We start from the raw sequence: 144179 nt of genomic DNA on the forward strand, positions 1-144179 counted from the left end.
GTAAGCTAATTCCTATAATAAATCATCTGCTGATATATACATGTGTGTGTGAACTTGTGGGTATATAGGTATATATCCTGTGTAGATATATGTGTATATCTACAGAGAGAGATAAACACATACATGAAAAGGTGGGAAGTCCCATAAAGAGTATGTATAAAGTGTTACATTGTGGTAGTGACAAATGATGGTTTCCAAGAAAAAGCCAAGCATCTGTCAGATATAATGAGATCTCAGGTCTCACTCTATTTTTTTTAAACACAGGAAGTGCCTTATTTATAATGTGAATACGTCCTAGAAACAGAATGCTTGTAGTTTGATAAGGGAAACATTATTTTAAAAAGAAAGACACACAGATCAAGAGAAACTTATTGTCATAATGTATTCTGATGCACAAATGGGTGGGAAGTCGCCCTCCCCATAAAGGAAAAGAGAAGAGGCAAATATTAATGAGTCAAAGCTAATTAAAGAAGTAATTGCTTCTGGGGCTGTGCCCTAGGTAGGGAGGTAACCATTCTGGAGGCTAAAAATATCATAGTTTGATTTGATAAAATTGCATAAATAAAAGGTAAGTAGAACAATAAAATGCCAAACATATTAAAATGTACTCTCTTTATTAGAAAAATAAATTGTATTCTGGAGTTCAATAGAAAGCTACTTAGAGATCTAAAAATAGATCTGCCATTCAATCCTATAATTCCTCTACTAGGTATATACCGAGGAGACCAAAAATCACATCATAACAAGATATTTGTTTATTGCAGCCCGATTCACAGTTGCTAAGTCATGGAAAAAGCTCAAGTGCCAATCAATCCATGAATGGATTAATAAACTGTGGTATATCTACACCATGGAATATTATACAGCCTTAAAGAAAGACGGAGACTTTACCTCTTTCATGTTTACATGGATGGAGCTGGAACATATTCTTCTTAGTAAAGTATCTCAAGAATGGAAGAAAAAGTATCCAATGTACTTAGCACTACTATGAAACTAATTTATGGCTTTCACATGAAAGCTATAACCCAGTTATAACCTAAGAATATGGGAAAGGGGGAGAGGGAAGGGAGGGAGAGGGAAGGATCGGCAGAGGGAGGGTGATTTGTGGGATTACACCTGCGGTGCATCTTACAAGGGTACATGTGAAACTTAGTAAATGTAGAATATAATTGTCTTAATACAATAACTAAGAAAATGCCAGGAAGGTTATGTTAACCAGTGTGATGAAAATGTGTCAAACTGTTTATAAAACCAGTGTATGGTGCCCCATGATCGCATTAATGTACACAGCTATGATTTAATATTAATAAAAAAGAAAAAACCTAATTAGGGTTGATTTTGGCTGGGCATCACTGTTGTTGCAACTATTGTTACTTATTAATTGTTCTCTGGGGTCCAAGAAATCTCTATGGCTTGGAGTATCTGAGACCCTAAATTTCCTGAAGAGTAGCAATTAGGCACAGTGTTTTAAAATTTTTTGGAAATGTCGAAAAAGCTAATGAGAATTGTACCTTTATTCAAGATCAGGCTGCATGGACTAATTAAAATATTGAGTTTCTTTGCTTTGGGGTAGAATTATACCTATTCTCTGTGGGAAAACCAGCTACTTCCAATATTTGTGTTAGAGGTCTTCTATTAATAAAGAGTACAAACAAATTAACTATTCCCTAAACAAAGCAGTTTGGCAGTCAAGATATTTCTAAACATGAGATCTGTTCAGGAGTCTGAAGAACAAAGGGAATATTTGTTAATGAGACTCTAAATTCTCATCTTTTAAATTATTTTACACTTTGTTCAAATTTTATGCAACCTAAATCCTTCCAGCTACTTGCAGTAACGTTGATTTCTCTCATGTTACAAAGATTTGCCTCGTACTCTTTACATGAGTAAAATTTCAATAAATGGTGATTAAATAAATAATCACCATTTATTGGTGTAAATAACTTTGATTCAGTAAATGTTATTAATACAATTATCGTTATTGTATGAGAGAACTTTTATTTCTAAGATTTTTTTTAACTCCTTTTCTTGACTTAAAGAAGTAATCCAACTTCACCATATATATACTTTGTCTCAGCAAGATTTATGACCTCGACAGACAGATTAGCAAATTCAGTGTTACCAAGCACATAGTATCTGGTCGCTTCTGAAAATGCTATGCAGAAGTTTCTATTGATTTTCTTTTAGATATAACCCGAATGAAGTTCCTTGTAGTTGTTCTTCATGCTTCTTTACAGCCTAGGCACGTTCACCAAAAACTCTGTTCTTAGCGAAGACTTTCAATTAATGTTTTTCCTTCTACCAATGTCCTTACCAGAAAAAAATGTTGAAAAAACAATGTAAGATATTAAGCACTAAGTAAATCTGAAGGGGGGAAAAAAACACCAAAAACAAAACAAAACCTCAAAACAAACAAAAACTTCCAACAATTATATTGTACCACAGACAACTAATTATTATAAACATCATTTTATAAAGTCCAAAACTCTATAGGATGCCTAATCTTCCTGTGTCTTTGCAGTTGGTGGAGATGCTTGTAGGCTGATTTTGAGACGCACCTGTTCCTCATTTGACCTATCTACCTGCCATTGTTCTTCATCTGGTCTGTGACTCCCAATCAGAAGATTCATTAAGTGATAATTTAAGTTGATAAAGATTGATTCATCCTTCTTACATCATTAGACCCACCAACTGGGCCACCAGATTTGTTTTCTGCTATCTTGGTCTCTAGCTTCCAAAAGTGCTTTGTAAGTCTTCCTCACACGTCATTTTTCCTATTTGTTCTTTTGCTCACCTGAAAGATCTGATGGAGTTTTCTTTTCTATCTGATTTTTATTTTTGCAACAAAACACCGCCAACTGTGCACTAAAATCTTTCCTTTTAATTTGCAGTACCCTACAAAAGGGGAAGGGATATTTTTCCCACATCATTACTTTTCCAGAGGAGTGCATGTTGTTTTGCTTAACAAACTTGGTGCCAGTTTCCTCAGTGTCTTATGTGAGGAAAGAAAAATAAGTCAGAGAGAATGCATCACCTAAACACTTATAGCTCAGCTTTGGACTCAAAATACGATCTCTTACAGCAAGTGTGAAATTGGTAAAAAATTCAACTCTCCAATCATCAAAACAAAGAATACCAGATACTCCCCAGTGAAAGAGAAACTGAGCCAGCACATGGGGAGTTAAGAAAATTGCTACCTGCTTTTTATTTATTTATTTACTTACCTACTTTGGAAAAATCTCTGCTGTAGAACTCTTTTATTGGAGGGAAAGGCTAATGTCAATTTCTCTATGGTTCAGTTTCCCCACCCTGTAATTAGGAGAATTTTCTTTATTTAACTATTATGAAGTCTGATAAGTATGCTACACGTTATCACAGAAAGTAAGTATAAACAGGAGATTCTATTCTGAGATAGAAGAATTATGAACAAGGAAATGGGAATAGGAGGTTGAAGTCTCATATATTTTTTATCAAAAGAGGGAGAGAGAGAAAAAAAAAAAAAAGAGACAAGGGCAAGATCATTTTCAGACCTTGAATAGATCTTGGATTTCCCGATCTACGATAAGATTTTTAAAAACTCCCTGCAGGTAGAACAATGAAGAGAGACACTCCAAGTAGAGCAAGCTTTGAAAGCCATATCTGTAGTAACCAGGGTGCAATGAACATAAGTACAAAAAAATGAAGGATGACTCAAAGATACGGAGGCCAAGGAAAAAGGAGGAGCTAAGATTAATCACAAATAGGAAATCTTGGCCTTTTCTGTTCATTCTCTACAAAAAAACTTTACTTCAGAAACTAGCGTATTATTTTTGGTATACACGAGACTCCCACATCCTCAAGTTTTACTATAAAGAATTCAGTTCTGATTTATTTTATATACTTTTTAAAAAATGGATTTGGTGGAGCTCCACAAGTTTTAGCAATTGCCTAATAAGTTCCCTAGCCCATTTCAAATTCAATATACAGTGTTTTTGGAAAGTATTAAGGATGATAATTATACTGCCCATATATTCTCTTTTAATGTTTGTAATAACCAAAGGGAAATTAATGCAAGAGAAGAAATATAGATAATAATACTTTTCTTCATAAGACATCTCTTTCTAAGAGAGAGATTCTAAACCACTAGCTATAAATTACTGCACCCATTTAAAGTGTTATAAAAATAAAAACTAGGAGGCAGCAAATGGAGATTTGTGCCACACAAATGTTACAGCAGAAATAGATTTTCACACTGAGGACATTCCCATTTAGAAAAAAATAATAATTTCAAACTATTTTTTTCTTTATTTGATACAGTAATGTTGTCATGACCTTCACCTGCCCTGGAAGCTTGATAATATTTTCATTTATATCTTCTCTCTATAGAGACAAATGATAGTTACCTTGAAATTTCAGTGCCTGTTTGAAAAATAACTTTATAAATACTTCAAATGCTTAACATCTGTAGCAACAAATGTTCAAATATTAATACAAAGCAGCATTCCCTGTCAGAAAACAGCAATATATAATTTGAATTCAGAAGACAGGAGTCCCTCTGCACATATAGTTCACTGTCAAGTTTTGAAAATTATTTATACAAACCATTGCTCAAAATTAAGCATATTAAGTGTCCCCTGAAGAGCCTGCCTAGAGTGAGTGGTCAGTTAGATTCTTCAGTTGCACTATGATTATACATAATTCCCTGTTAAAATCTGGCTACCCAGAACCAACTTGAAATTTCTGTAGCTGATTACTAGCAACTGTAAGCTTTTGCTGATTTAGCGATAACCTTTTTTATAATTGTACTTGTTAATACTAATAAGAATCATTCAACTACATCAAATTTATCTGCTTGCACATTCATTTCATCAAAATCCATTGAACAAGTCTTATTTCCCAGGTGCTACTTCAGACCCAGAAAATGTAAAGATAAATTACACCGATACCATTTACCCTTAAAAAATAACATTTAAATAAGGAGAACAAACATGTAAATTAAATTTTAAGTCAACCTAACAAGTATCCTATGAAAGCATGTTGTCAGGATTATATTAACAATGCACACTGAGAGTGTAACACACACTATACTACAGCATGTGTGTGCCTGTGTGTAGTAATATCATGTAAAAGCATTTCCATAGTTTGGGTTGACCCAAAAGCAGATCCTGAGCAGGGATTTGGGTTCAAGTAACCTATGAAAGAGATGATCACAGGAGGTCTTTTGAAGGATTGACTTGTACTGGCGCTATCTTTAGTGGCCTCCAGGGTAGGACTAAAGCAGTGGTTCTCAAACGTTAAGGTGCCTCCAAATTTCGCGGAGGGCGTGCTACAGCAAGCTTGCTGGGCTCCACACTCAGAGCTCCAGCTTCAGTAAGTCTGCATTGGAATCTGAATTTTTATAAATTCCCATCTGATGCTGATGCTGCTAATCTAGAGGTCACATTTTGAAAACCATTGACTAGGAGATATGAGCAGAGAAGAATAGCATAAGCCACATGTATATATCTGCAAATATTTTTGAAGTCCTTATCATTACCAAATATTGCAATTTTCTCATGCAATTGACCACTTGTCTTATTAGCAGTTAAATGTATGTGAGTTTCAACCACGAGTAATGCCCTATCATTAACTAGTTGATAACCAGGTGACCCAATCCAGCTGGTTAATTAGAAAATATTTGACTGATACAATGTACTATATTATTCTATTTTACTTTATTTTATTTTACATTTTTCTCTGGGCTGCCTGTAGCTGCAACTAAATGTCTATCTCTGATTTCAAAGAAATGGGGTACAAAGGTTACATTTATTGCACGAAAATTTTCCTCTTGGATAATTCACGTGAAATAGCTTTCAGTTGCTTATCTAGATGAGCATGTGCAAGGAGTGAAAGTGTGTGCTTATGTATCCATGATACGTGCAAGAATAACTATTTTGTGTTTATAAATATTTGATAAAATTCTTCCAAGCATGAAATCGGAATTTTCTCTGCACGGAGCAAAATATTTCTGTGAGGTTCATGGAGTTGGAATAACAACATAAGTCTCGTAAAAGAGTTTGGCCCAATAACAGCACCTATACCTTACTGCTTTTGAACGAGGACCATTTTGCAGAATAACCTTTTCACTTCTTGCCTGTTTCTACCCTACAGATAAGAAAGTCATTTATGGAGGGACATTTTGAAAACAAAATGAATGTTTGTACTTACCCGGAAAGCTTGGTAACAAAGAAATGTATTTAACTGTGGGATACTGTTTGTTTCCACAGAATACACATGCAATTTTCTATTCTGAGAGCACCCTTAAATCCACATAAAAAGGGCATTTTATTTTCCAAGGACATTGAGTGGAATAAAGTAAACTGACTGAAAATAATGAACTCTAATACTGTGTATACTAAAGGTCTTCTTCAGAACCACAAAAGTTAAGCAGATAATATCAGCTGCAAAACGTGTTCATTCAACATATAATTTTACAAGGTTAGAGTCTGAGATCATCTATTTCCCTTTTCACTGAAAATTTAATTATCTCAATATAATTCATAGAAGAACAATGTATGGAAAAGAAAACATTTGATCAAGAATTCCTTGGCTTTACACATCAATATAGTTCATCTCTTAAAGTACATAGGCTAAAAAGCCAAAGAGTAAACTAATTTTTTTCTTATTATTAGAGACATTCAGTTTAAGTGTCAGCCTTAAAAAAAGTCAATATTTACTTAAGGTTGACATCTGAAGACAAACCAGAACTTCCTCCCCATTTTTCTTATGCATTTTTAAATCAATTTCTTGCTTACATGACTGAATCTCCTTTTTTCCCTTTAAACTCCACTTATTTCGGTGTTCTTGTCTTCAATCATTTGTCATTTTCCGATTCAATTCCATACTTCAAAACTGATGTTCTAAGAGATGCCTTTGTGATTTGCCACTCCTCCTCTGATTTTTAAAAGCCTGTATGTAGATAACTTCATTTGTCCTTATTTCGATGTTGAAAACTTACAGTAAAAACATGAGGAAAAACAAAGTAGCAGAAGTTGTGACTTGACATAGACATTCATTCAACAATTATCAATCCTGTTCAATCCCAATGGCTGTAAAATGTTCTTCAGACTGTGTTATCTTAATAAAAAATTTCAGAATTTTAAGGTAGGTACAAGTGTTTTTATTGCATGGATAAATTGAATAATGCTGAAATCAGGGCTTTTAGTGTGCCCATCAGCATAATAGTGTGTGTGGTACGGGATAGGTATCTTTTTTTATCCCTCAAACCCCTTCTACCCTCTCACTTCTTAGTTTTCAGTGAACTTCCCACCACTGTATGACCATGAATGCCCACAGTTTAGCTCCTCTTTATTAGTGAGAACACACGATACTTGTTTTTCCATTGATGGGACACTTTGCTTGGAGTAATGTTCTTCGGGCCATCCGAGTTGTTGCAAAAAGGCACTATTTCTTTCTGGTTTATGACTGAGGAGTACTCAACGGAATGAGTGTGTGTGTGTGCACATACGTACATATGTTTACTTTATCCATTTTCCAGCTGATAGGCACTTAGGTTTATCTCGTATCTTTGAAATTGAGAATAAACATTTGCGTGCAGGTGTCTTTTTGCTATATATAATGACTTATTTTCCTTGGGGTAGATACCTAGTAGTGGGATTGCTGAAACAAATGATAGGTTGACTTTTAATTCTTTGAGGAATCTCCGTACTGTTTCTCATAGAGGTTTTACTAATTTTCAGTCTCACCAAGAGTGTATATGTGTTCTTTTTCACCACATCAATGCCATCACCTATTGTGTTTTTGATTTTCATTTCCCTGATCGTAATGTTGAGCATTCTTCATGTATTTTTTCATCATTTGTCTGTCTTTTGAAAAGATTATGCTCATTTCTAGTGCTCACTTTTTACTGGGCTTGTCTGTTTTATTCTTGCTGATTTGAGTTCTTTGCAGATCCCAGACATTATTCCTTTAGTTAGTGAATATTTCCTCTCATCTCATAGTTGCCTATTTACTCAATTGTTTGCACAGAAACTTTAATGTAATTAAGTTCTATTTATTTATTTTTGTTGTTGCTGTATTCCCCATTTAGGTCTTATAAATTCTTTGTCTACACAGATGTATAAAGAATTTTCCTACATTTTCTTCTAGAATTTTTATGTTCTTTTACATTCTTTTAAGAATTCTTAGTTCTTTCAAGTCTTTAATCCACCTTGAATGATTTTTTTTTTTCTTTCCCAAGACAGAGTCTCACTTTGTTCCCCTGGGTAGACTGCTGTGGCCTCCTGGCTCACAGCAACCTCAAACCCTTGGGCTCAAGCAATCTTCTTGCCTCAGTTTTTCATTCTTAGTAGAGATGGGGTCTCACTCTGGCTCCAGTTGGTTTCAAGTCCATGAGCTCTGGTCAATCCACCCACCTTGGCCTCGCAGAGTGCTTGCATTACAGGCATGAGCCACTGCCCCCTCTCCCCCTCGAATGAATTTTTATGTATGGCAAGAGAAAGGGATCATGTTTCATTCTTCCATATGCACCTATTCCCAGCATCATTCATTGAAGAGTGCCCTTTGCCCAGTGTATGCTGTCACTGTCATCTGCTTTATTGAAAACCTGTTTGTTGTAGCTGTATGGCTTCACTTCTGGGTAAAGTGTTCTATTGGTCTATATCTTTACCTTTATGAGGATCATGCTGTTTTTGTTACTATAGACTTGTAGTATAATTTGAATTCAAGTAATATGATGCTTCTAGACTTATTCTTTTGCTTTGGCCACATGGGCTCTTTTATGGTTTCATGTGAAGTTCAGGATTAATTTATGTAGATATATGAAAAATAATATTGATATTTCAATGGAGATTGTGACGAATCTATAAATCACTTTGGGCAATGTGGGCATTTTAACAATGTCAATTCTTTCAATCCATGAGCGTGGGAAATTATTCCATCTGTTTATCTCTCCTATTACTTATTTCATCAGTACTTTCAGGTTCCTCTTGTTGAGATCTCTCACCTCCTTGGTAGGTTTATTTCTAAGTATTTTATTTTCTTTGCAACTATTGTAAATGTTACTGAGTTCCTGATTCAACTCTCATTTTGACTGTTACTAGTACATAGAAATACTTATTTCTGTACATTAATTTTGTAGCCTAAGACTTTGCTGAATTTATCAATTCTAGAAGATTGTTAGAGGAGTCTTTCGTTTATCTAGATACAAGATGATATAATCTCCAAACCAAAATAGTTTGACCTCTTGCTTCCAGATTTGGATGCTCTTTCTTTCTTTCTTTCTTTTTTTCTGATTTCTCTAGCTAAGACTTCTAGTACTATGTTGAATGGAAGTGCTAACAGCGAGCACACTTGTCTTGCTCCAGTTCTTAGGAATTGAGATAATCTCCAAGAATTCAAATATATATTTATACTGGATTTATGGTAGATGTAATAGATATGTTTGGAGACTGTATATGTATCAATACAAATGAAATGAAGTAGAGTTTTTTCTGGCCACAAAATGTTACACATCACACATACCTTGACACAAAAGAAGAAGGTGGTCTTGAAACTGAAAGATGAAGGGATTTCCTTAGTTCTAAGTATCTGGAGACACATGGAGGAAAATGAGTACTCCTAATAGAGAGAGGGACTGAGCTGGGCAATTGTGTGTGTGTGTGTGTGCACTTGTCTGCATATGTGTGTATACATACATGCAAACTTCACTTGTGTACATCTGTGTATGTGTGTGTCTATAAAAAAAGTTATGCACTAAACTTTTGTGGAGATAATAAACTATTGCTGTGTCAGTGAAATAACGGTAATCTTAGGCCCCTGAAATGCTACAGGGGAAGGCAGGTATGCCAAGAAGCCAGCATGTCAGGTTTCAGGAACAAGGGCAACCTGAGACCAATTTAGTCTAGTCAGCAGTGGGTAAGGATAATAGCACTAGGTGGCCAGTCCTCCTGGGCATCTGAGTGGCCAGTCCACCTGAGCACCAGACAGTGGTGTTAAATGCTTTTCAAAACAAATCTGTGATGTGGTTACTTTTCATTTTATTTTATGAGATTGCTTAGTATTTGTGATCACTCCATTATCCGCTAGGCTGGGTACCAGTACTCATTCTTGACACTGGGAACCAAAGGATCAGGGAACATCCAGTCAGTCCTAGCAGGGGATTAAAGTAGAAAATGGTAGGGCACTGGCCCCATATGCCAGAGGTGGTGGGTTCAAACCCAGCCCCAGCCAAAAACTGCAAAAAAAAAAGAAAGAAAAAGAAAAAGCTTTATTCTCTGGAGAAGTTACTATCTTAATCTAAGTGAGTCTTTTAAGAAATCATTTTCATTCCTGAAAGACAATTCAGGTCACCTGAAGACATTCAGAAAGTGACATCAAATTCTTTTCTCTAATGGGTCATAGGTAGCCCCTAACTCACAGGTGTCACAGAAATTAGTCAATGCCAGATTCAAGATTTGAACTTGAAATCATAGAGCTCTGACTTTGATCTCAGCACTTCTTGTCAATGGACAGCACTTAGACTGACAGTCATTACACAAATAATGATAGAAGGTTCCTGAAAGTTCAGAAGTAATTTCCCTGTGAGAGCAAGATTTATCTTTCCTCCACAGTAGATGTTCCTTATTACATGTTACATATAAGGATAAATACATATGTATAATATGTTGAAGAAAATCTCAAGAGACTTAAAGATAGCTCTTTTAGATTTTGATAAAGGAGGCAATGTAGCACAGAAGATAGAATATACTCTCAGAAGTAGGAAAGATGGCTCCAAGTCCTTTCTCAAACCTACACTAGTTGGAGGAACTTGGAAAAGTTTTACTGTTCTGAAGCACATTATTTTCTGATAATGTTATAATTTTCATGCGTTGTACTAATTATGCCTGGATAGACTAGTATAAATCAAATTTCAATGTGCACATACATTGTCTAGGAATATCTTTAAAATGCAGATTCTGATTCAGGAGATCTTAAGTGGAGCTTGAGAGTCTCCATTTCTCATACCCTCATTATGATGCTGACGCTGCTGGAGTTGGCACCACGTTTTCCAACAAGATAGGATTTCTTATCCTCATCACTATTGAAAGGTTGGGTGAGATAAATCTGTGCTATGGGGAGGGAGTTGTCCTGCTTATTGCAAGATGGCTAGTAGCTTCCCTGGCACAGCTGTTGGTAAATAATAAGCAACAGTATTTTTTTATTCTTGTGCCACATCTTCTATTTTGATCTGGTAATGGTCAAACAGTTTATACTCCTAGTCACCCTCAGAATGATAGTATTTTCTAGAACAGAAATCAGCAAAATGATACTCATAGGCCAAATCCATCCTACCACCTATGTACTTTTTTTAAAATAAAGTTCTATTGGAACACATTCATAGCCATTAGGTTATCAATTTTCTATGGCTCCCTTTGCAATACAGCAGCAGAGCTGAGTAGTTCCAACAGAGACTGACTCTTCAGCCCACAAAATCTAAAATATTTACTACCTGGCCCTTAACAGGAAAAGTTTGTCAAGCCTTGTTCTCAAAACATGAAAATCCTGGAACTTTAAATCTTCCAATTTTCAGACACAGTTTTGCAAGTATTGCAGCAGTTTTTTTTTAGTGTAATTCCATGGATGTCAAGTCAAGAACATTTCCTTTGGGTTGAACCCAAAGAGCATGGCTAGATGGATTCCTTTTGTTTTTCAAATGAACCACTGGCTTCCACCACTCAGGTATTAGGCAACCTCTTCAGAAGTAGTGAAAATAAGAACAAAATCCAGGTGCCAGAGAATATGACATATGTTTCCTTTTTAAAAATCTTTTTCCAAGCACAGATAATTTACATGCCTAATTATAATTGACAAGAGTCAGTTACAGAAGAAAAATGTATCCCCTATCTGGCAACTTTACCTAACCTAGGGTATTTGCTAACTGATAATTTGCATGTACGTGAGGTTTTATAAGTTTTAGAGGAGTCAGACTGTTTTTAAAAGCAAACTCAAAGGAGTTTTTGCAGAAAACACATAGGCAGGGATCGTTGTGAGTGAGGATGAAAAATGTTTTGTTTATAAAGTAAGGTTTTATGGAAGCTGTGTGGTTAAGCTGTACTCAGTTCCCATTTGTAGGGTCAATATGGAGTATGTAGCTTAAAGCAGAATTTTATTCTGGTGGGATCTCTGTACACCTGACCTAGTGATCTCTGTTATAACTGCTTTACACACTCTTACGCTTACTCTAAAGTGAGACCTGATTTAGGACGAGCTACGTCCGGGTTTTTCAGTCTCAGCATTGTTGACATTTTGGACCAGATAATTGTCTGGTTGTGGAGTCTATACTGTGCATTGTGGGGTTCTTGGCAACATCCCTGGCCTCGATTCCCTAGATATCAGTAGAAAGCCCCTTCCCACTTGTGACAATAAAACTGTCTCTAGACTTTGTCAAATATTATCAAGGGAACAAAACAGCCCCTGATTGAAAACAACTGAGCTGAATTATGCCATAAGAAAAAATGATTTGATGATATCAGCAGTTTATCCCCCTTCTCCTAATTATTTCTTGTTTACACAAATTATACTGGGAAGGTTTACAGGGAAATTGTCTCCATGTGGTAGTTCAGTATTCTGGGTTACTTTGATTTTACAACACTTCCAGTCAGCCCATGCTTCCTAGACCATCACAGAAAATAGAGAGTGTAGCGTTGACTAAAGCTCTTAAATATATATGCCCAGAGGTAACATAGTTCTTCTATGTCCACATTTCAGTGATCAAATCAATTCAAATGATCATGCCCACCTTCAAGAGAATGGGAAGTAAGATTCTCTCCAAGAAGATGATGAGAAGACATATTATTGAGTGGGGATATGTCTTGAAGAGGTATTACCTGCTCATCTCTCACATTTTTAATGAAATCTTCTGCTACTAAGAACTACAGTGAGGTTAAAGAGTCAGGACAGTATTTTAGTTGAGATTACAGGTTGAGATGCTGGGTATGAAACCAGCATATCTGGGGCTGACCCCTAGACATATAGCTGTGGTCTTAGACAAGCCAGGAAAACTCAGTGTGCGTTTGAGAGTATTGAGTATTGAGAGTCTGGGAAAAGAACGCTAAGTGGCATATATTCAGAGAAAGTTCTTGATTCTCAAATCTTCCATGTCTATACATTAGGAACATATTTTATAAATAAAAATGTCTAGAAAGGCCTATTTTCTAATAGTTGCAGTTGTTTACTATGTTCAGGAAAATAAATCAGCAAATGTTACCTAGAGTTTAAAAGTATATTTTAAAAGACAACCTAGAAAGTTATATTGAGATAGCAATATACTTGTTCATTCAAAGCCCAATGAACATTGTAGTGCTAATTATTATTATTATTATTATTATTATTTTAAAGACAGAGTCTTACTATGTCGCCTTTGGTAGAGTGCTGTGGTGTCACAGCTCACAGCAAGCTCAAACTCTTAAGTTTAAGAGATTCTCTTGCCTCAGCCTCCCGAGTAGCTGGAACTATAGCCACCTGCCACAATGCCTGGCTATTTTTTTGTTGTGGTTGTCATTGTTGTTTAGCCGGCTTGGGCCGGGTTCTAACGCACAAGCCCCAGTGAATGTGGCAGATGCCCTAACCACTGAGTTATGGGTGCCGAGCCTGTAGTGCTTAATTATTGATGAAAATGGATCTTCTCCCACTTATTAGAACTTTATTATAAAATTTATTTTATAAATGTATTCAATACCATTTTAAATATCTACCTATCTAAAATATTATGAACGTATTAAGTACCTAAGTGTTCAATATTTAGTAGTATTTGTTTAGCATTTTAGCTAATGCAAACTTACCAATGTTCTACGACCATTAGGCCACCTCTCACTACCACCACTTCACCACCTAGGGGCCAGCAGGGCCAGTACCACTGATAGAAAATAGCTACGTTGCATCAGACTTTTCTCTTGTGGTACTTGTACATTCTTTAGAATATATTTTAGAAACTGTTTCCAGCCTGAACAGCCTGAACAATAAATGTTCTTCCATATGTCCTGTACTGGTAACTTGATTTCCTGAATTTCCCAGACTAAAATGCTTTAAAATTCTCAAATCATAACCATGGACATGGGTTTCCATCTCATTCATCATTTCCTCTTCATCTTTCAACATAATTCTGGTCTAGTCTTTCTCAATTCTTTACTTCTTATTTCCTTTCTTTTTTGATTTATAGTCACAGAAACATAGGAGTGTCACCATCCAATTGCTAAAAATATTATTAATATTGGCCTGCTTGACCTGAGAAGAGAGGATTCAGAAAGAGCAAATAATTTCTCTCATTAAATCATGCTTTTCATAGTGTGTACCAAGGAACACCAGTTTTAGAATCATATGATAACCTTATTAGAAATATATGTTCCTAAGATTCAGTCTAGACCTGGTATATCTTTGGGGATGGAACCAGTAATTGATATTATTAACAAACTCTTCAGCAATGTCTATGCACACCATGTCACTGTAGCCAATGTTTTGGCTGTTTTATAATGGAATATTCCTTAGGTCTATCTAAAATTCATTGTTAAATTAAGCAATGGGAAGAAAATATATTATTTGAGGTATAAAATTGTCATGGTACAATATGAAGTTCTTAGTATATTCCCTTCACAAATTATATATACATGTCTTTAATGATGATTAAAGTTGAGGTTCATGATTTGACTTGTTTGATTCTTTATCTGGGCTAGAAATATGACCAACAGGAAAACATCAGACAGACATACTTATTAAAAAGAATAACAATAATGTGTCTCTGTTTGTATGGATGCAGTTTTAGTATACTTCCACTTCCCTGTGGCTTTATCTTCACAAACATTTCAGAAACATTTCTAAATAATAGATTATAAGCTCTTGTAGAGCAGAGGCAATGCTTCCTTCCATCTGTAAAATTTCCTGGTGTGATGTCCTGAATTCTTGTTAAACATTACTGGCGATAAGGAAACTCGCCTAAACAGCCCTGCTCCAGATCATTGTTGTCAGAATTTCCCCTTGAAATGATCATCTGTAATCCACATTTATATTAGTATAATTGTCAAGGACAAAGGGAGTGCTAATCTCAAGTGCACATCTGATGTAGTGATGGAGATTCCCTCCTCTTTTAAGGTCCATGGTTTTGGCAAAAATAAATTATAAGCAGAAATGCTTTAGCATAATCAATCATTTCAAGATTAGGTTAACAAAGTAAATTTGAACAAATTTGTATTAGTCATGATTCTCCAGAAAGACAGTGTCAATAGGGGATAGATAGATAGGGAGATAGACAGATAGGTGGATGAAAAGAGATTTACTAGAGAAATTGGCTCATCTGATTATGGAGGCTGAGAAGTCCCAGGACAGGCTGTTTGCAAATTGGAGACCATGGAATGCCAGTAGGGAGGCTTAGTCCAAGCCTGAAGACCTGAGAACCTGGGGTTCCACTAGTTTGTGTAATAGAGACCAAAAGCTGGTGAGTCTGGAGTTTTGACATTTAAGGGAAGAAAAGGAGGGTGTATCCTAGCTCCAAGAGAAGAGAGACCAATCCCCCTTTCTGCTGTTTTTCTTCTGGCAGAGCCCCCACCAATGAATGGTGCCATCTACATTGAAGGCAAATCTTCTCTCACTTATGGAATTCAGTCCTAGACTTACTCTCTCAGACTCACTAGCCAATATACTCTGCAAATATCGTTGTAGACACACCCCAAATAGTACTTTATCAGTTCTCTAGGTATTCCTTCATTCAATCAAGTTCACACTTAAAATCATCACAAAAGATACAAGGTTATGACTTTTCCCTATATTACAATTTTTTTCACAATCAACTTTCTTTTATGTGCAATGTGATAATTATATACCATAAAATGCAGTGACAACATTATTAGAAGTAGAAAAATGAGACTAAATGAAACCTGTTCTCATAATTTGAAGGCAATTATTCTTGGACATCTTATTTGAGTTGTATCTTACTAAGAGTTTTGCACTCCATGGTACCCAGCCTCAATCTGTCAGCTTTCTGGTAACACTAATATCTTTACAGGAAGGATTTTACTTAGAACTTCATGAGTTTTACACCAATATCAGTATTAACAGATGAAATACATCCTAAAACATTAATCCTAGATCTACATAAAATATAAAGAGGTAAAGGATCAGACTGTTTCACAACAGAAAATATAAAAATATTCCAGGACAAAATTAAGCATACGTTAGATCAATATAGGCCTTATTACTTCTTGAAAAGAGTAAGGTGTCAGAGACTTATTGTTTTTTTGCCCAAAGAAGCTTGACCTGAGTATTTCCTATTGAGCAAACATGGATTACACTCAACCTCACCAAAGTCATCACTTAATACTTGGTAGCAGCTACCAAAACATGCAAGCATGATTGATAAGAGTGATGGGCACATGCCCAAATCTGTAGCCACCTTGCTCAATCCTCCTAATTCTCCAGCTGCACAACCCACATGCAGACAACATACATTTTCTATCTTTCTTGGTCATATCAAGCTATATGTTAAATGTTCTGTGCTCCACATATCTCTATGCTATCTCTCATGCCCTTTCTTATGCCTGAAAAACTCTCATCTATTTGGTGAATGTGACCTGTCATTTGCCACTCAACAAGCATCACTGGAAAAATTGTCCTGAGGTAAACAGAATGAATTCGGTGTCCTTCACCAGTAGGTCTTTAGGGCTTGTGGTACCTCTGGTACCGCATTCATCACATTATATTGAAGGCGTTGGCGACCTTGTCTCTCTTCTACTGGCCTGTAGGTTTTGCAAAGGTAGGGAATGAATGCTATGGTGTCTATGTCTCCAGAGGGTAGCAGGATACTGCCGAGATAATAGAAACTCAAGGAATTCTTGCCAAATGATTGAACATGAAAGTGTTTGATTCTTAAACGATGGAGAATTAAGGAGGAGGAAGATGGTTATGACGACAAAGCTGAATGAGCTAGGGCAGTTTCTTTTTTTTTCTCCCCAGAGCAACTCAGTTACCATGATAAATGTTTCCTGGTGCTCTTGGGCCTTCCTATGTATGCTGGCTACCAGATAAAAGCTCTGAATCAGACATAAGTCCACCATCTACTTTGCTGTCAGACCTTTCTTTTCTGTTTAAATGGTATGATGGACACTAAAACATTTATAGTTTCCATGTGTGCCTTTTGCTTAAAGACAATTATGAATGTATCAGAATAATGAATATCAGAGGATTAGTTTGCTAACTAGCATTTCTGAAGTTTTCTGTGGAACATGAGCTGCAGTGTTGTTATTTTTTGCAGCTTAAAAAGGAAAATGGGGCAGTATTGTAAGATAAAATGCACTTGAATAATATAATTAGGTAAACACAATTAAACGTGTTACTTTAGAGCAATATTGTACAATTAGTGTGATGCTGCATTTTGACTATATGAGTGAGGCATTCAGCAGTGATTTCCAAATTTATTGGCGCATGAACATTTTTTTTTTAATTTTTGCTTATTTGCTTATCTTCCTCCCAGAAGGAATCAAGCAATATTAGATTCTGTGGACATATTTTATGACATTCTAGGGGTGTGCTCTCTGGCATGGATCACTGAATATAATACAAATTAAACAACTTAGTGCAACCAAACATGCTCCTGTGTAGCAAAAGATAGCTTGATTAAAGCAATTTTATAAATGATGATTAAGTTATATTGAACCATGTTTATGTATATCTAGAAGAGAAAATGCCTTTGAGGAAGAGAACCATACTTTACTACAGAAGGTTAAGATTGATGCTTTTCTTTGATTTTTTACTTTAGAATTATTGCAATTTAAGTTAAATTATTAACTTTGGGGGGATGCAATTAATTTAATTTTATTTTATTTATAACCTGGGTGGAGATGAAACATTTTAGTAAAGTATCACAAGAATGGAAAATGTAAATTATTATTGGAAAACTTAAATAATTAATAATTATTAATAATTAAATAAAACTTAATTATTTTTAACTCACTTGTTGAGGTTTTGTTTATCATATCTGCAAAAAAAATCTGTGTTGAACCAAGGGCTTCAAAGTCCTCCTTCTTGCCTTACTACCTCGGTAGGTAGAGAAGTTGCTTAGAGCAGAAGTCAGAAGAGCAAGTTCAATCTCATTTCTTCCTATTTCTCATGCTGTGATATAGACAACATAATAACCCTTTTTGAGCTTCAATTTTTGTTTATCTTTTTAATTGTAGATGAATCAGGCTATTAACTGACTCATTGGGTTTGGATGGGGATACAGTGCTATGGCAATGTTTCTAGTTAGTGCCTGTAATATCTTAAGCACTTAATAGTCACTTAATCCATCAGTTAGTTGGTCAATTATCTGGCACAACACCTTGCAAAGAAAGCTCTCCCCAGTTTGTTATCACCACATTTGTATATCATTTGCACTTTGATGGATTCAACGACAGCGTTCCATTTCTAGACATCCCTTTCTCCAAAGATGAGCAAAAGTCACCTTAGTTACATTTGAACAAGCATTCATTTCTCCCTTTCTAATGAAGCCTCTTTTTATCAGAGATTTGATACGAAAACATCATATTATAATTTGGCTTTCTGGCAAGTTTTAACCTTTCCACAGACTTTGCATACCTGAATGTTTTAAGATTAAAAATGCAGATAAACCTACATTTTAAAAGAACTCATCTTCTCTTAAGTTTCCTGCTCATGTAATTTGAAGAGAACTGAACAATATAATCCTTGCTTACGTGGCTGAGTGATGGAAAGGATGTTGTAGGTGATCAGACGATACATATCCTTTAAACATACTCTGGCATCATGTAAGATGTCCAATGCCCCATTTGAATTATTTTAATAGCACTTTGTAAGAAGTATCATCACTTTGTTTACCAGTATAGAAGCTCAAAATTTAAGCAGTGAGAGCTCAAATAATTTGCCGATATTACACAGGTAATGAATGACAGAGTTGGGATCTAATCCCAGGTCTTTCCAATTCAAAATTCGCCTTTATTACATTCCACCACATTACATCCAGAGGCCAAACTGTAGCCAGAATTTAGGCTTTGTTAACTTTACTTGAAATTGACAAATTGTACTAAAATTTATAACTGAAAATGATTCTGAAATGGTCCTGCCCTCATACTGAAAGACAAAGTCAAGAAAAGACTCAAGAAAATTGAGAGAGAAGTGAGAAATTGAAAGGAAGAAAATAAGAGAACTCTAAAGAAATACAAGTGAATCAGATCCCGGAAAACAAACTCCTTTGACTCATTGGCTTTAATGGAAATGCATTGTATCAACCTTCTGTGCTATTTCATGCTTTGTACGTGCAGAGCTTGATTGTTTGATCATTCCACAAGCCATACCAAATCATGTGCATATTTAAAATTTATGCATCTTCTGTATAGTTAATCAAGATTTTAATACTTTGGCCTTAGTATAATTATTTTAATGGGTATATAAAAATATAGGCCCATCAAAGATGATAGCTTTATAGGCTAGATAATAACTTAAATTGCATATTATATCGTATTAAATTTGGAGAGTTTTTGAACTTGGCAAAAAAAAAAAAATAACTCAACTTTTTATGTTTGAAAAAAATACTGGCAACCTAAGTTTGAAAATACTATGGCAAATTATTGTCTTGAGAGTTGTCTGAGGTACAATGGAAGATAAAGAAATTGGTCCATTATAAAAGTAAATCACAACTTTCTTGCTAAAAGAAAAGCCTGGAATACAAGGTAGAAGAAATTTTGAATGATAAGGAATTCATGCGGTTTACTATTATAACACATTCTAAACTATTTCCATGGAAACAAGGTGAAAAAATAACAGGGAATTTGATAGAGTTGAAAACAAAGGTGATAAGGAAAGAACTTTTTATGTATATCCTGCCTTAAATCTGTAGCAGCAGCCATATGAGGACAAAGGCCCAGGCCTGCAAATCGCAAATCACTGAAATCTCAGATCTAGTGCTGTCTCTACTCTAGTAAACCATCAATATTATGTCCACCAAGTCTTATGTCCCTAACTAACAGAAATATAGCCAAATATATTGCAACAAGCCTATCTTGTTATCTATTATATCTTAAGGTTTTTCAAATTCTCATCCCCATGCTCCTTCTTATATATTCCCTTTGTTAACCACACTTTCTTTTCCCTCCCAAACTCTTCAACTGAGATTTTTTTTAATTGTCGCCCAATGGTCATTAACTTTTCTTCTCCTCCTCCTTCTTCTGCTTCAAAATGCCCTCCGTGTTCTTGGAGTGTACACTGATGAAATCCCTTAACTTCCAGAAAGTAAATTTGAATTTTTTTCTCAGACTGAATTTATCTTCAGGTAGAAATGCAGTCAGGGTCTTTCAGGTTTGCTACTGCTGCTTCAAAAACCCTTGCTCTTTTGAGAAGCTCATCTAGCTATAACCTACCTTCTATCTTCAAAGGAATACTCATTTACAGATCTTACCAACACCTCCCACCACACCCCGTTCTTAGTGTTAACTCACAACAGTCACATCTACTCTGACTGATGAAGTAAACGGCACCTAGTACCTAGCTCCCTAATGCCCTCTCCAATTTCATTTTCCTCTACTCCACTTATTTTCAAAATTAATATACAGGTCTTGTCATTTCCAGAAATTTCTTCCACTCTGAAATCATGAAGTCAAACGTTTAGTCACTAATCACAGATAACCTTTTGTCCCCTGAGTTTCTTGAGCATTTCAGCACAATGAAATCTTACAAAAGCATCAAGTTCATTATCTTGTTATTCTTTCTCTTCTTCATCTCTCTCTTGCATATTATTCCCTTTTGCTCAGCTTAGCATCTATCACTCAACATTACAATACTCTCATTGTTAATAGCTTCAGTTACCTTGATGATCTCCTATGACTCTGAACCTCTTTTTTCAAAACCTTACCATCAAATAAAACCCAGACATCAACTTTGCCACCTGAGTTTATGAACCTAAACATGGACATGGCGACAGAAAAATTACAAAACCAGATACACTGCTATAATTAATAGCTTAAGATTTTTATACCTCAAATTCTAAGAATCACTTGAAAATGTTTCAAAATTAAAATAATTTAAGCTCCTACTTCTACATATTCAGTGCTAATCTGAGTCCTCCTGCTGCCTCTCTTCCCATTTTGACTAAATGAGCATATCTCATCTCTCCTGATCCACATGCATGTCTTCTTTAGAATCCCTTATTTTTTCTCCCCCTCTCTTTATTTCACCTGTCAGAGTTAAACCCTTCTTTATATGCCATTAAGAAAAGGAAATTAGACTGATCACATTTATTGGATGAAAGGAAGGAGATGCATTTAGCTTGCTTTTTGAGACTTCAACATGCAGGCAACTGTAACATACAATAGGAAATAGGTGAAGTCCAAAGTACAGCAACAAGAGACAATTAAGAAAGGATTAATCAGAGAGGGAAGAAGGACCGAAGAACAGTCAGAAAAGCTAATGTCAAGTTCAAAGAGTCTTTCCCGAGGGAAAGAGTAGATAATTCACAGTTCTTTAGCAACAAAGAGGACTTGAACAATATCCATTGGACTTTCTAAATAAGTAATTCTTTGCTAACTCTTGTCAAAGAGCTTCTATACAGGGTCATAACTTGATTTGGGTAGGATGATAATTTCTGATAATATTGCTAGTTACAAATACTGCAGCAAGTCAGTTTCACTATGGAGGATGAAAGGATGTGAGATGGCAATGTGCAGGAATATATGAAAGAGGATTTATTTCTCTATTAGTGATGTGAGGATATGTACATGCTAATGGAAATAATGCAGTAAAGAGAAAAAGTCTGGGTAATCAGAATATTGGGTCATTGAAGAAATATTATCCCTAAAGATAAAAAGAGAATTTGATTCTAGTGAGAAATTACCTTAGTGGTTCCTGGAGAAACACCACCAGTATTCTCTGAAGCTTGTTAGAAATGCATCTTAAAGGCCTAACCCCAGGCCTACTAATTCAGCATTTCTGGATATGGGACCCATCAGTATCTGTTTTACTATGGCCTCAAATGATTGTGTGGTCAGGAATGAGTATTTCAATATTTTTATTCCTAGAATGGATTGAAATGTTTTGTGGCCTTTTTAGCACCTTTGATTGTTTTGCCAGTGCTGTTCTCACTCCATTCAATCTCAGTATAGTTTCTGAGTTTCTGTCTTTGTTTGACATAGTTTTCTGGAATTTTATAATTTTGTCTCATGTTCTTATTGAGTTGTCTGAAATCAAATTCCTCAAAATAAACATTCCAACTATCAATACATAGCCTAAAATCTCTTACAAACCATAAGGGGAAAAGTACAAGTATTCCCAAATTATGGAAATCAATTTGTGTGTTTTGTAAATTATTTTATTTTATACTTTTAATCCATTTTATTTTTACTTTTTTAAATTTCAGGTTAATGTGAAGGTACAAACAACCAAGTTATAATATTTGAATTTGTTAGGTGAAGTCCCTCCTGTAGTTATGTCCCACACCCAACAGGTGTGCCATATACCCCGACATTGTGCACATTCAGTGGGAGCACTACAACCTCCCCATCAACTTGAATTGAAATAAGTTTTTCTCCTATGTGGGCATGAATTAGATCATCTACTTGCTTCATATTCGTATTGAGTACATTGGACATTTGCTTTTCTATTCTTGTGATACCTTACTGAGAAGAGTGTGTTTCAACTCCATCTAAGTTAATACAAAAGATGTGAGACTTTGAATTTATTTTAGATGGCAATGCCTAATTTTTTAGATGACAATGCCTATTTTTTAGCCATGTTGTCAAATTATCCAACATTATACTATGTGTACATGAAATCATTGAAGATAAATAGAGCTATTTTAATAATACTTGACAAACAAATCCTAAAATGTGTACCAAATTGCAAAAAGCAAAAGAAAAAAATTAATAAGATCTCATGTAAGAAGAATAAAGAAGAGAGACTTAAATTACTAGGCATTGATAGTTTGAAAATGCTAAAATGACATTTAAAATAGGGTCTTTGTACATATAATAAATGTCATTAGTCCCATGGGAAATAAAAAAATGGCAAGTCAACTTACCTATAAACTGCACAGATACTAAAATGAATGCTTGACCATTGATAAGGTTTCGACAGATGACAAATAGTTTAAAAAATTCATTGAGATTTTATAAATGATTACATTTAAAATTAATATTTCTGAATGACAAAGAATGCTAAAATAAAATGAAGAGAGATACAAGCAAACATACAACAAATGATTTGTAAGTAAAATAGAACATAGAAAACAAACCTAAATGATCTAGTAGGAAGAAATTGATCGCATGTATAAATGGACAACTCACCTAAGAAGACTGTTGAAGTTCCAGGTCAGTAATTAAAAAATGCACATTTTCTTTCTTAATTATGAATGTGCAAACTAAATAACATTCTATCAGTTCATATTCACACTATTTTTAAAAATAAATATATATGATAACAAGTGTTAGAAGCAAGAAGTGGAAATTGGACTGTTACACATTGCTGATGGGAATATAACTTGCTAATACTATACTGGAAAACAATTGAGCGATCTCCACAAAAGGAATCTATACATATTCAATGATTAAGCAATTCTATTTCTTTCTGTTTCCCCTACAGACATTTTGAGCATGTGTCCTAAGATATTTATTGCAATACTATTTAAAAGTAAGATACTATTGAAGATATAATCTTTTCAGTAAGAGAATGTATAAGTATAGTAGTATTTATTTATGATAGAACACTTGTAGCAATTTTAAAAATGTTAACTATGTTAAAACAGGGAGAATTTAGAAATATAATTCTAGTGAAAAGGCATGTTAAAAATGGTAATAGTATGGAATCATTTATATAAATTTTCAAAATACATAGAAGAGTATGTACTATTTATGCACACATATATGTAATATAAGCATAAAACTATATATGAATGATGTATACCTGTACCAGTGTGACAGTTATCTCTGGGGGAAATGTTTGGGAAAGAGATTAGGGGTATGGAGCTTTGGCTCTTGGTAAACACTGTCCCCTTAAATAAAAAAGGAAGATTATCTATTAATAAAATACACTGACAAATATTGCTAGTGGTGGGCAAATATGCTTCTGTATATTATTTTCTGTATTTGAACTGTGTGATTATTAAAAACTAAATAAACTTGGCAAAATAAAAATCCCCAATACACATTAAATTATATTTCCCTCATCCAGGGTAATGACCTGATACATCTAAGGGAAAAGAATAATTTTATTTATTTATTTATTTTTTGAGACAAAATCTCAAGCTGTCACCCTGGGTATAGTGCCATGGCATCACAGCTCACAGCAACCTCTAACTCTTGGGCTTAAGTGATTCTCTTGCCTCAGCCTTCCAAGTAGCTGGAACTATAGGCACTCACCACAATGCCTGACTATTTTCTTGTTGCAGTTGTCATTGTTGTTTTAGTAGGCCCGGGCTGGGTTCAAACCCACCAGCTTCGGTGTATGTGGTTGGTGCCCTAACCACTGTACTATTAGCAGTGTACTAAAGCAGTGCCTGGCATGGTAAACAAACAGTAAGTGTTGATTATTAGTACTAACTCTAGAAAGAGATCATGGAGGTGACCAGCCCTCAAAATTAATAAGAACAAGTTAACAATACCATAATCAGCTAAGAACTGAGGTTACTTATACCAGTCAAAAAAAAAGCAGTCTGTACTTGCACATCATTTTGTCTGTGTATCTCAAAGAATTTTGTTGAACAGATCTATGCATTCATTTTCATTTAAATAGCTTTAAAAAAATAAGAAGAAAAGCATTGGCATCAGCAATGATTCAGAGGGGTGGATTTACCTCTTACGATTACTGTGTATTTTATTACACCTAGCCCTGGCAAAATGCAAGGAGGAAATCCTTAATAAGTGGAAAATAACTTTGGAGTTGATCATTTCAAGATTCAAATCAGGGTCCACTTTTCTTTACTAGGCAAATAATATAGAATAAAAAGGCTCAAATAACGTGAGCTTTGGAAAATTTATGTTAAAAAATATAATGCCATTACTAACTTCTCAAGGTGGTTCTGAATAGAGAGCAAAAGTATAAAGCCACAACCCCAGAATGTGGTGTTTATGTAGGTAATGTTAGTTCCCAATCTTAAAATATGATCTCTGTTTTCACAATACTTCGTGTTCTATGGCTTAGTACTTTCCATTATCAAAATTTAACCATTTCTGAAAAAAATCAATCAACTTGGAAACAATATTAATGTAAATCGCCATAGATGCACACTTCCAAGATACCCTCGAACAACTTCACGTTTATTATTAAACATTTATTGTTATTATGACCACTTTTTCTCATTGAAACCATTTAATGAATGCATTGTACATGTGCGTACATACACACACAGCAATTAGAGTAACAGGAGGCTGTAAGAAAATGTAAACTCATTTACATAATATAAGACAGAACGTGCAGTCCACCTGGAATGATTTTTCCACTATCAAGTGCGGCAGCAAAAACAAACAAACAAAAATAAACTAAGTGTTCTGGCCGTTGCTTTTTCTTGGTATTTTCTTCTATTCTCACCAGAGTTCTCACCAGAGGACAGGAACTGATGAAGGAGTGATCACCCATCCCAGTAGGTGGCACCAATTTAGTGTTGAAGTTTCATTGCTTCTCAGACCATTAATTGAGACTATGGGTATGTCACTTTCCAACTCAGTTCTTAGAAAAAAAAAAAACAAAGTAATGGGACTGTTTATAACGAAAAGCCATATATTAGTATCTAGCAAAGTGATATTAGCTGCCTTCCCTCTAACCCTTTCACCTCCTCTCTGGCCCCCACATCATTGTATAGGTGTCAGTTAGAGGCAGGTAGCTTTGCGATTGTGACCTTGAATAGGAATTGCAAACATGCAGAGGGTTATTCTTTAGAGTTGTAAAATAAGGCGATTTAAATGTAGTTTATTAAAAATAAAACAGAAGAATTATGGGAATCAGTGAGGAACTAAGAACCAATGTAGCAGCCTAACCACACATTTGTTTTCCCTGAAGTTGAAGATTTGAACTATTACTTAAACTCTGGTTTATTAAAAAGAAATATATACTCTAGAAAAATATGTGTAGGCAGTAAAATGTTCTTAGGCAAACTTGTGTTCTGACAGTAATGATTAGTTAATTGCACTTCGAATTTCACTTTGGCACAGTTTTAAAACACAGTGTTGTGAATAAAACACCAGCTTCCTTGTAAGTAGACAAACCATAAGAACTTAAAAATGGAAGGAAATCAAATGTGCATTTAATACAAAGTCCTTAGCCATGTCAAAGTACATCCTTTAGTAAGATGACAGTGTCCAGCACATCACTCCCCTAATGTCACATTACTCTTCCTGGGACATTGGAGTATGGTCACATTGATTTAGTAAAACTTTCATAAAGGACCTGAAGAGAGTTAGACCTACGTTTGGTGAAATTATGCCAATTGATGGATACTATCACTGCTTTCACTGAGAGTTTATCATTTACATGTTACCAAATTAACCCAGCTCTGATCATAAAGGAAAACCAAGAAGTCTTCAGTTTTTCAGATAATTTTTTTCTCCATCACATGAACATCACAAATATTTTTTTTCACAAATATTTTTAAATTAAAAAAAATTAAAACTGTTCCCTGATACCATGTCTCCCTCCTGTCAGTATCCTAGCTAGCCCTCCCCCTTAACACTACAATTTCTTCAGTTGTTTATTCTCAGTCTCTACTTTTGCTGTCTTTAGCCTGGTGCCCACAAACCGCATCCTCAACACAGCTAGTACCGGAATGTTCTTTTGAGACAGAGCCTATTATCCACCACAAAGTATTTTTTTATTACTACATATGACAGCAAAGGAAACCTGTGGCTGTTATTCTCTCTTAACATTCTCTTCTATTTAAATTTAAAAATCAAACTGTGATTTTTTTTTTCTTGAGTCCCTGACTGGCTAGCAACATAGATCTCTTGATGCGAGATCATTTCCTGAACCCTACCAGGCTCATCCTGCTGCTGTCACAATGACTGTGCTCACTTTTTGTTAATCGTATTTGACTGCTAATGCTTGGGGACACAACCCTGGACTCATTCCACCCACCCTGAGATCATAAACCACAAAACTTTCATAGATATTTCTGGCCTAAAGAGGACAAGGAGAACTCTACCTGCGTGATTTGGTCCATTTTCTACCGACGATAGAGAACAGAAGGTTCTTTATGAAAGTTTCACTAAATCAATGTGGCTATAGTTCAATGTTACAAGAAGAGTAAAGTGACATTAGGGGAGTGATGTGTTAGACATTTATGAACAGTTCATAGGAGATGCTGAGTGTTCTGACCTATCTGTAGAATCCGGAATTGCCATCACCTATAGTTGCTGAATCCCTTTCCTGTGTCACTCAGGATTCTGATAATCTGGTGCCTCCCTGCAGGTCATAGGTTGGCTCTGATTGTGTTAGCCAAAATATAAAAGGGTCTTAATCATCAGTGAGTACCCAAATGAACAAATAGAAGGCAGAATATTTGATAAGCATATATACATCAGTTCAGCCCAATACAAGTTTCTTTCTTTTCTCCTTATTTGATTGGCACCTAGAAAATCCATGACCACATATTTAACCCAAAGTGTTGACAGAACAAATTAGTAAATTCCTCTAAATTATTCCTAACACAATTTCTTCTTCTGCACTCATGACTTCATTCACTCATGAATGGTGATTCAGACCACATTGTGTTCCAGTAATAATTACCTGTTCAGAAACAATGAGTAACGACATGTGGAAACAATTGTCAACTCTTTTCCACTAGGGGTGGGTGATGTTTACAGGTGGTTGGGCCATTGACTGACTAGTAAGTCAATGTTTCATTGATCCTTCCAGAGAGCCTCTTTCCAACTGTTACAGTCTCACTCTTTTTATGATAAATGACTCAAAATATTTATATAGGCAACATAGCAGAGTTGGGACGTAAAACAAAAGTTCAGCATTGCACAGAATCCATCTCTGCATATTCCCTATACTTCAGCCTCAGTGTGCACAAGATCCAGCTAATTATAGGATCAATGAAATCATTTTCTATCGCCTCTGCTGCTAACTTCCCATTTGTGAATCTAGGTTGGCAGGAGATGTCATCTCATCACTTCTGTCTCATGTCATCCCAATAACTAATTCCATATACCACCATATCCCCAAGCATCTGTTCTAACAAATTGGATCAACAGAAAACAACACTGAAATATAAGCACAGAACAAGATAGTTCACAGCATCCACGAAAGAACTAAACTGTCAATCCACAAGGTGAGATTAACCCACTGTTAACAGTAGGGTTTATACAACCAAGGGCAATTGCCTTACCAGTATGGGGATTTGCCTCCTTTTTGGCATCCTGAGGTGTCTTGGGCTATTGTTTCTATTCATTTTTCAATTGGCTGGACGAACTTGTAATTTACCATAGGGGCAAACATAGGGAAGGAGGGTTCCTTCGGAGAATGGGAGACTTCTGGAACCCTTTCTTTGCCCTAATTAATTTCCCTTCTGACTGTACCCTGGTTGAGTTCTCCTTTGCTGTATTTACTTCCATCTTTGATTATTCTGGGGTTCCTCTATAAAACAATGGCCTGCTTTTTGGTGGTCTCCTTTTAAACCGGGATAGGATTTCAAGATTCTCATTCAGGGTATTTATTCTCAGTTTAATCCCATCTTCAAGTAATTCTCTACTATTTTTTAGTTTTTCTTGGGGTCCATCTTGGTTCTTTAACATAGTTATGGGTTTATTTTATTAGTCTATTGATTATATCATTGCAATGCAATATTGTTAAAAAGGAGTAATGAATGTATTGTTTAACTGTCACTCATCTTAAAGCAAATATTAGTATGACAAAAATTTTTAAATCCTGCCTCGTTGCAAAGGAATAAGATCACACTTCATATACATGACTTCATGGTTGGTTAGTCTTTTTCCCTATTTTTTGAAGATGTCAGAAATAAGAATACTAATACCAAATATCTTTCACCTAAACTAGAAAAGATATGTTAGATTGTCATAAAAAGATTTAATGAAGGCAGTAAGTCCATTATTATCAGCCCTAAAATCTTCAATGAGGACAACTCTTCATAGTTACTTATAACTAGAAACCAGGAGCCAATTATGTCGCTGCAGAGATCCATGTTTAGGATAAAGGCAGTGTCAGTGTGTGAATGCACACCGCATCAAATTGAGTGAGAGGCAATGCTGAAATAATAATTGAGACACACTTACGTTAAAAATAAAACTCTTTATCATGCAGGGAGGAAGTTACACAGGAAGTTATGAAAGAAATTAAAATATGGATTTAAAGGGGTGATTTTAAAGATTATAAAGGAAAGAAAAGGTAAACTGTGCTTACTTCAGGAAGGAGGAGCACACTACTGGCTGTGTTGAGAATGTTTAGAGAACAAATGGCTCACTTGTGTTACAAGGCTACAGAATCAGACTCTTCCTCCTTATTTCTAGACATGAGTTAACACATAACTCAGAGACTTTCAGACTGTCCCATGGCCATTCACCTGGCGAAAGACCAAGGCGATTCTTCACTGAACAAATAAGGAACTAAACCCAATTTTGTACAGTTTGAATCCTGGAAATGGAAATGTATCAGTCAGAACAGAGTCAGAGCAACATGGTGATAACTGAAGTTCTCACTTGCAGTCACCTTGTGATATGCCCAGAGGGACTCCAGACACCTCTGCTAGTCATTTCTCCAGTTTCTGTGTGTATGGTGACAAGAAAAAGCCTCAGTAATTAGAAGAAACCTAGTTTGATGAATTTAACATAGGGTTAATAGAGTAATAACAGGAAATCAAAAGTCAGTGGATGTTCCCTCTAAACTAAAGCACAAATCCAAAGAAATATTTCACCCTTGATGGAATTGCAAAGATGTCTTAAAAGGTTTGAATACAAAGGTGGCAATTTCAAATAAATTCCCATTTATTTCCTGAGTTTTTCCAGTGCCAACAATAGACAGTTCTTTACTAGAATAGGATTATGGAGAACTTAAACCAGGTGGAGACTTCTAATGAAATGACGGTTCCATATATGAGCACCCTAGTAGAGCAAATTAATAAAGCCCCTGCCACTTGATATGGAATTACGGATCTGGCAAATACATGTTTCTCCAAATTTCAGAGTTCATTTTACCTAGGCAGAGCAGCAGAATACTGTGTAAATCATGGCTCAGGGATTCATCACAACCTAAATGACAGGGACCTTGGCAATCTCATCACCCTCAAGAAAACATGGTCTCCATTATATTAAGCTATCATGTGGGGCAGCGCCTGTGGCTCAGTGAGTAGGGTGCCGGCCCCATGTACCGAGGGTGGTGGATTCAAACCCAGCCCCGGCCGAACTGCAACAAAAAAATAGCCGGGCATTGTGGCGGGCGTCTGTAGTCCCAGCTGCTCGGAAGGCTGAGGCAAGTGAATCACATAAGCCCAAGAGCTGGAGGTTGCTGTGAGCCGTGTGACACCACAGCACTCTACCCAGGGCAGTAAACTGAGACTCTGTCTCTACAAAAAAAACCAAAAAACTATCATGTGAAGAGACAGAGAGTAGAAGGTAGCAGATACCTCAGATGTGGTGGTGAGATAACATGTGTCACATAATCAGGAAATAGGAAACATATCATTGGAAAATACACTACCTCATGGAATTTTCTGCTAATCTAATGTTATGTCTACAAAAGTAAAGGAAAATTTGATGTTTTTAAACATGTTAGAATATGTTAATTAATGATAATTAATATTTAATATCTAAATTTAATTTACTTAAATTAAATAATTAAAATGTATTAGTGATTGATCATAAAATTATTGATTATTTATGTTAAATATTAATATATTAATAAATCAGGGGTGGCGCCTGTGGCTCAGTCGGTAGGGCGCCGGCCCCATATGCCGAGGGTGGCGGGTTCAAACCCGGCCCCGGCCAAACTGCAACCAGAAAATAGCCGGGCGTTGTGGTGGGCGCCTGTAGTCCCAGCTACTCGGGAGGCTGAGGCAAGAGAATTGCTTAAGCCCAGGAGTTGGAGGTTGCTGTGAGCTGTGTGATGCCACGGCACTCTACCGAGGGCCATAAAGTGAGACTGTCTCTACAAAAAAAAAAAAAAAAAAAAATATATCAGGTAATATGTAATAAAATAATATTATGTATAGGCTTAACATATTAACATTTCACATATAATAAATGTCAATATATAATACATAATGTAGTAATATATAATAAACATCATCTTATATGTAAATTTAACATTAATATTGATATAGTAATACAATACAGAAACTATTACATATACTTTTATATTATATTTTGCTTATCTATACTAATTTAAAAATTTTCATCATGCATTTATTCTATTTAATTTTTAAACTCTTCTTTTTTATATTTATTTATTTATTTATTTATTTTGAGACTGAATCTCACTCTGTCACCACGAGTAGAGTGTTGTAGTGTCACAGCTCACAGCAACTTCAAACTTCAGTTCAAGTAATCCTCTTGTCTCAACCTCCTAAGTAGCTGGGACTACAGGCATGAACCCCTATGCCTGGCTAATTTTTCTATTATTAGTAAAGACAGGTCTCACTCTTGCTCAGGCTGGTCTCCAACTCTTGAGCTCAATCAATCTATCCACCTTGACCTCCCAGAGTGCTGGAATTACAGGCATGAGTCACTGCACTCAGACTAATTTTTAATTTTTCATAAATTTAGGGGGTGCATGTACAGTTTTGTTAATGCATATATTGTAAAGTTTGAGGTTTTAGTATGCCCAACACATAAGTAATATACCTTGTAACCAATAGGTGATCTTCCATCGCCAACTGGCTCCTAGCATCCTGTATTTTGGAGTCACCAATGTCTATTACTTCATTCTGTATGGCCATGCATACCCATTGTTTCATTCCCACTTGTTAGTGAAAATATGATATACTGGATTGTCTATTTCTGAGTTACTTCACTTAGGCTAATGACTTCCAGCCTAAGTTGTTGCAAATTATTCATATTAATGTAAATTATTAATTTTATTATTTCATATTAATATAAACATACCACATTTTCTTTATTCAATCATTGGAAGCAACTTAGGTTGATTTCATATCTTTGCTATTATGAATAGTGTTGTAATGAACATATTAGTGCAGCAATCATTTTGGTATTATGATTTATTTTCTTTTGAGTATACACCCGGGGAGTGGGATTGCTGAATTGAATGGTGGACCTATTTTTAGTTCTTTAAGAAATATCCATATTGTTTTCCATAAGGTTGTACTAATTTACATTCATACCAACAGTGCATTGGGATTCCCTTTTCTCTGTATCCTTGCCAACACTTATTATTTTTGACTTTTTAATAATAACCATTTTGACTAGAGTAAGATGGTATCTCACTTTAATTTGCATTTCTCTGATAATAGGATGATGTTGAGCATTTTTTTCACTTATTTTTTGACCATTTATATGTATTCTTTAGAAAAATGTCTGCTCATATCCTTTACCCATTTTTAATGATATTATTTGTTTGTTTATGTTGAATAGTTTATGTTACATGTAGATTCTGGTCATTAGTCCTTTGCTCCCGCATAGTTTGTGAATATTTTTTCCCATTCTGTAGGGCATCTATTTTCTTCTATTCATTATGTTGTACAGAAACATTTTTTAATTTAATTAAATCATACTCATTTGTTTTTGTTTTTGTTGCATTGGCATTTGGGGTCTTACACATAATTTTTTTTCCTAGGCCAATGTCTAGAGTTTTTCCTAGGTTTCCTTCTATAATTTTTAAAATACTTCTTGATTTAATTTTTGTATAGAGTGAGGAATCCAATTTAATTCTGCATATGACAATCTAATTTTTTCAGTACCATTTATTGAATAGGGTATCCTTTCTTCAATGTGTATTTTTGTCCTCTTTGTTGAAGGTCAGTTGGTCATAGGTGTATAGTTTTATTGCTGGGTTCTCTATTCTATTCCATTTGTCTATGTGTCTATTTTTAACATGCTGTTTTGGTTATTATATCCTTGAAATATAACCAGATGTCAGAAAGTAGGATGACTATATGCTTTGCTGAAGCCTGTGTTGCAGCATATCTCCTGGCAATCAGTGAGCCTCTGGCACAGTAAGGTCTAAATAACTTGCAAGACCAGGGAAGTTTTTCTAAACTAGTCCTTCAGGGGTGGCGCCTGTGGCTCAACGGAGTAGGGCACCAACCCCATATGCCGGAGATGGCGGGTTCAAACCCAGCCCCGGCCAAAAACTGCAAAAAAAAAAAAAAATATATGTATATATATATATATATATATATATATAATAATAAAATAAAATAAACTATTCCCTCAAACAGATTTTTCACACTTTTCACTTCCAGAATATGTCACAGTTTTGGTAATTTTACATAATACCATATTTCTAGAAGCCTTTGTTTTTTTTTTTTTTAATTTTTGTTTGACTTGGTTAATTCAAAAGACCTGCATTCAAACTCTAAAATTCTTCCTTTTGTTGTTCTATTCTACTTCAGGGGCCCAGGGCTCTGTATGGATATCTTGGTTATAGATAGCCTTTGCATGGTGGCTTTCTCAGATGATGATTATAGTTGTGATGCACATTAAAAGTGAAATAGCTCAGTAATTTGTGAGGCACCTTTATGAGGAGTCCACAGGAAGTCTGCCTCATTCTTCTGCGCTGTGCCCTGTGACAAAGTTTTTAACTGGATTATGCAGTTCAACTGCCAGACCAGTAGGTGGTGCTTATGGTAACATACAGCTGTGGTGGAAACCAAAGAGTTATGCTTGCTCATTTGCTCAAGGTGTTCTATAAAACATCAATGTGTTGCATTCCCTGCTCAGCCCTGGAGGAGGGGACAAAGTTGGGTGGAACTGGACCACCAAGCTCACTCTCAGACATCCCAGTGATAAGTGGAAATACCAGCTCTGATGGGGGTGGTGGGTGCAGGCACCTCATGGTGAAATGCACCCTGGTCTCTGCAGGAAGGTGGGAGGGTGAGAGCTTCTCCAGTTCCATGACCCGGGTAGGCAGAATCAGGATCTACCTCCCTATCACACCCCTGCCCCAGGGCTTGTGACTGTCAGTTCAGATAGACACTGTAATTACCTCCAGGCTATAATGTATCTAAGAGCCATGGGAAATGCCTGTCCCACTGAGATAGTTTCAGGGGAGAACTTCTTTCAGCCTGAAACTGACAGCTTTGCTGCCCACTAGTACTCTGCTACTCCTTGAAGGGAAGGGAGTGGACTCACCCTCTGTGCAAGCTTGACTGCAGTGGGCATGCAGTAGTGAGGTGCAGCCACTCCTAAACATGCTCTCATCTGCTACAGTGTGTGATAGATGAGAAATTCTCCACATCTGTTCCTGGGCACTGGTGCCACTTGGTGGCTGAAGCAGAACCTCTCTCCCGACAGAGTGTGTATTGTGCCTGTGTCTCTGCTGAGGAGAAAGAGAAGACACCTTCAGCTCATAAATGGAAACTCTCACATAGAGGAGAGTGTACACTCTAGTATCTTTTGTCCCAAAGAACACCCCAACATGCTGGACACTCCTCTCCCCTAGGTGCAGCTTGCACCTATTAGAACTCCAGGAATCCTTAAGTTCCCTGGGGACCTGCTGCACACCTGTGGCTCTTGTAGTAAGAGTAGCTTCTGGGGAATATTTGGGAGGAATCCAGCAATGCAGAGACATAGGGTCTGAGATTCCACAGGCAAGGTAGCTCCAGAGTTGCTGCTCTGGATGGGGGATGGGGATGGCCCACACCACTCGTGCAAACTAGGCACTGTGGTCACACCATCAGTGGGAGTGCAGCTCCTCTAAAAGCCCAAGATTGGCTGTCACCTGGGGCACATGTGCCAGTCCCCAGTGGGAACAGTCCTGGCTGCCTCTGCAGCAGCAGTGGGAAGTGAGGGGGAGAGAAATCTGCACCTCCATGTCATTTCCTGGGTACCAGTGCTGCTTGGCCACTCAGGCAGAACTATTCTCCTCTCCTATGGGACCCAGCTCCAAACTCATGTTTCTTTTGGAAGGAGTACAGACACCTTAGACTCCAAGGCAGGAGCTCTGAGGCAAAAGAGGGCACATACTTTGGTTTCTTTTGTCACAGGGGGTGCTTTGGCATGCTCACTCTCCCCTCCCCAACCCTGAGGGTTAGAACTATGGGACCCCAGAGTTGAGTGTCCTGTTGGACCTCTGTGCTTAGGAAAGTCAAAGCAGGTATTAGGGAATGTTTGCAGGGACATGTAGAGACAGATGTAGAGACAGAAGGGCTGAGACTTCAAGGACAGGACAGAGGCCCACAGAGCATGCACAGCCAGTATGGTGCCTGCCACCTCATCTTGGGGTCTGGAGGGTGAACAGGCAACCCTGCTCAGGCTGGCAGTCCAGCCACTCTGCCCTCAAGAAGTTCCCAAATCACCACTTTCAGCAATGCTTCAGTTTGCAAAGTTAGAATGGTTCTCTGACAGTTCAGGAGCCAGCAGTCTGCTACGGGTAAGAGGGGAGCAAAAATCAACCACCTCACCTACCCTTTCCATGGGCCTCCAAGTTCCTCAGAGGTCAATCTCTGCTAAACCCCTGCTTTCTTCTTATTTTGCATCCCAACATCTTCCCATGAGTTCTCTAGTGGGTTCTGGCATTCTTCCCTCAATATTCCACTGAGGCCATGCTTATTCCTCTGTAACTTCTGTCCTTCTTGAGGGGAACTAGTAACTGATGTCTTCAGTCAGCCATTTTTATTACCAAGGCTGTGCTGTTATCCGCACCCTAGCTGCTGACCTGCAAAAACCATGTAGAGACATAGGAATCCGTGGTCCTGCTGATTAGGTAACAAGGAGATAGCCAGCTGGTTTAGTCTTCGTGTGACTTAGTTATTTCATCTGTCCATAATCAGAACATGGTTGCTCTCCTGATGACTGATCTGAGCATGCAATGGAGTCTTTACTCCAACTTTTGCTATCTCTTCTCATCTACCATCATGATCTTTAACCTCAAGTGAGTCATCCAAATCCTGGATTGCATCAGGAAATGAGGAGGCCTCAGGAAATGAGGGGGAAGGGAGGAAAATAGAGGGACAGGAAGCAGGAGGAAGCAAATTAGGAGGATCATGAGTTTAAAAAGTCACAAAGGATAAAGTTGGTAGTGAATTGTAAGTATTGTCATGGAAAAAATAAACTGTTATATATTTTATTACTTATGTATTTATAATTGGCAAGTATTTGTGCCTATTTATATGATACAATATGATGTTTCCATATACGTATATAAAGTGGAAAGATTCAATTGAGCTAATTATATATTATCCATCACATCACCAACTTCTGGTTTTGTGTTTAAAAACCTATTCTTTCAGCAATTTTGAAGCATATAATACATTATTATTAACTGCAATCATTGCTCTGTGTACAGATGGGCCTAAAACATAGCTCTCAAATCTGAGACTTTGTGCACTTTGACCCACATCTTCTCATTTTGCATTCCTCCTTCTATCCCCCAGCCTATGGAAAAAAATCTTTCTACTCTTCGTTTCTATGAGACAGATTTTTTTTTTTTTAGATCCAACATATGGAAAATATTATGGCACTGTCTCAAAAAAACTAAAAATAGAATTACTACATAATCCAGCAATCCCACTTCTGGGCATATACTATGCAGCTAAAGAAATGGACTTTGGTATTTCAAAGAGATAACTGCACTTCCATGTTTATTTCAACATTACGTACCCTGTTTCCCCGAAAATAAGACATCCTCTGAAAAATAAGACCTATTTATAGGAAAGATAAGACGTCCCCTGAAAATAAGACCTAGCGCATCTTTGGGAGCACACCTTAAAATAAGACACTGTCTTATTTTCGGGGAAACGGGGTACTATATGCAAGACACAGAAGCAACCTACATGTCCATCAGTGAGTGAATGGCTAAAGAAAATGTGGTAAATATATACAACAGAATGCTATGAACTTTGGAGAAGAAGGAAAGTCTATAATCACAGCAACATGGATGGAATGGAAGGATGCTATGTTAAAGGAAATAAGCCAGGTCTGAGAGAGAAATATTGTGTGATCTCACTTAAGTGTGGAGTCTAAAAAAAGTCAATTTCATAGAAACAGAGGGTATATAATTTTTTAAAACGCAGCCCATGGAATCTAAATACCACAGTGACTTGATACTCATCATTAGCTACTTAGAAAAATACATGAAAAGTTTCTTTTTTTTTTTTTTTTTGTAGAGACAGAGTCTCACTGTACTGCCCCAGGTAGAGTGCCGTGGCGTCACATGGCTCACAGCAACCTCTAACTCTTGGGCTTACGCGATTCTCTTGCCTCAGCCTCCTGAGCAGCTGGGACTACAGGTGCATGCCACAACGCCCGGCTATTAGAAAAATACATGAAAAGTTTCTTTGGCAGTCATACATTTTACATTTCTTCTTATTCTCCTTGAACCTGCATTTGCATTCCATTTCTCTGGCAAAGTTAAATATACTAGCATAATATCTTTTATACTTGAATGATTTTTTTGATTATGTTCTCATATTTCTCTTGTATAAAAATATTTTGATAACAAAAATTTATTATGATTTTAACACTGCATGTATTATATGATTTTTTCCACTATATACTGAGTCATCATGACAATTATAATTGATAAACAATTGAACAAAATTATACAACTATATTAGGAACTTTAAAGTTTATTAAACATATGTATGTTTATATTAGAAATTTATCTCTTAAAATGAATAAGTTGTTTTCTTTTCAATCAATGCAAGTATCTATAGAAGAACTGCACTTACTGTAAAGATGAAAAAAGAGCTCAAGATTAATTTAATTTTATGCTTTTTTGTTTGATTATTTTTAAGATCTTTGTGCAGATAAATACATATGGGCAAGTACATCTGGATGGATGAAACATTTACTGCATGCCAGTCAATTCTGTAAAGCCCTACTGAAATATCAAGCCTTCCAAAACAGAAAGACCAAGTACCAATATATCATCAAAAATTATCCTTAATTATCTGCCATCAAGCAACTGAGTTATTTGCTCTTTCAATTCTATTAATAGAGAAGAATTATAATCCTGGTGGTTTTCAAAAGAATATATATTTTTTAAAATTAAGTCATAAACAGTTCACTTTCTAAATTTTGGAATGAAACACAAATAATCCTTTACCAAAATGTATAAAATGACCAAAATATGTACTTTGACAGTTTCACAGAGAGACACTTTATTTCAATCTGATATTGTCAGAAATAGTTGGAAAATTTTGATTTGTAAGCTTCAAAACATTTTCCAAGAAAACATTTTTGATATACGGTTTTTCACATTACTAAGTATATTAAATGCATTTTCATCAAAGTTTTCACCTCTGCAGAGGCAGAGGTGAGAATGAAGGGAAGAAGGGAGGGAAGAAAGATAAGACAATGCCAGGTGTGGTGGCTCATGCCTGTAATCCCAGCTCTCTGGGAGGCCGAGGTGGGTGGATTGCCTGAGCTCAAGAGTTCGAGACCAGTCTGAGCCAGACCAAGACCCCAGTCTCTAAAAATAGCAGGGCTTTGTGTCAGGCACCGATAGTCCCAGCTGCTTGGGAGGCTGAGGCAAGAGGATGGGTTGAGCCCAAGAGTTTGAGGTTGCTATGAGCTATGATGCCATGGGTGAGTGAGACTCTGTCTCAAAGGAAAAAAGAAAGATGAGCCAGAGGAACAGTGTAAGAAGAGACCAAGAGAAGAGGATAGGAGAAGGCAGAGAGGAAGAGGCCAAAGAGAGTAGATAGTGGAGTTTGACATCCAGATGAAATTAATAACCTTTAACATGGCTCAATAATGTTGGCTGTGTTTTGATTTCACCATTCTCTCCACTGGAAGAGATTTACTTATTTATTATTATTTATTTATTTATTTATTTATTTATTTTTGGTTTGGGGAAGAAAGACTTGAGGTTGTTAATAGGAACAACTTATCATCAAATTCTATGTGAGAATTTAGGAAATACCAAAGGATGCAAAAGTATGCCACTTGTGATACCGCATTGGATTTTAGCAGAAATATGTATAGAGAATCACTCTACAGTTTTCTGTATTCTTGAATAAAAAATATTTATAAGATATCAATATTTGAAATTTTTCTGTGTTTAGTGTCCCCAAAGGGCCTTAGATGAGTGTGACATATGTCTCTGTTTTGCACCATGGTAGGAGGGCTCTCATGAATAGCAATGTGGAGAAGGAGAACTTGACTAAGGCCTCAACATTTGCAGGCAGACTCATTTCTTGGAAGAGTCAGACAGACTACATGGAAATTAATTCTCTTTTTTTATGCTCCCATATGTCTTGATTAAAAACAACCATGCCTTAGTGTACCCTTTGGATCGTAGGTACCTCAGTTCACATTTGTTGTTGTTCAGAGTTAAAAGCAAGTAACACTTCTCTTGGTGTCTACGGCTACAATCTAAGTGGCTTTCCCACTCTGTACGCACATCCTATTAGACCCAGGGATACTTGAAATGTCTCCAGAAAACTGGAATACAGTGTAGATCCCTTAGCAAGTCTAGTGGATAAAAAAGGAAGATACTTCCAAAATTTTACATCAAGTCTATGCCTTTAAACAAGTGATTTTATCCTTCAATACATCCCTTTTTGTTCACCTTTACTCTTACCTTCATATCTCAAGTCACTGCCACTTCTCACTTAGACTTGTAACAGCCTCTGAATTTCCACTCTGTAACCTATGGCTTACTTTTAGGCAGTGAGATCTTCATTTAAAAATTTGATGAAGTCATACCTATTACCTGGTTATAATCTTCCAATGGCTCCTCCCCACACTTAAAATAATTATAAAGCTTATTAAAGCTTCTAAGCTCCTACATGATCTGGCTTGGGCTCACCTCTCTAGTCTAATATCATAGTTATTATTGTAGACACTTAAGCTAAATAAACTTGTGTCTGTTCTTCAAGCACTTTGGATTTATCTTAGCTTTAGATCACTTGCTGGTTTATAAGCTTAGATACCTTAATTTAAATGTTTCTTCCCAGTTCCCTTTTTTCATCCTCTATTTACCAACCATGTTAAAGAATAATAAATATTGTAATACATGCATGTGAATATTTGGGAAATCTGGGAAATTAGTGAATATATTTGTTTATCTCTTGCTTAGTTGTTTTCCAGTAAAATTTAGTATGGAAGCTAGTGGGGTAATTATGATCTCTATCCTTAGCACTCAGAATATTGTCTGTCACCATTAAAAGAATAAATAAATTGGGATAATAATCATAACAGCTAAAATGTGTTAAAGGCAAGGCTTGGTCTTAACCAACTTGTTGTATTTAATCACACAATCTTTAAAATGGGCCTAATTAGTATCCACAGGAAGGCATAGCATTAGTAAGCATCAATACAAAAATTTGAGTTCAGGGCTGTTTTATTTCACTGTCAAGGCTTCAACCACTTTCTGATATAAGTTTCAGTAGTTGTATAAGTTGTACTTCCCTCTGGATTCTAATCATTGACAGCAGACCAAGGTTCAATAAGAATATAAAAGTATGGTGTCAACATCATTAATGATGTAACTGGATCTCTAATGTTCTCCAAAGTCCAAGACATCTTAATTATATTAATATTGGATTGGAGAATGTAGTTTTATATGAGACAAGGACAAGACCTTCTAATATCTTTCTTTATATCTTAAAACTCAATCATGGGCAAACTAGGTTCTGCAAGGCAGACCTCACATTACCAGGCAAACCACAGCCTAACTGTGATCATTGCAGATGGGATGGACAATGCCAGAGAAAGAAGCTGGTCAAAATTGCCATTTCCAGTGTAGTATGCACACCTCTTTCATTGATAAGGTGAGTCTCTCCATCCCTCTGCAAGGGATGAGTGTAGAAGTTCAGAGAAGGAAGACAATGCTAAATCTAACACTCCCTAGTATGACAAGATAGAAAGAATGTTAGAAGAACTAAGTCTCCCTAGTTAAGCTGTTGTAAGAATATATATGTTAGATATGGTATGGGGAAGTCAGTACAGCCACAGGAGGAAACAAGAATGAAGCTTGGAAGGAAGTTTATTATTAGACTCAGCTGTCAGAGAGGGGGTCATTGCAAGCTGTGCAAGGTCACAGGGAAAAGCGCCCCTGGTGGTCAGGAGGTAGAAAAGAGTGAGAAAAGTCTAGGCAGAGCCATTCTTGAAGTTTCCGGGAAAAGAAAAGGCAGGAAAGAGTAAACATTTTACAACTGGCCATTGTGCATAATTCCATCGGGCTCTCAGCTATGGGGGTAAGTCTCTAATTGCCGGGTACCTTGCCCTAGGACAATATAGAGCAGCAAAAGTTCTGGCTTGGCGTGTGAAAGTAGATAAGGAGGAAATTGAGGGTAGTAGACTCTAGAGTGTTGGTTTGCATATGAAAGTCTTGCTTCTGGGAAAATTATTATTTTCTTTAGAAATTAGCTAACTCTTGGAGGGGTAGTCTCTTTCCCTGGGCCTGAAAGGTCCCCAAATGCCAGAGCATTAAGAATACAGCAAATAAGAAAATATAGTTAATGTAATTAGCCTGGCAATAAATGGATGCCAAACAGGCAAATATAGACTCTAAGAAAACATGGTTGAAACAAAACAAATTTTATCCTGCCTTCAACAAAGCAGCAAATCTTTAGCTGATTATGATACTTACACTTGTGGAAAACTTACAGAATTTATGAAGAAAAACAAACAAAAAAAAATACAAAATACAATCTATGTAAATATATTACCAAAGAGTATGTCCAAATTGTTAGAAAGGATTTTCAGAATTTATAAAAATGGAGTAGAATGACCTTATTTTTTTTTTAATTTTCACATATTAATTCCAATGGATGATTTCAGAAATGTGATATCTATTAAATTAGGGGTCTCGCTGGAAGAGGTCATGGTCTTTGCCTTCCCGGAGCTTTTGGACTTTTATGGGAAAGGAAGCTGTCATGTAATAATGTGGGCGATAGAAGGGAACATAAAGCAAACTTCTACGTGCGTTACCATCCACTATCATACCAAAGTGCAATGTGAAGGAGGGGTGATCGCTCTGAGCTTGGAAAAGCAGTTAGTCCTTGGTAGGCAGAGGACACACAGCACAGGAGGGGAAAGCGCGATGCAGGTCACAGGAGCAACATGGGGTGAGTGTTCTTGTGTTTGGGATCCATCGGGGGAGCTTGGGAGGTCTGACCAAGTAGTGGTGGGGACACACGTGTGTGCTTTTCACTATCAGCCTGAAGATGCTCTGTATAACACAAGGAATGGCTTATAATCATGACAAGTGTTTTCACTCAGGCCAAGAAACCAAATCAAAAAATGGGAGCCCAAACTGAGAAGGTGGAAATGGAGTTAAACAGCTATGATTGAGGCGGGAGGGAGGACGCTATAATTTGTTTTTAGGTAAAACAACACGGGAAGCTTTAGCATTGAGATTGATGTCCTTTCTTCCTTAAAGCAATCCCATTTGTCTCCTCTCCTGACCCCAGAAAACCATGGTGCTAATTCACTGTAACTCATTGTTTATCCAAACAGTAATTTTCCACATTACTTCTGAACCTACCGGCAATCCATACATGTATCTATTTTTTGAACTGTCCATACATACTTGTACGCAAGCGTGTGCATGTGTCAGTCCTCATTATTTGCAATTATGTTCCCATGATCCTCTAGTCATAATACAAAAAAAAATTTATATATGTGCTTCTGTTTATAAGTAATTTATTAATATATATCATTGATTCATTAATATCAAAATCAAAGCCAACACCTGAAGGTTTGTGCCTCAACAAAACTCAGCTCACATTTATTTTGTCCACCTGCAGCACATCATAGCCTGCTTGTGCTTAGAAACAATAGACACCACCTTAGCTCTATACTTGGAACTATTTTAAAAAGTAACTTCACCAAAAAAAAAAAAAAAATGTGCAGAATGCCACAGTATATATGTCATCAAGAGGGCATTTGTTTACAAGAGGAAACAGAGGACTCTCACTCCCTCTGTCCTCACCCTATGTGTGTATGTAAGTGTATGTGTGTGTGTGTGCACATATATTTATGCATCTCATATACATTCATGTCCTAAATACGATGCTATTATAATATTTCTTTTTTAACATGTTGTTTTTCAGATCTATTTGCTATTAATTCGATGGCTGTATAGTGTCTCATTTGTAAACCAGTTTAACCTTTCCCATATCAATGGAATAAGCACTTTTACAGTAAATAAAACACTCTCACTTGCATATATCAGCATTATTTCACTAAATACACAGAAAGGTATTAATATTTTTATTATTAAAACAAGCTTTGAGTAAGTATTAAGCTTACTAGGGAGGCCTAACTATAGGGGGAAACCCAAACCCAAATCTGTACAAAAGCTTTTAAACTCCTCCCTTGAAGCTAATTCAACTGTTAAGACATTTGTATTCCTTATTTAGTAAATTTCACATGTACCCTTGTAGGATGCACCTTAGGTGTAGTTCGACCAATTACCCTCCCTCCACCCATCCTCCTCCCTTCCCTATAGTGTAAATGTCTTCAGACTATAACTAAGACAATGCCAAGAAGGCTATGTGAACCTGTTTGATGAAAATATCTCAAATTGTATATAAAACCAGCACACTGTACCCCACGATTGCATTAATGTACACAGCTATGATTTAATAAAATATATATAAATGAACATTAAAAAACACACACAAAAATAAGGTAATCCAACTAAATCTGTTAATAATATTTCCTACATCTTTTATTACTGAAAGCATTTAAAGTAGCATGGAGCACATTCAACTTTGATTAATAGTGTGTATATACAGAAGATATATGAAATATAATACCACCCTGATGCAATCTCTACTCCAACACTGAGAGATGAACTGACATGCATATAAACCAAACACTTTTGTTGAGTATTACAGGTTTTGTGATATGGAAAATATAATCTAGTAAAAATGTAGAGGATCAATTAAAAACAACAAGGTTGGGAATCAGAGAAATCATTAGGAAACAATGCTTGAAAAATAAATGCCTTCTGCCTACAGTAGGCACAACAGGCTCCCTAGACGAAGTGAACATCATAGATGAAGGAATGAGGGAAAACAAACAAACAAAAAAAAACAAAATCCACCACGGGCCCAGAATAGAATCTCAAATGATGCAGTAATGCAGTCATGGTTGGAGCAGAACTGATGAGGCAGAAGATGTTGAGTGAGGAGGCTGGCAGGGTAATGGGGTATTGGATGGCAGAGAGCACTTTACACCATGATAACCCATCTGGGTTTTATCCTGTAGGGATAGAGGGGAATTTTTAAAGTGTTTCCAAGCATGGAAATGGCTTAAAATTGGGGTCCTAGGAAGATGATGTCAGTGACAGAAAGAATAGATGGGAAGGGGTAGTTAGACCAGGAGTCAGAAAATCAGTGATCAGGCTATTATGGTAGCCCAGGCAAGGGGAAAATGAGGGCCTGAAACGAGGCAATATTCTCTCCTGAATGGAAAGGCATTTAGCCTAATAGCATCCTCAAAGATTGAGGAGTGTGGAATTTAAGTTATCAGTAGATCACTCATTTGTTGCTTTTGTAAGTAATGTGGGCCACTATTCTTTCAAAAATATATTTCTCTATTAAGCAGACTGTTATCCATCTCCAAAGGTAGAAACCTGACATCTCTATGGGCCATGGCAAACATAATGTCTCCAAGTTATCATTCTTTTATTGCATCATTTAAAGATTTATTTGGTCTCCATGCATGCCTGCCTTTGCCCTCTTCCTTTCATGAAGAGTAGATGCTATTATTTCATGCCAAGCTGGCATCACTCAATTTTGCCTTAACTCTCCCCACCATCAAATATCAAAAATAAAACTAAACATCACAATGAAAGAAAATATATTTTTTCCTGACATAACCACCAATCAAACTTGGTTGTCAGTGCCATTGATTCTCTTTCCTTTTCTTATTTCAAGATGTCTGAAACTATCATCTAGTTTTTGCAGAGAAAGCATTCAATTTCACTTCAAGAGTTTTTTCAGATGGACACACAATGGATAGAACCTTTCACATAATACCAGACTGGGCTCAAATCTCAGAGAATTTGGAACCAGACCTTGCTTGAATTGTTTCCCATTTCTTATTTGGATGATTTTGTCTTTTTTATAATATCGATCTGATCAGGAATTCAATCACTGGATTAAAATTTATTTATTTATTGTTAGATCATAACTGAGTACATTACTGCATTCAAGGGGATTAAAATTTAAAGCATTTATCAACAGATCTTCATTTTTATACTTGAATATCTATAGATTCCAAAAATCAATTGTATGTTAGCATTGCTCATTTTTTACCTTCTCTATCAGACAGATCTTTAGATAACTGTTTCTTATGACTTGCAGCTTTAATGATGGCCCTAGCAAACAAGAAATCCAGTTTATTTATAATCAGATCACATGCTAATCTATTAGTGCAGCATTCAAACTATGATCAGAAACCAAACCCCATAATAGTCCGATGTAAAATGCTTTAATTGAATCACAAAGGGGAAAAGCTGTGATCCTATAAATCAGTCTTAGGAATTCGACATGCTGAGAATGCTTTTCTGGAACTTTTTAATTGCATGACACAGCAGGCATCATAAGTCTATAAAAAAGAGATGTATTTTCTATAAGCAATCATGTTATATAATTAAAAATGCCAGGCTAGTAATGCTAGTTTTGGAGCCCAGTGCATCGTTCTCATTTATCAATACAAATCTTTCTGGCTTACTAAAATGTCAGTATGAGCATACGGATAAGTGGCTATCATATCCAGTTAGAGATTGCTGGTGACAAAGTTAAGGTCCTGAATTTTGCGGGGAGAGAACCTATGTCTGAATCTCCTTTCTGCTCTTTTCTGCCATGTTGCTTTGGTCCTTACCTGCCTCGTCCAGGAAGGATCAACTCCAGACTTTCCATGTAAGCAGTTTATAATGGTGACAATTTGATAGAAAGAAGTAACTAAAAGAATTATCTTAAAGCTGCCCTTTGCATGACAAATTGGCTCTTTACATTTATATTACAGGGCTATTTTTTGATACATTGATGTAAAAAGTGTCACATAGACGAATCATTCAGCCATCCCTTTGTCACAGGTCTGAGCCATAAAATTTTACCACCCAGGAGTGTGAGGTTAGCAGGGTTACATTAGATAATGTGTTCTGGGCCTGACCCAGACAACGAGCTCAACATGGCCTAATTTCCTTACCCTCTGCTCCCCGTTCCTCTCTCCTAGTCCTCAGGGCGTGTCCATGGTGAGGCTGTCACATTAGTTCTCTCTTCTGCCCAAAGACATACTCCTTTGTCAGCCATCCATATTGGAACTTGTGATACTACTCACCTAGACAACAGCACACTGAATGGAAGGACTCTTTAGTCTACTGATACAACTACTCCAGATGGGGCTGTGCCTGTGGCTCAAAGGAATAGAGCACCAGCCCCATATGCTGGAGGTGGTGGGTTCAAACCCAGTCCCAGCCATAAACTGCAAAAAACAAACAACCAACTACTCCAGATGGTCAGTGCTAAGCATTAGTCTCTTCAATAAAGAACAGCACAGTTAGAAGGCCATATTAAGTTTGCACTCTTGCTTCATTAGCATCTTTGTTTCCTTAGGTTGCAATAAAAAAAAAATCATAGACTTGTAGTTTATGAACAACAGAAATTTATTTTCACATTTCTGGAGGCTGACAAGTCTATAATCAAGGTGCCAGCCAGATTCGATGCTAGGTAAAGGCCGGATGTCTGGCTCCAAGGCTGTATCTTCTTCCTGTGTCTTCGCAGAGGAAGAGGGGCAAGCCAGCTACCTACCTTGAGTCTCTATTATAAGAGCACTAATCCTATTCACACTCCTGACGTCATCACCTTCCAAAATGTTCTACTTCCAAGGAGCATCGTCTTGAAATTTTAATTTAAGCATAGAAATTATAGGCGATACAAATCATTCTGGCTATAGTAATTAGCAATTTGGAAAATTAAACGCAGTGCAGAAATCCCCCTAAAACTCAGATGTATTTGTTCTTTTTTATTTACTTGTTCCAAATAAGGTAATAGCTTTATCCAATGGTTGGATCATCCTGAGATGGTTTTTAAAGAAGGGCCACAGTTAGATAACCAAGCTGAATAGGCCCCTTTTAAAATATTTCCCCCATATCTGTATCATAATAAAGCAATAACTTTAATGAATGGTTCATCCATGAATTTCAAACCCAAAACAACCTTCTGTCTAATGGACGGTCAAACTAAGAACACAAGTGACTGACAGTCATTTTAAAGGGGTGCCTGTCACGGTGTTGTTATTATTTGAAAACTGCACATGGAGTGAGCATTGTTTTGGCTCAATAACATATACATCATGTATATATATGTGGGTACACACAAATACATATATAGGCAATTGTTTGTGTATAAAATATACAACAATGTGTTTAAAAAACTCACTTGGCCACTACTGAATAGAATCAACATGTTCCTGATTTTTTTCTAACGCACATTTTCTCCATTTTTTCTCCCTTGTTCATCTAGAAATATTTTTATGGGGGAGTCTCACTATGTTCCTGTTCCTCAGTCTCCAGGGTAGCTGGGACTACTACAAGTACATGCCACCTTGCCTGGCTAGTCTCCTGTAAATCTTACTGTCCTATTTCATGCCTCATTCCAACATCACGTCCCTTGAATATCTACTCTATTAATGTTACTTCATTCCAGGCAGAATGTGCGTCTCTCACCTCTATACTCCCACAGAAATTTGTAATTACTGTATGGTACTTATCATATCATTTTATAATTGCTTACGAATCCCTCTTCCCTTGGGTTATGTTCTCTTTAAAATGGTTATTCATTCACTATGTATTCATTTAGTGCAATCTAAAAGCCAAGTCCTCTGATAGGCACTGGTTCATGACTTCAAGGACCTTCCATCCTCCTGGAAGAAGAATGTTAACCAAATTATCACACAACTCATTATAAAAGTACAGCTCTAATTAGTGACACTACTGTAGAAAGACAGATTTTCTATGAATGCATAAAAAAAGATACAATGGGCCTCGTTACAGGGATGAGAAGAGGATTCCCTGAATAAGAGACAATTGAATGGAGGTAGCAAGAATGAGTGGGCTGAGAGGGAGGAGGTTCCCTTACAAATAGGCTCAGGGAGAAGAAGTGGAGACTTGCTCTGTCTAATTCAACTTTTTCGCAATGATAAAAACATCCGTGCATATATGCACATACATGTGTATATGCACATATACATGTACACAGACTATCGGGGGCTCCTTGTGATCAGATCACTTCAACCATTTTGACGTACTGAGTATACAGCAGACACATATGCCCTCATCCCTTTCTGTGTTTGCCTGCAACTGAAGTGAACAGTCCCAGAGCAGCTGGGCTGCTTTCCACTTCAAGCACATATGTTCCTTTACTTTAAGTCCTAAGGGTTTTTTCTAGCTCCCTGGGAGTTTGCTGTGCTAAGGCAGAGTAGCCTAGAAAATTGACTGTAGCCCCAGAGTCTCCCATCATCAAGTGAGTGACAGGCGTTGGCAGGTAAATATCCTGCTTCCTCGGCCCTTGGCTCTACCCAGCTCCTCAGGGGGTCCCAGTGGGCTTGAGCCTACATGGTCACTTGCTCACTGCAGCTCCCATTCTTGTGTCCTCTCTTTTCTAGCCCTGCTGTCGCCACTTCCTCACCTGTGCTTCCTAGGCTCATCTCCCTGATAAATGACCTGGACACAAGTCCTTGTCAGGGTGTGACATTGTGGGACACGAGACTCAAACTAAGAATGTAAGGTGTTTGTCAGTCAGGGGCACACCCAATGTCTCATGCACTGTGAAATGCTTATTTTTAGCACCCTGAACTTTGATGTAATTGCAATTGCAAGTAGTATTAATCATGGATTGAACTTTACATGAAGATTTATTTCCATTACAATGATAATCTGGAAAGTTTGCCTTTCCTTTGCATAACAGTCAGTGTTCTGTCTCTGCCCTCTGGCCACTCTGAGAAGTCAGAGGTCTGGTTGCTTGCTTGGTGTGTTCTTCCTCAGGTCTCCCTGGTAGGGCCAGACAAAGCTTAAGAAGGAAGGGTGGGACTTGCTAAGAGCAGGCTGTAGGACAGGAAATGCTTTCAGAAGAGAGCTCTTTTGTATCATTTCCTGTTGAAGTTTACTGCAGGTGCCTCTGATCCAGAGACCTAGACTGTATTCTAGCAGTGACAAAATGGGACTGCTGTCGAATATGACCTTATAGGGCTTTTCCGTGAGAAGTGAGGGATTGGAGGAGTCAGAGTCCTGATACAATTCTTTCTTGACAATTCAATTCAATCCTTTTTATGGGTCCCTCTATCTGTTGTCCAAACAGTGCACTTTGCATATTTGCACTTTGGGAAGGTTACATCTGGTAAACTGAAATTAGTAAACCTTGACTTTTCATCTAATCATATTCAACCTGTCTTGAGTTCCTATCCTGTGCTAAACACATGAGCACTTTCCCCAAATACCTCTAATTTTTATAGTAAAAAAAATATGATAGACACATCCTCATCATCCTGTATTATAGATGAAGTAGCTGGCTTAGAGCAGTTAAGCCCACGTGGTCAGCAATGCCACGTGAGGAACTGAGCCTGCGTGGTGGTGGGCAGCTGTAGTCCCAGGTATTTGAGAGGCTGAGGTGGGAGGATTGCATGAGGCCAGGAGTGAGAGGTAGTTGTGAGCTAGAGTTGCACCTGGGAATTGCTACTGCACTCCAGCAACACAGGGAGACCCCATCTTAAAAAGCTAAATAAGTAAAACAAATTTATAGAATATAAACCTAGGGCTCTTCATAGCACATTATTATTGAATAGATTGGAAGATATGTAATCTGTGGAAAAATCAGTAAGCAACACAGTTGTTGTATTTGTCCTGTTATTGACACTTGGAAAATTGTTTCTCTTCTTAATTATTTCCTTTATTTTCTGATGAAGATAATAACTCTTAAAATGGCAGCTTGCATAAGGATTTTGTAGTAAAACAAATAAAGTGATTTATTCTCCCATCTCCTTAATATAGAACATAGCAGCATTGCATTTACTAATGCAAAAACCCACAGTTTTGGCTATCAAAGGTGTAATGACGTACAATCACAACCCCCCAGCTGATAGTTAGTCACACAAAAATGAGTGCTATTTGACTAGATGATATGAACAGCAATTCCCAGCACGCATACAGAACTTCTCCTAAATAACTACAAACTTTCTCTTCCCTCCCTTTCCCTCCCTCCCCAACAAAAGGTTGAAAAGAGAATAATTATGCGTAAATATTTTAATATACTTAGATTTGTAATGGTGTGCCAAATGATAGCCCCATAGAAAATAAACATCTTGTTTATGGGCATTAGTATAACGTGCTCTGTAGAATGTCATGACAATAAGACTCCTAAGACAAACTAAGAGAACAATGTATTATCCAGAATGACATTGCATTCTTGTTTGCTCAATATACAGGATTTTCTGGAGCTTAGCTTCGATATTTATTTTCTCACTATTATTGGTTTGAAATAGGCAAGATCTCTGAGTAGAGCTTGTGAAATGCGATCTTAGAGACTCCTCTTCCTTAGTTTCACTAATGTTGGAAACGAGTGTTAAAACTTTCCAGAAATCTATTTTTAAAGCCCTCGGTTCTTCTTTCATTTACAGAAACAGGCAGCAGATTGCAGCACAAAGACCAAAATTAGAGTAGTTCTGCTTGCTACTGGAAGAGCAAAAGAAGTTTGCTAACTTGTGTCATTAACCCTTTCCCTGCATTAAAAAGGAATAGCCTAGAGATCACCAAGTGAAAATTCAGGTCAGAAATTAGCAATGATGAAGCATGATTCTGTTTAGGAAATTGCATCTCTTTATTTGAGGATATAACATCTGGTAAGTAAAAGAGCTAATCCGTGTTTTGTATTTTTGTGTAAAGGGATTTGCTACCAAGGAGAATCAGTTCCAGATGGCTAGGCATTTTTGATATGTCCTTGAAGTCTCATACCCATTGCTTTGTTGGAAGAACATGCTGGTTATTAGCATCTAAATTTTCAATGGATGGCTAAAGTGGGTTTATGAATGAAAAAGCCTGGTGATACAGGAAGCATCGCATTAAATGTCAAGGAAATTTATAACACTAATAGTATTTTTACTTAATTTCCAACTTGCTATACCACCCACAGCCTTATTTGTCACAAATTTGGATCTTAATGCCAGATTTACAATGTAGCTCAGCCTGGGTGAAATGTCCAGGACCCTCCAGGACTTTTAGTTTCATAAGGAACATTCTAACAGCTCTGAGAGAGGATGCTGAGTTCTGCAGGCAGAAAGCCCCCGGTCCTAGTCTCATCCTTCATCCACCAGTGGTGCGACCGACATCTCGTTTACATTTCAGTTTTGTTATCCATGAAACAATGATGTACACATAGTGCCTATTCCATGGGGCTGTTGTGAGATTAAAATGAGACAATGGCCATAAAGTACTTTATGCACATGAAGCTCACCGATGCTAATTCTGTTTTTAAGAAAAATTTATACTTATATTATTTAGGGACAAAGGGAGGGCAGGGCTCATAAGGACTGATTTTCCTTTCCCAAGACTGTTGTCAAAGGTGTGCCAATAAAAAACATAACCTACGTAAGAGAAATATTTGTATTTCCTAATGGTAAGCTAAAAAAACAAACAAAAAAAAATGCTTTTTGCCTGACTCAAGCATGTAATGATTGAATGATGTGAATGACATATCCAACATTTGTTTAAGATGTCAGATTTATCAAGGTATTTACATATTTGCATTTTAACACAATTAACATATAGAACATATAGTTTAAACATTTAATGTTTTTTCTTTCTTTTAATTCTCACATTTACCTTTGGTGTCAATGCTATGGACACCATTAGTGTTATGCTTTGAGTCATCTAATAGATTTGCAGAGCAAATTTTCTTTCATTTTACCTGTGCAATTTGAGATACGACATGGTTTAAATCCACTGGAAAATTTATCCCAAGCCATAAAAATATCTAAATCTTAATAGGAATTTTTGGTTCTAATTTGTCCAGTAAGTTTATGTTTATAACTACCACAGAGTAAGCATTTGTGTATTTCTTTTACAGCAATCTTTTGGAAACCTGTTTTAAAGGTTTTGGAAAACTAAAGGTGCTGAAATGGAAGTCGTTTGGGTCAACTAATGCAGTCTGGAAAGACACAAAGTCTTCCCAGAAGAGCTAATGTATAAATTGAGCCGTAAGCAATGTGGATGGTCAATGCAGGATAGTGGCAATTGTTCCCAGGGTACCTTAATGACAAGAAGGCCAGTCAGGAGCTACAGCCCTAATATAGAAATGGCTTGGAGACAGCAGAGAACTAAAGAACTGAGTGAAAAGTCAAATCAAGCAGGCATATCAAAGACGAAGAACACAGATTTCATTAAAGAGAAAGAATATACAGTAATCCACTAACTACCAGAGGTGAAGGAGAGGCCATAACCAGTACTCAAAAATCATGTGTAAAATGAATGAGAAAAGGATAAAAATGTATTCATGTTTTTAACCCAGAAATACAATTAGCAAAAAGGTAGTGTTCAGTGCTCAGGAAGGTGAGATTTTAAGTAGAATATGGGAAGTGTGGGATTGGAGGATAGGAACAGTCGAGGTACTTCTGATGAAGACTTAGATACAGAAATCATCCACATTTGTGGGAGGACAGGTGGTGGGATTACACCTGCGGTGCATCTTACAAGGGTGTATGTTAAACTTAGTAAATGTGGAATGTAAATATCTTAGCACAATAACTGAGAAAATGCCAGGAAGGCTATGTCAACGATTGTGATGAAAGTGTGTCAAACGCTCTGTGAAACTAGTGTATGATACCCCATGATCGTATCAATGTACACAGCTATGATTTAATAAAAAATAAAAATAAATAAATAAAAAAAATCTAAAAAAAATAGAAAAAAAAAAAGAAAGAAAATGTACCTTGGCTGAGATTAAAAGACAAGCATGTCCTAGATGGCTTAAATGCAGCTCTATTATGCTTGAATTTCTATGTTAGATGTATAGAAAACAGATATAATATGGTAAAAACAGCATAGACATAAAATCAGAAAAAAATGAGTTCACGTTTTTTCATTGCCTATGTCTGAACTGTGGGACCTTTAGCAAATTATTTATTCTCTCAGCTGGTTTATTTTTTAGCAAATTACGAAGCAATACCACCTCTTTTACAGAGTGTTTGTGAAAGACTCCAATCAAAGTCTACTGCAAAATGCCAGCCACTTAGCAGCTCTTCAGTTACTATCTCTTAAAGTTTAATCTAGAAAGAAAAAAAATAATAAAGTTTGAGAAATATCTAGCGTTTTCTAAAAGTACCTGTTTAACTGAAGAGCTCAAATTTAGCCAACATAAGCAAGAAAACAGAAGTATCTAGGATGGGACGGCTAGCCTGTCAAATCAGAGAATCTTCTGCAAGTCTGGTTAGAAGCATCGTTATAGCATCTGAGTTTATGACTCCCTCATGATGACATCTCTGCCACTGTTCTTTGCCTGGTTAAAAAAAAATAGTACTTCCTCTCCCCATAGGAAGACATAATGATTCATGTTTGCCCAATTATAGACTTTGCCCAAGATTTTTGAAATGGATGAAGCTAAATGAAAGGGCTCATTTTCTTTTCTGATGGCTGGACTGGACAGATGTAAGCCTCTAGGTAAACAGAATGCTTTCTTATACTCGAAGATGTGCTCCATTGAAATATGCATGTGCTTTAGCAGTTTTGGAGATTTATTGAATAAAATGGATAAAGTTCAGCAGTATCTATGTTACAGCAGTTGGTTTGGTAGAAGGGGCCATCACCAGAGGCAGTCATAAGTGCTTTGGCACAAGTAACTGTAAAGGGAATGATGATGGTAAGTGCACTAAGAGGGATTAATGAGATGACCAAGGAGAGACCTGACATTCAGCGTCCAGAATCCTATTTGTATTCGTAGCACAAGCTCACAGAACAAGCTTGTTTGGCAAACCAGCCAGTGCATTACCACCAAGAGTCAGGGGACTCTGGAGGGCTGGCTTGGATGTTTTTACTATTGTTACTGTTATCCCAGAAATGGTAAGACGCAGAGGTGCTCAGTAAAAGAGCTGCTAATAACGAAGATGGTGCCCCAGCAGTACCACTGGGAGGCAAAACGAGAAAAGCAAGTGGGATTGCTCAGTGCAAACAGAGGCCGGAACAGGTGGGATTCAGACTGCAGTGCCCTGGGAGCTCAGTTTCAAGCGAAGGGACAAAGGCAGAAAAGCTGGTTCCCTTGGCCTCAGACCTTCTTCAGGATTCATCAATGGCAGTAAAGTAGGTTCCTGGGATAGAGTCAGGATCCCCTTGGGTGCCTGGGTCCCATCCGGAATTTTTAAAAGCTCTTCTGGTAAATCTCAGGCACACCCGGGTTTGGGGACTCTGGTTCTATAGTTTCCAACAACAGAAATGACTAGCAAGGTAAATGGCTACCTCCTTCAGGAAGGAGCAGAGTTAGCATTCCCACTAAAACCCAACTTAGAGATTAGCTCTCCAGAGCATTTTCCTGGGTGGTGTTCTATTAGGTAAGTGGTCTGACCTCTTACCACCTTCTGCACAATAAATTAAAAAAAAAAAAAATTTTTTTTTGCCCTTCATTTTCATCAAAGAGCAGAAGACCTCTTATATCCCTTCTTAACACTGCAACTACATGGAAATACAAATTATGACTGTCTCTGGTTCACCTGGCCCCTGGTCATTTATTTATGCCTTGGAGGCATTTATACATACTCTTCCACAGCTGGCCTCGGGTCACAGTTGCGCTTACTCCCAGCAATCAAAGCTCTGCCTGTTCAGCATCTTTATAATCCCCTCTGTTTCCACTGAACAAGCATGAGACTCTTTTCTCTACCAGCCACTTAGTAATGGTAGCCGGGCTAAGTGACACTCAGTCCCTAACCCTCCCTACCCTGACAAGCTTTTCATAATAGCTCCTCCTTGCTTCACACCTTTTCTAAAAGGTGAATGTGTATTGACATAACACATTCTTTTTTGGACATCTCCCTAGTAGCTGTCAGGATGAGCCTGTATTTCCTGCTTGTTTTACACAGTCTGTCATCAGGCCCAGGAGAGTCTTTGCTTTCTGGATGTAATGCAATCCCCACACTCGGTGGTTTTCTATTTCTTGCAAACACTTGGAAACAATCTTGATGCAATATTCAACCATTTGACTATTTCGTGGTCTTCAGGGACTTAGAACTGATGCTGACCAAGTTTTCATGATTCATTTTATGTGAGCAGTACATGTTCATGAGACAGAGGACAACCAGACTCATGTCGGTGAGAATTTCCTACCAAGACGCAAGTGAAGAACTTGGAATATTTATGAGAGGTGAATGGATATGTATTTATCTTAATGTCAGAAAAGGCCTGCAATGAAAAATCTATAAATAACCGGGAATTACAAACCTCTGATTATTCATGTAGGATTTGACTAATATGTGATAAGGATTAAAACTATATTACTTAAGTATAAAAATTGTGGTCATTATTTGAATTAACAATTATGTGGAAAGGGGAGATAGTGAAAAGAAGTAAAGATAGGAACAAGCTAAAAATTAAAAGGAAGAGACAAAAAGGAAATATCAGAGTATAATTGAAAGAACATCAACTTTTGGGCGATGTGGACCAAGGATTTGAATCCTGGCTGACCTGTCCACTTGTGTAATGCTGAGTGAGCACACCTTAGCACTGCTGAGCATGTGACGCACAAAACACTCATCTCACAGACGCAGAGTGATGATTCCTATTGAACAAAGTTGTTCGTGACCGACAACAGAAACAGAAATGATTTTAGCTAAATTAAACAGGCGGGTAATTGATTGGTGGGATATCAGGGAACTCCCAGAAGGATTAGGAGGATTAAAAAAATAGTGGCTCAGTGAGTAGGGCGCCAGCCCCACATGCTGAGGTTGGCGGGTTCAAACCCAGCCCTCGCCAAACTGCAACAAAGAAATAGCCGGGTGTTGTGGCGGGCGCCTGTAGTCCCAGCGGCTCAGGAGGCTGAGGCAGGAGAATCGCGTAAGCCCAAGAGTTAGAGGTTGCTGTGAGCCGTGTGAAATCATGGCACTCTACCCGAGGGCGGTACAGTGAGACTCTTGTCTCTACAATAAATAAATAAATAAATAAAAATAAAAACACAGATAGGAAATAACAGAAACCATGTGCACTTATGATCCTACCACATTAAGTTTCTGATGGAGCAATGGATGTCATTGCAGATTCTCTGCCACAAACACTTCAAACAGTCCCTGCACCTTTCAGTAACTCCTTCAAGATTTAACTTTGCAGGCATGTGGGCAAACCTAAAGGTTATGGCTATGTTTCAAAGCAACTTTCTGCTTCTAAAGAAACAAAGCAGCTTTATTCGATGCCCCATTTCCCAGGCGTGGCTAAAGAGAGGTGAACTCCACCTCCTACCCTGTCTCTGGAGTCCCCCAAGAAGAGTACACAAAGGCTGTATACAAAAGGACCATAATCGCAAATTTCTATTATACTACATCACAGATGATTAAAACTGAAGTTACAGCAAAAGAAATACCTTGGCTAGAGTACCTGACACTTAGCTAAGTGTCCAATAAACATCATTTGCATCTTTTTCTGGCCTTCCATTTACGTTTCCACGTATAGAATAAGGATTGCTATTTTCTTGTTAACTATGAGAACATTGAAGTGAATGTGGAGTTTTTGCCTAGGACCTAGGTGACCTGGTAAATTGACGATGGACCTAAGAAGAAACTCCAGTTGCTTAATAGTGCTTAAACTTTCTTATTCCAGAAAGAGAGAGAGGAAAAAAACAAAAATTGTTTGGTTTTGTTGATTGTTTTTGGCTACTCTCCATATATGTGTTTCTCCTATTCAAAGACAAGAGAGAAGGAATGTCTTTCTTTCCTATTTGATTCAAATTCAGATTGAATTGTTTAGTTTTTGCTCTCTAATACTTATGAAGTGCAGTCCCAGACTCCTTGTAACTAGTAGAGCAGGATGGAAGTGGGAGGAGTTAATACTCAGACATAGTGTCACTGACTGCTGGGTGACCCGCAGTGCTGGCTCATAGCTACAACTGTAAAATTCCCAAATTCCAGCTATTCCTTGACTCCCTTAGGTGTTTGTCTTTAGTTGACAGAGCTCACCTCAACCTACTCTTGTGGAAAAATACTTTATTCTTTCTAGCATTGAAAACGTCCACTTAAAGACAAAGTATTGAAGTAAGAAGGAAAAGGGAGGAATTATTTGACAGTCCTTTTTGTATAACCATATATAAATAAAAGCACCTTTTAGTGTAATGATGCCCTAAATTAATATAGCAAATTATTGTTTCCATTTCAATCAACCCCAGGAATAATATATTTAAGAAGTAACACATGTATTAAATCATAGTCCTTCTCTAATGGAAACTAAAATGTATCATCATGTTTTTTCATGGTAATAAGCACTGAGAACTGGTCAGCGTTTCTGCATAAGATCCCTTAACTTTCACCCTGTGCTTCAAGGTATGTCCCTCTGCCCTCGGTGCCTCTGGTGGTCTTTGTGTGCCCTGCCAGCCTCTGGTGCTGCTCCACCACGTCCCGCCAGCTGTTGATCTTGATGTTCCCAAGCCATTATTCACCCAGGTGACCAGTGTCCCAAGGGACACTATATTCCCTTGTTAGATGCCACCAATCTCCATCATCTCTCACAGACACTGCCATTCAGCTGCCCCTGTGCCAAAAGCATGCTGGGAAGGAATATTTGTTTTTTTTTTAAGCCATGTTTTTCTTTAAGGATTCCAAAAATTATGTTCCTTGCATGCCATTATTTTACAAATTGTAGCTATGCATGTATTGCATTTTTTATGAATAACCGTATTTCCTCTATTGAACCTGAATTTGGAGACCTCAACTCAATTTCATCTACAGCACAGTGTTCCAAATTATCCCCTCTCCTTCAATTTCAATCACCTGCTCACACACTATCCATACTCTCAATAATAAAACCTTCTTACTGTCCCTTTCCTGATTGAATCCTTAATTCCTCATGCAAACAACAATGTGGAAGGTCATTGGAATTCTAGTGATGAACATGGCTTACACACAAGCCACAACTCTGTTGCAGCTCATATGTCATAGCCCAATAAATCAGTATTAGTGGCCTCTCTCATCATAAGAATGCTGCTTTGTTTGTTTGTTGTTTGTTTTTTAGGGTTTTGTTTTGTTATTGTTGATTGTGTTTGGTTATTCTCCATTAAATTCTATATCAAAAAGTAGGATAAAGTGATGAGAGAATGGGGAGAGGGGAGGAGGGAGGGCGATGGGGGTGACTGTGTACGAAACACCTCTTGGGGGTGGGACACAATGATAAGAGGGAATTTACCCAACAAAAACAATCAGTGTAACCTAATTCTTTGCACCCTCAGTGAATCTCAAACAATACAAAGAATTGTACTTTTTTTCATCATTTGAAAGGGGCCCATGTAGCAGTGTTCCCAATGGTACTTTCTGCAATAATAATATAAACTTTGTATACCTCCGCATAGCTGTGACATGCATGTAACCTTTGACCACTTAATACAGGTGCATTATTACTGAGGAACTCATGTTTTAATTCTATTTAATTATAGCTACATTAAGTAACTTAAATAACTACGTGTGGGTAGTGGCTACCACATCGGACAATACAGGTGAAGGGAAGATTAAGATCAGAAAATTCTCCTTCTCAGTTCCATTAGAAGTGGTTTATAAATTTTAACACTGTATATGCCTTTTGAAGCAATGCTAAAGAATAAAGCCAACAAACTGCAATTCATCTAAGACCCTAACAATATTACGTTACAAAGAAAATCGGGAAAGAAAAGATACAAGAAAGAATAACATTTCCAAAACGACTGTCAACAACCCGTAACTCAAACTATGCATTGTCAATAAAACTAAAGAAGTGACAATTTGGGTTTAATGTCACTGTGCAAGGCATAAAACGATTAAGAGAGACTATTTTAAGAGGTAAAATAATTTGGTCTGGAAGTGTAATGGGTAGAAGTAATTGCCTTGGCTGGCAGTCATCTATATAATTTCCTGATTTTAATGCCTTAAATATAAGGCACACAAGCATTAAAGCCAATTTTAAATAAACTCTGATTTTTTTCTTCCTTTGGGTAGCAGGCATATTTAGAATGTAGAGATGGAAAAGAAAATTGTAAACAAAGGTAACGGGAACCAGCACGTGACATGAAGAGAAAGCTGAAGTAGTATAATTAGAAAGTATATAAACGTATCCAGGGAGCAATTGTTTACCCACATCCACAGAATTTTCAATTATTCCCTCCATAAATCTGATTTCTTAGAATTACTCTAAATTCAAAGCTCCAGGCTGTACCACTTTGACATCTTGAGTGAGAGCACTACCAGCAGTTTAAACATTGGAATCTGAGGCTGTTATGGAAGCCTGAGACCCTGGCTTTGTTTCTGATAACTAAAGAAGAGCTATGATAATTTTTCTCTTTTTGTAAATCCTGTCATTGCCACTGTAATAGCTTGGGGGTGCTAGATTAGATGCTTTTGTGCCTGAAATACATTACATCCTTACTAATTTCTATGTGGCAGGGAATTACAGATGTGGTACATTGTCAAGTGTTGTATGGGCAAAGGGTTAGCCGTGAGAATGAAGAATGGGCCAGATCAACCAAGGGAGGTGGCTTTGTTTGCCTTACATTGTCCCTGTTGATGCTGTTGCATTACTTTTGAATCCCAAGGAAAGTGAGAAGGTGTAAAGGTTGGGGAAAAGTTCTAACTACAGCCCATTTACTGTTCTTCAGAAAGTCATTAATAAGTAAGACCTTGGTTCTTGGGATTCAAAATTAGAAGAAAACAAATTATGCTAATTCTCATAGAATAATGATAACCAATCCTTGACTATTTTGGAGCTAGACAGTCTGCTTAACATATCTATCTTTAAATATCATGATTTATTTTTAAAGGAATGAAAATTTAAGACAAGAAGTACATGACATATAAAATATTAGGCATCATGGTATAGTGAATGTGGTTGTTTCAGAGTCAAGTAGACATGGGTTTTGATACCAGCTCTATCACTATTTGTTGTAAATCCTTGAGAAATTTATGTAAACTATTCAAATCTCAGTTTTCTCTTCTGAAAAACAAGGCCAATGCTTCTCTTAAAGGCTTATATTGGATGTTAAAAGATAAAATATCCCAAAGCACACTGCTGGCCTATAATAGGCATTGAAACAAGGTTAGTTTCTTTTCCCCCCTCCCTGTTCTTTTTCCACTAGGCATAAACCCTAAGGAGATCAAGTTGTTTGAGACAAATGTATAATTTGTTTTCCTAGTCAGAGCTGTTACCCTAAAGTCTTGCCTTCTTCCCTGCCCTGGTGAATCAAGCCACAACAAGTTGAAGGAAAGCTGATGGTCTCATTTATCAATTTCTCCTTAAGCCAGGAAGCTGGGACCAGTCCTGAGCAGCCAGCCCTTGCTAGCTTTCAACTGGCTCCTTCCGCTTAGTGGAGCCAAGACTGTAAAACAAAGCATGATACTGACAGCCCCAGAAGGCAGTTACTCAAGTCTCTCCAAAGACTAGGTAATCAAAGACCACCTCTTTAAGCATTTATTAATACTCCCAATGCTCCCCACAAAGTGTCCCCCTTCCATTCCTAGCGTGAAAATCATCTGTGCCTCCCCAAAGAAAAACATACATACCTCACCATCTATCAAAGGCTGTGTGTCACGGCACCCCCTGGTTTTCTGGTGTCTGCCTCTGTGCTTCCTGTCCAATTGCACATATCCACAAATACCTTCATAATCCTGGTGATGACTCTGCTCGTAGGATCAGCACCTGAGGTAAGTGATTTCCAGACACTGGGATGGGTGCTGTGATTTAGACATATCCAATTCCTAACACATGAAGTGTTAGTTTCATGTCCATTTTACATGGTAGTAAAACTGAACTTTGGAGTTTAGTTTGCACTTTCTACAGTCAGTGAATGATACAGGCACAGCTCAAATCTCAATCTAAAGTCCACCTCCCGCCATGTTCTCACTGCACTGTCTCTTCCACTATAATTTTGGCTTCTGAACATCAAATCTCCTAATCGATTGGAGTTGCAGTTAACAGTGAAGAAAGTATGGGCATGCTCAGAAAAGATTAGGAAACATGGGGCAGTGGACAGAATTAGAAAGTGGAAATAATTTGAAACTTTGTCCCTGTCAATGTAATCTTTTTATTTCAGACCCACCCTGCTGTTGTCTATAAATGTAGCCGATAACCTCTGTCCTACTTATCACAGAAGTTTGTCAGAAGGATCTAATAAGACATTTTAAATGAAAACTCTCTAAAAAAAAAAAAACTATGCAGTCTTACACAATTTGATGTCATTATTAAAATTAGATATAAAATTAAGTTTTAATATTCCCCTAAGACAAGACCCTCTAGCATCATCTGAAGATCATATTGAATAGAAATATACTTTTTTCTTGTTTAATTTTCATTCATAAGGAATCTATGTTGACCGTGAAGTTAGACCCCTTTATAAAAAGATCGTATGTCGGTCCTGCTATGCCACCTGTCACCACATGCAGGAAACAGCCAGTACAGGGATTGAAAGTACAAGCTTGCAAGATGTGAGGCTCCCCATAGGTGCAGGAGAGCCCTGATTAACCTCTGCTGTGGCCATTTATTGAAACAATATACAATAAGTGTGGGGGCCCCACGTACAAAGACTACATGCTTAATGACCACTACGTGCTCTTTTCCGAAGGGCTCCACTCCCACCCTGACGCACGACAAATGTTCGAAGTTCAACACCTGCTTGCTAATGAGCCACCGATCTTATTTCGTTAGCACACCCAGTTGCTTGAGGGCTTGTCTCCAGGCTGCAAAATGTCTCCATGCCAGCCAGGAGACTATTATGCTAGCAGAGCCTCCCTCCCGAACCAGTGACCGTTCCTATAAGCATGGTGCTCAGTCTCCTACAATCATGGTCTTGGTAGTTGGTCAGACTTAGATTTGTATACCTGCTCCAATAGTTACTTATATTTCACTGTTTCTGTTATTTACATCTTCTGTGTCTCATTTCCCATGTGTTTATAATAAAGTAACCTTATTCCTTCTTTCATAGAATTTCCTGATAGAATTAATGAATAGCCTGGCACAACCCCTAACCCTGTGCCCTGTACACAGAAAGGATCAATGGCCATTGTGTTTCATTTAGGTAAGCAGAGAAAGCTGTATGCTGACCAGAAGGACAACTTCCTTGGCATTATAAAGCCCCTTCCATTCTTTGAACACATGATGTAAGAAATTGTGTGGAAATCCCTGGAAGGCCAGTTGAACCAGAGAACAGGTGAAGATTTTATTAAAAATACAGATGACCAGGCCCCATGTGGAAATTCTGATACTCTAAACCAGGAGCAAGGCTCAGGAATATATATTTTAAACAGGCATCCAAGGCAATTCTTACAGGAAAATAAACTTGAGAACTATGTTCTTCAATGATAAGACTGATATTCCGTTGACTGTGATGTATGTAGTTCTTAATTTGGCTTATGTGGATTACACGTTAGGAAATAACAGATCAGAATGTCATGTCATGGCTTATAAATCACTGGAAGAATATTTTGAATCTATCCATGCAAATGCTAAGTTTTGAGACTCAAAAGGAGTCAACATAAAACTTAGTTTTACCTTGTGGTTCCATGAACCAAGTGAATTTTCTGAATAATCTTCCTTTGACTTCTCTTCTCCTGTTAGGAGAACAAAATCCCTTGAGCTGATTCTTCTTACTCCTCACTTTTACATGCACGATGACTTATCAGGGACAGTATAGGTTACTATGGAGATCAGGACCCTTTTTTTAGCTGATTGACAGTTTAGTTCCTTTGCTATTCTGAGTTATAACAGTGAAAAACAGTGTAAAACAATAATATTTTTTTCCAAGTCTTGAAATTAAATGTCTCAAATTGCCATACCTAGCAGATGAAGGCAAAGAAAGCGTCACTTCAATTTTTTCTACTTCCTTTTTTTGTCTTACTTGCTCACCTTGGCTTCACTTTTTCTTGGCAAAATAATGGGATTTAATCAAAGATATGATTTTGCATCCCTTTTGTTGAACTGTTTTCCATGGTGAGCTCCTGACAACTTCATATTGTTGAGGATCTAAAAAATTAACATGCTATAAGCATTTTATCAATATAATCTTGTATTAAAGCCAAAATTGTGCAACTGAATAGAGAAATTCACCTGCTTAGGAAGTAGGTGGGATGACAAAGGTGGGTACATTAATTTACCAGGGCTGCTGTAACAAATTAATACAAACTAGTATCTTAAAAACAACAGAAATGTATTCTCTCGTGTCTCTAGAAGCCAGAAACCTGAAATTTACATGTCAACAAGCTTATGTCTTCTGGAGACTCTGAGGGATAATCCATTTCATGTCTCTCTGCTAGTTTCTGGTGGCTATTGTCAATCTTCACTGTCACTTGGCTTGTAGATACAGCCTCTAATTCAGTTGTCATATCAATTGATCATTTTCTTTCTTGATTCTCCCTTATAAGAATACTTGTTCTTGGAGTTAATGGCTGTACTAACCAAATACAATCCCATCTAGAGATTCTTAACCTAATTGCTTCTGCAAAGACCCTTTATCAAATAAGGCCACGTTCATCAGTCATAGGTGGACATATCTTTTTGTGGTTTAACCTAGAATTCATCTGGAATTTCCTAAGGTGCGCGGCTTAGTTGGATGTGTGATATTGATAGGTATGGACAGGTAGAAGGGCTGGTAGAAAAAATAAATAAATTGGTGGTAGGACAACACAGGAACTTAGAAACCATGGGAGAAGAGGCACAAGGAGTATCTGAATTATAAATGGGAGGTCTAGAAAACTTCTTGACATACTTAATGCTCACATACCTTTTTATCACAGGCTAAATCTATTCCTGACTTTTAGAATTAGCCATCCACAAACACCTTCATTAACACTTTCCTTTGTCACACCTATAAATCTGGCACTCTGGGAAGCCAAGGAAAGAGGATACTTGTGCTCAAGAGTTTGAGACCAGCCTGAGTAAAGCAATACTTCGTCATCTCTACTAAAAACAGAAACATTATGTGAGTGTTGTGGTAGGTGCCTGTAGTCCCAGTCACTCAAGAGGCTGAGGCAGGAGGACTCCTCAAGTGTTCCTAGGAGTTTGGGGTTGCTGTGAGCTAGGCTGAGGCCACAGTACTCTAGCCTGGGTGACAGAGCAAGAATGCCTCAAAAAAGCAAACAAACCAAAAAATACTTTTCTTTGTCTCACTTATTGTTGAGATATAAACCCACCTTTTAAAAAGGGAATTAGAAGTAAATAAATGAAAACTCTTTTTCATTCTTTTAGGACTCGAACTAGCCAACATAACAAATCATCTCAAGGTGCATGTCTGGGTTGCCAATATTAGGTTTCAGATCATTTTTTATATATATATATATATATATGTAATATAATTAAATTATGTATATATATTATAAAAATATATATTATATGTATAATTCAATTAGAAATTAAATTAGTAATTACATTTAATTAGCTTAGAAAGTAAGGCAAATGGGAGCATAGGACAAAAAAAGCAAAAATACCACAGAACTTGTTAGGGGAGCTAACACTCTACCTGAATCTTGTGAGTTGGATGTGCCTACTATTTTAAATCTTTCTAACCCCTTAAATATAAAATGATAAACAAACTAACTAGATCAATTGTTTTCATTTTCTTTAAAAGTAACCCTTCCTTCAATAGTACAGAAAAGAATAGCAAATAATAGGATACACATTCATGGAAAAAAAAATGGGAAAATAACTATTCATAGTTACTTCATCGTTTATCAGAAACCATTCACATGTTTTTTTCTCTATTAATTCATTTAAACCTCACCAAAATTCCATTTAACAAGTTTGAAAACTGAAATACAGTTATGATAGGAGAGTGACACTGCTAGTAAATATAGATTGGGATTTGGACCCTAGAATTTGACTTTAAAGTCTTTGAAATTAATCAGCTTTCTCGGGTTCTTTACATATTTTATTATATTTTCTTCAGATATTTTTGTCTGCAAAAGAAATTTGAAGTTTCTATTTTCACCCCTCAGAGGAAAGTAACACCTTGTATGTGGTACACATACAATCAGTATTTTTATACATTTTGTACAGATAATCTAAAAATAAATACAATGTCTTTATTTCATTTCTTTAAATTTATGTAGCATATAGTTTTGAAGGTAATTTCACTAACATCTTCATTTTATAGATTCAGCCTTGTTAAAACATAGAGATGTAATATGTTTGATCTAAATGCTACATGTTCAATATAATCTATCAAAATCCATTCATTATTCCTTAATAATAGACAACTGAGATTTCTTACACGGGTCACTAAAAAAAATTGAGACAGACTATGTTATGGTCCATTATTTCACTTACAAGAAACACAGTTGACAGCATCCTTTTTGATTTACCTGTGCAATTTTCAACTTGCTTGGCTAACCAGTTTGAGGGGGGCCTCATTTGTTTCCATCTGCATGGATTTTATGTTTCCTTATTTTTGTGTAACTCAGAACTTTCTTAATGATCCACATATTAAAAACAATATTTAGTGGTCACTTTTTACACATGTCCTTGGGCCTATGTACAAGTGATTGTCCTAAAAGTTGAATTTTAGAGTCAAAAAATATTTTTTCATCTTTATTAAATTTCATCAAACCATTTTACAAACGTCGGTAGACATTTATTATGACAAAATCAAATTATAAATTTTACTGTTTTATATCCATGCCAATACTTGATATTATGAGACTTTTAAAATTTGTTTTGTTTTTGCAATTCCCTAAATATTGGTGACATTAAATAGCTTTCCATAAGTTTTTTGTCTGTCTTTATTTTTATTTCTATGAACTGTCCACTAATATTCTTTCTCTATTTTTCTTTTAAAATGTTTATCTTTTCCTGAATATATGTAATTGCACTTTTTATGCTTTGTGATACTTCATTAGTTCTGTGTTACATATGTTCTGTGTTAGAACAAAAGCCCTGTATTTTGGCTTTTAACTTTGTTTATTGTCTCATTGATAATAATAGTTTTATTTTTTGTTGTGATTAAATTTCTAGAGGAAGATGGCCAACCAGAGGCAGATTTCACCAGATGCTCCTGTCCAGAGGGAGAAATACTGGACTGAAGTGGACTCAGTGAAGCCAAAGGTAGACAAGTGCACATCATCTCTGCTGAAGCAATTTGAGACTCTAAGAAAGAAGAAGAGCAAAAAAAAAAAAAAAAATTCCAGGTGTAAAGATTATCACCAAGACGACAAGAGACCCCTCCCCCAAGTGGAAGACTCACTGTGGACTCTTCCGTAAGCAAGCATGGAACAAAAGACCTCTCATTTTACTCTGTGAGAGGGAGCTGCTAAATACCAGGCCTCCTTCTCCAGGGAGGTCCCACTTGTGAGCCTAAACATCATCCTGCCCAGCATAAAATTGAACAAATAGTTTCCCCCCAATTCTGGACTCACAGTCTACCCTTTCTCCCTCACTTGGTGGTTTAAAGGTCAGCCCCCTGCAGAGCCCAAAGTGTTTGGCAATTCGCCAAAAGGCCTGGGCATTGTGTGGGCCATTGGGCAGCAATGCAGAAACAGTGACTTCAGTAGAAGCTACAGGGCACAGGAAGAGAGAGACAAGTGGGAAAGAGAGACACACTGTGATGCATGGATGGTGATCTTTTCTGACTCAGTGGCCCACTGGAGATGTTTAGGCTCCATCCACTCAGCTTTGTGGGATAGAACTGCCTGTGGATTTCTACTATCAAGTTGCTGGAGACCCTTTAAACTCACCCTGTTGAGCAGTAATTGTACTGCCTGGGACAATCTGATTAGAAATCTTGACCTGGGTTGTCCACCCAGGGGCCCTCCAATGAGCAGCAGTTATTTTGTAGTGAGAAAGGACTAATCCTCCTCCTCAAGCTATTGCTGGTGGGTGGTGGGGCAATACAGTTGCTTGTATCTCTCTCCAGCTGAGATTTCAGCCTAATACCATGACTCATTAGGAATGTTGAGACTGGCTGACTTCAAGACATAGCCAGTTTATGCTATCTCATCAAGCAGGTTCTCAGAGTCTCTGGTTGCAGCTCTGAAAGGGATCTTTGTAAGGCTGTAGAGGGAATGCCACAGTCACAAGCCCCAGCCCAAGTGAACTTGGTTAACTCCACTTCCTGGGCCCCTCAAACCAATCTTACCCTACCAGTTTAAATTGCCAAATTGTGGAAAATACTCATGTGGTGGAATGACCAGAAGGACTAATAAAACATGAATACTCAGAGTAGATCAACTTCCCCCAAGGAGTAATAAAGGGGATACAACAGAGGATGCCATTCTATAATACAGGCAATGGAAATCAGAAAAAAGGAGAGGTTCAGATTTTATTTGCACATACAATAGGATTTAAACCAACAAAGATAAGAAAAGGATACTACATATTTGTCAAGGGAAGCACTCAACATGAAGAGATTTCATTAATTAACCTTTGTGTTCACTGCCTGAATGTTCCTTAATTTATAAATAAAACCCTAAGAGATATGTACAATTTGATATTTTCCTGCACAATAATAGTTGGAGATTTTAACACCACTTAAGTGGTTCTGGATGGATCCTCATAGAAAAAACTAAACAGATAATGGATTTAAATTTGATCCTAGAACAAATGGACTTAACAGACATCTACAAAACATTTCATTCTAGTAAACTGAGTAAAACTGAATACACATTCTTTTCATCAGTCCACGGATCATTCTACAAAACTGATAATATCTTAGAACACAAGTCTAACCTCAATAAATTTAAAAGAATAGAAATTATTCCTTGTATGTTCTCAGAAAGAACACAGAATAAAAGTTGGACTCAACAGCAATAGAAATCTTTATAATCAAACAAAGTCGTAGAAACTAAATAACCTTAGGCTGAATGATAACTGGGTCAAAGATGAGAGTAAGAAGAACATCATCAGATTTTTGGAACAAAATGACAATGAAGATAAAAATGATCAAAACCTATGGGATATTACAAAGACAGTCCTAAGAGGGAAATTTATAGCATTAGAAACCTTCATCAAGAAAACAGAAAGAAAGAAAGTTAACAACCTAATGGCTCATGTTAAGCAACTGGAAAAGTAAGGACAATCCAACCCCAAACCAAGCAGAAGAAAAGAAATAACCAAAATTAGAGCCAAATTAAATGAAATGGAAAACAAAAGAATCATTCAAAAGATCAATGAAACAAAAAGTTGGTTCTTTGAAAAGATTAATAAAATTGATAAATCTTTGGCTAGCCTAACCAGAAACAGAAAAGTAAATCTCTAATATCAATCAGAAATCATAAAATAAATAACAACAGATAACCACAGAAATTCAAACAATTTTCAATGATTACTATAAAAAACTGTATTCTCCGAATATGAAAATCTGGAGAAAGTTAACCAACACCTGTAAGCATGCCACCTTCCTAGACTCAAGAGAATTATAAATTTTGAATAGACCTGTATCAAGCACTGAAAGAGGATCAACTATACAAAAACTCACAAAAAATAAAAGTCCAGGACCACATGGGTTCACATCAGAATTCTAAACCTTCAAAGGTTATATTACATAACCTTTTCCAAAACAGAAAAAGAAGGAATCCTTTCCTACACATTTTATGAAGCAAATATCACCTTGAGTCCCCAAACCAGGAAAGGACCCAACCAAGAGAGAAAACTATAAACCAATATCATCAATCAATATTGAGCAAAAATATTCCATAAGACCCTAGCAAACAGAATTCAATGACACATCAAAAATATTATGCACCATGATCAAGTTGGTTTTATCCCAGGGTTGTGAGGTTGGCTCAACATAACATAAATCTGTAAATACAATACATCACATAAATAAAATTTTTTAAAAAGACCATATGATTCTATCAATTTATGTAAAATAATCTTTTGATAATATCCAGCATCCTTTCATGATTAGAATACTTAAGAAAATAGGCTGACATGGGACATTTCTCAAACTGATAGAGGCCTTCTATAGCAAACCCACAGCCAATGTCATACTCAATGGAATAAAATTGAAAACATTTACACTCAGATCTGGAATTAGACAAGCATGCCTATCATCTCCACTACTATTCAGCATAGTAATGGAAGCCTAGCCATTACAATCAGGCAAGAGAAGGAAATCAAGGGTATTCAAATGGGGTCAGAGGAGATCAAACTCTCACTCTTCATTGATGACATGATCTTATACCTAGAAAAACCCAGGGACTCAACTACAAAGCTCTTAAAAGTGATCAGGAATATAGCAGTGTCTCAGGATAAAAAATCAATACTTACAAAAACTAAAATTAAAAAAAATCAATACTTACAAATCAGTAGCTTTTATATATACCAACAATAGTCAAGCCAAAAAAAATAGTCAAGGACTCTATTCCTTTTACAGTAGTGCCTCAGAAGCTGAAATACCTGGAAATTTATCTAACAAAGGATGTGAAATATTTCTATAATGAGAATTAGGAAACCCGAGAAAAGAAATAGCTGGAGATGTAAACAAATGGAAAAACATACCATGCCCATGGCTGGGAAGAATAAACATTGTTAAAATGTGCATGCTACCAAAGCAATCTATAGATTTAATGCAATTGCTATCAAAACACCAATGTCATACTTCAAAGAACTTGAAACAGTAGTAGTTTATTTTAAATGGAATCAGAAAAAACGTGAATAGCCAATATATTACTTAGAAATAAAAACAAATCAGGTGGCATCACATTAGCAGACTTCAGGTTATACTACAAATCTATAGTGATCGAAACAGCATGGTACAGGCACAAAAATGGAGCAGTAGATATATGGAACAGAATAGAGAATCTAAAGATTAATCCAGCCACATATCATAATTTTATCTTTGATAAGCCTACAAAAACATTCATGGGGAAAAGATTCCCCGTTTAATAAATGGTACTGGGAAAACTGGCCTAGAGACCTGTAAAAGACTGAAACTGGACCCTCACTTTCACCACTAACAAAAATTGATTCTCACTGGATAAAAGATGCAAACTTAAGACATAAAACTATAAAAATACTAGAAGAGAGTGCAGGGAAAATGTTTTATGACGACCCCCCTGGCAATTGAAGCAACACAAAAAATATATTACTGGGATCTGATCAAGCTAAAAAGCTTCTGCACAGTTAAAGCCCCTGTTAGTAAAGCAAACAGACAGCCTTCAGAATGGGAGAAGAGTTTTGTAGGTTACAATTCTAACAAAGGTCTGATAACTAGAATGTACAGACAACTCAAATTAATAAGAAAAGAACAAACAACCCCATTTCCTTGTGGGCAAGGGACTTGAACTGAAAATTCTCTGAAGATGACAGGCAAATGGCAAACACACACGTGAAAAAAATGCTCATCATCTTTAATCGTCAGAGAAATGTAAATGAAAAGCACTTTGAGATATCACCTAACTCCAGTAAGATTAGCCCACATCACAAAATCCCCAAATTGCAGATGTTGGAGTGGTTGTGGAGAGAAGTGAACACTTCTCACTGCTGGTGGGACTGCAAATGAATACAACCTTTTTGGAAAGAAGTATGGAGAATTTTCAAGGAACTAAAAGTTGACCTACCATTTAATCCTGAAATTTCATTACTAGGTACCAACCCAGATGAACAAAAGTCATTTTACAACAAAGACATTTGCACAAGAATGTTTATTGCATCCCAAGTCATGATAGCCAAGTCATGAAAGCAGCCCAAATGGCCATCAACCCATAAATGGATTAACAAATTGTGGTATATGTACACCAAGAAATACTGTGCAGCCACAAAAAAAGATGGAGATTTTACAACTTTTATGTTTACCTAGATGGAGCTGGGACATACTCTTCTTAGTAAAGTATCTCAAGAATGAAAAAAAAGTATACAATGTACTCAATACTATTAGGAAACCAATATATAATCACTTACACATTCACTTGAATACTAAAGCACAAATATAGTCCAGAAAGGAGGCGGTGATAAGGAGAGGGATATACGTTTCCAGCAAAAGTTGATATGTTCTTATGTAATAAACATTTCTTATTTCTTCTAAAAGGGAAAACTGATTGTCTTTTGCATTATATTTTAAGAATAAAATTCAGGGGCGGCGCCTGTGGCTCAGTCGGTGGGGCGCCAGCCCCTAACCTGGCCCCGGCTGAACTGCAACCAAAAAATAGCTGGGCATTGGGGCCGGCGCCTGTAGTCCCAGCTACTCGGGAGGCTGAGGCAAGAGAATCGCTTAAGCCCAGGAGTTGGAGGTTGCTGTGAGCTGTGTGATGCCACGGCACTCTACCGAGGGCATAAAGTGAGACTCTGTCGCTACAAAAAAAAAGAAAAAGAAAAAAAACAAATGTCTAATATTTTTCTTCATGCTTTCTAATTTTTGACTTATGTAGGCAATTCCTCCATGACTCCAGATCTTAAGTATATATATTGTCTGTATCTCTAAGTTTTCTTTATCACATTTAGGCACATAGCCTTCTGAAGTTTGTTTTTTGTGTATTGTGTACTTGGGAGATTTAAGGATAAATATACAAAGAATGCTAGTTACTGAGTAATCTAAGTCTCTCGATTAAAGTCTAAGACCTCCATTCTCAAAAAATTTTCAAGTATGCCTCAATGTTTTTTATGAGCCCCCATACTATGGCACCTTGGTGCATTTACCTATCCCTGTGCCAATATCATTCTGTGTTAATTAGTATAGTTTTTTTTTTTTTATTTTCCACTTAAAGTGGTATTTTTTTATTTATTTTGAAAACTTTCTATTTTTTCATTGTTTGAGATTCATTGAGGGTACAAAGAATTAGGTTACACTGAGTGTGGTTTTTAGGTAAAGTCCCTCTTTTAATTATGTCCCCAAGAGACGTGCCATACACTGTGACCCCACATCATCCTCCCACCTCCCCTATCCCCGACCCCTCATTCCCCTACTCCACCCCTTGTATTAGATCATCCACTGCCTTCATATTAGAATTGAGTACATTGGATTCTTGCTTCTCCATTCTTGTGATGCTTTGTAAGAAGAATGTGTTCCACCTTCATCCAGGTTAAAATTAGTATAGTTTTATAAAATTTGTATATATGGTGGTTCCAATCTCATCCTTGTTTCAATCTATGAAACAAATTTGGATTATATTTAAACATTATTCTTCCATATGAATTTTTAAAATGTTATTGATATATTTAATTAATAATCCTGTTAAGGTTTTATTGCAATTAGAATTAAATTTATATATTATTGAGAGACAACATCCAAATATTTATTGTTGACACATACAATCCATTACCTGGAATTACCTTGCCTTGCGATCAGGTCTTTTTTCAGGTGAATAAAACATATTTTTAATATGGTCCCATTCTTTTTTTTTTTTTTTTAGCTTTATGCATTGATACATTATATTTATGTTATTATAGTGAGTGGCATTTTAAAAATCCAAAGCACTATTTTTTATTACCAATGTTAAAAAGTAAAATTAAACATTTATGCTGATATTCTATCCAGAAAACATGCTAAGCTCAATTGTTAGCTGTATTAATTTGACTACATTTTATGTTGAATTTTTAAGCTGACAATAATATTACACTAACATAAAGACATTTTTGTCTCTTTCAATCTTCAGTCTTCACAATGTTTATTTCTCTTACACATTTTATTTCATAATAGGATTTCCTTCACAGAATTAAATCAGGAGGAGTACTGATCGTCCTTGTCCTTTTGTCTGACTTTAATAGAATTCTGATGTTTTATAACTACATATGTTGCTTTCTGTAGAGGATTTTTTTTAAGATTCTTTTTCCAAATTAAGTACATTATGCAAAGCAATGCTTGTTGCTCTAACGGAAAACTCCAAAATGTTAGTGACTTACAATAAAGGTTTACTTCTTATTCACAGAAACTGTTATTGGCAATAGGTATAAGGCTCTTTCTACCTTACAGCTATACGGGGACCTAAGTCAGTGGAGGATTTGTCACTTTTAATCTTTAGATTCCAAGGTGACCTTGGGCAGTCACGTCTAGCTAACAGCAAGTAATGAGTGAAAGTACTTTTATGGCTAGACTTGAAGTGGTGAACATTGGGCAGAACTCAGCCACAGGGCCACCTGTAATTACGATGAAGGTTGGAAAATACCATCCACCTGTGTGTCCAGGAAGGCAATGGTAGGCGTCATTCATTCTCCACTTTAGGGAAATTTATATCTCTCCCTATTCTAAGAATTATTATGAATTATTAATAAATATGTTCAAATGCCTGCACTTATACCCACATCTAATGGGGTAATAGTTTCTATTTTCTCATTTAATTATAAAGAGGTGAATGCCATTGATAAATTTTTCTCATTTTGAATCGTTCTTAAAACACTTGTATGTGAAATATTTCAGTATTTCATCAATATATCATTAGATTCGATTTGCTAATTATATAAGATTTTTAATTTTGGTTAGTATGAATTTTTCTATTCTTTGTTGTTATGCTACCCTTCAATAAATGCATTGAGAAAGTCTCATTTTATTCATCAAAAAATTTGTATGAAATAATGCTTTAAAATCAAGATAAAACTTATCAATCACATACTATTTAATCTCTGTCTAATAAGGGAATATTTTAGTTATTATGGATATAACTTACTGTTACTGATTTATGAAAGTTTCTTATTTCTTCATATTTTAGTGTTAGTTAAATTTTGTTTTCTGTTTTAGCGTATGTTTTTATATTTTCTCCCTTCAACCTCCTTTGAATTGAGTGTTTAACTCATCTTTTAAGAATTTTTGATCTCAAATAAGTATTTTAAAGACTATAAATTTACCTGTGAGTACTGCTTTTGATGTGTAAGTTTTTCTTTTTTCAATGACACTTCTGTCATCTGTCTTAAATTTCAGACTTTTTATTGTGAATTTATGTTTAACCTATATATTTTGTAAAGGAGGTTTATGTACATTTATATGTAGTTTATTTTTCATTGGATTAAAAAGACTTTCCTATGGAAATTTTCCTATGGAAAATTGTATTTTAATAGTAACTTAAAATTTTCATAACAATCTTCATAAATGTTTTTAAATGTGTTGTTTGTGTTTGAAAAACCTATTTTTATATTTTTGCCTACAGTTTCATTTTGTCTGATACTAGTGTTATAATAGTAGCTATAATTATTATTTTAGCATTAGTGGGACGTGTTTTTCTATGAGGATTTTCTTCTGGATGCGATTCCTACAACTATGTATTGATAAATTTTGAGTTCTTCCATCCAAAATAATAAACATTTGTTTTTAAAATATAATGTGTTTATACATTAACAATAGTTCTGATAGAGAATATGCTGTTTGACTTTTTTCTGTTTTTCAAATCTTTATTTCTTTGCCTCATTGTCTGCCTTCTGCAAAACTGATAAACTTTATTTATTATCTTTGCCTTTTTTTTTTTTTTTTTTTTTTTGGCCGGGGCTGGTTTGAACCCGCCACCTCTGCTTTATGGGGCTGGCACCCTACTCCTTTGAGCCCCACAGGCACCACCCTTTCCTTACCTCTTTTTATTCATCAGTTATTAGACAATATGCATTAGTTTGTTAATAATAACCCTTAACAATTTTTTTTTGTTTTGAGACAGCGTCATACTTTGTCACCCTTGGTAGCGTACTGTGGCATCGTAGCTCACAGCAACCTCAAACTTTTGGGCTTCAAGCGATCCCCTTGCTTCAGTTAATTCATTTTTAGTAGAGATGGGGTCTCACTCTTATTTAGGCTGATCTCAAACCCACAAGCTCAGGCAATCCACCTGCCTCGGAGTGCTAGAATTACAGGCATGAGCCATCACACCCAGCCAACTCTTAACATTTTAATAAACGTAACTAACTATAGATATTCTTAAGAAGTCCCACACTAAAGAATATTTCTACATCTCCTTCTTCCCTAACTCCTAAGAAACTAAAACAAAATTGATGTATATCAAATGTCTCTATTTCCTATTCTTTTATACGTATCTAAACTTTTAACACTTTTCAAAATATAATTTTTATTATAAAATCCAATAGTAATTAGAATATCAACATATTATAACAATTTATTCCCCATTTTTTTCTTGCATTCCATTTTCTGTTTCTTTTCTCATATTTATTCTCACCAAAATTTGGTAGTGTTTTCATTAAGTCTTAGACTGATACAATCCTGTAAAATTGTTTTAATCTGCCTTCTTCTTTAGCAATATAATATTTTATTTGGGTTGCAGCTATCCTGGCAGATTCTGCCTACATGCATGCACTCTCTCCACCTGTCTGTCTGTCGCTTCCTTCTCTCTCTGAAGTTGGACAATCTTATTACATTTCACCCTGACATTTATTGCTGCTAATGAGACAACTGCTGTATTCTAATGGTCATGTCTTTGTAGAAGATTATGGAGATTCTCTTCTGGTAGCTCTAAAGATGTTTCTCTTTAATATCAATGTTCTTTAGGTCCATTGTAATGATACTGTGTCCTACACATTATTTTAATATTGTTCACTTTATTATGCACTTGTGTTTTCCATACTCAGTCACATGTATTCTTTAATGAGGCAATAGATTTAAGTGATTTTTGTTTTCTGGTTACATCAGTGTTCCCTCGATTTCTCTACCTAGAATTCTATTACCTGTTTTTTGTATTTATTAAAATATATATATTCAATATATATATTTGATAAAACATCAGAGGAATTAACATACATCTCTACATTTTTAACCTTTCTCTAATTTTTTCTACTTCTTTGTATCTCTGTGCTTCCTTCTCAGAAAATTAATATTGTCATCTTCATGGTCTTCTGAGTTATATTTTGAGGCTTCATCTAGAGCATAATGTGCTTGGTTTTTCTTCTTTCTTTATACTGATGCTTCCGGTCTCAGACTTTTGCAATTTCTTCCACCAGGCCCTTGGGAACACTAATCAGGTATCATTTTAGTGACTTGGGTTTCCATCTCATGGTGACATATTAGTATCAAATAACTGAACCAGGGGTGACTAGAGGGACTCTGTCCAGGTAGAACTGCCAACCATGCCTGGAGGAGACCAGTTTAGCTCTGTGGTTGGGGTCTGCAGCCAGCTGGTCTCTCTGGTTGGACAGCACTGCAGGGAGGAATACAGCACTGGTCACTGTGACCTCCACCCCTTTTCTGTTTCTAATTCACCCCAAGTTGGCTAACTCTGCTGAATTCTCAGTGTTTTCCATAAAACAAAAGCAGGCCTCCTTGGAAGCATATCTGATTTCTAGGGAAGCTGGATATTCACCTTGGGTTGTCTTTTTCCCTCTGATAAAAGTGTAGGATTAGGATCAGGAGAAAACTGTTTCTTGTGTTTTAGGTTTTTTTTGTTTGTTTGTTTGTTCGTTTTAGACAAAGTCTCATTATGTCACCCTCAGTAGTGTGCTGTGTCATCACAGCTCACAGCAACCTCAAATTCTCTAGCTCTAGCAATTTTCTTGCCTCAGCCTCCCAAGTAGCTGGGACTACAGGTGCCCACCACGATACCCAGCTATTTTTTGTAGTTCTTGTTTAGCAGGCCTGGGCTGGTTTTGAACCCACCAGCTGCAGTGCATGTGGCCGGCACCCTAAACACTGAGCTATGGACACTGAGCTCAGGAGAAAACTCATTGTGACACTGTATCAGCTCGGGGGAGGATCAACACAGTCGGAGTAAAACTGTTCCACTTACCCATCTAATGGGACTCTTCTCACTGTGATGCCTAGGAGAGTGTTCCAGCCTTACTCCTGAGTTCTGGGACTTTCACAAAGGTATATTTGTCTGTAGAAAATTGCTAGTTTTACTTTCTATGAAAAGACGAAAGCCAGAGTGTCCTATGTTGCTGATGTCCAGATAATTAACTTAAGAGCATGACCATACTGCCATCCAGACTACTGTGGCCCAAAATTTTTTCTTTAAATTAAATATGATTTTGAAATTCAATATTCTGCATATGTGAAAAAAGAACTTCTTTGGTTGAACTAAAGGCTGGAGACACTGAATACATCCATCAGTTATGTCATTGATCCAAATAAACTGCTACTTAGTGTTTCTCATTTATCAGTTTCTAAAATACATAATCCAATTAGGAATTCTGATATTAAGTTTCAACCTTTTTATTATTATATAATGAATTATTACCAACTTATTTTTTAACCTTTGTCTTACTGGCTACTAGGAAATGCTCTCTTTTGGTCATTCACATCTAAAATGAATTTAACTCAGTGCATTCTCCTTTTAGCAGGAGTTTGCATGCTAAACATTGCTTCTTTTGGGGATGGTTCCAAAGGATCTTTTTCTTTCAGTTAAAAACAAAGGCAATGTCATCAAGCAAATGGGCTGGCTGCCCATCATACATAGAACCAAATACTATAGTAATGGTTTTTGGAAAAGCAAAGCTTCATCACAAGGCTGACTAGCAATAAGTTAGGAGGCATGGCTCATATCTACTTCTCCAGTTTAGGATCTGGGCAAAGTTTATGGGGCTAGTGGACAAGGAAAGTATTGGGAATGTTGACTTGGCAGGGTCTGATTGGAGGACTTTAAATTTGACCATTTATAGTAAGGTATGTTGAAGCAGATCTTAGCACCAGATTTTCCTGACTAATGGACCTCTTGCTTCTGAATGGTTTTCATTGTCCAGGGTCTGGCTATGCCTTAGTCTTCTTGGTCTGTAGGGAAGAAACACAGATTCTATGTGTTGCTAGAGGTCATAGCTTGTACTATTACACACATTCTGCTATAAAGCTTGCAGTTTTCATTGCCTTAAAAGATAATTTGATATTCTGTTATCGACAGACTAGGGCCAATTTGAGCTGGTCCTGCAGTTATAGCATTAACAAATACTAAGCATTGTGAAAAGGGAGCTGAGAGAAGAGCTTAACGTTTCTGAAATCACTCACCCTGATCTATCTGTGTGCATTTCCCATACATTTAACACAAGTAACTTGTTAGCCTCATTGTTGACAGAAAGGGATAAAAGTTTTTTGAAATAATGTAAAAACTACAGACAGACTTCATGTCTATGACTGTTTTCCTTGGATTGTTAAAGCTCCGCTACCATTTCCCAAGGATTTCTTAAACTTTTAGTAAAGACTTTATTTGATTGGCATGCTTTTAGTATTTCATCTATTATAATTAACTACTGTAATAAAAATTAGCATATTTACTTGCATATTTAACCATTTTTTAACACATAACAGAGTAAAAAATAGAGTTTTGAATAAGAATTCAACTATCTTTGCGCTTATATTAGAATTTCTTTTAAATGAAACATTAAAAAGGATTGCTGTGAGTCTGCATTTTCTTTTTAATTTAAGCCTTCTAAATCCAGGAGAAATAAGAAAAGAAATATCTGCCATTCATTTTTTTTTTAAATCTATGTACTTACTATCTTATATGTATTCATTCATGTTGAAAAAGCAAAAAGCTAATTCTTAAAACATCCTGGAGTTCTTGGTTTCTGCCAAACCCATCATCTAATTTCAGACATGTTATTGCACCAAATGATTCTCTGTAGCCATCTCATCCTTTGTTGTCCTACAAGAGAAATGATGGCTGTCTCAAAAGAATAGGGGCAAATGCAGTACACGTGGACAATTTTATCTCCTGATTACATTTCGAAAGAAAAGTGGTGTATCCCATACACCTTTCTCTTGGCTATAGTCCTTTTTATCAGCAGAGAAAAAAACATATTAAACGACTCCCTAAAAACAAACAAACATAAAAGCGAAAAGCCAGCTAGACACCTAATAAAATAATTATTAAAAACAATGGGGGTGGGGGTAGGGACTCACTGAAATTTTAATGTCAGTGCGTTTTAACTCCGGTAGAACTATTTTGGTTTTTGTTGATGTTGTTGACGTTTGGGAATGGTATATTAGCAATCAGCCTCAATTATTGCTCACTGGCTCCCTTTATCACCTACCATCCCATTTCTCAAATAACTTGCTCCCTCTGACTTCCATCTGTGATAGGTACTACCTTGGGTGATTGACACCATGGGAGAAAGAAGAAAGTGCAAGGTGTCCTCTACTTCTGTTCTGAGATGTTCAAGCACTGAAAAACCACCTGCTGAGAAAAGTGTTTTTCTGACTCACATTTCCATGTAAATGATAATACTTTGCTATCTTTCATTTGGCAGGAAAACAAAAACATATCCTCTAGAGTTTTCTCTTGTGCAAAATAAAAAACAACCACAATGGAAAGATAAACAAGGACAGTAGCATTTTTTAAAAAAAGAAATTATTTTTAATGATTGTGTTTACATAATAATTTTCTGTCTTTTAGGGTATATGTGATGCTTTGATACAGGCATGCCATGAGAATTAATCAAATCAGAGTAATCGGAGTATTCATCATCTCAGGCAATCAGCATGCCTCTGTGTCAGAAATAGTCCAATTCCACTCTTTTAGTTATTTTAAAGTGTACCTAACTTACCGTTGATTGTAGTCATTTTGTTATTAAATATTATTCATTCTATATAATTAACTGTATTTTTGTACCCATGAACCATCCTCACTTTGTCCCTCCCTCCCTGTTACCCTTTCCAGCCTCTAGTTCTCATCATTCTACTCTCCGTCTCCGTGAAGTTAATTATTTTTACAATTTTTTTAATATTTAGCTCTTACATGTGAGTGAGAACATGTGAGATTTGTCATTCAGAGATTTTTTTAAAGTATCTGACTCTTTTAAAAGTATCACTTTTAGAAATATATATTTATTTATTTATATATGTGAAACCTGTGGGGTATCCTCCAGCCTCAACATCAATGTTTTCTTATATGTTGTTATTCCATGAAGCACTGATATATTAATGTCAAATGCAAAATTTAAAATATTAGATCAAAGCAAAACATCCTCATTAACATAAAATGATTATGCTTCAAATCATAGCTTTCAAAGCAGTTTATGTTTAATTACAACCCCAAGCCTCAATGCTCATATGATTTGCTTGTCACAGATAACTTGTTAGCACACCAGTGTGTAATACTGAGTTCTTCCCTGTCAACTCTGCTTTATATGGCCTCCTTCTCCCTTCCTCCCTTGCAATACTGTCATTTATAGGCTGTTGCTATGATTTTTTTTAATTGGAAAAAGTGTATAAAACCTACTCTTTCCAACAAATGTGTAAAAATAGCGGCCATTCCAAGTCAAGTGTGTCAGCAATCACTCCAAAATGAAACAAATTCTGCTCTGCATTAGAAAGATATCTTCACAGTGCGCTGCCTCGTATCACATTAACTCTATTGTCTGTTACCATCAGTCTTTGCAAAATGAGTTGTGTGCATTTCTGTCTTTAAAGATTCTGAAGCTTCTTGGCTGCTGACTGATTATTGCAAAGCAGGGAAATACTAAGTACAGATGGAAAGTCATCCCCAGTTGTGGCTCAGACAGATGGTCTTTGGAATCTAATTCAGGAAGCCGTGAGTCATGCCTGAGAGTTTGCTGCCTTTATAGCAGTTGCTGTTAAAAATGCAAAGCTGCTCCCCAACACAACTGTGTTAGGATGCTTCTGGTTGGCTTCTCTCTTCTTCTTTTTCAGTTCCCTCAAATCAGAGCATATTTAATGTTACTTGGAAGAACACTGAGTACAAAATAGCCTTATCCCTGTCTCGGTAATGAACACTTTCTCTAAAATTAGGCAGTCTAAAATAAACAAAAAGAAAGGCCACCTTTTTACTTGAAGTTTGGTCTATAATCAGGTACATTAGCATCAACTAGAAATGCAGAACTTCAGGAGCTACACTGGTCCTACTGAATAAAAATCATTTTTTAACAAGAGCCTGAGGTAATCCCTATTAATGTACAATTTGAGAAGCAAGGCCTTAGGAATCAACTCGTTGTTCCCCATAATTTTTATAGAAGGAAAAAAAGTTCTTTCACATATACAAAATCACATAGGTAATTGGCAATTGGCAGCAGAGAGAGAGATAGAATTGTGGGTTTGCCGTGTGAACATCAGCTTTATAACCAAAGAGGCCTGGTTCAAATCAGAGATGTGCCATAGATCCACCTCTCGATTGTAAGCATGACATGCAACTTGACCTCGATAGCGTCGGCTTCCTTTTGTCTGAAGCGAGAATTTTGGTAGCATACCGGAAGCAAAAACCTAACCAGTCACACAATAAAAATCAAATTAATGAGGAAACAGGAGAAAGGTGAATATGTGAGGTTATGAATCCTCGTCTTACAAGGTGGTGGTGAAGATCACACGAGATGATTACACAGCCCTCACGGCACACTCCAGATATCTTTCTGATTCTTAGTCCATTGTACTTTCTGAGACTTAGAACTTATAGCACCCAACGCTTAGATGGCATCAGTGGCTCTTCAGGGCCAATGTTGGCAATGGTCCCCCAAGAGCAAGAGTATAAGAAGTGGATGGGGGGTGTCCAGCAGTGTCCTGACTTCTTAGGGAGAAAGAAGGGATGTCAGACTGTTTTCAGGTTTCTTTAATCTTGAGAATGATTTTTTTTTTTTAGCTGTATAGATATTTGTAAAAATTCCCTATATTCAAATGAGAGAACAGCTTAAAGAATCCACAGGCATAGAAGGGCGCTCCTCTGCAATGCTCAGCACCGTGGCATGTAGCAGCGACTCAGATTTTGAATTCATTCCACACACAGTCATCCAATATGTGCCTGATGCCAGACGCTGTGCTCACAACTAAAGCACAACCTCGGCCTCCAAAAGCTCATCATATGGTGGAAAAGAATGCACAGAAACAAAGAAATAAAATCCAAGGCTATCATGCAAAAATTAAAGGCATGTACAAAGTGCTCTGGGAACAGAAAAGGGTTTCGGGTGGCTGATTAGGAAAAGTTTCTCAAAGTAATACACCTTTGATAGAGTGTTGGTAAAACCTGCTCTTAATGAAATCTGGCACTACAGTCAAGGGAAACCCAAAGAGTGGCTGGTTCTTCTCATTCTATTAGTCCCTCTCCTTTTCCTTCTTTTATTTCTCCCCATGCTGCTCTTCCCCCTCTTCGTAATCCTCCTTCTAACATGCTTACAAATTCAATTCTAAAGAATTCTGTGAAACCATTTATTGTATCTTTTAGTCGGGGCGGGGGGGGTGCTGAAGTTAGAGGCCATGAGCAATATGGGCATCTTATTTCTATCACTGTGAATAAATAAATGAAAGTGAGCAATCACTCTATTTTGTCCCAGTTTCATATTTTAACTGCACTCACATTGGGTTGCTTGAATAGATGTGGTTGGGTCTTTGTCTTCCACCAATCTCCAGCGCAGAGACATTCACAGCTGCTCACAAAGTAGGCTTCAGAAACCCAGATTTTCTGCCAAACCTAACATTCATTTTAAATGATAGGCCAGATACTTTAATTTAGAGCAAAGGAGATCATTTATTCAGCTGCAAGTGTCACTTCATGAATTTTTAAAGTCGCTTTATTGGACCAAAGAAGAGACATACTTCCATTGTTATGCAGGAGATTTTCGTCAGGAGAATTATTGTGCCTTTTGCCTTCAAATACTTTTCTCAGTATTCATTTTAATCTCTGTGCAGTGATGTCTTCTGGTTTATAATTAGTTTCTAGAAGTCAATATGTTACTCATTATTTTTAAACTTTTGCTTCTGATATTTAAATACTTGTATGTATCCTTTACTGTCTTATTTGATGTCCATTGTTGACAAAAATTAAGGGTATTGGTAGAGAAATAGTTTGACACAGGTTTATTGAAAGCCAACTGTGAGAAATGATCCAAGGAGACACACCAACGAAGTTGATCGTGCTAGAGAGTTGATCTGCTACAAATTGCAAGATTTTGGGGGAAAATTTAGAAGAAAGCAGGAGGGATCCTTACACCAGAACTGTTGTTTTCATTGAGGGGATAAAACACAGAAGTGAGGTTCATTGGCTAGAGATTACAAAATACGGACTAAAATATTCTACATGCAAGATGAGCAGTAAAACGTTATGATTCCGAGACAAATCGATGTCCTTTTCAGTATCAATAGGCTGAATATTAATCAGTAAAGATTAGCCATTTGAGGAACTCAGAATAAGTTCTGAGAGACTCAAGATAAACTCTTTGCCCAGGGACCCCAGGGACAGGATGTAATCCACCAGGTATGCTAATTTGAAAGCCTGATAAATAAACATGACCTGTAGGTTGTCAACATAACTATTTCATAAATAGCAACTAAAATACTATACACAATTGAATCTGAACCACAAATAATCTGGAATCCAAAGAACAAGTATTTTCTTTATTTTACGAATGTAGTTTTTTGGCTTAGCCTTTCTCATATGGGAATTCACACTATTAATAATATCACACCTATATCACACAATATTACTTTCTATGTCTCATAACTTTATAAATGCTGATAAAATATAAATAAGTGATGCTTATGGTATTAACACTATTTGGAACATAAGCAGATATCAATTAATTTTGGGAACTCAAATCTGAGTGCCATTTTTCATGTTCTCTCAGGTTATGCATTCTTAAAAGGACTATCAATTGTAATTTAAAATAAACATACAGTTGTACATTAGATGCCTTCTTTCTGTAACTTAATATGAGATGTTCCATCATCATTGCAGCACTAGATTTTAAATATACTATACTAATATGTTCTTTGTTTTGGTCAGTTGGTAAAGATAATCTCCACATGTCTGCTTATTCTGCATTTTCAGATAAATACATTAAAGAGTGCCTGATGGGGAGAAAAAGAAGGCATATTTTCATTACATAAATTATTAACAAATATAAAGGAAACATTCTTCTGAGTTTTCCCAGTTCTTAAAATTTTAATTAAAAAGAATGAACTGAAAGGTCATCGATAATTTTATACTATCATTAATAGCATTTCCTTTCAGAGAAGTTGTGCCTACACTCCAAGTTGGGGAAAATCAAAGCAAAAGAAATACGTTGGAATCAGTCCATCAAGGAACTAATTAGAACAAAATCTTGATTGAATCAGACACTCTGAAAAGTACTCTGAGTCCATGTTAAATCAATTAAATAAGCATATAATTAATAATTGCTAATTCATTCCTTTTGACCTATTTATCATCCATATTCATGGATTGGTTTAAAACTAAAACCCACTATGTTATGAGCAAATGCACGTCATAAAATTGAGCTGAAGATTTTAAGTCAATAAGATGTAATTAGGAACACCTGAAATGATGAGACTGTTACAATATTCTTATCTGTTGTAAGTGACTGACTTGTCGCCTAGAATGATTTATTATTTGAAACATACAATACTTGGAGCAATAACTGAGGCCTGTGTCTAAAAATCAAAAGTGAAGCAAAAGAAATACACCAAGAAATTATTGGGTGGAATCTTAGGATTGATATTTATACATAATTAATCTCAACTTCCTCATAATTCCCTATTATCACTGGCCATTTTCTGCCATATTTACATCCACACTATTATCCACCTGCTGGGTTAGCCAAAGGAGCAGACAACTAGTGGTTCTCTAAAAAGAGCAAACCCATTTATACACCTTGATCGTATGCGTGCTTTGCCTTTGATTCAATGCCTTTGTCTTCCTAGAAAACTCATTTTGTGATGGCCAGCTTGGGCATCATTTTCTCCAGGAGATCTTTGTCTCTCCACCAATCAGCTCTGAGGCAAATAAAGGCCACCATCTTTTTTTCTCTTCCCCCTTTTCCTTATCTGCAAGTGACTTGAGTGGAGACAGTTTCTTGTGCTGTTAGCCCTATTTATTTAAATCTCTTTATTGTACCAAAAATGGGACATCCTTCCATCATTACACAGGCAATTTCCCTTAGGACAATTATTGTATCATTTGCCTTCAAATGCTTTGGTCTGCATTCATTTTAATCTCTCTGCAGGGATGACTTTGGGGGCTCCCATTACCCTACAAAATGTCTGAATCATAATCAGAGATCAACATAAATTTGAACTTGAGTTTTAATTAATCATTTCTCTAAATACTACGTTGTATCTCCATTTCACAGATAAGATTTCTTTCCCTACAAATAATAGATAACTGTATTTCAAATAACTTAAATGATAAGGATAATATACAAACCCACATAATAGAGGAATATTTAATTGCACGCAATAAAAATTCTATCCTTAATGGTCAGTCTTTTGGCTTTGTAAATGCATTGATTTTTTTAAAAACAATTTCTATGTAGAACAACTCATAGTAGTTGACATTCTAAGAAATGACAAATATCTTACAACTTATATTTAAGTCTATTCTTCATAGTCAAATAGGCCCCCAGTATTTTATAGCTTAGCTCAGAAAGACTTAGACTCAGTCACCGTAGTCATTGAATCTCAGTTGGCCTTGTGACATATTTTGACCACTAGAATACAACAGACATGCTATTGCATCAGCTTACAGCCTGCATCTTGAAGAGATCTGCAGTTTCTACTCTTGCTGATCTTGAAATTCGGTGACTATCAAACCAACCACATCATAGTTAGCCAGCTGGATATTGAGAAACTGCACAGAGAAAGGGCTCGCTCATCCCAGCTGTCTTGGGTAATGCTATCATAAATCAGCCATCTCAGTCACCAGCTAATATCAGATGCATGAGCAAGCCCAACCAGATCAGCCAAGCTCAGCCAGACCAAAAGAAATACCAAATGAGTCCAGTCCTGATAGTTGACACATAAAATCATATGCTACATAAATGGTTATTATTTTAAGCTCTAAGCTCTGGAATTTGTCACACAGTAAAAGTAGCTGAATATAAACTCTATACAGTTCATTTTCTAACTTTTAATTTTTATCTCACTAGGTGAATATGTTTTTATGATATATTATGTTTTTATGACTTCATGTACATAGAATTGCACATAGCAGTTGAACACGTGAGTAGTATATCTTTGTTGAATCTCATTAAAAAGACAAAAAAACACTTTCTTTAAAGTTGATCACTGTGTAATTTGCAATCGTGGGTAAAATACCACTTCAGGGTAAAAATTACTTAGTGTTCTAAGCATATGATGTTCAGCAAACATTTCTATTTCTTTTTGCATACAATTCTTTCAGGGTGCTTTTTTTCCAAACTTAACTTGCAGCAGATGCATCTTATAAAGCTCATATTTTCTTCCTCAAGGATGGTTAGAGAGCTTTTCCTCAGTAAAGAATTATACCCATTGCCATGTGACACTTTTTCAGATGCTTCTCTTTTCCCTCCTCCAGCATCTGTTTGCAAGGTTTTAACCTATAGCACCTGACTCAGAGTATTTGCTCAGATAGTTTCATCATATGATTAACTACCTCTGAACTTTCCTGAAATTGAAAACATCTTTCAAAAAGAAAAAGCAGTTTTAATTTCATCCAAGCCCCTTCATCCCTACCCCTCTACACACACATAGTAAAGCCCTGGCTATGATCAAGTCCTAATCAGCTATTTCAAAATCAGGCTTAGTCTTAAAACTTACATTCTCCCATCACCCGCCTTTCCTATTTATTACTACACTAAACTTTACTCTTAGTGACCTAATTGCTTTTACTATTTCTATACTGTTTATTTCACATTTTCTTCAACATGCCATCAAGTTATTTCCTAAATATCCCAAATTTTGCCTTATCATTTCTATGACTAAAATATCCTTTATTTAGTCCCTCTTTGTATTTTACAATATTAATGTCTTAACCGTTCATTCCTGATACAAACACTGAGCTTCTAATTGGTTTGGATGTGTACATAAACAAGATCAGCTCTTGTCTAAAATGAAGTCTGCATTGGCAGTTTCAGAATTAATTGAGTGGCTCAATGATGCCATTGAGGATCAAGAATCCCAGGCGTCCTCAAATTTTTTAAACAGGGGGCTAATTCACTGTCCCTCAGACCATTGGAGGGCCGGACTATAGTTTAAAAAAAAAAACAAACCTATGAACAAATTCCTATGCACACTGCACATATCTTATTTTGAAGTAAAAAACAAAATAGGAACATATACAATTCACACCACTTCAGGTGGCGCGAGGGCCACAGTTTGAGGACGCCTGATCTAGGGTCTTCGATTCCCTCCCTTCTAAAGTTCTCAATGCAGATTTACCAGCTCATAGTCACAAATTGTCTGCTCTAGTTCTTGGAACCACGCTCTTGCACATTAATGCCACAAACATGAGGGAGAAAAAGCCTTTCTACCTGTGATTCCTCTCGTTTTATTAAAGACAATATCTTTCTCAGAAGACCCTTAAATGCATTTTAACTTATACGTTATTGGCCAAAAGTGCATCATATGATAAACTCTTAACCAGCAGGCAGCAAACATCAGTGTCTAGGCAAAATCTGGCCCATACTTGTTTTAGTGGGTTTTATGGAATAAAAACATGCTAACTGTGTACATATTGTCTATAGTTATTTTCATGCTACAGTAGTGGAGTTCAGTAGTTGTAATAAAGATTGTATGGCCTCTGCAGCAAACTCAGTTCATATCCAAGTCAGCACCAAAAGAAATAAAAATTAAAAAAAAAATAAAAATAAAGATTGTATGGCCTACAAAGCCAGAAGTATTTTCGATATTGGTTTATTTTTAGTGTTAGAATTATTACAATAATATTGACTTTTTCTCTTTTAACATGCTGTTCCATTAAATTTTACCGTATGTATGGATTTGTGTAACCACCACCACAATCAAGATACAGAACAGTTTCATCACAAGAAAGAACTCACAGGTCAATCTGTAATAGTCACTTTCTATTTGAATAAAAACAAAGCATGGAAACAATTGGAAAAAACTCAAACATTCTTTAGTTAATGAATGAATATCCACACAGTGGGATACTCTTTAGCAACAACAACAACAACAACAAAACTATTTGAATAACTATTGGAATAAACTGGCTGTTTCAGAAGGCTACATACTATCTGTATGACATTCTTGAAAAGAAGAGAAAGCCAAAAAAAATGTTTATAAATCTGGTGCTTTATAGGAAAAGTTTACTAAACCTTGCTTTTGGCCAGGATGTGAAAATTGCAATGAAAAATCTCTGGTATTACTATGATGGGCATAGATTAATCATGATTTGCCTCCCAGGTTTAGGTACATTGGCTAAAGTTGAGATTCTATGAATTAAGAAACCAAAAGTCTTCTCCATGACACTCACTAAGTGGTAGACCTTGGCGCTTAGCTAAGGACATAAAAATAAAAACACCCAATCCTTGCTTTTAAGTTAGCTTATGATCTAATGGAAGAGATAAATAAAAATAAATTTCCAAAAGGCATGATGAATGATCTCTATGATCAAAGTGTGTATCCTAGGCGGTTGTAGTTCTTTGTCATTTAAACCCCTTTGGTATCATTCTTCTTTTTCTCAGTGAGAGTCACATTTAAATTTCCTTGTCTCAATGCTGAGCCATAATCCCTCCATAAGTGCCTCTCCCATTCTTTACAAGAGTTGCATTGACTCCTCCAACTTCTAATACCACACAACCTTGCCTTAATTGCAGATGAAATAAGTCAACAGAAAAGGAAAACTTTCTTCACTCCCAAACCACCCGTACATAAAAAGGTCTAGATCCGAACTGATCTTTCCTCTTATTTTAGAAACTACTTCTTAATGACTATCTTTTAACCTAAAGTCAGGCATCTCAGAGGAGAAATGTGTTGCCATTCTTTGAATTATTTTGCTTCTCACTGACACACCCATTCACGATAATCTGCCTTAACTCTGGAAACTCACCAGAATCAGCAGGGGCTTCAGAATCATCAAATCCACTGTAAAGCTTTCGGTTCTTCTCTGGACTTAATTTCACTATTGTAGTGGTACCCTCCTAAAATTTCATCTACTATGCCTTAGTCCTTGATTATAAACTCCCCTTTTTTCTCATGCTTCTTAATTATTAGTGTCCTTACAATGCTGTTTTGATCATTTTCTCTTTTCCTTTTGTATACTTTTGCACAGTTGTTCTGCTTTATCTCAGCTTCCTATGCAACTTCTGCTTCTTTAATCAAATAATGTGCAGAGGTGTAACTCTACCCCAATGTTCTCGTCTGAATTCTAGACTCTATATACAATTATAAGCATAACTTCTCCACTTGGAGGACTCACTGGACTATCAAACTCAATATGGTACTCATATGGGACAAATCGTCATACTTTGCCCCAAACTGCTTATTTCCCCTTGGCAATGAATAGTCACCATCATCATTTCAGATAGCAGGGACAGATCTTCCCCTTCTGCTGATCCTAAAAATTAAACAGTTCAATTAGGCTAATTCAATATGCTTTTCACAGAGCTCATACATGTATCCATTTCTTTGTTTAACTATATATTTCCACTACCCTGACACAGGACCTCATTATCATCCTTTCCTTGAACTATCCCAAAAGTCACCAAAATAGTTTCCTGATCTCCAGTCATGTTCTACTCAACATTTCTTCCAGAGTAGTCTTTCTAAGTCATAAACCTTGCAATGTGACACTCTTCTTCAAATTTGAAGGGACTTCTGAGAAAACTCCAAAATCCTTAGTAAATATTTCAAAGCTTATCCTAGGATAATCTTCATTTGTCTTTCTAGTCATAAACTCTTACATAATCCCACATACAAGCATTCCTTGCTCCCCTTGCTTACCTTCTAATGAAGTATGTTTGATCCCTGGAATACAAGTTCTTAAATACATGACCTTGCCACCATGTGCTTACATTGGCAGCACTGTACAAACAGTTTGGTAAGTTTTCATACTCCTGGTATATCAATGTCTCACAGTTGTGTTTGTGTTGACATGTGGCAGTGTCAGTGGCATTCATTATTATCGTTGTGTGTTTTTTTGTGTGCCATCCCAAGAATGTCTGGACTTAAATTAGAGCAATGAACAAATATTAAATTTCCTATTAAACTTGGCAAGAGTGGAAGTGAAATCAGGGATGTGTTAGTCTAAATTTTCAATGACATGAAAAAAATGCAAATGGATTAAATGTTTTTCTGAGTGGAGAGAAAGTGTCACTGACAAAGACAGATCAGAGTGGCTAGTAACAAGCAAAACTGATAAAAAAAAATGCAAAAATACCTCAAATTGTGCACCAAAATCATCAGCTGACATCAGAAGCATAGCAGACCAAGTAAATGTTGATATAGATACAGTGATAAAAATCTTAACAGAAAATCTAAGCATGAGAAGGGTTTGTGCAAAAATGGTCGCAAAGGAGAGGTAAAGTTTGCCAAGATAGAGAGACAAGATGACATTCTCGGCTGTGTTATCAATGGTGATGAAACTTGGCTGTACCAATGTCACCCTGAAACAACGTGTCAGTGTGCACAATGGAAGTCAGCCAATTCTCCATGACCAAAAGTTTTTCGTCCATCCAAATCAAGAGTCAAAATGGTGGTACTAACCTTTTTGTGTGTTCATTATGAATTTGTACTAACTGGACAAACAGTTATTTGGGAGGGCTTAAAAATTTGCATGGAAACATTAAACAAAAACAACTTGAACTTTCCACCAGCAACTCATGGCTCTTGTATCACAACAATGCATCAGCTCACACAGCACTGTCTATGAGAGACTATTTAGCCAGTAAACAAATAACTGTATTGGAACACGCTCCCTACTCACCTGATAAAGTCCCCAATGATTATTTTCTTTACTCAAAAATAAAGGAACTATTGAAAAGGAGATATTTTGATGACATTAAGGACATCAAGGGTAATATGACAACAGTTCTGGTGGCCATTCCAGAAAAAGCATTACAAAACTGCTTTGAAAGGTGGACTAGGCACTGGCATTGGTACAGAGCTTCCCAAGGGGAGTACTCCAAAGGTGACTATAGTGATATTCAGCAATGAGTTATGCAGCACTTTTTGTAGGATGAGTTCACAAACTGAATTCTGAGGCCTCATCCAGCATGATATTTCTGCTGCTGTGACTTATTGAGTATTTTCTTTCTGCTTGGAAAACTGTTCCCCACATAGTCTGTCAGAATAACTCATTCTGTTCAGGGGAAAATGAAATAAAATAAAATCTTGACTATGTCTATTCTTGGGGTTACTATTCAGAATTTAGTGTTAATTGCACAATGGTACTAATTCTAATGATCTGAGAAGTATTTGATGATATTATAGATTATATAAACTCAAACTTAAGTGTTCTATAAATATATGATTCTAAATAATTTATTGCATGTGGTCTGCCACAGTTAAAGTGTTGGTGGTTGTAAGACTTACTGGGAGCCTATCTCCACAATTTACTAGTTTTGTGAAACTCTGAGTCATTGACATTATAAACTTGCTTTCTCAGTTATTAATTGTTTAATAATATGAGGCTTTTGGGAGATGGAGCATCTATTCTTCCTTCCCAGTTATTTCCATAGAGGGAAGGAAACACGATCTTTACTTTTAAGGGGGAAAAGCATGGGAAAACCATTTCCGACTACTCTCTGTCTCCTCACTTATTCTTCCTCACAAAGTAGAAACCAATATATAAGGAAATTTGAAGGAGTAATTAAGCTTGCCCGGCTCAGTTCCTTCAGCTCTCTTCAGAGCCATCTTGTCTCCAGAGTGCAGACTTTCTAACATGTTCCTGCTATGTAGTAAATGTTATGAAGAAAGCATTGCTATTTTTAGAGAGAACCCTCAGTTTCATTGTCCAGTTCAGCCAGTGTCAGAGAATTTTATTTACATTGAAGCAAAGTATTAGTTATCCCTTTCAGCTGCCAGTCTAAAGCTACATTATTCAATAAGCTTTGTCAATAATAAAAGTAATATTTTGCTTTATATCTGCTTTAGTCCTGGGTATTATATCCCAATTGATTCTGAACTTAGAGAAACATTGCACTGATGATTAATTCCTCCTATAGTGCTGACTATAATACTGATTCCATAAGAAAATGTAGCTAGGGTGCTTAGCACAAGGGAATAGAATAGCCTAAGTGCTTAGTTATTATCTAATATAATTGGCTATTTTCACTATTCAATTTTTAACAACAGAAAGCACGCCATTAGAAAAATGGAAACAAATGGAGCTATTACGTTGACAACTAACACTCCCTCAAGAAGGCACTAATTTTATTTTGTGCAACAATCTGTATTTGAAACTAGCCAGATCCCAGGTTCTTTTTTTTTGTGTGTGTGTGTGTGTGTGTGTAGAGACAGAGTCTCACTTTATTGCCCATGGTAGAGTGCTGTGCCATCACAGCTCACAGCAACCTCCAGCTCCTGGGCTTAGGCGATTCTCTTGCCTCAGCCTCCCGAGCAGCTGGGACTACAGGTGCCTGCCACAACACCCTGCTATTTTTTGTTGCAGTTTGGCTGGGGCTGGGTTTGAACCCACCACCCTTGGTATAGGGGGTCGGCGCCCTACTCACTGAGATCCCAGGTTCATATTTTGCCCACTGATGCCATGTGGGCAAAATATGAAGTTTAGTGGATTCAGGGTTTATTATTTTGTGGATAATTTGCCATTGTGGAAGTGGCACAATCCATGAGAACCTACCTTTGGGATAGAATTATATTAGGCTTATTTCTTTTTGAAATCAATATTTCAATATTTCTCCATCAAGACCTGCTTTTTACAGTTGGCTTTGCATTTTATAACCTCTTCATCTTGTCCTTCAATTTGTATTTATTTTTTTCTGTTGCCCCAAACTTGGACATATTTCCATCATTCAATCCTATAAACATCAAGTGCCTCTGGCAGTTATCACTTTGAAGCAGCCTTTCCCATAATCACCATCAGGAGCAGTAAACTCATAGCAAGTATCAAAATGATGGATGACTCTCCCCAGTGACCTTTGATGTTTTCTACACACTGGATTGTGTAGAGAAGGGAAAGGAGGAATCACACACAAAGCAATTTGGAATAAGAACAATGAAGAATCATTCTAACCCAAAACCGAAAAGCTCTTTTCCTCTTTTAATTTTAATAAATTAAAATGTTTTTCTAAAAAATCAAATGAGGATAACACAGGTCATTTCTAAGTAAATACCACGTGGCTGCTCCTTTACAAAAAAAGAGACATTATCCTCTATGGTCAGGGTAACACAAGAAAACTAAAGGAAAGGGAGAAATGGACATTGTCATTGGCGATGTGAAGTGCCCAACAGTTGGAATTTGCTAATCACAATCACCCAAGAATGAATATATTATCTCCCTCATTTTCCTTTTAATAACCAGTGATTCTGAAGTACAGAAAACTTAAGCAAACTTTCCCAAATTTCCCAGTAAATAAGAGTCAGAAATAAGATTTAAAACCAAAGAATCTCTTTCTCGGACTGAGGATCGTATTAGGTAACATTTTTAAAGACCAAAAACATTTATGTAGCACATAGTCTGAGTTTACTAACTTATAATTATTCCATTGTTGTACCTCCATCTGCAAAGTCTTACTGAAAATACCTCAAATATTAGAATATATAGCCACTATGTTTAGCAAACATTTAAGGGGTACCTACTCTGTGTCAGAAAATTAGAGTTTAAAACAAGGTTCCTGCCTTCATGCAGCTTATAATCTATACAAAATTCATGTCTAAACATATACAAGGTTTGCCCAAACACTATGTAGGAATTACACATTAATTAGCATCAATCATTGGCTTAGATCTTCATTAGTATGCAACTAAAATCACAGTTAACCCTGATTCTCTACTCTTCCTACTCACACAGAACTCTAAATCCTTGCCAAGTCTTCTTTCTCTATCCATATCTCTGAGAATTCCCAAGCGATATTCACGAACATTTTCAAACAATATGAATTTTCTTGCTGCTGTCATTTTACCAGCCATCCTCCATTATTTCTCTGCCATATTCACTCGATCTTCACCTAAACCATTGATGCTGCTATTTTGAAGGTCATCCATGTCATGGGTACAATCTCCCAGTGCTTCTCAAGCTGCATTTGGTGACTGAAATGACTCTGTGCTATTCTTGTCCTAAATAAGTCAGAGGCAAATCTCCATTCTGCTTGGAGATATGCGCCTTCATTCTTCTTCACAGAGACCAGCCGCAGGCCCTGTGATTGCACTGGGGACCAAAGCCCTGTCCTTTCTCTTTTCTTGTCATCTGTCAGTGAAGAGCTCTCAGCCTTCTGAGTCTAGTTCCCACATATTTCCCATGCTTGACCTGGAGTAGATTTCACAATAAATGTTCAAGGAATACATGTTTTGTGTTTTATGGAAAAAGTAGAGAGTGAGAGATTGAGACATGTTTAGACCAGTTACACCTGTGGTTGGAAATTCTCTCTTCAAATTCTTATAAAAGTCCAATTGCTGACTAGCAGTAGAGAAAAAGGTTGATTATCTATACTCTCGTAGAAACTTCCACAGTAAAAAGATTGATTTTCACCATAAAAATGGAAATGTGGAGCTTCTTTATGAGTTTATAACCCCTAAAGCTAAAGGATTGAGCGAGAGGTTGTGACCCACAATTGTAATTATGGTTGTCGTCATCCAGTGAGAAGAAGGCCAGCCATTATAAATACTTACTGGGCTGTTATGGCTTGGAAATGACTTTTAGAAGACCCATTCAAAGAGAAGGTAGTGAAATACTAATTTTTAAGACTTCATGAAGAAGACTGCCATGGCAATTGCAACAACAACAAAAATAAACAAATGGGACTTCATTAAACTGAAAAGCTTCTGTACAGCTAAGGAGACAATAACCAAAGCAAAGAGACAACCTACACAATGGGAAAGGATATTTGCATATTTTCAATCAGACAAAAGCTTGATAACTAGGATCTATAGAGAACTCAAATTAATCCACATGAAAAAAGCCAACAATCCCTTGTATCAATGGGCAAGAGACATGAATAGAACTTTCTCTAAAGACGACAGACGAATGGCTAACAAACACATGAAAAAATGTTCATCATCTCTATATATTAGAGAAATGCAAATCAAAACAACCCTGAGATATCATCTAACCCCAGTGAGAATGGCCCACATCACAAAATCTCAAAACTGCAGATGCTGGCGTGGATGTGGAGAGAAGGGAACACTTTTACACTGCTGGTGGGACTGCAAACTAGTACAACCTTTCTGGAAGGAAGTATGGAGAAACCTCAAAGCACTCAAGCTAGACCTCCCATTTGATCCTGCAAAAATGAATAATTTTTAAAACAAGGAAGAAGCACCCCCGTATTATGATGGCTGTGTAATCCAAAAACTTTTACCATGATTATTTGCTGATTTCTAAAGTTTTCATCTCTTAAAACAGCATGCCTTTCCAATGAACTGACATTAGGTTCGAACCACTGGGGGCTAAAAGCATGCTAAATTCTAAACTATAATTCAAGTTCCCTTCCTCCCCTCCAAATATTATAGTATGAAGTATAAAACTATAAAACTATCATATTAATATACTTTATCAGCACTCCTGGCAGTTAACCTTTTCTATTTTGCATTATATTATATCCGCTTTATCCTCCACTATTGAACTGTAGGCAACAGAGAATAGCATAGAAGAAAAAAAAAAGAACTTCAGGATTTAGTTCCCCTGTCTCCATGTCTACCAAATGTATAAACTTGTATAAGTTAGCTGTTCAGTTTGATTATTTATCAAATAAGAAAATTGATAGTTCATCATAATATTATATCACATGAGTAATACAGGTGAAAACGTAAAACACCATGACTAGTTTACCGTAAGGATTTTTTAAATGTTTGCCTCTTTTCCCTCACATTTGTCCTCTAGAAGAAAACATTTGTATATGATTGATCCTGATAGCTATTGCTAACACCCATTCTTATAACTTGGAAGTGTGTGGAACACAGTATTGCTTGTAGATTGAAAGAAAAAAAAGAATGAATAAACTATTTTCAGAAATTGAAGAAAGGGTAAAGGGCAAGTCAAGGGTAGTGATATTTTCAGAATTATCTGGGGGTTAAATGTGCATCTCAGAATTCATAGAATTTGGGCCATTTCTCTACATACAAAAACTTTTATGAAACCAATAAAAGTTGGAATCTCACAGAACTTAATGCACAACTCTATTAAATTTATTGAAATGTTTTTCCTAGATTTTTTGAGTAGTTTATAATGATCCATTTCTATTGTTTTAATGAAAAGGAAAAAAATCAACAAAGGGTGACAGCATTTTACTTCAAAACTCTCTGAAATAATTGTGATAATGCATCTCATATCAAAATGAATTTACCATATGAATAATTTATTTTACTTAAACTATGCACCTGTTCAGCTCAAAACAGCATAGCTTCTAGAAATAAAATGTCTATATGCACACAAGGTGCTGGTCAATTATATAGGAAAAACAATCATTCAAGTCTACTTGCAATATACACAGTTCAAATGTTACAGTTTCCCGAGACTTGTATGAGATATGAATTATTCAGTAGGGATTGTGGGCATGTTTTTAACATTTTCTTATAAGTATCTTTCCGGACATTTTGAATGAATCGTAAATATTCACAGTTTTACTACATGGCATTCCATAAAACTTAAACTATTAAAATGTGAATACGTGTGTTTCTAGTTTGTTTATATTTTGGGAAAACCCTTGCCTGCAACTGCCTTTATACTTATTTCTACTAAAACAGTGATAAAGAAATAATGAACATCCATATGCTTCCTTTTGGAAATGATTATTTTTTGCTTTTTACACTTGCAAAATACATATGACAGAAAATAAAAGTCACACCAATATTCAAGTTAATTCCTGAAAGTTAATACCTTTAAATTGGCTTATAAGAAATCTATGTGGGCATATTTAGAGATAAAACTCAATCAAGGCAATTTTTATATTTCAATGCAATTGTATTCTGGGGAACAAAAGTGCAAAGCCCACTTATGAATCATATACTAAATGCTGAGATATGGTGATAAATAAGGTATGAACTCTGCTCTCCAGAATCCCACAGAAATGGCAGCACATAGAATGTACATTCAAACCAACAAACACGATTATTAATTATATAGGCAACAATAAAACTACTGAAGAATTTTTGTGTAATGCAAAACTCTCTGCTGTTTAAAATTTTAAAACATTTTCAAGGAGTAATTTTTTGTCTATAATGCAGCATCCTAGAGAGTTAAAAGTAATTTATCAGGCATGTCTATCTGTTGAGGGGGAAAAGATGGAGAATTTGAAGGTTAATCCTTCATAGTGTATTATTTCAGGGAACGTAGAATGTAGTTTTCTGGTTTTGTCCTTGAAAAACAGTTGCAGTTACCTGGGTAAACAGCCTGTACTGGTAATAGTGTCCAGGCACAAATATTGACTATTTGACAAAAGGATAAAATGACACTCCTTTCATTGTTCACATTCCTTTCTGAGAGCTCTTGAAATGCCTGGTCCTGGTAGTCTCATGCCTTGCAAAAGCCTTTTTTGTCTATAGAAGTTAAGGACAGAAAAACATATTGCAAGATATCTTGTCTGTTCTTTTTCTTTCCTGCCCCAAGTCCAATCTGTTTAGTACTTACATGACCCTAATGTTTAGCTAGCCCTGTGAAAGAAACTTGTCTCTGAGATCACACAGATAAGGGGAGACAAAACACACCCGTTCCCTCGCTAAGAAACATTGGAATCAGGGATTGGCCATGGTGAATGAGAGTCTTTCAAACACTACAAACTTGCTCAAAGCACACAGGTTATTGAGAATTCCAGGAAAATGTCCTCTTGCTTTCATTGAAGAAGGAACATGACAAAATAGAAAAGAACGTTGAAAATCAGACTCTCATTTTGCTAGACTTTAATTTCTGTGATGTTTCAAGGAGCAGAAAATGGAACCAAAAAGAAGACAAAGAAAACTCCCAATCAGGATCCAGATTCTACAGTGAGCCTGTGTTTATGGATGTCAAAATCCTAATGGAAGTAGCTGCTTACAGGATGGAGGAAAAGCCTGATGTGAACGGGTAGACTTTCCTTTTTAAACATGATTTTTTATAGTCTTTTGTAGAAATCATCTTCAGCAAAGACTGAATGAATAAAGAATGAATGCCTTGTTAAATTCAAATACCAGGTTTACAGCTATTATGTTCATATTAGTGAAAAATAATCATAAAGAATCTATTGAATATGAAAATGAGGCAGTTTTGTCAGCAATCTATTCTAAGTATGAAAAAAGTCACCTTTTAGCAATAATTACTGTATTCAGGAAAGTGATCTGCATAAATAAAAAGGTACATATTCCTGAAATCTGCCTCAACAGATACACATACACATATATGACTACATGTGCAAATCGTTGACATTTGTTGGATACTCTGCACCAGTAATTGTTCTGAGTTGTCAACGGTTAAGTCATTTCAGTCTCAATACATCCCTTTAAGATAAATTTCCCATGTCGTAAATAGTGGAATCAAGAATTTTATCTAGATGGCTTGCTTTGGAATACAAACCAACTCACAGATACATAATCAATCTATCAATTATCTATCTGTCAATCAACACACCATGCACATGTGTGTGCATACATGTGTTGTGGCAGTTGGGGTTCTCCAGAAGTACATAGTGACAGACTTTGGGCTTCTTGGGTTTCCACATGTTTATTAGGATTAGTATCTATGAAGGACAAGGATGAGTAGTAAGCTTGAGATAATTGTGACTCAGGCCCAAGAAAGCCCCAAGCATCTTGGCAGGGAGCTAGGGATTATAATAATGTCCTGCATGTTCCCAAACTTACTGGATCTTTATGTCCATCTCAGACATTGGATCTAAGGTGCTTCTGGGAGCTCATAACCTCCGGAAATGTGGACGTCTACAGTTGGTTACAGTAGACCCTGAAAGAGCTGACAGCTGGAGATTGTCTGCTGACTACACTTCCCATGACAAGGCAACAAATTCTTTCTTAAAGAGGGCTCTAAGAGACACATCTGTCAGTCTATACCATGTTCCCTACCACCACACACACATATGCTTATGTAAGGGTTTATCCAGATGCACTGTGCAATAATTCAATGTATAAATGTACATAACGTTTGGTAGTGCTGTGTGTATTTTTTTTTTTTCTTGGTCTACCTAGCATCTTGGCCTGTGGACAATTACCTTTCCCTAAATTCATGTAGGTGGGTTTAAAATTACAAGTTGAAAATGATAGTTCCCAATAAATGTGTCAGTTATTAGGGACAATATAATTTAAATTGATGTGTCTAGACTTCTAATTTAAAGTTTCTTGTATATGTTGTGTAGCATTTAAAACAAAACTTGGCTGATTTCAATTCTTTCACCCAGAAGGAGTGTCACATTTGATTTTGGTAAATTTTACCAGACTATGGACTTCTACAGAACGGATATCAGCTTAAGACTTAACAAAGAGTGAAGTGAGAAACACCAATTCACTTCTCTCTTTATCATCTGGTGCTGTAAATTATTGATATTTAGGGAACTCTCTACACTCTGTGATAACATCTCTGTAAACTCCAGGATAACATTTCTACTGTTGTTCACTGTCACCAAATCTTACTTAGAAACCTTCTACCTAATAGTTCCCCCAAAATTCAAAATATTAGGAACAACAGGTTGGTAATATCATCTTATAGCCCAGAAGTCCACATAGAACTGGCTCAACTCTTCCTCATTGACATCCTCTGGCTCATGGTGATTTAGATGTGAGTTTAAAAAAAAAGCAAATGTATTTCTTTTTGTAAGCACAACTCTAAATGTTTTCCCTCTTGCTGCTAAGTAACCCCTTCCCCCTTCCCCATATTGTCATCTAAAAGTTGGTTGATTAAATTTTGAGATGTGGTCATTCTTTGGTATGAGGGATACGTTGTCTCTGAAATATTTATTAATGTGACAAAAAGCTATCAGGCAATGCATCCATTTGAGCATAATTAAAAGTGACCATTTATTGTGACATATCCACATAATTTCAGACTCATTTATAACAGACAATTTCAATGGATAATTATGCAACTTATGAACTAATCAGGGAAAAGCTGAGCTATCTGCTAACATCCCTTAATATTAACTTCAAATTTTTTGCAATTACCATATTTTTCCATGCGAAATGTGCTCCTATGTGTGATGTATACTCACATTTCACATTTTTGGCCCAGACTTTCAGATAAATGTCCTTGGAGAAACAGGCCAGCTCTTGGCAGGGGGAGACACATGTGGAGAGGGCTAACACTTTCCTCGTAATTGTGCAGATTACACTGCCCTCCGGCAGTCACCTGTTCTATGAAGGCTGCTCCTTCCCCATCCTGGCAGAGATGAGGTGGGATGGCAGGGTGGGAGCTTCTGTGGTTACTTGGCCCACAGGCAGTCAGGCAGGTCCCTGGGGGCCTGAATAGGACTCCCAGTCCCCTCATCATGGCCTGCCTCCCCAGACCCGTGCTGATGGCAGCACTGGGTAGAGGTCACTCTAGCCCACTCTCAACAGATCCCAGATCCTCCTGGACTGGAACCTCGTGTACCCAAACAGCCCAGGCAGGAGAGTGCAGCAGTCCTGGGAAGCCCACTGGGCTCCCCAATTCCCAAGCAGTACTACCCCATCCTCATTTTTTTCCTCAAAACATTGGGCAAAACAGTGTGCATTATTTATAGCAAAATATGGCTTAGGGAGATAGAAGAATAACTCTTCTCCTTTAATTGTGTTATAGTAACCCATATGGTTTCTCCATTATAATTTCCTCAATACCACACCAACAAAATACTTACAGAATAATGACAGGTATTTGTACTATATCTTTAGGGAGTTGGTAAGACTTAATATATTATCACTTTAGGATTACGTGGCACAAGGTCATGTTTTAGAAGGTACATGTTAGTGGTGATGGAATCTTTAAAGTATAACCCTCACTACTCCTATCATTATACATGTAAGAAAAATGAGGAGGAAATAGATCTGTTATTGCCCCTTGCATAGCATTCCTGTGTCTAAGGAATGGAACGAAGAAAAGAGAACCTGGAGCCCTCAGAGCAACTATTTGGCTGATAAGATTGCCTAACAGCCGGAGTGGTATCTCTAGCAGTCAGGATACTTTCTTTTCTAGGTACTGTAAATCTAAGTCAACTTTGCTGCAACAATAAAAGACAATTTCACATATCTGCAAGAGCAGGGATGAGTGGATCTCAGGCATGTTTTGACCAAGACTCCATTTGTCTGTGATTCTCTCTTTGCTTCTCTCACAATTACAGGAACACTGTAATGAACACAGGGACCTAGCAATGCTTTCATCATCACATTTCACAAAGCACATGAGAAAGCACTTCTCTTTCATTTGATTACATCAAATGGTATGATCTATCTATTCCTGCTCTGGTAACTTTCACCAGGAAATTGATTTGTGTTAATTAGCTTAAACCTGGTTTTCTAAAACAAACACTATCAAAGGGGAAGGAATTAAAATAATTAAATTAATTGGATTAGACTAAGCAGAGCCATTTCAGGGTATAGTGTCAAGTCTTAAGACCACACTGTGGCCAAGAGCATCCCTAATGAGGGAGGGGTGGAGTGGATATTGAGAGCCAAACCACAATGTTCAGTTGAGTGGATAATTCCTCTCTATAATATTCTCTCTATGTCTGACTTAGTATCTTAAGTCTCTGCCTGGACTATTCATTATTATGAGGCAAATTGCATCTCCAAGAGGAAATTGGGTAACTTTGTCTTTAGGCTGCTTAACCTCTTTTTTTTTTTTAATTTTTTTTGTAGAGACAGAGTCTCACTTTACCACCCTCGGTAGAGTGCCATGACATCACACAGCTCACAGCAACCTCAAACTCTTGGGCTTAAGCCATTCTCTTGCCTCAGCCTCCCGAGCAGCAGGACTACAGGCGCCCGCCATCCACAATGCCCAGCTATTTTTTGGTTCAGCAGTTTGGCCGAGGCCAGGTTTGAACCCGCTACTCTTGGTATATGGGGCCGGCATCCTACTCACTGCTTAACCTCTTTATTTCTTCAATTCTAAAATAAGACAGTGTAGATTCTAACCCTATATCAGCTGATTTGTTAAAGCATGTTTTTAAAAAATAACTGTTTCTGAAAAAATTGTTGCAGAGAATATTCTTGCCTTCACTGATTCATAATAGCTTCTGAAATTACTATTGAAAGAGATAATATTTAAGGATTACCTAACTAACTAGGGCATGGTGGCTCATGCCTATATTCCTAGCACTCTGGGAGGCAGAGGTGAGTGGATTGCCTGAGCTCAGGAGTTCCAGACCACCCTGAGCAAGAGTGAGACCCGTCTCTAAAAATAGCTGGGCATTGTGGCGAGTGTCTATAGTCTCAGCTGCTCAGAAGCTGAGGCAAGAAGGATCACTTGAGCCCAATAGTTTGAAGTTGCTCTGAGCTATGACACCACAGGGCACTCTACCAAGCATGACAAAGGAAAAAAAAATATTAAAAAAAAAGAAAAAGGATTACCCAATCATATGCAGTCTACTAAATCTTCTGAAAATTCTAGAGTGACCAAATTGTAACGAGGAAATAGCAACTCTGCCTCACCCCCATTTAATGCCCATATAGTGTCAAAGGGAGGACAGATGTTCTAGAATTCTAGAATGGTGAACTAAGGCAGAGTCCTTGCACTCATTTTCATAGTAACATCATGTTTTCATTATCTATGCCACATGTTTTGTGTTTTGTGCCTCTCCATTGAACAAGACAAGCATATTAACATGATTTCTTTTTATTTCTTCTCCCATTTTTTGTCATCTGTACTTTTATATTAATTCTGATATTATGTTTCTCTGGTTTGAATGTGTCCCCCAAAGTTCATGTGTTAACAACTTAATCCCCAACAATGTCGGAAGGTGTAGCTTAATAAGAGGTAATTAGGTTATGATGGCTTGCCCCTCAGCAGTGAATTACTGTCATGATCTTGGGAGAGGGATGGTTATCATGACAATGAGTCTGATGTAAAGGAGAGTTCTGCCTTCTCCCTCACCCCTCTCGAGTACTCTCTTCCCCTTCTTCCCTCTATTTAGGGTGAAGTTAGAGACTGTGCTCAGCAGAAACACCTCCTTCCTCTTGGATTTCCCAGCCTCCTCCTAAACTGTAAAAAGTAAATCCGTGTTCTTTACAAATTACACAGTATTACAGTTTGTTATATCAACACAAAACAGACTAAGACTTACATTGCCTGTATTTTATCTCTAAGTTTAATTCTATAGGTTGAATATCAATAGAAAGATTTTAGTTTGACTTTCCAACCATATATTACTACAAAATCAAATTGTATCTTGTAATGAAATGTTCTTTTTTGTGTAGAATTTAATTTTTATCTAGAAGTTTCTGATCTTTTTTTAAAAGCTAGCACTATTTGCTTCATTATTTAATTGTTTTAATTACTTAATTATTTTAATACCTTGGTAATATCCTATCTTTCTCTTTCCTTCTGTCTCACTTTTCATTCCATCTCAAATGATACCCTATTTCTATGTTCTTTGCTCCATTTTCTACATTGGATAATTGTTCTCTTTGCCACATCATACATATTAAACCAAAGCTTCATTTAATTCCCTTTCCTGGATAACTGGCTCCCACATCCAATCTTTGGTTTATGAATTCATTTTGCTAGTATACATTCTCAGGTAAACATTTTAGTTCACGTATGTCTCAAAATAACATTCTTCAATACTTTCATTCAAATGATATGAGTGGGTTTCAAATTTTAAGTTAAAATAATTTTTCTCAGAACCTTAAAGGTATTGATTTAATGCTTTCTAGCATTGATAAACAGTTATTAAGATATATAATGTTGGTCTGATTCTTTTCTGATTAAATGCATCTTCCCTAATATTTTCCTTTCTTTGCCTCCCTCCTTTTTCTACCTCTGTCTCATTTCTTTTTTTTATTTTTATCTTTGGTATTCTGTAATTTCACCATGATATAATATTTAATTATGGATAATTTTCATTCTACATGACAAGACTTTGATATTCTTCAGTGTTAAGACTGGTCTCTTGCTTGTATTTTTTCTTTGGTGAGTTCCTTCTTCTTGTTTGATGTTATTATTCTCTTTTTCTTGAATCACTATTAATAAATATCAGTTTTCCCCAAAGAAGACTATGTCTGTTATCATATTTACAGTCTTTTTTTTTATTTCCCTCTATTTTAAAAGATTTCCCTAACTTTACTTTTCACCGTTTCCAAAGACATTTTTTCTTTTTTTCTAGAAGCCATCTTTCAGATTATTCAAGCCCTTAAAATTCTCCCTTTACCCATTTTAATTGTATTATCCTCCTATTTTATGGATACATAAATGTCCTGTGTGGATATTAGACAGGTTTCAATTATCTTTTCTTCTTTGCAATTTCTCCTTCAAGCCAGGAAAGAAGTCCACTTTGCTTTCTTTGGCCTTTCTCTTTATAATGCAAATGCTTTCATGATCCCCATTTGTCTCTATTATATTTACTACAGGACAGTGGGAATTAAACATTTAAAGGCAGATTTTTTTTTTTCCGTTATTTTTGGCTGGGGCTGGGTTTGAACCCACCACCTCCAATATATGGGGCCAGAGCCCTACTCCTTTGAGCCACAGGCACCGCCCTAAAGGCAGAACTTTTAACTGAACCAATTTTACTTTGGAAAGCATCCAGAGGAAACTGATAGTATCATTTGCCAGGCTTGCATATGACACAGAGCAAAAGTTGTCACTCTGGGGTGCCAATACCAATTGCATTTGCCCTTGTTCCCCTCAAACTGGTTTCTCTAAAGAAAGATCTCATGCTTTCTATTCTACCAGGAAATAAGTACTTGGTTGTGGGATGGTTTGCTTTAAGGAACAGAGAAAATTGATGTAGAGATTATAAAACATCTCCCTTATTCTATCCCCTATTCCTTACTACCAGATGTACTTGAAGTTTCTGACAAATGTATTGAGACCTTCTATCAGCTACTCCTTACTTGAAGTCCCATCTTTAAGGACCCTATACTGTGTCTGCATGGCTCAGCTTCTTTAGTCAACTTTCATTTACTTACTTCCATCTTCAAGGTATTCATTGAAATTTCTCATCTGATGTTGCCCCCATTCTGATGCTAATCATCATCATGAATTTATGCCTTTTTAGTTTATTACAAAAGAAGCATGTATATGTATGTTGTTGATCCTGCCTCTTAAATAAGAAGTACTTGTCAACTATTAAACCAATGAGTAAGTTGTTTCATTATGTTATCTTTCTTAACAGTTTTATATCACATTTGGAACAAGACGTGTTAAGCAGGAACATATAAAAATATCTACACATATACACAAACATACAAATCACCCCAGTAAGATGAGGAGTTGTTTTCTGATGCCAGTATGAAAATTTAAAACTATACCTTGAGAGTACATTTCAACAATGGAGGAAATTGGATCAAGGTCTTGGGCAGCCCTTGGTATTCTTTGGGTTGAAGGGGATACTATGCAGTATCAAAGTATTCAAAGTTTAGAGAGAGCTGAAACACACAGTGTTGAAAAAAGGCCAATAAGAAAAGGAGGAAAGTGATTCCAGCCATTGCCCATACTTACATTTCAAAGATTTGGATTTTAATCCCACCAAACAAATTATTACATGTGTGGCCTAGAACAGGTCATATAATCCTCTGAACCTTATTTTTTCCCTTTGTTGAATGACAGGAATACTTCAGAATTGAGCATTAAATCAGATAAGTGAAAAAGCAATTCTGATGGCAAAAATAGATGATTAATTAAGTCATATGTCTTTCTTCTATAATTTTATGACACTTTGCTAATATCTGGCACAAGGCATTTTTTGTTTCCCCTCTTCTCTCGGCCAACTCTAATCTTCATCAGTAGCCTCTGGTTTTCTCTGACTTCTGGATGTTCACAGTGTGGTGGCTTGTTCTTCACTGAAAGGATATTTTCCTGCCAGCCCTTCACAAAAACCAAGGACCTACGCTTCTGTCTGCTGAGTTCATATTATTGTGTAGAGCATTTGTGCAAATAAATTTAAATTATCTATAATATTGGCTGTTATTTACTAAACAGTTATTAATAGATTATCATAGGAGCAGGTTGAAGCAAACACAATTATTCTTCTTTTCTTTGAGGCAGACCTGGCAAGAACCATTCTCCCAGCTATGCTGAGTTATGCACAGTCTCTTAATCCATTTGCTGCTGCTACAACAGAATACCACTATGGGGTAATTTATAGGGAACAGAAGTTTATTTGGCTCATAGTTCTGGAGACTAAGAAGTTGCATAAAATGGCATTGGTATATGTGAGGGTCATTTCAAATTCAAGAACATGGCACTGCCATCTGTGAGGGTCATCTGATGGTGGAAGGACGAATGTATATAGCCATAGACAGATGCCAGGTACTGGACTGCATCTATAATAGCCCTCTCCAAGATAACTAAACTGCCACCATAATAATGACCTTAATCTATCAGGTTTCTGCTCTCATGACTCAATCACTTCTTATTGGGCCCCACCTCCCAACACTATTGCATTGGAGATTAAGTTGCCCACACATCAACTTTTGAGGACACATTTAAACCATAGCACACAGTGACCTCAATGCCCCATACTGATTTTTATTTGTATATCCTATTTAGTTTTACTCTTGTACCCACTTGAAAAAATCCTTCAACACTAGCCCAAGAATCTCTTCTGTATGAGTTGTTCTATGATCTCCCCCCTAAATCTAGCAGATATTTCTTCTCTTTCTGTCAACTCTCACTAAACATACTTACACTGCCTCATCCCATGGGATTATGAGCCATGAAATGACACCAGCCTTATCTTTTATTTATTTATTTAATGACATTAGTATATGATTCATAGAATCATGAATAGTAGGTGTCAAATACTTAATGTGATATTGAATGGAAGTCAAAGAATAAAAATTTTAAAATGACTATCACGCCAACTTTTACTAATACCTGTTATGTATTTTCATGAAAAATAAAATATTAATAATAATAATAATTAGTATTTGCTTTCCTTCTGGCAGAATTTATTCTATTTAATAACATTTTATTTTGGAAATATCAACTTTATAAATTTAGGTATGCTCACATTCCCAGTTCAATGTGTTACTTATACACTTGGGTAAATATTTCAATTAAGCTCTGCACAACTAGAATCAATAAATTGAACCAAATGATAGCATCAAAGGCATTACTATTGAATATATTTAATTGTGGAACATTTTCATCTGAGAAAATTATGCATTATAATATGCTGTCAGTTATTGTTATTTGTGGCTGTTGTGCACTATAAAGTCTCCATAAACTCTAAATTAGTGAATACTGAACCGGTGTTTATTGGGCAAATATAGAATAAGGTTCCTGTGAGCCTCTGGTCATAGTGCTAACTTATCAATACATAACCTTTTAAAAATGTATGTTTCTGTTTAAAGACACATTATTTAGTATATATTATTGATTCATTTACCATAAACTCAGGGCCAGCAGGGCGATAGCTCATCCTTGAAAGTAGCTTAACTAAATCATCTACTTTCTTTTTTTATCTTTTTTAAATTTTATTTATTTATTTTTTGAAGTGATAGAGCAGTACTTTATTAGAAGATAAGAAACCTTTGAACACAATGGAAGGGGTCTTGAGAGGGTTGCCTCCCTTTGTAAATTTCAGATTAATATGAGGGTACAAATTATTAGGTTACATTGTTTGCACTTCTTAGGAAAGTTCAAGTTGTAGTTGAGCCCTTCACCCATGACGTGCACTGTATAGCCTTACATTGTGCATCTTACCTGAAAGCACAATCCCTGTTCCTCCTCCCTTTCCTCTTTCCCTTGTCCACCTTTTCCCCATTTAACTTCCATTGTGTTTCTCTCTCCCTCATGGGTGGCTAGTTGTTTATCTATTGGTTTCATTTAGTATTGAGTACATTGGATACTTGCTTTTCCATTCCTGTGATACCTACTTTCTTCATAAAGCACCTCACAGCCTTCTTGTGTTTAGGGACCCTACATAGGCACTCTGCTGTGCCTGGAGTCTATTTTAAACAGAAAAATCACCAACAAAATAAACAAAACATACAAAGAACACTTGTTTACAATGTGAGAGCTAAAAGAAGAAGGCCACGTTTCCTTGTACACTTAAGTTGAGAATCTATGCCTGCTGGGCTATTTCTGCCCATGTCTACAAATGGCCATGAAATGCTACAAGTATTGATTGGGGATTGCCCAGACTTTTTAAGGAAATTCTCAAGTAGAGAATCTGGGAATAATGAGGATTAACTATATCCCTGTGATGTGAAAGTGCACATGGAATTGATCCCTCAAAGTTACTCTTCTCCCACACAGGATAGTACATTTATCATCCGTAAGTGATGACTTAGTAGCTACATAGTATCAAAACAGGATAAATTATTGATGGTGACACCTACTAAATTACAGGTACCATTATTGAGAATGACAATGGAAGATGGAAAAATCATAAAAAAATCTGTTCCTGAGTCTTGACTTCTCAAGCTGAGTCTTCTTCTCAACATGAGTTGTCACTGTTAATTAACACTGTGTTTCCACTTTTCTCCCCATGCCCCTTGTCTTTCTGTGCTTACATAGAAAAATCTCAATAAATGGACATAATTAATTTGGATTGTGGGCGAATTCGGAAATGTTCTAAGCACAAGTTTATATCTGCACTTTGGGGTAGGGAACCAGCGATCTTGGGACCATATGTGACCTTCTGGATTTTGAGTGCAGCCTTTTAATTAACTCTAAATTTATAAAACAACCCCTTTTAATAAAAGTACTTGTTCTGTGAAGTTTGGATTTGGTTGGAGGCCAGCCCTGGGGCCTGGGGAGCCACATCCAATCTGGCCTTGAGACCTCAGAGTTCACCACTATTTTCCACTTCCTTGGATACTTTCTGATTTATATTTTATTCTGTGATAAGAATTTGTGTCCCTAGTCACACATGCTTTCTGAACTAAAGATAGATTTGTTTAATTACTTTGATAATATGAATATTGACAAAGTGGTATTTATATTAAAATAAGCAATAAATATCATATTTTAGTAAGGCATATTCATCATTCTCATTAAATAGTTATTTTTCATGCTATAGATAATTTAAAGTCAAAGATTACGTGAGGAGTGAGTTCCAAGTTAATATGTAATAAATTGAATATAATCAAAATTTGTCAATGAAAACTCCTAGCAAAATTGGCCAACAATGATTGTTCTTGTCTAGCACTGAAGAGTCATGTTGCATAAGAAATATGGCTTAATCCTTGGGCTCATGTTACCTCAAAAAATGCTTGCATTAGCTGACGTGTGTGGAAACTGAGAATTAGGAAAGAAATATCTGATTCTCTGCTCCTATCTTAAAAGGATCTGGGTGCATGGTTTCATTGAGTGGAATAGCAGAAAGAATTAAATTATTATTTCTCTTCTCTCTTCAAATAAGCATAAATTACACATATACGTGTGTATTATAGGCATATGTTGTACAAGGCATATATTGTAAATATTTGAATATTTGTGTGTGTATATATATATATACGTACACACTAGGCCTGTACTGTATATATTAAAATATCTTTTATCTGAAATGTTTGGTACCAGAAGTGTTTCAAAATTCGATTTTTTTTTCAGAGTTTTAGAGTATTGCATATACAAACTGAGATGGAAGCAAAGTCTAAACATGAAACTCACTTCTGTTTCATGTACAGCTTAAGCATACTACCTGAAAATAATTTATACAGTATTTTTCATAATGTTGTGCATAAAACAAATTTATGTTAGATACTTTTGTGTTTTGGTGGTAAGAAAAACTATCTTGTCTCTTGATTGTGATAATAGGTACACGAATCTATACACATCTTAAAAGTTTACTAATTTAGGATCATGAAAAACAATACACAAAGACTTTTAAAAAACAAAAAGAGTAGGCATTTGTAGAGATGTAGGACTATTCCTAGAATTAACACCTAGGAGAAAGTCTTCCCCATGGAAGTGCTTTAAGAGAACAGCAAGCACATAAACTCTTACGCGACTGGGATGACTCAGCATTCACCAAGCGAGGCATACAGTGCAATCCAATTTATGTTGATGCATCTTGGTAACTCTAGGTCTCCCTCTACTGTTAAGGCAATTTCAGTCCCTGCAAAAGTTATCTTTTCTTCTCAACTTTCTACAATTCTTTTTTGTTCAGAAAGCTGCTCTTCCGGTGGTTGCTCAAACTTGACATGTATTAACTCAGCCCTTGATTCTGGGTTGCAGCAAGGTCAGCTATACACACTGTCCTAATAGAAACTTGCCTCTGTGATATTCCAGTCAATGTCCCTCTATGAAGGCAGCTGAGTTCACAGCACTGTCCACCAACAGGTATCACATGGAGCCTCTGAAACACTGAGGTTCTGACTGATTCCTTCTTTCTTTCCCTCTATTCATGGGTCCTGTGAGCCTTCTACAGTCTGGTTTCTATTCCGTCCCTGGACTGTTACTATATTTCAACCAGATATGATGGCTTATGACTGACACTCAATTCTCATCAAGTTTCCTCTTTTCTTTTTTCCTAAGAGACTTCTCAGGCACTATGTTAATCAATTACGATAATCTCTGCTTGAAATAAAGGATGTCAGCTGATTCCACAACATATACAAAATCAGATTTGCATAATTATTTTACAAATAGCTCTTGATGCAAACTGAGAATGTACATAACATTAAAATACAATTCAGATCAATGGATGTAAAGAGATTACTGTCTAAGATTGCAAGGTTCTACAGGTGCATCATTTCTAGAACACTGAGAGGAATGAATGAATTTCAATAGCCATCAGACAATTCTGTTATTGTAACTAGACTTTAAGTGAGGGCTGGGCAGTAGCAGTTGGGAATTTGAAATTATATGTGCTCAGGGCTCTGGAGTATAGATTGACTAAAGGGCCAATTATAGAAGAAGTTGTGCTTCAAGAAAAGAACAAAAATGAAACTAGCAAATTCATCTCAGCAGACATGAGTAAAGAAAGGCATAAATAACTGATTCATGACTCCTTTTAGAAATGAGAATATCAAATGTGACAGAAAGTTTCAAGAAATATTAGGTATCAGTGCTGCAATTAAGAAATCATGCTGAAATCAGTACAAGATGGTTGCTGGCTAAATCAACACTTTTGAAGATCATCTTGGTATTACTTCTTGGCCTTTAGGCTAAGATCAAATGTAAAGATCTTCTTAGCAATAGGTTGATTATTTTATATTTCACATTTCCTCTGTGAAAAGTAGCTATCATAATAGCAACTTCAGCCCACATTGGTTAAAATTTATTTAAAATATGCACATAAAGAACTTAGTATAATGTTCTGGACTTAACGAATGCTAAATAAATATTAACAAATACCAGTAACATTTTATAAACATATATGTCCAGAGTTTTGTGATCAAATTAGCTTTGAAAATAGCAGAAAATTAATTTAAGCAAAAATATTTAAAAATGTTATTTCAGGCCAGGTGTGGTGGCTCACACTTGTAACCCTAGCTCTCTGGGAGACCTAGGTAGGAGGATACCTTAAGCTCAGGACTTCAAGACCAACCTGAGAGTGAGATCCTGTCACTACTGAAAATAGGAAAAAAGTAAGACAGGTGTCCTGCTGGGTGCCTATGGTCCCAGCTCCTCAAGAGGCTTAGGCAGGAGGATCCTTTGAACCCAGGAGTTTGAGACTGCTGTGAGCTAGGCTGATGCCACAGCACTCCAGCCTGGGCAACAGAGTGAGACCCTGTCTCAGAATTTTTTTTTTTTTTCAAAACGTTTAAAATGTTAATGTCCATTGTGATTCTGTGAGAAGGTGATAGTGTGAAGCATCTCTCAAAATGATTTGAACCCCTACTTCCCAGGGCATCCCAAAGGAACTGGATGGTACAGAAGCTTCTTTAACAAATGCTGTAGCATGCTCTAGGAGTTTGCTGTGAATTACTATCAAGATGGCCATTTTGATTTAGCAATTTAATATAGTCGTTTTTATGCAACATCTACGTTAATCATAAGGCTTGACATGGTTGCATTAAAATGAATTTTGTTAAGTTACAAGTTAATGTGCCTAAGACATATTCCTGAACCTCACCCACTATAACATCCACCTCTGCTTCACTTACTCCTGTGTAATTTTGAAATTATGATTAATCTATATTAATTTTACAATCTAGAAAAATATGTCAAGCTTATTTTCAATTGGGTTACATGATCTCAGTTCTTTAACCTCAAGCCAACAATTAAAAGTTTATTTATGACATTGTATTTTTCTGAAACAACTAAGAAAAACATTTAATTGAAAATTAAATATACAGTTGACAGCTGAGTACAAAAGATCTTCTCATGGATTCACCATTTTCTCTCCCCTTTCTACTTTACTACCTAATATAGATTCAATCAAACAAAATTACCACAATTAGGAGGCTTACAAAAGCATATTAATTTGTCCTCTAGATTTTCAAATGGAGAGCAAAACAAATTCCATTAGTATTCTGAAATTGTTATTGGAAAGTAAATAAGTATGACCATCATAATGTTCATAGAGTAATTAGTGAATATGAGAGCCAAATCACTCAGGGTATCATCAGAGAATTGTTAGAAAATGAGCAAACATTCTGCTTTAAATGATTGAAGAGCTTTTCTGAATTAAGCTGTGGTAGTACATGTGAGTTTTGCTTATCCATAATTAGACACAGATGGAGCCAAATGACCATCTTCTCCCTCACTGCATTTCTGGGCAAACCCCCCTCCCTGACCTTTATCCAACATCATGGAGAGTCATTCTAATCCTTATCTCTAACCCACAATTTTCCTTCTCCCTAACCATTTGTAGCCTCACCTTGTCTTCAAGGACCACTTTCAACAATGGGATGAGGCTCGGGATTTGATAAAATATCAACTTACTGTAGTTCCTGATTTCTGTCTATATGCTCCTGTTGTTTTCTTATATGTCCTTGATAACTGCTTTTCAGATTTGTTTCTAGACAGAGTCTCGATTTTATTAGGGTTTCTCTTTTAAAGGTCAGTCCTAGGTCCTATCTTCAAGGATGCAAGTGTTCAAAGGCATAAGAGAAACAGAGAGAAGATCAGACAGCCACTGCCTTCCCCCACACCCTTTCTGGCCACATTAGGATCCATGAGCCATGTGCAGGTTCATATATAATACATAAGGAACCTCCATATGTGTGCATTACATATCCAAAAAGCAGTATAAATGTTTTCATTTTATAGTCTGATAGTGGAAGAGCTTATGTGACACTTTACATGGAGCCATACTTATAGATCCAGTGGTTTCAGGTCTGTTATAAGCCATCCTAGGATAAGCCGGTACAGCTCCTGAAAGATTTGCATAGGCAAAAACTCTCTTGTTAAAATACTAGTAGTTCGCTTGCCAGGAAGTCTATCGTTAATGTATTTGCAAGGATATTTGGTCAAGTTACCTTTTGTATCTTTTCTGGCTGTTCCCCAATGAAGGGAAAGAATGGTTTGCAGGCCAGCCATTTTTTTCTTAGCCATTTACTTTTTTTTTTACTTTTTTTCTTAGCCATTTACTTATGAAGTGATGATGAGCAAATTACTCAAGCTTTCCATGCCTCAGTCTCCTCTTCTGCAAACTAAATAAATAATAGTAATTTCTTTAATATGGTTGTTAATTCAACCATATTCAATAATTCGTACAATCTGAATTCAATAATTAGTACATGCTAAGCTTTAGAAAGATGCCTGGAACTTGATGAGTGCCCTGTAAATGCTAAATACTATTCTTACTCCAGCCTAAATCCCTCCTCTTAGCTTCAGTTTCACATGTCCAGCTGTCTGCTTGATAACTTCAGTTGCATATTTTATAGGAATCCCAAACATGTACAAAGCTGAGTTCATAAGCTCTTCCATCAGCCCTGAACCCCACTAAGAATTCTGCCTCTGCAAAAATGGCTCTGTTAGTGACTACCAAAGCCTTTGATACACTAACTATAGGATAATATTTAGAAATAAACATATCCTACATCAAGCACACAAAGTAAATTCAGTGTGAGTTTAAAATGACTTGCTTTTCTTCCAGAGGCTTTTTTTTTCTTTTTTTTTTTTTTTTTTTATTAAATCATAGCTGTGTACATTGATATAATCATGGGGCATCATTCACTTCCAGGGGCTTAAGAGACCTGGACCCCCCTGGGTTACTCGCAGAGTTAGGCTTTTTTGGAGTTGTAAAATTCCTTAGGCCTTTTCTCTGAAGCTGTGCACCCGGTGAAGCCTGAGATCAAAGGGCATGCCGCCCTTCTTCAGAGATACAGGCCAGAGAGTTGACAACGTATGTTAACAACATATTGTCAGAGGTCTATATGTACTCTGCCCTGAAGGAAAGACACAGTCCTTACTTCATGCTGAGTAAACTGAGTGCATGCTTGAAGATATTCTTCTATTTACTCTGTTCCCCTGTAGCTAATTTTTTTTTTTTGTGATCTTCCTTTAGATAACTGCTCAGAAATTAGTCAATGTTTAGAAGAAGAGGTTTACTACAAAGTTGATTGTATTGATGTGATAACAAAATATTTCCTTTCAGGTCAAATTTCCTTTCGAATTAAATTTCAGATAGGTAAAAAAAGATAATGATGAAACTAATAGATAATAGATTAAGTGTGTACGTGACTGGAAGAGTATAAAACCAAAATTTGGAATAAAGAGAGAAAGTTCTGCTTCCAGACTAAAAACTGCAGCATCAACTCTTAGAATTTCCAGCTGGCATGCCTGCCCTGAAGGTTTCACACTTGTTAGCTCCCACAATCTGGGTGGGGCAAGATGGCGGCCAAGTAACAGCTACTTTGCAACCGAGAGTAGTGAGATTTGGGAGAGAAGACTCCAGGAATCTCTGGCTTGTGGGCTCTGCGCAGAGACAGCAAGAGACTTCTGGACCCCAGGAGGAGGACAAACAGTGGAGAAGTGAAAATCATGTGAAATCTGAGACCTGAATGATGAGTAAGAGGGGCCAGGACCGAGTAACAGCTTCCCTGCAACTGGGCATGGTGAGTCTGGGGAGATAAGACTCCAGACATCTCTGGCTGGTGATATCTGCCTACAGTCATCCCTTTGAGGATACAGGGAGTCAGCAAGGGACTTCTGGACCCCAAGAGGAGGACAAAAGCAGTGGGAAACTGGCAAGTGATTGCATGTGTTTGATCGACCTAATCACGCTGGCAACTGTGAGTACAAGCAGCAGTGAGACTGCAAACCAGAAAAGCCTTACCTGTGAACTGTTTCAGTGTTTTTGGACTTGGCACTCAGTTGAACTGCCTTGGGGAGAGCTTAGGCAGGAGTGCAGAGAACTTTGGGCATTGTCTGGGGCCCCAGACAGAGCCACTGAGCTGGGCTGCAGGGAGCCATTGTGTGAGAGAACTGCCCCAGCAAGCTCCGCCCTCTGGGTCCCAGAGCAAGGAGTGGGCAGGACCTAGTAGCCTAGCAACTGAGCAGCCTTAACCCTTAGGGACAGAGTGAGATGGTTTTGGTACACTGGAGGTTCAGGTTGTTGCCCTGGGTAGAGTGCTGTCATGTCACAGCCCATAGCAACCTCAAATTCCTGGGCTTGGTGCTGCCTGGATCTCCATAAGATCTGTGCCACGACCCCACAACAACCAGGCCTCCACATGCCCTGACCAGGAACTGTGGGAGCCATGCAACCCTGCGCCCTCCCTCCTGTGTCCTCCCAGCCTCCAAACTGGCCTGCTTGTCTGGCCAGGGATACTGGTAGCTGCGTGCCCTCTAGAGCCCTCCCTGCCTCTACGCAGAGCCCTTCTCCTGGCCAGAGACTGCTGGAGCCTTGGGCTCTCTGTGCCAAACTCACTGGGGGCCAGGCACTCCCAGAACCATGTATACCAGCTCCTGCCCTGTTGCTGGATCCGGGTGTGTCACATGCTGGAGCTGCTTGCACAACCAGAACTCCATAGCTAGAGCAGCCCCAGAGGAACTATACAGGGTCACTCTGTACAAAGATCAAGCAACAATAGAGTGATCCTGCTGGGATCTAATCTCGGAGAGACACCTCCCCAACTCTGAGGACAGCCAGAGGCAATGGTGAAAAACAATCATGAGGTGAAATCAACAGAAAAACTCTGAAAATATGAATAATCAGAGTAGATAAACTCGCCCAAGGATCAATGGGGCAGATACAGCACAAGATTCGTTGATGCACAAACAAATAGCTGAGATGTCAGAAATCGAATTGAGAATCTGGATAGCAAATAAGATTGAATTAGAACTCCAAGCAGTAACCCAAAAGATATCTCAAGAATTCAACAAATTCAAAGACCAAATGACCAAAGATTTTGACACATTGAGACAAGAAGTTGCATCCCTCAAAGATCTGAGAAACACAGTAGAATCCCTCAGTAACAGAATGGACCAAGCAGAAGAAAGGATTTCTGACATTGAAGACAAAGTTTCGAACGCTCCCAAACTCTCAAAGAGAAAGAGAAATAGAGGGGGGAAAACAGATCAATCTCTCAGAGAGCTCTAGGATAATTCGAAGAAAATCAATATTGGTCTTATAGGGATCCCCGAAAGCGACAAAGTGGCTTCACAAGGCACAGAGTCTCTTCTCCATGAGATTATGAAAGAGAACTTTCCAGACATGCCAAGAGATTCTGAAATTCAATAGCAGGCAGTTTCAGAACTCCAGCACGACTCAACCCAAATAAGACATCCCCCAGACACATTGTAATCAATTTCACTAAAGTTAATATGAAGGAGAAAATTCTGAAAGCAGCCAGATGAAAGAAAACTGTCACCTACAAGGGGAAGAATATTAGAATAAGTGCAGATCTCTCTGCTGAAACCTTTCAAGCTAGAAGAGGATGGTCATCGACTTTTAATCTCCTAAAACAAAATAACTTTCAATCCAGGATCCTGTGTCCAGCTAAACTGAGTTTCATTTATGATGGCAAAATTAAATACTTTAACCACATTCACATGTTAAAGAAATTTGCCATAAGTAAACAAGCTTTCCAGGATATTCTCAGACCTATCCTCCATAAAGACCAGCGTAATCCTCCACCACAAAAGTAAACTCACCCAGAAAATTCTGATCAAATTCCAACTTCCACAGTCGCAAAAGGATTAAAAATGTCCACTGGATTCTCAAAAGGCTTATCAATATTCTCAATTAATGTGAATGATTTAAACTGTCCTCTAAACAGGCACAGGTTGGCTGACTGGATACAAAAACTCAGGCCAGATATCTGCTGCATACAAGAATCGCATCTTACATTAAAAGACAAATATAGACTCAAAGTGAAGGGATGGTCATCTATATTCCAGGCAAATGGAAAGCAGAAAAAAGCAGGCATTGCAATCCTGTTCGCAGACACAATAGGCTTTAAACCAACCAAAATAATTAAGGATAAGAATGGACATTTCATATTTGTTAAAGGTAATACTCAATATGATGAGATCTCTATTATTAGTATTTATTCACCCAACCACAACACACCTCAATTTATAAGAGAAACTCTAAGAGACATGACCAAGTCAATTCCCTCCACTTCCATAGTAGTTGGAGATTTTAACACCCCTTTAGCAGTGCTGGATAGATCCTACAAAAAGAAGCTAAGCAAAGAAATTTTAGATTTAAACTTAACCATTCAACATCTGGACTTAACAGACATCTACAGAACATTTCATCCCAACAAAACTGAATAGACATTCTTCTCATCAGCCCATGGAACATACTCCAAAATCGACCACATCCTAGGCCACATATCTAACCTCAGCAAATTTTAAAAAATAGAAATTATTCCTTGCATCTTCTCAGACCATCATGGAATAAAAGTTGAACTCAATAACAACAGGAACTTGCATACCCATACAAGAACATGGAAGCTAAACAACCTTATGCTGAAGGATAGATGGGTTATAGACGAGATTAAGAAGGAAATCACCACATTTTTGGAACAAAACAACAATGAAGACACGAATTACCAGAACCTCTGGGATACTGCAAAGGCAGTCCTAAGAGGGAAATTTATAGCACTGCAAGCCTTCCTCAAGAAAACAGAAAGAGAGGAAGTTAATAACTTAATGGGACATCTCAAGCAACTGGAGAAGGAAGAATATTCCAACCCCAAACCCAGCAGAAGAAAAGAAATAACCAAAATCAAAGCAGTGCTAAATGAAACTGAAAACAAAAGAATTATACAACAGATCAATAAATCCAAAAGCTGGTTTTTTGAAAAGATCAATAAAATAGATAAACCTTTGGCCAACCTAACCAGGAAAAAAAGAGTAAAATCTCTAATTTCATCAATCAGAAATGGTAATGATGAAATAACAACAGACCCCTCAGAAATTCAAAAAATCCTTAACAAATGCTACAAGAAACTCTACTCTCAGAAATACGAAAATCTGAAAGAAATCAACCAATACCTGGAAGTACGCCACCTACCAAGACTTAGCCAGAACGAAGTGGAAATGTTGAACAGGCCTATATCAAGTTCTGAAATAGCATCAACTATATAAAATCTCCCTAAAAAGAAAAGCCCAGGACCAGATGGCTTTACGTCAGAATTCTACCAAACCTTTAAAGAAGAACTAGTACCTATACTACTAAACCTCTTTCAAAATATAGAAAAAGAAGGAATATTATCCAACACATTCCATGAAGCAAACATCACCTTGATCCCCAAACCAGGGAAAGACCCAACAAGAAAAGAAAATTATAGACCAATATCACTAATGAATATTGATGCAAAAATACTCAATAAGATCCTAACAAACAGAATCCAACAACACATCAAAAAAATTATACACCATGACCAAGTGGGATTTATCCCAGTGTCTCAAGGCTGGTTCAATATACGTAAATCTGTAAATGTAATTCAACACATAAACAAACTAAAAAATAAGGACCATATGATTCTTTCAATTGATGCAGAAAAAGCTTTTGATAATATCCAGCATCCCTTCATGATCAGAACACTTAAGAAAATTGGTATAGAAGGGACATTTCTTAAACTAATAGAGGCCATCTACAGCAAACCCACAGCCAATATCATATTGAATGGAGTTAAACTGAAATCATTTCCACTTAGATCAGGAACCAGGCAAGGTTGCCCATTGTCTCCATTGCTCTTTAACATTGTAGTGGAAGTTTTAGCCATTGCAATTAGGGAAGAAAAGGCAATCAAGGGTATCCACATAGGGTCAGAAGAGATCAAACTTTCACTCTTCACAGATGATATGATCATATATCTGGAAAACACTAGGGATTCTACTACAAAACTTTTAGAAGTGATCAAGGAATACAGCATTGTCTCAGGCTACAAAATCAACACCCATAAATCTGTAGCCTTTATATATACCAACAATAACCAAGCCAAAAAAACAGTCCAGGACTCTATTCCTTTCACAGTAGTGCCAAAGAAGATGAAATATTTGGGAATATACCTAACAAAGGATGTGAAAGATCTATACAAAGAGAACTATGAAACCTTAAGAAAAGAAATAGCTGAAGATGTTAACAAATGGAAAAACATACCATGCTCATGGCTGGGAAGAATCAACATTGTTAAAATGTCCATACTACCCAAAGCAATATACAATTTTAATGCAATTCCTATTAAAGCTCCATTGTCATATTTTAAAGATCTTGAAAAAATAATACTTTGTTTTATATGGAACCAGAAAAAACATCGAATAGCCAAAACATTACTCAGCAATAAAAACAAAGCAGGAGGAATCACGCTACCAGACCTGAGACTGTACTATAAATCCATAGTGATCAAAACAGCATAGTACTGGCACAAAAGCAGAGAAGTAGATGTCTGGAACAGAATAGAGAACCAAGAGATGAATCCAGCTACTTACCATTATTTGATCTTTGACAAGCCAATTAAATACATTCAGTGGGGAAAAGATTCCCTATTTAACAAATGGTGCTGGGTAAACTGGCTGGCAATCTGTAGAAGATTGAAACTGGACCCACACCTTTCACCATTAACTAAGATAGACTCTCACTGGATAAAAGATTTAAACTTAAGACATGAAACTACAAAAATACTTGAAGAAAGTGCAGGGAAAACTCTTGAAGGAATCAGCCTGGGTGAATATTTTATGAGGAGGACTTCCCAGGCAATTGAAGCAGTATCAAAAATACACTACTGGGACCTGATCAAACTAAAAAGCTTCTGCACAGCCAAGAACATAGTAAGTAAAGCAAGCAGACAGCCCTCAGAATGGGATAAAATATTTGCAGGTTATACCTCCGATAAAGGTCTAATAACCAGAATCCACAGAGAACTCAAACGTATTAGCAAGAAAAGAACACGTGATCCCATCTCAGGGTGGGAAAGGGACTTGAAGAGAAACTAAAGAAGACAGACGCACAATCTACAAATATATGAAAAAAGCTCACCATCCTTAATCATCAGAGAAATACAAATCAAAACTACTTTGAGATACCACCTAACCCCAGTAAGTGTAGCCCACATAACAGAATCCCAAAACCAGAGATGTTGGCGTGGATTTGGAGAAAAGGGCACACTTCTACACTGGTGGTGGGAATGTACACTAATATGTTCCTTCTGGAAGGATGTTTGGAGAATACTTAGAGATCTAAAAATAGACCTGCCATTCAATCCTATAACTCCTTTACTAGGTTTATACCCCAAAGACCAAAAGTCACAATACAACAAAGACATCTGTACCAGAATGTTCATTGCAGCCCAATTCATAATTGCTAAGTCATGGAAGAAGCCCAAATGTCCATTGACCCACGAATGGACTAGCAAATTGTGGTACATGTATACCATGGAATATTATATATTATGCAGCCTTAAAGAAAGATAGAGACTTTACCTCTTTCATGTTTACATGGATGGAGCTGGAACATATTCTTCTTAGCAAAGTATCTCAGGAATGGAAGAAAAATTATCCTTTGTACTCAGCTCTGCCATGAAGCTAAATTATAGCTTTCACATGAAGGCTATAACCCAACTATAGCACAAGACTATGGGGAAAGGGCCAAGGAAGGGGAAGGGAGGCGGGAGGTTTTGGTGGAGGGAGGGTAATGGGTGGGGCCACATCTACGGTGCATCTTAGAATGGGTACAGGTGAATTTTACTAAATGCAGAATACAAATGCCTACATACAGTAACTAAGAAAATGCCATGAAGGCTATGTCGAACAGTTTGATGAGAATATTTCAGATTGTATATGAAACCCGCACATTGTACCCCTTGATTGCACTAATGTACACAGCTATGATTTAACAATAAAAAAAAATAAAAAATAAAATAAAGATTTTTGCTACATGCCATTTCATCTCATCTAACTGTACGTAGTCTGTTTCTTGGCTTAATAATTATAGGAGAGAGTTTACACCCACGGCAAAGCTGCTGTTCGTTCGCGTCTCCGGTCACGCAACACTAACTGCTGCAGAAAACCTAGCAGGCCTCTAAGAAGCCTCCTTTTCCTGTATACTCCAGTACCCAATTGCTGCAGATGGTTACTGCTCAAATAAGTCTGCTTCTCTCCCACTCCTTGGCCAACACTCAATCCTGGTTCCCTTAGTCTCTTACGTTAATTACTTAGAATGTCTTTCAGTTAGTTTTCCTACATTCATTAATATGTTCTACCCTTCTACCTAAGCATGTATTCAATCATTTTACCATTCTACTTAAAATGGTCAGTGGTTGCCCATTGTTTTTATAATACAGACCAAAATCCTCAAGGTAGGTGGTCTGTCATTTGGGCCCTCCTCCTCTCAAGGAACTCATTTGTCTTTTTCGTTTTTTCCCTGCCTCTGTGTTTTCTTTTAATCTACTGTTTCTTTATTCCTTCTGCCTCAGAGTCCTCATACACTCTGCTGTATATTTGGAATAATCTCTCCAATCCTTGACATACTTAGGCCTATCTCATCCTTCTGAGGTTGAGTATGAACATCACTTCTTTAATAAACATTTTTTGGCCCCCCAAGAGAAACGAAGTATTCCTGTTGGAAATATATACTTCCCCTTCACAGTCTGCATCCCAGTGAAAATTACGTAATTCTTAGTAAAGGTGTGTTTTCCCAGCAAAAGGTAAGCTTTATAAAAGTCCTTATTTGTCTGATTTACAGTCATATTTCAACAGTACCTCCGTTTTTAGCTCTTGTTAAGTATAAGACAGTATTATTTTCTTTTTGTATTTTCCAGCAGCAAAAATAAAATCACTTGCTTTTAGTTCTAATGAAAATAATTTGCATGTGAAAATCACTTCAAGGAGACTATACCAGAATTTCATAACTGGAAAAATATCTGAATATTTATATACAGGAAACATTGTTTTGCAATGTAATTGCCTGGTGAATCCTCCAGGAAGTTATAGATGTGCATGTATATAACTGAATCAATTGATAGGGTATGTAAAATGTTCAGAATTAAATTCTATAAATAATGGAATACAGCTGCCCCAAGAGTTGATTTGAGGTTTGGAAGAGTTGGTTTGAGCCACTGTTTCGAAGTCATATTAAATAGAATGATAAGTTATCTACCATGGCGATTTTTAATTTAAGACACTGCACCTATCATCAGTTTGGAGAATAACACTTATTTTTTCTGTCACCCTAGTAGGCCTTGACTCTTGATCTGCAAAAAAATGATTTTCTGTCACTAGCATAAGCAATTTTTTAAAGAGGGGACCAGATAAGCAACAAATATTTTATAAACCAGTTTCTCATATCACCTCAGAATTCAGTCTGCCCAACAATAATGACTGGCCCTTATAGTTTTAGTGAGGTTTATACTCTGTGAAAGTGTTATTACCCAGGAGCTCACTTAGAGGTTTTATTATTTATTCAGTCATTGGATGCCGAACAGAGTGAAAATCTGAATGAAACGTAGCTAAGAGACCAGCACATGCTAGAGACAATCTCATTATGTATCTACCAGAATTCTTCATATAGTATTAACAGTAGTCAGCAGTGATTTATCTGCTTACATTTCCCTCTTCCTCATTAGTGTGCTGCCCCAAGAGCTTAGATTAGCAACTTTTTTTAAAAAAAGGGAAACCAAAATATAATTTAAAGAGTATGCCCAGAAAATTGCTGAATTCATAATTTAGTAGAAATACATGTATCTTTTTGAAAGATTAGCATCTTACCTGAACCTAGGCTACTTACATTCTTTATCAATAAGGATAAATTAATCGACAACACTTACACCCTGTAACTTGACTAGACACTGAACTTTGGTGAAACAAAGTCTTCAGTGGACAATTCTTTTAATTTGGGTTTTATAATCAAGAGTGGTATTATTACTAGTACCCAAAGAGAAACTTGATAACCAATAAAGTTCTGGGCTTTTGCCTGAAGTATAACTCTGTAATACATGTACCTTTCTCTCTTCACCATATATTGAAAACTTACAAGCATATTTTAGTGTTTCATTATGTCCACTTGCTATGTGGCAGAGTACAACCACAAATTTAAGAGACTGGGATTATTCCACACAGTGACCTTCTGATTTCCTTAGAGAATTGATACTGATTTTTTTAAAAAGATAAATTTCTAGTTAAATAAAAGAAAACAAGAAAAAATAACATAAAAATAAAAAAAAAATAACGTGTCTATTTGTTAGGAAACTGAAAACCACTCCATGTACTTATTTCACAATGTCTACCAAACAGATAATCTGTCCTGGAAAAACTGTAAAGTGAAGAGATATTCGCTTTTGTTTCTTAAGTGGATCATACTATTAATATTTTGTAGTAGATAAGACAATGTCTTGGCAGTCAGCAATCACCATGTACACATCTGAGTGATCTCATATGTGATCCTTGAGTAGGATTTTTTTTTTTAATTCTGTAAAACACTCTTTTTTATTAAATCATAGCTGTGTACATTAATGCAATTATGGGGTACAATGTGCTGGTTTTATATACAATTTGAAATACTTTCATCCTAAGGGTAGAATATAAATGTCTTAACACAATGACTAAGAAAATGCAGAGAAGGCTATGTTAACCAGTTTGAGTAGGATTTTCAAATGTTCTTGGACCCAGAATGTGTCCATTTCTCAGAGCCTTTCATGTTGTCCCCAAATTCATCTGTCTTTGATTCTCTAAGAAATTTTTAGTTCCTTCTTCTTCCAAAGTGATTTAACTAGCTGGCTACTTTACAAGATAGAGTTTATCTGCCACTGTGAGTGAAATTCAAGGAGAGCAGTGAAATATACAAATAATCATTTATCAGATTGATAAAGTAACAGAGTAATTCAAATCTCAGAATACTTCATCCTTCTCATTAATACCAGTGCTTGAGGAATAAAACACCAAACTAATTGATTGAATTCTTTATACTCTGTATATGCAGATGTTCTCAGATGCTTATTTTTTCAAGAGTGTTTTTTTTGCTTGTTTGTTTGTTTGCTTTTATTCTTTGTTCTGTAACAAAAAATTGTGCACTTCTTTATGGATACCCATTTTTTTAAAACTACAAAGTATTTTTGGAGTTTATGATTGTCATTTTATGGTATTCAAAGTTGTCATTTATTGGCACCAAATATCCTCAGAAGACAACATTCACCAGGTGAGTATTTTTGTGGTTCTATGTGTTTTAAAAAGATGATGACCTATAAAATGTACATTATTTTACTAACTTTTATTGAAAATAATAGCCAAAAATGATTTGGAGCCAGAGTTTTCTCCCAAAAAGTCAAGTACTATGAACTTTCTCAGTCTGAAGTTTCTGTTCCATCTCTGAACCTGAGCTTCTTATCTCCTACTATATTGCCTAACTTGAAAACAGGATCACATAAGCTTATACATAGAGGAGCTCAAGGTCATTATCAAATTCAAATATCCCATCTTACTTTTTGCAGTGATGTAAAATAGATATGAGTTTGGGTTTTTTGGACATAGAATTGATATTAGAACAGATGGGAAGACCATGTGCTCCTTAACTGTAGGCTTTTTTTTTTTTTTAATTTAAGAGTAATATAAAGATGCATATAATTAGGCTGCATTTTTTGTGTTTGTTAGGTAAAGCCCAAGGTGTATTTGAGTTTTTCAACCAGGAGGTATGCCATATACCCCTCAATGTACCCTGTAAGTGGAAACTTATTGAGCCCCTTCCCACCCCTTCTTGAATATAATTGTTTTTTTCTCTCATGTGGGCCTGTAGTTGTTCATGTACCAGTTTCAAATTAACATAGAGTACATGGGATGCTTGTATTTCCATTCTTGAGATACTTTACTAAGGATAAATTGATTTTAGGCTCTTTCTCTGATGCCTCTTTGAATTCTTACAGCTCAGTGTGACACCATACACATTGTAGACATTCAGTTACTTTTGAATGAATATAATCAATTAATGACTCTACTTACCAAGACAGATTTTATTTATTTAACAGTCATTCTTAAAATGTAGATTCTGGACTAGAAGCATCAGCATTACCTTGGAATTGTTAGAATTCCACATAAAAAGCTGGTCCTTACTACAGTGGTAATGAATCAGAAATTCTGGGTTTTAAGCAGTTCTCCAGTTATCTTGTTGCATACTAACATTTGAGAAGCAAAGTTAAGGGAGGGTGTAAACCTACTTAATCATTACACCAATGTAAGGAATATCTAAAATGTACAAGTACAAGGGACTCACCTCAGAATAATGAATTCAAAATATCTGTGTGGGTCTTGGGTTAAGTATTTTTAAATGCTCCAAGATAATATAATTTTGTTTAAAGTGGCAAACCACAATTTTCATCTCAATTTCTGTGTGTGTGTGTGCTTAAGAAATAGATGGGAGGAAGAGCAAGATGACAGATTAGAAACAGCCCCTTACAAGCCATCCTGGGGAAACAGGGGCACTAGAACTCTAGCCACATCTGGTTTGGGGGACTTACATAGGCACATCAGTCCGAGGGCACATGATGCACTTGTGGATTCCAGGAGCCAGCGAGGAGGTCTAGAACCAAGGACCGATGGCACAGAAGGCAAGTTCTTGAGTATGGGTAGGGGCCTGCCAACCAGCCCTCATGTAGTATAGGGACAGGAAAGGGCTGTCCTTCAGTTTATTGATTTTGGATTAAACAGCTCCAGCAAGCACTTTAAACTGCTTAAATAAGTGAGGAGACTTGAACAGCGTCCAGAAGCCAAGACTGACTACCAGGCGAGTGAATCTCCCATCAACTTGGCTGATAACTGAGAGCCGCCATTGGTGGCTATGCTATGCAAATGAAAAAAGGTGATAATGATGATGAAAATGAATGAGGAAGAGAAGAAAGGAGAGGAGGAGGATGGGTAGAGGACTTTGCATACTCTCTGTAATCTAGGCTAAATAGAATTTTGTCCAAGAATTCCTTTACCAAGAGTCCCCCCCTTCCCCCACCAAAGAAAAAAATACATGTAAGTTACCCAACTATTGAGACCTTGAACTCAGAAATATTTAAAATAAATTCTATTTCTGTTTTTGATTTTCCATATGACTTTGGCTAACTTAAGTGATTTCTATGAGGCTGCCGTTTTCATGTAGGTTGCTAAGGAATTTACATAGGGTCATGCACACAAATTGCCTTATAGAATGCCTAGCATAGAATAGACACTCAAATCATCTGCGTTCTTGTCTCTTTTTTTCACTGACGACATTTATATATACATTTTAGAAAAATTGTTAAGTTCTATTTTGTTTAGATATATTCCAGGTGATTTATGAAAGCAAAATTTAGAAGGTAGGATCAGCATTTTTAATAGCATGTTTAATCCTATCTTTTCATTCATAAACTTTTGTTCTAATGACTGACTCTATTTTCGATGTTATTTTACCAATTGTTATTTCACACTTTCCTAAGGGACAGAGGAATGTTTAAGGACTATAATAATGCTGAACTCTACATTTTGGGTTTAGTAACTCAGTAGTCGGAGCATCACCATTATCATTTATTTATTGGTAAAGAACTATAAAAAGCTTTGCTTGCCCTTATCCTGTCCCAGAATATTGTATTTGAATAAGCGCAATCATTTAAAATAAAGCACTTCCTCCATTATATTTTACCAACAACCCATTGACCTTCTCAAGAACATCACTGCTCTGAAAGAGATAATTTTCTATTACTTTGATGTGTGGTACAAGTTGTCTTAAACAATTTGTCATGAAGGTCTTTTTGCAGAAACAAAGGCAACATTAGGAAAGGCTATGTCCTATTTTCGAGGTGGAATGACTTGTACTGTAGATGAAAAAAGTGATTTATATAAATGAAAGCACATATCTGGACAACATAAAAAACATTCTTCCAGAGAGATCATCATGAGCTGGTTTATGTCTCCTTCCTATTTCAGCATGAATCAAAAATGAAGCTGTTCCTACTTTACTCTCAGTAATATTTTGAGTAAAACTATAAAGAGCTATATAGTGCACTTTGCAGTAAGTGAAATTATTTTTAACACATCCTAAATATCCTAAATATCTCATTTTGATTACTATTAGTTGGATTTAAAGTGTAAAGAAACTTAGACTGAAAGTATGGAGACTTAGTTTAAGATCAGTTCCACTCTAACTAGTTTGTTATGTATTTCTGGGTCCCAATTGACTCACCTATAAAGTGAGAAAGTTAGGACTATATGATTTCAAACAGCACTTTCAAACTTTAACATTCTGGAATGCAGTAAGATTCATCAAAAGTTTATTCATGTCCTTATTTCTTGTTTGATTTGGAAATTCTTAAATCATTGATCATTGTTTTGATATTTGAAGATATGTCAAAGCCTACTCTCTAGGGTGTACAATGTTTGCATATATAGTTGGAGAGTTTGAAAATATTGCCAAGATAGCAACTCTACTTAATTTAAAATAAGCATGTGTCTGAATGCTACTCATGATACTGAAAAGGAAATGAAAGTAATGACCCAATGGCTTGAATTCATCAGGTTCTGCCTAAAGAAGGATTTACATATGCATCTCAAGGGAAAGGATAAGAAGAGAAATCAATCTCTCCCTTCTCTGTCCCTCCTAAATGCCTAACAAAATGCCATTGTTTAATGTTTAATGAATCTTACAGGTAGATGGCAGAAGCCAAAATATAATTAGCAAGGTCAACACAGAAGGAAACTCAGGAGGCTCAATAGAGTATTGAGTATTATTTAGAAGGAATTAAAAGACTCCAATCTATTAAGTATTAGGAATGCTGTAGACTGTTTCCCTTGAGAAACTGGGGTATTCGAATTTGTTTTCGGCAGAGTTTAGGGCTGCTATTCCTTCCTTGCAAATTTGTATGTTACTTATAGATTCTTTTTCTTTTTGCAGTTTTTTTGGCTTGGGCTGGGTTTGAACCCACCACCTCCAGTATATGGGGCCGGCACCTTACTCCTTTGAGCCACAGGGACCGCCCTACTTATAGATTCTAAAAGTAAAGAGGAAAAAATGTGCATTTTCTGGCACAAAAACTAAAAGGAAATAATGTAGCATTACAAAAAGTTCATACATATCTCAAGGGAGGGTTACCAATGCAAAAAACAAACAAACCAATAAACAAAAAACACTTATTCTTTGAGAGTCTTGCAGCCAATTGAACTGGGGAGAAGAGAAGTAGAGGAGAAAGGCAAATTGATCACAGAATACCAGTATCTTCCATGAGGAGTATCCTAGGGATGAAAAAAGGGCTCATTTCCTGTGCTATGTTCAGACAGGAGGATAGAGAGTGTAAAGAGAAAGAAAGAGAGAGGGAGAGAGAAACAAAGAGGGAGAGAGTGAGGCAAAGGAGAGACATGTAAAGAGTGAGGGAAAGTGACTAATGTACAATAATGCAGAAACTAATTATGTATGCTTGGGCTAATGGGGCTAAACAAAGATACTTTGAAAAGAAGTAGAATATTACTAAAAATTTAGCTAAACTACTTGAAATGCAATTAGCAATCATTTCACCCTACATGACCATGTTTCTTTCATTAGCTGAAACTTATTTTTCTTGGAATAAGGTTAATATTTGCAGAAGCATTAGTACATTAAAATATAGCATTTGGGACTGCTGTATATTATTAATGCCTCTCATCCTTCTCCCAACTTCTTACTTACCTTCACACCAAGCTAATGTAAAGAATGACCTAGAAAGTTCAAGAAACACTCATCATTTTTGTATCTCTAGCACAGAAATTAATGTGGGTGTTTGCAATAATGGAATGTTTAATGCTTTATAATTAGTAATGTTCTCTAGCCATTCTCTAACCATGTCAGGTTTTTTTTTTTTTCCTTAAAAGAAGTATAAAGATGTTAAAAAATAATCTGTATTTTGATTTTGATGATAGTTATACATCTCTATTTGTCAAAAATAATTGAACTATGGGCGGCTCCTGTGGCTCAAAGGGGTAGGGCGCCAGCCCCATATGCCGGAGGTGGCAGGTTCAAACCCAGCCCTGGCCAAACACTGCAAAACAATAAATAAATAAATAATAATAATAATTGAACTATATACTTAAAATAGATTTTATAATGTGTGCGTATTTTACCTCAACAAATATGACTTTTTAAGAAGTCCAGAACTTTAAAAATATATGTAGTAAAACAAAAGAATTAATGTGTAAGTAGATGTTAAGTAACTTACTTAAAAAATCAATAAAGCATTGGCAGATTAACCAGAAATAGAAAAGTAAAATCTTTAATAACCTCAATCAGAAATGAAAACAAGGAAATAACAACTGATACTACAGAGATACAAGAGATTATTTCTGACTACTACCAAAACTCTACGCCCAGAAACATGACAATGTGGAGGAAATGGACCAATACCTGAAATCACACCATCTTCCTAGACTTAACCAGAAAAAAACAGATCTCTTGAACAGACCAATATCAATCACTGAGATTACAGAAACAATAAAAGTACTTCCAACCAAAAAACAAGCCCAGGACCAGATGGCTTCACATCAGAATTCTATTACACCTTCATAGAAGAACTGGTACCTAATCTGCAAAGTCTATTCCAAAACATTGAGAAGGAAGGAACTCTCACCAATACTTTCTATGAAGCAAATATCACCTTGATTCCAAAACCATGAAAGGACCCGACTAAAAAGGAGAACTACAGACCAATTTCACTAATGAATATAGACACAAAAATACTCAATAAAATCTTAGCCAATAGACTACAGCTACACATTTAAAAAATTATACATCACGATCAAGTAGGCTTCATTCAAAGGATGCAAGGCTGGTTTAACATATGAAAATCCAAAAATGTAATACATCCTATCAACAGAAGCAAAAATAAAGACCATACGATCCTCTCAATAGATGCAAAAAAAGCATTTGACAAAATTCAGCATCCTTTTTTGAATAAGAACACTTAAGAAAATAGGCATAGATGGCATATTTCTGAAGCTGATTGAACCCATCTATGACAAACCCACGGTTAACATCATACTGAATGGAGTAAGAAGGGGAAAACTTTTCCACTTACAACTGGAACTAGACAAGAATGTCCACATTGTGCTGGAACTTCTAGCCAATGCAAAGAAGAAAGAGGAGGATATAAAGGGCATCCAAATGGGGGCAGAGGAGGTCAAACTCTTGCTCTTTGCTGATAATTTGATCTTATACTAAGAAAACCTCAGAGACTCAACCACAAAACTCTTGGAAATGATCAGGAAATAAAATAATGTCTCAGGGTATAAAATTAATGTCCACAAAAGGGTATAAGACAAAATCTCTGCCCTAACTTTTTTCTTTACTCACTTTGTTTCCTTTCTTGAAGACAGCTGCCCTAGTTTCATGAGTATTCTTTTAGAGAAAGTGTTCTTGTCGAGAAAGTATTCTTTTTATATACAATAGCTTTGTATGCCTACTGTATGTGCACAGTGGAATTTTATACCTTGATTTTTATCCTTGATGTATTTTAGAGATGATTTCAGAGCATTACCTATAGTGATGAATTATTCCTTTTAATGGCTAAGTATTCTGTTTTAACAAAGTACTATAAAAATGTTTGCATCCAATACCTTTTAGATTATTTCGTATTTTGTTTCAACTTTTTGGTATTACTAAGAATTCCAAAATAAACATATTTAGAGAAGTATGTATATACATATATGTGTACATATATATCTCTGTGTGTGTGAGTTATACCCTTGTGTATGGAGGGATTGGAATTTTCTGTGGTAGCCGTGTGTGTGTGTGTGTGTGTGTGTGTGTGTATGTGTACATATGGCTACCATAGAAAATTCCAATATATATTCCAAATATATATATATATACACAGAGAGAGAGAGAGAGAGAATAAAGCCCTATAAGTGAAATACTGGTCAATGACTATGTACACATTTAATTTTAATACATATTGCAACATATCCCTCATAAGGCTTGTACTAGTTTAAGTTCCTTTTGCAATTTTGGTAACCTCTTTATTCATGTTCTCATCAATAAATATAATGTCATTAAGTTTCTTTCTTTTGTTGTTTTGTAATCTAATAGATAAAAATGCCACAGCACTGGAGTCAATATTCATACTTCTTTCATCATGAGTAAGAGTAAGGATTTTTTTAGTAATTTTTAAAATTTTTGCATTTTCAGTTTTGGGGTGATAATTTGACCAAATTCGACTTGCTATTGAGTCATTAAGTTGTTCATTTATATTTAAATCACCTTGGTAATTGGCAGTTTCAAAAGTTACATCTCTTAGCCTCACTTTCTTCCTGGGTTCACGGTAAAATTTAGTTTTGGACAATCAGATGTACTTGCACATGGTTGGTTAAAGACAAAAAGTAGGAAGAAGTCATATTTCTTCTATTTCTACTGCTTCTGCTTTTTTTATGATTCCAAATACGGGTATGGAGGCATTGGAATTTTCTTTGGTAGCCCTAAAAAAGGTTTCAATAGTAAGCCATGTGCTTTAGAGTCATACACTTGGGGTTCAGTTCTGGCTGATACCTCTTACGGATGTAGAGAGACTCTGAAGTAAATAGTTGCATTGTTATCAGTCTCTGAATGGAGTGCTTTTCATTTTCCCTTACCAAACACTGGCTTATACAGCATCCTTATAGATCCTGACATGAAATCATTCATAATTTTTTTTAATCTATGAATGAAATTGAAAAATTACTTGACAAGCTATTTATGTGGGTCTTGGGTTGGGGGAAGGCACAAGATATCAAGCTCTGGAGGATTTTCTCTAATTCTGATTGAAGCTTCTTGAGGCACCCAGATGTGTATGTGTGTACATTCTTTATGTTAATCTCTGCTTCTTCCCAGCCTATTAAATCATGTTTTCTCCATCTTCTGGCCTCACTAATAGACTGCTTCCTAGAAATATGGTATGTTTACATCTTTTCTCATTCAACATATCCTCCTCCGCTATTCCATGTTGGCCAATGGTCCCCAGAAAAAAATCCCCATAGCCAGTTTACACATCCTATATCCGCTGTTCCAGAGAAAGGACTGTTAATTTTAAGCTCATGGGGCAAGTTATATCAGAGTACTGTGTATCTGTGCAAGTTTGATTTAATTTGGGAACTTCGCTGAACTCACCTCTTCTAATGTTTTCTAGTTTAATTGACAACATTGTCCACCATTTCTGAGAGGACAAGGGAGTAGCACCACGATGCCATCTTGTTTACCATCATTTCATTAACTTGCAATCGTGTAAAGTATTTGGCTCATATCATGGAGCAGAAGTAAATGTGATTTATGAGAGTAGGTTGAATTAGAAAAGTGAATATTAATTTTTAACTTTGGAATCAGTAGAATATGGCATGGCTATCATAAAATAAGAGAGGAATTGGGAATACTAAGCATTTACAGGTTCATTTTTTTAAATTAAAACTGTTTTTTTTTATTTCACAAAAAAATTCCTTGAAAGCCAGTACACACAAAAATTCATGATCATAAACATCATTAGTTTCCTATCCTTTTTGTGAATCCTCTCTTGACCTCCTTTTTCTTTTTCTTTTTTTTTTTTCTTTTTCTTTTGAGACAAAGACTCACTCAGTCACCCTAGGTAGAGTGCTATGGCATCATAGATCACAGCAACCTCAAACTCTTGGGTTCAAGTGATCCTCTTGCCTCAGCCTCCCTGAGTAGCTAAGACTACAGGCACCTATCACAATGCCTTGACTAGTTTTTTGTTGCTGTAATTGTTTTTAATAGATCTGGGGTCTTACTCTTGCTCAGGGTGGTCTCAAATCCCTGAGCTCAAGCAATCCACCTGCCTTGGCCTCCCACAGTGTTAGGTTTATAGGCATGAGCCACTGTGCCTGACCCCTTCAACCTCCGTTTTCTAAAATAAAATAAAAAAAAAAATCTATCATTTCTGTCTCTACAAAATTAGCTTCCAGACCCTAACCTAATAGAAGTAGAAATCTCTTATTAAAATATTTATGTGCTTGAATTCCACCTCAGGCCCAGTGAATGAGAATCTCTAGGAGTGGGTCCCAAGCAAAATAGTTTAGTAAACTACTTAGATTATCCTGATATGCAGCCAATTTTTAGAAGCACTGCCCTTGATTCTGGAATGCACTAAAAATTTCCTCAGTCCAATCTAAAATATCTTTGAAATTGCTTTAATTTTATATATAAACTCCAACAGATTTTTATCATCAGTAAGACATAGAAGCTGACCTTAAAGGACAATGGCAATAGTTTCTCCTAAACACCCACAATCAGAAAGTAGCAAAAGGGACCCACTTAGTGTTTTCTCTGCTGCAACAAAATTGTCTATTTTGTGATATGTGTTGGTCTCTTGTAGGCTGTCCCTTCATCTTCACTTGGGCCTTCCATTGTGTTTTGACCATCTCCATGTCCTTACTCTCTCTGAGGCACCTTTTCATGACTGGCCATTTCTAGTGCCCTTTCCTTCCAACCACTAAATCCAACAACCTCCTTAAAATCCTGGAGTAATCTGAGAAAAATGTGAGGACAAAGACCAAGTTAGTTTCCAGCACCTTGAAAAAAATAAAACAGCTTCATGGTGATTGCAGGTGTAAAGAATACAGTAAATCAGCATTGTAGGAGGCTGAGGTGGGCAGATCCCTTGAGCTCGTGAGTCCCACACCAGCCTGAGCAAGAGTGAGACCAGGTCTCTAAAAATACTGGGCATTGTGGCAGTGCCTGTAGACCCAGGTACTCAGGAGGCTAAGGCAAGAGGATCACTTGAGCCCAAGAGTTTGAATTTGCTATGAACTATGATGCCACAGCACTCTACCAAAGGTGAAAAACTCTGTCTCAAAAAAAAAAAAAAAAAAGAATATAGCAAATGCAGTGTTTGAAAGTTACTGTGGGGCGGCGCCTGTGGCTCAGTCGGTAAGGCACCGGCCCCATATACCGAGGGTGATGGGTTCAAACCCGGCCCCGGCCAAACTGCAACCAAAAAATAGCTGGGCGTTGTGGCGGGCGCCTGTAATCCCAGCTACTCGGGAGGCTGAGGCAAGAGAATAGCTTAAGCCCAGGAGTTGGAGGTTGCTGTGAGCTGTGTGAGGCCACAGCACTCTACCGAGGGCCATAAAGTGAGACGGAGTCTCTACAAAAAAAAAAAAAAAAGAAAGTTACTGTGGAAGTGTAAACATACACAAAACTTTACATTAAGGTTAACACCCTCTTTTCCATTCCATATTTGAATCTAGATTTATGACTACCCATCTTCTAATTACTGCTAAAGCTACACTCTGTAATAAAAATTAAGATCATTTTAGGAGGAATGAGGAAAATGAAATTATAGAAAATGGAAACACTGGTTCCAAGATGGAAAGTCTTGCCTTTAATGGCTACATTTATTTTATATTCTTACAAGCTCTTCATATTTTCATAACTAAAAGCATGGACTTATTTACATTGAGGGAAAAATTCTTAACTAGATATAGGCATTCTTAAAAATATAAGTCACTATGCGTTGGCCTCTCTCTGTTGTCTAACCACCACCAAACGAACATAAATTGAGGGCTGAAATTTAACCTATGAACAATGACCCACACCTTGATGACTGTCCACATTTGGCTTCCCTTCTCAGTGTCTGCAGCTGTGCTGACTGTGACCCCTAAATTCATGGTAAAGAATGCAAAGTTAACCTAACTGTGAAAAATGAGTTAAGCAAAGAGAACAGTACATTACTTCAATAATTCATCAAAAATGAAATGAAAATAAGGTAGATAGTAAGGCCGAAATAAGTTTGATATATATATTATAAAGCTTTTTTCTAGGGCTGTTTATTGAAATTATATCTGGGTACCAATCTATTTAAAAGAGGAACATGGAACCCACCTTTGGACAGAATAATATGTGTATTCTGAGTCTATGACCTTGATAAAAATTTCAAATGTTTCTTCAACAGCAGTGTTAGACTTATTTTAATCCCTGTAATTATAGATTTTGTATAAAGGTTGAAGGATGTAAACCAGCATCTGTCTTCTAGATCCTAGAGCACATGTGAGGACCATCATCCTCTTAAGCACACTTGCATACATTTGGGAGAACAGGGGGCTGTAGAGGCCCATGCCCATCTCTACTTACAAGAGATGCTCTAGTATTTATTGCAAATATTGACCAGAGTCCAAAGAACCAGCACTGATGACAGTCAAATAAATTACCCCTCTGTCTCACTCTCCTTCTCCCAAAAGAGGCTATGCACTTACTTTGAACTACTTTTCCTTTGGTAAATTGAACTCAGAGTCAAAAATTAAGTCAAATCTATCAGAAATAATGTATTGCTCGTTTTTTTACCTTTTATGTGCCATTTGAAGGAATAGTAACAGACATTTTATACATTATAGAAGTGGTACCACATACTTGCTCACATTACTGATTTGAGAAACAAGAATTCCTGAAAGAAAATCAATTTCAAACATGGAACAATACTAAGCCTTGCCATAATACAATAAATCTTCAACCAGACATTTTACAGCTCATCTTCTACATCATTAATTCATATCACACTGTATACAGCAATTTTTTTTATTAAATCATAGCTGTGTACATTAATGTGATCATGGGGCACCATACACTGGTTTTATAGACCGTTTGACACATTTTCATCACACTGGTTAACATAGCCTTCCTGGCATTTTCTTAGTTATTGTGTTAAGACATTTACATTCTACATTTACTAAGTTTCACATGTACCCTTGTAAGATGCACCATAGGTGTAATCCTACCAATCACCCTCCCTCTGCCCATCTTCCCTCCTCCCTCCCCTCCCTGTCCCCTTTCCCCATATTCTTAGGTTATAACTGGGTTACAGCTTTCATATGAAAGCCATAAATTAGTTTCATAGTAGGGCTGAGTACATTGGATACTTTTTCTTCCATTCTTGAGATACTTTACTAAGAAGAATATGTTCCAGCTCCATCCATGTAAACATGAAAGAGGTAAAGTCTCCATATTTCTTTAAGGCTGCATAATATTCCATGGTGTACCTATACCACAATTTATTAATGCATTCATGGATCGATGGGCACTTGGGCTTTTTCCATGACTTAGCAATTATGAATTGGGCTGCAATAAACGTAGTGGTACAAACACCTTTGCTATGATGTGATTTTTGGTCTTCTGGGTATATGCCTAGTAGAGGAATTATAGGATTGAATGGCAGATCTATTTTTAGATTGCTAAGTGTTCTCCAAACATCTTTCCAAAAGGAATGTATTAATTTGCATTCCCACCAGCAGTGTAGAAGTGTTCCCTTTTCTGCACATCCACACCAACATCTCTGGTCTTGGGATTTTGTGGTATAGGCTAATCTTACTGGAGTTAGATGATATCTCAAAGTAGTTTTGATTTGCATTTCTCTGATGATTAAAGATGATGAGCATTTTTTCATATGTCTGAAGGCCGCGTGCCTGTCTTCTTCAGAGAAGTTTCTCTTCAAGTCCCTTGCCCAACCTGCAATGGGATCACTTGTTCTTTTCTTGCTTATACGTTTGAGTTCTCTGTGGATTCTGGTTATTAAACCTTTGTCAGAGACATAACCTGCAAATATCTTCTCCCATTCTGAGGGCTGTCTGCTTGCTTTACTTACTGTGTTCTTGGCTGTGCAGAAGCTTTTTAGTTTGATCAGGTCCCAGTACTGTATTTTTGAAGTGCTTCAATTGCCTGGGGGGTCCTCCTCATAAAATACACGTCCAGAGCAATTTCTTCAAGAGTTTTCCCTGCACTCTCTTCTAGTATTTTTAGTTTCATGTCTTAAGTTTAAATCTTTAATCCAGTGAGAGTCTATCTTAGTTAATGGTGAAAGATGTGGGTCCAGTTTCAGTCTTCTACAGGTTGCTAGCCAGTTCACCCAGCACCATTTGTTAAATAGGGAATCTTTTCCCCACTGAATGTTTTTAATTGGTTTGTCAAAGATTAAATAATGGTAAGTAGCTGGATTCATCTCTTGATTCTCTATTCTGGTCCAGACATCAACTTCTCTGTTTTTGTGCCAATACCATGCTGTTTTGATCACTATCAATTTGCAGTATAGTCTGAGGTCGGGTAGCGTGAATCCTCCTGCTTTGTTTTTATTTCTGAGTGATGTCTTGGCTATTTGAGGTTTTTTTCTGATTCCATATAAAATGAAGTATTATTTTTTCAAGATCTTTAAAGTATGACAGTGGAACTTTAATAGGGATTGCATTAAAATTGTATATTGCTTTGGGTAGTATGGACATTTTAACAATGTTGATTCTTCCCAGCCATGAGCATGGCATGTTTTTCCATTTGTTAACATTTTCAGCTATTTCTTTTTTTAGAGTTTGATCTCTTTATAGAGATCTTTCACATCCTTTGTTAGATAAACTCCCAAATATTTCATCTTCTTTGGCACTACTGTGAATGGGATAGAGTCCTTAACTGTATTTTCAGCTTGACTATTGTTGGTATATATAAAGGCTACCGATTTATGAATGTTGATTTTGTAACCTGAGATGCTGCTGTATTCCTTGATCACTTCTAAGAGTTTGAATCCTTGGTGTTTTCCAGATATATAATCATATCATCTGCGAAGAGCGAAAGTTTGATCTCTTCTGACCCTATATGGATACCCTTGATCCCCTTTTCTTCCCTAATTGCGGTGGCTAAAACTTCCATTACAATGTTAAAGAGCAGTGGAGACAATGGGCAGCCTTGTCTGGTTCCTGATCTGAGTGGAAATGATTTCAATTTAACTCCATTCAATATGATATTGGCTGTGGGTTTGCTGTAGATGGCCTCTATCAGTTTAAGAAATGTCAGTTCTGGGGAGAGACAAGATGGCGGACTGAAGCCAGCTTTCAACAAAGGCTCCCGTCCAGAAGGAGAGTTAAGGGACAGGAATTTAGTAAGTATCCTGGTGGACTTGAGCCTCACCAAGAGAGAAGGCTGAAGAACGCACATCAACACCGCTGAGGCAAGTTGTGATCACAAGGACGCAAACAAAAGGTACAAAATCCACCACCAAGCGGACGGGAGTCCCCCTCCCCCATGAGACCGGCTCTGTAGCCCCACAATTGAACAAGTGGGCAGAAATTAAAGGCCCTCCCACTACACTCCACGGGAGAGACCTTCTAAAAACTGGACCTACCTCCCCTACTGGGGTGCCGTGGCGTTCTCCTGCCGGACATAGGGCTGAATAAAACTTTGGGAATCCTTTGCCGGCAACCCTGAATCCCCGGCGCTCCCCTCCCGCCCACTGAGGTCTGGAGGCCTGTCCCCCAGGACTTCGGATCCTTGGGTGATTTCTCAAGGGGAGTGGACAGTCCCCGAGTTGCGTCTGGTCAGCATTGACTCTGAGGCGCGCCGAGTGAGGAGAGGGCACCGGGCTGAGGGGGAGTCACGCCTCGCGGCACTTCCCTGCGGTGCAGTGCACCAACCCTCCCCGGGCATAGGGGACCCAAGACTGAATCAGACTCTGGCCTCCCCGCTGAGAGCTGAGAACCCCTACTCTCACTCGGGGTCTGAGGGCCTATCCCCCAGGAGTTCGGCTCCTTGGGTGATTTCTCGAGGGGAGTGCACACTGCCTGAGCTGCGTCAGGTCAGCGCTGACTCTGGGATACGTGAGCGAGGAGAGGGCACTCCGCTGAGGGGAAATCAAGCCTTGGCGGCACTTCCCTGCAGTGCAGTGCAGGAGCCCTCCCCGGGCACAAGACTGAATAAGACTCTGGCCTCCCCGCTGAGAGCTGAGAGCCCCTACTCTCACTCGGGGTCTGAGGGCCTATCCCTCCGGAGTTCGGCTCCTTGGGTGATTTCTCGAGGGGAGTGCACAGTGCCGGAGCTGCGTCAGGTCAGCACTGACTCTGGGATACGTGAGCGAGGAGAGGGCACTCCGCTGAGGGGAAATCAAGCCTTGGCGGCACTTCCCTGCGGTGCAGTGCAGGAGCCCTCCCCGGACCGTAGTATTGCGTGAAACTGAATGAAACTCTAGCTTCCCCCCGCCCCACTCCCAATCCGGGTCTGGGCGCCCATCCCCCAAGAGTTCTGATTCTTGGGGGATCTCTTAAGGGGTGTGGACCCAGCACAAACTGCGGCCGCTCAGTGCTGACTCTGGGGCGCGGGACAGAGGAGAAAAGGGTCGCCTGAGTGCCCACACCAGAGCAGCAGTTCCCTGGAGGTAGATCAACAGCCGTTTTTTCTTTAACGGCAGAACGCTCACTTCTGGATATTCTGAGGCCACACCCCCTGTCTCCCTGGGCAACCAGAGGAGGCCACCTGTGTCACGACTCACAAACCCAGAAGCCTCCAGGGCGGGGCCGACCCAGAGAGGTGTTCAGACGCAATTCTCCAGCAGCAAAGACGTTTGAACTCAAAACAGCCCGTCTCCTGTAGGCGACGACAGGAACAGAGACAGAACCTCACAAAGTTGTCTGTTCTGTTCTGTTCTGTTAGCAGCATCCATCAGGGACGGGGCTAAGCCTGAGTGAACACCTCCTTCCCATCACCTGCATCAAACACTCAAAGATGTCAGGCCCCATCTCCTCCTGCTAGATAGCGGCAGTCTGCGGGGGCCTGGCAGACTTCCTCGCGATTCAGGCAGGTGCAAACCCCTGGAGTGTCTGTTCACTGCAGGCAACTGGGTTAGCCATCTGCAGAGATACCAGTGACTGGGTCCGACGGAGGGGCAAAGTGGGGAAGGAGACGTCAACCTTCCCAGACTGCTCTGTTTGCGGGGTGGCTCCTCCTGACTCCACGCTGCACTGGAGTGAGCTGTCTCAGAGGAGTCACCAGGCCCCTGTGATCCAGTTCCCAGAGACCTCTTGAACCCTTCCACCTGAGACAAGTGCCGATTGAGACAGTTGATTCGGACCTTTTGAACTGGGCTAATAGACTGAGGACTTTTCAGGTGGTGCCCTGGGTGTGCGATTGTAGGAAGGTTTGATTCTCCTTTTCCAACTGGGGCCAGAGGTGGGCAGGCGGGGTGACTTAATTGCTGATTTTTCCACACAGCTGAGACTTCAAGCCAGAGTAGAAGTTGCAATAGGATAGAACAGAAACCAGCTGAAAACAAGACAGAACCACTTTGCTCCACCACAGGGCCCCAGTTTCTCAGGCCACAACACTGTACGGGCCCTCGATAAAACCCCAGGGGAAAAACCAAAGGGAGTAAACCATGGGGCGGAATCAGTGGAAAAACTCTGGTAACATGAATAACCAGAATAGATCAACCCCCCCAAGAAAAGATACGGCAGATGGGATTGAAGATCCCATTCATAAACAACTGGCTGAGATGTCAGAAGTCGAATTCAGAATTTGGTTTGCAGACAAGATTAATAAAATGGAATTAGGAATTCGTGGAGAAATTCAAAAACTGTCTCAAGAATTTAACGAATTTAAAGATAAAACCACCAAAGACTTAGACACACTGAAACAAGAACTTACAGCCCTCAAAGATATGAAAAATACAGTAGAATCCCTCAGTAACAGAATGGAGCAAGCAGAGGAAAGGATTTCTGACATTGAAGATAAAGTCTTCGAACGCTCCCAATCTCTCAAAGAGGAAGAGAAATGGAGAGCAAAAACGGATCACTCACTCAGAGAGCTCTCAGATAATTCGAAAAAACATAACATAAGGGTTATAGGAATTTCGGAGGCTGATGACGTGGCAGCCAAGGGCACAGAGGCCCTTCTACATGAAATTATGAAAGAAAATTTTCCAGACATGCCTAGAGAATCTGAAATTCAGATAGCAGACAGCTTCAGAACCCCAGCACGATTCAACCCCAAAAAGCCATCTCCCAGACATATCATAATTAGCTTCACTAAAGTTAACATGAAAGAGAAGATTCTCAAAGCAGCCCGGCGAAAGAAAACTATAACGTACAAAGGTAAGAATATTAGAATAACTGCAGATCTCTCTGCTGAAACTTTTCAAGCCAGAAGAGGCTGGTCATCAACTTTTAATCTCCTAAAGCAAAAAAACTTTCAACCCAGGATCTTGTATCCAGCTAAACTGAGTTTCATCTATGATGGAGAAATTAAATACTTCAATGACATTCATATGTTGAAAAAATTTGCCATAAGTAAACCAGCTCTCCAGGATGTTCTCAGACCTATCCTCCACAATGACCAACCCAATCCTATACCACAAAAGTAAACTCACTCAGAAACTTCGGATCAAACTCCAACTTCCACACTGGCGAAAGGATTAAAAATGTCCACTGGACCTTTGAAAAACTCGATACCCAAAATTCCACCAGACTTATCCTTACTCTCCATCAATGTGAATGGCTTAAACTGTCCTCTAAAGAGGCATAGGTTAGCTGACTGGATACAAAAACTTAAGCCAGATATTTGTTGCATACAAGAGTCACATCTCAACTTAAAAGACAAATACAGACTCAGGGTGAAAGGATGGTCATCCATATTTCAGGCAAATGGTAATCAGAAAAAAGCAGGTGTTGCAATTTTATTTGCAGATACAGTAGGCTTTAAACCATCAAAAGTAAGGAAGGACAAGAATGGTCACTTCATATTTGTTAAGGGTAATACTCAATATGACGAGATCTCAATTATTAATATCTATGCACCCAACCAGAATGCACCTCAATTTATAAGAGAAACTCTAACAGACATGAGTAACTTGATTGCCTCCAGCTCCATAATCGTCGGAGATTTCAACACTCCCTTGGCAGTGTTGGATAGATCCTCCAGAAAGAAGCTGAGCAAAGAAATCTTAGATTTAAACCTAACCATCCAATATTTAGATTTAGCAGACATCTACAGAACATTTCATCCCAACAAAACTGAATACACATACTTCTCATCAGCCCACGGAACTTACTCCAAAATTGATCACATTTTAGGTCACAAGTCTAACCTCAGTAAATTTAAAGGAATAGAAATTATTCCGTGCATCTTCTCGGACCATCATGGAATAAAACTTGAATTGAGTAACAACAGGAATCTGCATACCCATACAAAAACATGGAAGTTAAATAACCTTATGCTGAATGATAGCTGGGTCAGAGATGAGATTAAGAAAGAAATCACCAATTTTTTGGAACAAAATGACAATGAAGACACAAGCTATCAGAACCTCTGGGACACTGCAAAGGCAGTTCTAAGAGGGAAATTTATAGCACTGCAAGCCTTCCTCAAGAGAACGGAAAGAGAGGAAGTTAACAACTTAATGGGACATCTCACGCAACTGGAAAAGGAAGAACATTCCAACCCCAAACCCAGTAGAAGAAAAGAAATAACCAAAATTAGAGCAGAATTAAATGAAATTGAAAACAAAAGAATAATACAACAGATCAATAAATCAAAAAGCTGGTTTTTTGAAAAGGTCAATAAAATAGATAAACCTCTGGCCAACCTAATCAGGAAAAAAAGAGTAAAATCTCTAATATCATCAATCAGAAACAACAAAGACAAAATAACCACAGACTCATCAGAAATCCAAAAAACCCTTAATGAATATTACAAGAAACTTTATTCTCAGAAATATGAAAATCTGAAGGAAATAGACCGATACTTGGAAGCACGCCACCTTCCAAGACTTAACCAGAATCAAGTGGAAATGTTGAACAGACCCATATCAAGTTCAGAAATAGCATCAACTATACAAAACCTCCCTAAAAAGAAAAGCCCGGGACCAGATGGTTTCACGTCAGAATTCTACCAAACCTTTAAAGAGGAATTAGTACCTATATTACTCAACCTGTTCCAAAATGTAGAAAAAGAAGGAAGACTACCCAACACGTTCTATGAAGCAAATATCACCCTGATCCCCAAACCAGGAAAAGACCCAACAAGAAAAGAAAATTATAGACCAATATCACTAATGAATATAGATGCAAAAATATTCAACAAGATCCTAACAAACAGAATCCAGCAACACATCAAACAAATTATACATCATGACCAAGTTGGTTTTATCCCAGGGTCTCAAGGCTGGTTCAATATACGTAAATCTATAAATGTAATTCAGCACATAAACAAATTAAAAAACAAAGACCATATGATTCTCTCAATTGATGCAGAAAAAGCTTTTGATAATATCCAGCATCCCTTCATGATCAGAACACTCAAGAAAATTGGTCTAGAAGGGACTTTTCTTAAACTGATAGAGGCTATCTACAGCAAACCCACAGCCAATATCATATTGAATGGAGTTAAATTGGAATCATTTCCACTCAGATCAGGAACCAGACAAGGCTGCCCATTGTCTCCATTGCTTTTCAACATTGTAATGGAAGTTTTAGCCACCGCAATTAGGGAAGAAAAGGCGATCAAGGGTATCCATATAGGGTCAGAAGAGATCAAACTCTCGCTCTTCGCAGATGATATGATTGTGTATCTGGAAAACACTAGGGACTCTACTACAAAACTCCTAGAAGTGATCAAGGAATACAGCAGCGTCTCAGGTTACAAAATCAACATTCATAAATCGGTAGCCTTTATATACACCAACAACAGTCAAATTGAAAAAGCAGTTAAGGACTCTATCCCATTCACAGTAGTGCCAAAGAAGATGAAATATTTGGGAATTTACCTAACAAAAGACGTGAAAGATCTCTATAAAGAGAACTATGAAACTCTAAGAAAAGAAATAGCTGAAAATGTTAACAAATGGAAAAACATACCATGCTCATGGCTAGGAAGAATCAACATTATCAAAATGTCCATACTACCCAAAGCAATATATACTTTCAACGCACTCCCTATTAAAGCTCCACTGTCATATTTTAAAGATCTTGAAAAAACATTACTTCGTTTTATATGGAATCAGAAAAAACCTCGAATAGCCAAGACATTACTCAGAAATAAAAACAAAACAGGAGGAATCACACTACCAGACCTCAGACTTTACTACAAATCGATGGTGATCAAAACAGCATGGTATTGGCACAAAAACAGAG

Source organism: Nycticebus coucang, chromosome 18 (assembly GCF_027406575.1).
Source record: "Nycticebus coucang isolate mNycCou1 chromosome 18, mNycCou1.pri, whole genome shotgun sequence".
NCBI lineage: Eukaryota > Metazoa > Chordata > Mammalia > Primates > Lorisidae > Nycticebus > Nycticebus coucang.